The following is a 124,312-nucleotide window of genomic DNA, read 5'->3' as shown; positions in this document are numbered from 1 at the left end:
GAAGAGAGACATAGCCGACTTTGTATCTAAATGCTTGGTATGTCAGCAGGTCAAGGCAGAGCATCAACACCCAGGTGGGTTACTTCAGCATTTACCGATCCAAGAGTGAAAGTGGGAACATATCACCATGGACTTCGTATCGGGGCTACCCAAGGCACGTTCAGGACATGATGCCATATGGGTAATTGTCGACCGACTTACCAAGTCTTCCCACTTCTTAGCCATCAGGATGACTGATCCCTTGGACAAGTTGGCAAGAATGTACATCCGAGAAATAGTCAGATTGCATGGAGTTTCAGTGACAGTAGTATCCGACAGGGACCCTAGGTTCACTTCTCGATTTTGGAGTAGCTTTCAGCAAGCTATGGGAACAAAGCTGTCACTTAGTACTGCATTCCATCCTCAGACAGATAGACAATCAGAAAGGACAATTCGTACACTTGAGGATATGCTCCGAGCTTGTGTCCTTGACTCTAGGGGCCATTAGGACGACCATCTGCTCCTGATAGAGTTTGCCTACAACAATAACTACCAAGTGAGCATCGGCATGGTTTCGTATGAGGTGTTATATGGGCGCCCATGCAGATCACCGATTTGTTGGGAAGAAGTAGGCGATAGAAGATTGTTCGACCCGGAGTTGGTAGAGGAGACTACGTCTAAATTAGTTAAAATCAGAAAGAACATTCAGACAGCTCAGAGTAGACAGAAGAGTTATGCAGATACCCGGAGGAGAGATCTAGCGTTTGAGAAACGCGACCGGATGTTTTTTAAGGTCACTTATTTTAAGGGAATTAGTAGGTTCGGCAAGAGGGAAAAACTGAACCCCCGATTTATTGGGCATTTTGAAATCTTCGACATGATTGATACTGCGGCCTACAGACTAGCACTGCCTCCAGAGCTCTCCAAGGTCCACAATGTGTTCCACATATCCATGCTACGTAAGTACAATTGGGATCCCTCTCATGTCTTGGCTCATAAACCGCTTCTACTCCATGAGGATTTATCCTATGAGGAAGTACCAGTCGGTATCACGGACCGAAAGAGTAGAATACTCCGCAACCGAAAAATATCATTTGTAAAGGTCGTGTGGCAGAACCACACGCCAAGGGAGGCTACTTGGGAGCTAGAATCAGATTTTAAAGCCCAGTATCCCCATTTGTTCGATCAAGAGCAAGAGGCAAATTTGGGGGACCAAATTTCTTTAAGGGGGAGAGAGTTGTAACACCCCAAAAATAATTTTGTTTTTATTTTTGAATATTGGAACCCTTTTTTTATTATTTTTATTTAATGGTTAATTTATTTTGTAATAATTATGTGTTTAACTTAATTTAATTTAATTTAATAGAAATAAAATTAATAATAATGATAAAATAGGGTAAAATTTTTTTTGGGATTTAATTGAAATTGATTTTGGGAAAAATGGGTGAAAATTTAGATTTTGGGGGTGTTTTTGAAAAGAAAATCGGAAACCAAGGGTCAAAATGCAATTTAGAAAAGTTATACCACGTCAACAGCCCAGTCAGCAGCCCCGGCCAACCAGGACACACCGCATGGCAAGGAACGCTGACGCGGGACGGGGCCACGTAGGCGATCCACGTGCGCGCGATCGGACGACTCAGATCTGTTCTCGCGCGCACAGACAACCCAGATCAAATGTGCGCACGGAAGGCCCAAATCTCACGCGTACGGATTGTCCAGATTCAATCAGGCACAGACGGCCCAGATCGCATCGCGATGGACGACCCAGATTTAATCCCAAATAAATCGCGATCGGACGGTCCATATTAAATATTGATGGACGGTTGAGATTAAAAAGAGAAGGATATAATAACCTCACCCACACCCGACCACAAACCCTAGCCGCCAGTGCCTCGTCGGAGAAGAAGAACCAGACGCCGGAGGAGCCGATCGCCGCCACCTGCCGCCGCACCGAAAAATTTTTCGACTGCCAAACGAGGTAAATTTTCTCCCATTGGCTCCTTTTTCGATGCTGAATCCGCCTATGGCTAAATCAGAGCCAAACCACTGGCCAATCGACCGGAAAACACTGCCGAAGTCCAGCGGCGCCGCTGTGACTTCCCTCTATTTTTACCTTCGATGAGGCCCTTCCTGGTCTCCGTTCGATGCAATTTTTATACCACTGTGATCACGTCCTTTTTCTCTACAGGTTGACCAGATCAAAACATCAAACCACAACTCGCGCCGGAGAAGCCGCCGCACCCGAGAGCACCGCCTCCGGTAAGTCTCAGTTTTTCGTATTTTTTGGCCCGCCGAGGGCCCTAGGGTTGTTTTATCGTAGGAACCAATGCAATTTTGGCCAAATTCGGTCAAAAACGGCTAAAAACAGCCAACTCGAGGCGGATCGCCGTCGTGAGCGGCAGTGCTGTCACTAGAGCACGGCAGAGCCGCCGTGCCGGAATCTCGATATTGGCTGAAAAGGGGTCTTGGGTCTGATTTGGGGTTTTTGAAACACGTGCAGGTACCGGTTGCGCGTTTTAGTTTCCCAGAGAAAGTTCATAGAGTTTAGGGACAGCCCGTAGGCGCAATGTAGAGCCGATTTCAGACCCCGAAACAAGTAAAGATTTCTCACCCTATTTCCTATCATGGTATTAAAGCTCAATAAATAATAAAACGACATTTCATGAATTAATACATGTGTATAATTAATTAAGGTTACTAATAGAGCCCGAATCTGATGTATTTTTTGGTCAGTTATTGTTTGATCTATTTTACAGTTTTAAATACAGTATGTATTTGATGTGTTTCTTCTATGGTTTTGTATGCATGAATCACGATTTTTTTTTATTATGGTTTGAATTATTGTGAACCCGTTGTTGTCTTATTTAGTGTTCATTACTGGTTTACGTGTTAATGTTTTATTAGATAATTGAGACAAAAAAAAAGAAAAAGGTTTGTGAATTGATAAATGGATAATGTCGACAGCCCAACTAGATATCCTGGGAGATGGTGGACGGATCGGGTTCGTAGGGAACCCTACCGAAAATGTTGTCTCTCATATCGAATGGGGTATGGAAACCTTATGTGTTTTGGCACTCATACTGGACGAGGTATGTGGACGGTCTGTTTCACCCTCATACCAGACGGGGTATTGAGGTTTATGTTTTCTTTGGCGCCCATACCGGACGGGGTATGGGGACGGCATTGGAATCAAGTTATCAATGTGAATGGTTCACGTGTAGCGGGAACCCCCTATGGATCCCCATGGATACTAGTAGGCTGGTAAAAGAGAAAATTTGTTCTCTGATGATTGAAGTGCAAAAGTATGACATGTGTTATGTTACAAAGTCGATATGATTTTATGATGGTTATAATGTTATTGTTTTCATATGTTATTTTCATGAATCTCATCGAGGTAAGTGGACAATAAAGGTTTTTATGTTAATAAATGAGTTTGTTATAAATTATGCTCCATTGGTCGTTTTTGTTTTATACCGACCTTTACTTCTGTGGCAGTGAGATAGTGTGATGTCTTTACTGAACTAGTGTAGCTCATTTCTTACTTAACCATTTCAGATCATGAAGACGGGGTTCTCGAGCCCGTTCCGCAGGAAGACGGCGAGTTAGACGCCTAAAGACTTTATAGTTATATTTATAGTTTTTATATCGAGTATCTCTTTTAATTAGCTTATTCTTTCATGTTTTGAATACGTTTTTTGTTATTGTGTAAGGGATGTTAATCAAAATTTTTATTACGCTTCCGCATTTAAGATTTTTAATACATACATCTTCATTTAATTTTCGGGGCCGGTACAAGATCGACCAAAGCACCATCACTAACATGAGGGCATGGGGAGAGAAAGAAGAAAGGTGAAAGACCAAGAAGACATAGGGAGGGGAAAGAGACGAACTATTGTGAAATTGCTGGAGAGTTCGAGGAAGAGGAAGATTTTAGTGAACTATTGTTGAGGGATATAAATGGAGGTGAGAGGTAAAAAAATATAGAATTTCAAATTCTATTATGGTAGTACTTGTCTGAATCTTTACTTTTCTGATTTTGAATGTCGATTGAGTCTTAGTATCAAGAGAGAGTTGTGTGGGGGTCACAAAACTGGACTAGAGAAACTATGATGATATCGAATGGGAGTAGGATTGGTTATGAAGGAAAGTAGAGGATGACCGATCAGATGGGAACAAGTGAGGAGCTGAAATGAGTGTGAACCAAGTAGGCTAAGATGAAGTCATAGAAATTGAGAAGAAGAATTAGATAGTATGGTAGAAGGGGAGTGATGAGAGCACAAGGATCGTCGGTGTGTATGTTCGAGTATGATCAAAATCAGTGAGAAGATAAGTGTGTGTGTGGCCTTCACAGGCCAGAGGTTATAAGTCTACGTGTGTGATTGTGTGGTGTGTTGTGTATATGTGTGGTCTTTACAGGCTGTGTGTGTTGTTTGAGATGGCCTCCACGGACCGTGAGACGGAGGGCTATTGTGATATGCCTTATGTGTATGTATGGCCCTCCCAGGCCAATTTATTTTATAGTTTTGGGGTGGATTGATGAAAGGCCTCATAGGTTGGGTGTATGTGCAGCCTCTATAGGCCGTTGTTTCAGGTTTTGAAACGGATGGTGGACTGGTTGGGTGTGTGAGTGGCCTCTCCGGGTTGGAGATGCGGTATGGTGTGTGTATGTGGTCTGTAGAGGCCAGATATCATCAATACTGATGTAGTGTAATGGTTGTATGTGAGCGGCGTGTGTGTGGTCCTTTCGGTTTGTGGTTGCTGATTTTAGTACGTTGATACATGTGGAATGAAGTGTATGTGTGGGTGGTCATTTAATGACTGGTGTATAGGTATTCTAGTATTGTTGGTTATGGAGGTGTGGTCATTCAGTGGTTGCGGGTGGCCAGGTTGAGTGCTAGGGATGTTCAATATCTGATGGGAGCACTAGAAAAAGAATATGGTTAGGTAGTATGTCTGGTTGAGTGGAACATGGAAGGAGTCCTCATAGGAGGAGTTATAGCATTATGGAAGGGTAATAAGGGCTATGTGAGGGGGTGTCGGGATAAGAACTTAACTAATTTCTATAATTTAGTTTCAAGTTCTACATTTATTTTACTGGGTCTGTTTATGCTCATTACTTTTATTTTCAAACGTGTCAAAATAGTAGTCTGCATCAAAATGTTTAGAAATGAAACATCATGCATAAGGAATGAGCGATGGTTGGTATGAGATATTTTTCTTAATAAACAGATGAATGTACACACCTTATCACCATGAGAATAGAATTGTGCGATATAGATTGATTATGTATTCTCTAAGAAATTTAGTGAATAAGATGATGTGAACTCATTGTATGATGCATAATTATCAGTAATTGAGTTAACAGGTTACAATAACACCTCTATAATTAGAATAAGGCGTTACATAAATTATTATCATTAAAAGAATATTAAAATTCAATTACAATAAATTAAACCCTATAAACATCTCCTCCACATCTATGGCGGAGAAGATATTTATGTGGTAAAGAATTTAGTAACCCTTGTGTGTATCTATATATATATATATATATAGAACTCCAAACCCGTAATTTTAATAGTACACACACACGCACACATATATATATATACAATTAATTAATAGCACATAAAAAAAATCCCCGTCACATCATTAATCTCTACGAAAGAGTTGTAGCACATAACAGTCTGTATTTATTTCACAAATTTCATGCTGCCTTTGCTTGACCATGATAATGCACTTCTATATTTAATAATAATAATAATAATTTATTAGTATTAACTCTGTAATTGTAGCACATAATTTTCTTGTTAAATAATAACGGTGTTTATTAAAAAAAAAAAGAGTTTTTGAACAATATAAAGATTAAAAATAAAATATTTTTAATAAATTTTACTAATAATTATTGAAGACCTAAAATAATTTATAATATGATAATAACAATAATAATATATAACAAACTACCAAAAGGAACAAGATATTTTAGTTCATAAGGAGTTCAACTGTTGTTATTATTATATAATAAAATAAAATAATTATCATATGGTGTAATATGATAAATTCATGATCCAAAAATTACTGAGTAATTTCTTAAACTCATATAATTAATTTTTAAAAAAATTTAAATTCAAGTTATTAATAATATTTAACTTAATTATTTGTATAAAATTTAAAAATTACATATTTTTATAATACAAAATTAATATCACTAAAATATACCCAAAAAAAAGGGGATAAAAATGGTGCAACTTTTGTGGGCATAATCTTATATTTCGTATTTTGGAGTTAAATACTTATTGATAGTTTAATGTAATAGTTCCAATAAGTGTTTTTGAGTTGACAAAAACTTTCTGTAGACTTAAAAATCTTGCTTATCTTAAAAGAAATAATAATACCAATTTATAATTGTTGATTGAGTAGAAGTATGAAATGTGATGAGGCGAATACTAAGTTACCTCCGACCAAACACAGCTTTAGAAAGGCAATTTTGTCTTAAATAAGCATATCTCAGATCCACTAACTATGAAGATATATATATATATATATATATGTATGTATGTATAATCCTTTAAACCAATTTGGATGAAAGAAAAGGAAAAAAAGAAAAAAAAAACATGCATGAACTATCAACTATCCTTATCATTCACAAATAAGTCATCTCCTCGATAGTAAAAATAATAATAATAATAACTAGTTTTTATGTAATAAAATTAATTAATTAATTAATAAAAAAAATTATGAGTTCATGATACTTTTAAGTGTTTAATATTATCTTATAGTAAGTTTTCGTTTATAATCGATTTATTTTCGGTGTAATTTTTTTTTTAAGTTCAGATTTGAATCTTAATAAAAATTCTTTTTATAGTTAATAAGAAAATTATGAAGTCATCTTATTTTTTCTCATGTTATTATACTAGTAATTTTAAGCGTGTATTTCAGGGACAAAATATGTATACACACACATATATATATATATGTATAAAACTCCATTTGTAAATCTTGAAACAATATAAACAAATGAAATCATGAGATTTTTTTTTATATATAAATATGATTATACAATCTTGCATAAAAAATAATTGGAAAGTTGTGATGAAAAAAGCTTCATATGCATATATACATATATATATATATATGTAATTGTATATTCCAATTTCAGTATTAGAATTTTAGGAGTATAAAGCCATAAACGACGCGGCTATTAGTATAGTTTACGTCGCGACCAAACACAAGTTTTAAAAGGTAGTAGATTTGTCTTGAACAATAAATCTCAAACAATTTGGAGGCATCATCTATCAGAGCAACCCACGAATTAATTAACTTGGAAAGTCAGCAAAACAATAATAATAGTAATTAAATATAAAATAGCGTGCGAATATATTATATACATACATACATACATACATACATACATACTGGGTAGATAATTGTTACGTCTTTATCTTATACAGTCACTGAAGTTATTAACGAATAAATTTGTCCCTTCCTACAAGGTTGACCACCTTTTTTCCCCTCTTTTTTTATTTTTTTATTTTTTTATTTTTTTTTATTGAGAAGTCTTGATCCTGCCTTTCCGCACAAGTGTATAAATTTCATCTTAGATATTAATTAAAATTTAATTTATAGTATTTTTTTTTCCTTACAAGATAGCGTTTTATATTTATTTCAAATACTCAGTTATTTTGACTGAAAATTCAGAATTGATCAAATCATATTTGTAACATTTTATAGTTCAAAAAATGTTCAATTATTTAATTAAATTAGTAAATCAATAATTGAAAATATTAATTTACTAGAAAACACAAAATTGAATAGTAACAATTTTGGTTCCTTAATTCAAAAACAGAAACTACCAAAAGTTCAACCATCCATCCTCGTCTCATGCCAGAGACATAATATCCGAAATTTTTTATTACTTTATGGTCTAAGGTCTTCATCAATAACGGTTGCCTACCAGAGATGTGAGATCTAGGAGTCCTGACTTCCATTTCAAATTCTAACACTGCGTTTCAGCTAGAGGACGGACAATTGAAGACTGCATTGAAGACACTTAAACAGTAGTTCTTTAATATTTTATGGTAATTATAATATAATAATTTGTAAACATTATACAGTAATTACTGGATTGCTGCTTATCAGACTAAATTACTTTATAACATATTAAGGTTATCTTCAAAACAAACCATTAATAACTTTAACAAAATTTATTTCAAAATACATACATATTTAATTAGAATAGCATAAAAGTTTTATATAAAAGTAACAAAAATCGAGACTAAGAAAATTTTAACTGAAAGATGATTTTTTATTTCGTTCAAAGCAGAAAGGAAAAAAAAAGACAAAACAAAAGCACATACTCTCCCAAGTCCTGACTCTGCATTCTTTTTACATGATAGTCCATTGTTGTACAGGAGAAAATGGTTCTAATAAAAATTAGGCAAAAATATCAAGCTAAATACAAATAATTTAATAACCAATATGATAAATGCATCTTTATCGATAAGAATACTTATAAGGACACTGATAAATAGCGAGATTTCCATCATATTCATAATCATCAGGTAGCAATCTTTCCATTTCCACGAACCGCTACCAAGATACAACTTGAATGACACAACAAGGTCATAAAGGATGACACTTATACAACAAAGTTATACCCAGCTAAGTTTTATGTACAGGAAGAGTATTATTATGTTAGAACCAAATACCTCCGTAGAGTGTCCATGGGATGGGGAGATTATATCTTGTTGTTTAAACATTCCTCACCTTCAGCCTTACTTCTGAGTGCAAATGGTGCTCTTTCTTTGGGCTTGAAGCGACAGTGCCAAACTTGTGGAGCAAGAGCTTGAAGCACGGCAAAAACAATAAGTATAGTGCAGCCAAAATAGCCGGAGCTGCAACAGCCCATCCCAGTAACTGCAGAAATTCACCATTGGGTCATTTTTATGATGCTCCACTTCCATAAAACATTGTTTTGAAACAGAATAAGGATTAGGAGAAATGAAATAGGAAAAAGATATCTCAATTCAAATAAGAGATAAAAGAGAGTAAAAATCTTGACCACCCACCGCATGGGCAATGCTTAGTAAGACTTCATGGGAAGCTTTGCCAGTTAAAACTTTCTTCAATGCATCAGATGTTAAAGGGAAATGAGCTCCACCGGTGATGACTTCACCAAAGCGCAAGAAGGGTACCACCAGACTTCAACGCAAAACATATTGACAGAAATCAAACACAAAGGCAAATGTGGCTATGTAAAAGGCATCAAATTGCATGCTACAAAACACACCCACACATGAAACATCTTTAAATCCCTTTTCCAATGAACTTCAGGAAGAGTTGCAACAATTCTTGTGTGCCATGAAAGAAAAAAGCTTATAAAGATTTCCTTTCGATACGTCAAATTTATAAGCATTAAAGTGACAGTTGACAACCAACAATTAAATGGAAGATAACCTTGGAAGCAGATAAGTACCTTAATTCTATTGGAGTAGCAATGAAATTAGCGAGCATCACACTTGGAGCATGGCAAAAGGATCCAAGCAATGCAATAGCCATCCCACATAGGAACACTGTGACCCCTGTTAATGATAAACCAGCCATTGAAGAAATTTTAGCTGTAATCCAAAACCTCTCTGCATATTCATCTTCTCAAGGCAAAGAAAATTTAGAGAAGAATACATTTGTACTCCTGTTGGAAAATACTTAATGAATATTGCCTGCCATTAGAACTAAGCACCACCCAATGCAAAGATAAGAAAAGAAATGCAGACAGACAAACACAAGAACCAAAGGAAGAGAATCAGAACTCTATAAAGTCCTTATGGTATCCACTGTTTCATTCATTAGAACCTCTAATTCACCCCCTTGGTGCCTTGTTTATAAAATCTTGTATTTTATTCTCACACAAAGAACCTTTGATTCAACCCAGCATATTGGAGCTGTGTAATAAGTTAATCTCTCATCTACTCCTAAAAGTCATAAGCCACATTGTATAAGCATTTAGTTCTACTGTCTCAATATCACAGATTGGTGAAAAATCAAACTTGTAAAGTGAACTATCAGTCTTTGGTCATGCCCATTGTTAGCAATTAAATGTTATGCAAATGATGAACAACAGATGAAATACCATACTGAAGGAGAAAATAAATAAAATGAAGAATAACTGTCCAATAAAGAATAGAGATCATTTGCTTATGTATCTAGCTTGTATTTGGAAATTGTTCCAATGAGAGTGATAAGACTGGCATAATATTCTGTAATCTTTAGCTGATAAGTCAACAACATGTACCGCTTCTCAAACTTTCTTGTCATAGACAAAAGTTTGTTTTTTATAGGTAATAATATATTTTCAAAGGCAGGAGGGTTCTCAGAGTTTTCATTCTCTCTTGGATGACGACTACTGAACTGATCCACGACACTGAACTTAGGTGATAATATACTTGCTATTGCTTGTTATACTAAGTAAATCTCAATAAACCAGGTAATGGTAAAACTCAAGACCTAGATCTTGTTCCTCTTCTGCACATAGGCGGTACCCTCCTTGGTGCTCTGTCAATGTTAATAGACAACATGTACCGCTTCTCAAACTTTCTTGTCATAGACAAAAGTTTGTTTTTTATAGGTAATAATATATTTTCAAAGGCAGGAGGGTTCTCAGAGTTTTCATTCTCTCTTGGATGACGACTACTGAACTGATCCACAACACTGAACTTAGGTGATAATATACTTGCTATTGCTTGTTATACTAAGTAAATCTCAATAAACCAGGTATTGGTAAAACTCAAGACCTAGATCTCGTTCCTCTTCTGCACATAGGCGGTACCCTCCTTGGTGCTCTGTCAATGTTAATATTTCTTCTTCTACTTTTTTCTAGAGGACCCAGATCTCATTCCTCTTCTGCACACGTGGCACCTCCTTGGTGCTCTGTCAATGTTAATATTTCTTCTTTTACTTTTTATAGAAGATCTAGATCTTGTTCCATTTTATGATGCAAAATTCCTTAAAGATCAAGATTAACAGATGATATGTAATAAATCTACTTTTCAATCATAAATTATAACATCCTATCACAATCAGATTTAGATGAATACTAAGAGCTGTCCTCACAAATAAATGGCTCTAGATTTTTTGTAAAACCTTCATTTGGAAGCACTGTTATAGGAAGTGCTAAACACCATTAGACATACCACATATGGGAAACACTCCAAGTGTTATCCCCAATGCAGCAGAGAATGCTAACTGCTTTGGCTCTGCACCCCTGTGGATAAAAAAGCGGAAGAAAATAAACTAAGATTCTCTGCATTCTCATACAATCCAATTATTTCAAAAATCCAGTAAATAACAGATATTGCTTGAACATAACTGCTTCTTCGGAAACCAACATCTCATCAGTGATCAGCAAATGATTCAACTTAATTATCACTATTTTTTACACTTTCATGTTACCCACGTAAATAAAAGCAACCATGATGTCCTGCAACCCATTTTTCAAAAGTCATAAACCTAGGAAGTAAAACTTTTCCAGCAAACAAAGCATAAAACATATTTTGGATATGCAAATTTGGAATATAAAGTATCAAAAAGAAAATGTGAAGTCAGATACAACCAAGAAAAATAATTGAACTATCGAAAAGTGCAACCTGTAAGTAAGGCTATATACCTGCCTAGAAACTATCAAATTTTAATCGAGCTACACAAAAATTCACTAAAGAAGCAAACATTAAAAATACTACAATTTGAGTATGCAAACGTGCACATGAGGAAACACATATAATACAAAAAGATGCGCATTAGCTAAAAAGAAACTCTAAAAAGAGAAAAGGGAACTATAATTGACAATAGAGAGACGGGTATGTAAAGTGGTTTAAAGAGAGGGTATGTACCTACGAAGGATTTGTAGAAGAGGATCAACAATCTTCTTGTTAACCCAAGCGCTCACTCCAATCTTTGCCACCTCCATACCTAGTTCCCCTAATTTTCTCTTCAAGTGAAAATCAACCGGTCACTTAACTATTCTTTTTCTCTTTGGTCCAAATTAACAAAAAGAGCGAAGGAACCGATTGAATGCTAAAAATTCATACATGACAGCAAATGAAGAACACTAACTAAGGTGGTTAACAGAGATGACTGAAAATATCTACGCACAAAAAAAAAGAAAATAGAGGTTGGTCTAACAATGATATGTGACCATTGGAAATAGAAAACCGGATCCTCGATCTAGCTTTAAATTCATAACTCAACTTTTCATTTCTCGTTTCAGGTCCTGGCATTTAGCTTCTCAAACTCAAACATGAATTTCGTTGTAGCCACAGAAACTACAAGGTAAAAGTTCCGCGACTACAAAAGTTCGTTGGAGATCAAACTTACATCCAATCAACTTCAAATTTCCGATACCAAAACATGTAAAAAATCTAAACGATTAGCTTCGGTTAATCAAACAGACGTATACTTGTACTAAATTCGATTCAGAATCTGCGCAGATATATGCAAGTTACTAGGGTTACCATTCTCACCTTGAGACGAGTCAAACACTGTTCTTCGTTATCACGATTTTTATTGATTTCTGCAGCATTTCTCAACGATTTGGCATTACTTTCCTCAAATGAGGGAATAAATTTTGTCTTTAATTGAAAGAAATAACAATAAAGAGTTCCAAAATAAAGGAAGATCACATCATTGAAGTTGCTGCGAGTACGCAACCTCGAGTAGCGACCAGCCACAATCACAGAAGGATATGAAGAAATTTAAGAGAGAAATGCCCAAAACGGAGAGGGCCATAGATCTATGTTTAAACAACGTGGGCTTTCTGTTCTATAATAACTTGCGAGGCCCGTTGATGTAAGACTATGTTTGGATGAAATTATAGGACAAAAATAAATGAATATAAGAGGTTGATAATTTCAATTAATTTTAAGAAGTGTTGGCAATAAAATGAAATTACTCTTAATTCGCTTTTAATAACTTCTTAGGGGTATGTTTGAAATAAATTTAAATTAATAATAATCACTTAATTCAATTAAAAATGTTGAAACTTTTCTTTAGAATAATAAAAATTAGGTATGCATTTTAATTTTGTTTGGATAGAAGTTTGGGATACATTATTTTTTTTTTCCAATAAAAATGAATTTTTATCATTTTTTTTTAAAATATTTATGAAAGGCCAAACATAGTGTTGCTTCTAATTTTTTTTTTAATTAAATTTAGTTACCACCCTACTCTTACTTTGAATTTTAATAGTTAAAATTAAATACGCACAATAAATTATGTTTTAATTATGTACTGAAATTAATATAAAAATTAGAATTATGATTTAACTATAAATTGAACCTAACACAATATCACATCTTCGACTAATTAGATTTAGTTTTTTCTCAATAACAAACAAAATTGATGTTTTTGTTTTTGATTGAATGGAGAAAGAGTTGAGTAATAAAATAGAAAGAAAAGTGAGAGTATTATAACTTCTTTACCTTCATATGAAACCTTTGGATAGTTTAAAATCGAAAGGTAATAACTATTGATTTTTAAATGTCGTTTTCATTTTTAAGAATTTAGGTAATTCCTCGTATGCATACATACATACATATATAAATTTGGAAAAGTGAAAACTCAAAACAATTTTCTGTAACTAAATAAGGATGCGTTATTTGAAGGTTTTGTGGTAGATATAATCTGCCATTATATTAGTGGACCTATATATATTTAATAATAATTGTATATTATATGCTATAATAAAAATTAAACCTAATTAAAGTAATCGAATGAAATTTAAAGTATAGATTTGATAACATCTCATAAATGATAAAATTTAATTATGTGTAGATACTGTAATTTTAAGGTTTTTCTGTCAGATATGATTTATGATTATACTAGTGGACCCATATATTTAAGAATTGTATATTATATGCTATCATAAGAATTAAACCTAATTAGAATAATTAAAATAAAATTTAAAGTATAGATTTCATTATCTCATGAACCATGAAATTTAGTTATACGCAAATATAAAAAAAATTAATTTTTGATTTTATGATAAACCAAATTAAAAATTAAGAAAATTAAAAAGTTTAAGAATTACTGTAGTTCCTAGATAATGGTGCTCTTGTTTAAAATTTCATCACTAGTGAGAAAGAAACAGAGAGTTGTAAAAAAAAAAAAAAAAATTGAAGATAAAAATTCTTTCTTTCTAATTATAGAAAGTCATTTATTTATTATTTTAGAAAACTAAAAGACACAAAATTCATGCACAACGATATACTTCCATAAAGATATATATATATATATATATATACATTTATTTTTTTATAATTGTTTTCACCTTGAACTTTAGTTTCACAAAAGTATTACTCTACTTTGAAGTCTGCACATGCACTCACCTCAACAATAAAGTCATCTCCCAGTTGATTGTTGAGGCAAACTCCCTTCAAGGTGTTGATGATTTATCTATTAGGAATGCTTCCAGATATCCACTGCCCTCTTTATCCAATAAGACGCTCAAAGATATATATAGATCTTCGACCCACTTTGTTTACATGCTCTTTGAGCATAGCAAAATTTAATTAATATATACACAAACACACACAGACCTTAATTAACCAAGAACTCTAAGTCCAATAGTTACGTGGAGAGAAAGGTCCAAAACTTGCCAGGTGCAAGAATGAACCAACAATTACTACACACACACACACACAAAGCATTGCAACGTGCTCAAACATATTTTTGAAAAACGTTTGCATAGTTATATTCATTTCCCATAAGAAAAGAGCTTATATCAATTTGATGTCCACAAATAGTGTTCAAAGATGAGTATCATCAAGATATGGCTATTCACTGCAATGAGCTCAACCAAATAAGATGCAGACATATGAAGACGACCAAAAAAGCAAAAAAAGCCTGGCCTTTAGATGATTCAAACAAACCAAGATTCATTTTGTTAAAGAAAACCCCTCCTCCAAACACTGTGTTCTGGTATTTTGCAAAAGACTTTGAAGTAATGTGGGATTACTCGTAACAACAGCATCGACACGCTCGTGCAACATATTTTGCATGGAATCCACATCATCCACAGTCCATGCATATACCTTTTTACTTCTCCTGTAAAAAGAACGATATAATCACAAAGTTCGTATTTGAACTAAATGAAGAATTATTTTGAAGTTTATCTTAACAGGGAAGGCTGAGGATTTTATTAGAAGATGATAAAAACTAAGTTCCTGGGAATTTTAAGTGGAATTCCTTATGAGCACAGTTTTTGTCACTATTAGATGTACTTTTCACAGACTCCTAGTTGAACTAGAAATGATTTCTAAATGAGTTCTAAAAAAATTCCTAATTTATTCCAATCATAGCCTAAGCACCAAAGCAAAGTGAACATGTTTGGAGATGCTGGAGCTATTCCAAACCCTAATAAAAACAAAGATATTGCGAAAAGTAGATTCATACCCATGAAGAATTCGCATGGTCCTTTCATCAATTAATGGATGGTAGATACCAACAACTCCAGCTCCTTTCATCCTCAATAGGTTGGTTCTAACCCTAGTAGAAGGATCTACCATAACAATGTAGCCAACCTTCAAGAACACCAAAACAACAATAAAAATGTGCATAAAACGATTCAAGGGCTCAACTTGATTAACTTGTTGAAACATCTGATATTTCAATCTAAGATTGTTAGATTATAGCCAAAATAATGTAGCAACATGATAGTTACACTTGAAACATGTTCATAACAACAGTATGGAGATTCATGTGAATTTTACTCCATTGCAAGTGTTCCTTTTCCCTTTAAATATCAGTATTTTCATGCACCAATCACAGTGGAGAACTTATATATTAAATTACTATAAGAAATAAGACAGTAAGTACGTAAAACAGAGAAAATTTACTTACTTCAATATCTGATGATAGCTTGATTACCTCCCTTATTAAAGTGTCACTTTTAGCCCAGATAATGCAGTTCTTACACTGAGTTTTCTCAACCTGAAAGGGTTCCAGATATGAAATCTTAAGGCTTAGGATTTTGAAAATCACGCATGCTAGAAACGGTCATGCACTTATTACAACTTGCACATAGGAGCGCAAAATGGAAAATCTTGAAATAGTTGCTGACAAAGATTTCCAGCCTGCTCAGAGCTAGTTGTAGTCAAGAAATGAGTATCAGATACAAAAAAGCTAGTATTAAGGTTCAAGTACAAACCCATGAATCACTGAAGAGAATAAGAGTCTATCCCGTAACTGCTATGACATATTAAGAATGGAGAAAGGATAACAAATCACACACATATCAGGAGTTTAGTTTGTAACGAATCACTACCTAAGTTTCCTTCTCAATCATTCCTAAAGGTAATAAACATCTATGTTCTAGAAATGTAAACTTCCAATCAAACAGCCATAGATGTTTTTATAGAGCAGGTTACTCTACTATCTTCTTAAGGATTATAATCTTTTATTATAGCTTCAAAATCTAGTACCTTACCTGTCATGGCAAATTCGTTGTTGCAACTATCAATAGTTCTTTGCAACTATTAAAACAAGTAGACAGGAACTGTATCCATGCATTTTCATAGTTAACAGTATTAATATGAAAAAAGAAAACGCTGGAGAAGCAAATAAAAACTCACAACAGATAGAATATCCTTGGCAAGCCCCTTTTCATACAATGGAGGCCCGACTTTTGCGTCCAAAATCACCTGCTTAACTGAACCTGATATCAACTAAGATCAAAAGAAACAAATTACATAGAGAAAACTTATTGTCAAGCTTTAACAGGAAAAAGTCCAAAAAAAGGGGAAACAATCACAGAGGTGAAGCTTTATCCTAGAAATACCGTTAAAGCATCCTCGACGGTAGGAATTATTTGATCTTGAAACTTTTGCAGAGACTGCTGAAAGACTCCTAGTTCTTTGATCTGCAAGAACAGATTAACATGTAACTTCAATCAAGATTTCTCATGGACAACTTCCCACAAGCAGTTTTTTGATAAAACAAAAAACTTATCCTATCTTTCTTAATCAGACCTGATAATGTTCTAAATATAGTTTCCTACATTACAGTAATAGGAAATTTTATAGCTTGCTTAACTGCAATGATATAGTCTAAAGGTTACAAATTACTATGCTCAAATTTTGTTGCAGTTTCATGGAGTATACAGTAGAAAGAGTTGAGCCCACATATTCCATAGACAATCACAATATGCCACCCAAACACAGTAACTAAAAGCAGCTCATGTAGTTGAAATCAAATAGCAGGATAAAACCCTTTAAATTAGGTCTAACCTATCTTTGAGTGGTCTAAACCTTCAGGCATTTCAAGTTCTGAGTCTCTAGATAAATGTTTGAACATTCAGGTTGCAAAGAAGTAAAGTGCTTATAAGACAAATAACTAGAGATTGGCTAGATGAATACAAGTTTCCGAGAACTGGTTAACACACTTAATGAGAAAGAAAAGTTTCAACATCCTCACCTCTTTCATGCTGAAATGTCCAACTTTAGAAGTATTATTGCCAGATATTCGCTGCAAATCCCTGCCTGCATGATGTGAAATCAAGTATCTGGACTGGCTCGAAAATAATTCTGTAGAAATAAATCTAAAACTATTGCAGTCCAACAAGAATAGGAAATAATGCTATTGAGGTTTTCAGTTGCATTCTCAAAATCAGATGTATCAGATCAATGCCTTTGATTTTAATGTTCCAACAACATACATTTTCAGCTTATCTCATTTACCGCATGATGTGAAATCAAGTGTCTGGACTGGCTCAAAAATAATTCTATAAAAAGAAATCTAAAACTATCAAAGTCCAAGAAGAATAGGAAATAATGCTATTGAGGTTTCAGTTGCATTCTCAAAATCAGATGTATCAGATCAATGCCTTTGATTTAATGCTCCAACAACATTTGTTTTCAGCTTATCTCATTTACTGCACAATGTGAAATCAAGACTCTGGACTGGCTCAAGAATAATTCCATAGAAATAAATCTAAAACTATCACAGACCAATAAGAATAGGAAATAATACTATTGAGGTTTTCAGTTGCACTCTCAAAATCAGATGTATCAGATCAATGCCTTTGATTTTAACGTTCCAACAACATTCATTTTAAGCTTATCTCATTTACCATTGTATGTTTTCTTAACAGCATCATCCTTAGATCCACTAAGGAGTTTTTTAGTGCAGGCAGAAGAACTGCAACAAATACAAAATGTTGATTGACAATTCTGTAATCATTTGCAAAGTGTAAAGCTAACCATTTACCACAGGTCCAAAGAAATTGGAGAACAAATTAAACAACTATCACAAAACCATCAGCCAAAAAAATGACTTCAAATGAACAAACTTGAATAAGCAAGCCTAAGATGGAGTTAGTTATAAAACAGAGCTGAGCTTAAATAAGCTTGAAATTAAAAAATATTTAGCAACAAAGTTCGAACATGATGTTCCAGCTCAGTTCAAGCTCAATTTTGTAAGAAACAACCCAAGCCTAAACCTAGTAAACCTTAATTTTCAGAAGGTAAAAAGTAAATTTTGTAAGAAATAGTAAAGTAGTGAGCCAAAGAAAAAATATATGATGTATGAGTAAAAAGTATTAATTTAGTTAAACAGCTGGAAGATAGTATTGAGATTTTCTAGAAACAGAAGTCTAAATATACCTGTCATGGAGAGCAAATAAAACTCTATCTGAAGAACGAGAAACATCAATCTCAATGCAGTCTACTTGAGAATGAAGAGCAAAATGATAAGCATCCATCTGCGGTTAAAAGGGAGTAAAAAAAAGAAGTTAGAGAAAATTTACATATATTTCTATCAAAGCCATGGTCCAAAAAATAACGTTTCCATGTATTAAGATGATTGGCAACCATAGATACTCAATTCAACTAGTTTGCAACCAATTACCATGAACTGAACCTCACTCCTAATGTAAAAAATTCTCAATTTTCTACTGATGTAAATCACTTAATTACTTCACCACCCAACAGACTCCAATAAGTTGAAACAGAGCCAAGTCCAATCATTTGTCATTGCTGAAGTTCTTTAAGAAATAATTTGACGTTTGGAACCAAAGAAAAATCAAATGAATAATGTTCTGTTCAGGGGTTAAGGCCTTAAGCATCAGCACAGAACATAGGATGAACAAAATTAAAATAAAGGGGATGCCCACCGTGTTAGGGAAGGCATTGGTTGAGTCACCACCATGAGCACAGACAAGAGGAGGTGCATTCAGCCAACCACACCGCCTTAATCTCAACTGCAAAAATATGAAAAATTAAAAACCAGTCACAAATCACCCACACAATTGTACTCCACCTACTGATCAACATACTGTTTAAGTCCCCAAATCAAGCACAAAAAAGGCAAAAGGTATTATAACATGTAATTGATCTCCACTCCACCTTAATCTAAGTCTAAAGCCTGTAATGTTTTTTTCTAATCTGAAAGAAGGTTTTATATCTATATCTATATCTATATATCTTGCAACTAGCAGGCGATACTCCCAGAGTTACAATATCAATTCCAAAGTTTACCAATGTGGATGAAATTCTAGTTCTTTTTAATAATTAATCAAAATTCCTAGACCATATTTTTCTTAATTCTTTCTTCCCTGACTCCGTTTAAGATCTAAAATTAAGTCTGTAATTAGCATTCCATGCATATACGCTACAAGCAATCAGTGATAATCTAATAGCATTACTGGAAACCAGTTGGAGAGGTAAAAATATAAGCAAAACTCGGCTCCGAAAATTCTATAATAGAAGATAACAGACACATAGTACTCTGTGTGTGTACACTTGACTGGAAAGGGAGAGATAGGAGTTGAACCTGGTGGAATCGGCGGAGTTTGAAATGGAAGAAAAAGGGAGGCAAGAAAGCAATGAAGACGAGGGTGACGAGGATGAAACGAATCGTTTTACGTGAGGAGGACAATCTGATGTAGAAGCGATTATTCCGCCATGGAAAAGAGCCAATACCAACATGTCCTCGTAGCAGGCCATGTTGTTGCCTTCTTCCAACTCTACCAGGGATCGCCATTCCCGCATAGCAGGATTCACCTGCCGAAGAAATGTCAGCGTGTGTACATGTGGGACTGGGGCTCGTGTTTGGTTCAATTTATGTCTACCAGTAAAAACTAAAAAACTGGGTTCGGATCTATTTGATTTGGGCCAGAATCCATATTTACAACAAACCCGAGTAAAAAGTATTGGCCCAAATCAAATAAATTCGAACCCGATTTTCAAGTGGTAAATTTAATGAATATAATACTAATATTGCATTTCAATGACATATTTGTGGTGTGTTTTAAAATTCATTTATTTTATTTTAAATAAGTTTGAAAATTTTAAAAATTAGAAACTAAATTGAAAAATAATTTAAAAATAAAAAAATACAATTTAGCCATAAAAATAAAAGTAAACCTATATTAGTTCATTCAAAAAAAAAATTGAACATAAATGGGCAACACCTTTATTTTCGGCCTAAGTTCAGTTTATTAGTTCTGCTTCCTTGGGTTTTCCCTCCAAAAAAAATTTCCCCACCGTTTTCACATTTTCTTTGATATCTCATTTTGTAGTCCATTTATTTGAATTTGAATGAAAATCTGATTCATATTTTCTCCATAGTTCTGTGTGTTCCCTGATGTGTGTCTAATTCGGATTTTGAATTGGAAGAAGCTAAAAATGGAGGATTATTTACAGCACATGAAGACCTTGCGCTCTCAAATGAACGGTATCATGGCAATTGTCTCTCTCGCTCCCTCTCTACATATATATCTTTAACTTTTTCCTTCATGAATCCTTATGTGTTTATGTATATAGGAAATTAGATTATATGTGGCCTCTTTGGCTGTCTAATTAAATTCGTCATCACTTATTTAATTGAACACGAATTAAATGTAGATGTGGAGGATCAAGCGGCGAAGATATCATTTGAAGAACAATCGCAGATCACTACAATCCAAACCATGGAGAAAGATCTCAATTCTGGTATGCTCCTTTTTTCTCTCCGAACATTTACATTAAGGAGGTTTTCTATCTGTGTAATCAAATATGTGGATCGTGGTGAATATGTACTTATGCACGGATTAGCAATTTACTGAACCTTCCTGTAACTAATTTCAATACGGACTGTATGTTGTCGTCCTTACAGCCAAGGCGGAAGTAAAGCAACTTAAAGAAGATGTTGAGCAGATGTTGAAGGCCAAGGGTCAAGTGTGCTCACAGATAACAGATAAGCAGAGAAAGATAGCCTCATTGGAGTCTGATAAACTTAAACTAATCCAGGCACTCCTTCTTTCTCTCTCTCTCTCTCTATATATATATATATTTTATATATAACTATTTATGTATGTATGGTATGTACATAAATGCATGTATGTATGTATGTATGTGTTCGCCTCTGTGTTTGGTTAGCTTATGTCTGGCATAAACGGAGATGTTTTTGCAAATTCTTATTGATGTCTTGGACGATTGGATTAATATGAATGCATTGTAGTGGCTTCCTGATTGACGCTTATCTAGATTTTTGTGCTAATGCATTGCATTTAAATTACTTTCAATTTTGTTGCTTAATCACAGTTTATTATCAAAGCGCATACTTATGTATATCTACAATATTCTCAACTTGCTTCATAAAAGCTTAAAACCTGTTAGAACTTCAATTCTAAAAGACGTTTTTCGTGTTGCTCAAGAATGCAAATAGATATAATAATGAGTTTGAGAGCAAAATTGAGCATCTGGGTGGATCAGATGACATGGCAGAAAAGCAAGAAGTTAAAAGACAGGAAAGAATGGAGAGCAAAGAAGACATAAATGAGTACTAGGTGGAGGAAAGATCAATGAACATCTAAGTTATTTATGGTCTATCATAGAGATTAGAAAAGGCAAAACACTAGTTTGAAGTAGTCATTTTTAGCAGTTAAAAGCATCCGACGACATTGATAATTAATCTCTCATTTATGAAAATAAAAATAAAATGGATGTTTCAATCATGGAAATAGAGCTGTTTCTTGATCTAAGGATGCATGATCCATACTGCAGATTGTAGGTTTTATATCTCATTTCAAGAGGATCAACTGTTCATAGTGTTTAAATTTGAATGTTGAACCAAGTTGATGATAATGTAGCTGTTAGAATGAAAGTGAATAAGAATATATGCACACAAAACATTTTAATATATGAATTAAATGATAAGATAGTATGTCCTTGGTGCCATGGAGGACAATTATTTTGGCAATATCTGGTATTTTGTTGGTCGTTTTATGATTTTGATTCATCCTGCCATTAATATCAAGCAGACACTGGAGCTTCTTCAACAAGAGCAAGTGAACGTATCTGCCAAACTTGCAGAGAAAAGGTAATGCAAAATGAAACTGTAGTGATTTAAGTGCAAACATTATCAAGTAACATTAACGAGACTCATGACAGTGCTTACTACAACAAGGTTACAGAAGATATTAATACCAAATTACAGGAACAAAAGGTTTGATAATCCAACTTCCTCTCATGTGGGTTTTGTATTCAATACATGGTTCTTGTAAATGCAGTTCTTTTTCTTTTTTTTTACTTTATTCTTCACAGGACTGGGTTGATTCTAACAAAGCCAGTGGGGAAACGGGACAGCTCAGATTGGTAATTTCTGATCAAAACTTTAGTGCGTTCTTTTTCTTACTGGGAAAAATAACACTATATTTACTAGGAAGAGACAATAAGGTCAAGAGGTACATAGGAATTCTAAAACTTGAGACATTAAGAAAAACACACTTCTTCGAGAGTTTCAGATTAGAGCTGCAAAGAAATCAAGTATGTTCAGAACCAGAGAAAAACAGAATGAGGAGCAAAGCAGAAATACTCTAGCCCCTCTATCAAACAAGTACTCCCAAAATTTTATATGCCAACAGCCACCAAAATTAAATAAAAGAAGTGGATTTCGTTACTGCTGGAGAAGTGAGAACCTAGTTATCTACTATCATCATATTGTGTTTTAATGGACATTATTGTCTTGTTTTTTGATACTTCTGATATATCACAGGCAGAGGGCGTTTGTTCATCATGCAAAATTCATTGCCCTCTAAGTTATTTATCTTGCATGGTGAAAGTCACTGGGAAATTTCTGCAATCTTGTTTTACTTAATGTGTTCTGTGCAATTTATCCTTCAGTCCTTTCTTTGCTAGAAAAAGACTAGCAAAGAATAAAAGCTAATCTCTGTTTGAATTTATTCTGCATATAGTTTTGTTTCTATCCCCTTTACATTTGTTGCCATACTTTGCTCAGCATTATTATTAGAATCCTTGTTCTCCTTCTTGTCCTATCACACTTGTGTTTATGCTTCCCTGACTGCTGATAATTAAAACCCTACAGATCAAGGATAAAAATAGTGTGGAATTCAAGGAAGGTAAGTTTTTAACATCTGCTAATATGCTATCAGGCATAACATTTTAATATATCTACCAATATTACTATTGGCTTCCATCGGCACCTCTTTTCTAAACTTTATTTGTATGTTTCACTTATCCTCATCAAATGCCAGCCCTCTCCTGAAGCAACAGAATACAAACTTTACTTTTATCCCATAACCAAAGAATATTGGTTAATGCATGTTTGCAGACAGCACAGAAACTGTAGGACTGTTTATCCTTTCATCTAAATCGTATATGAAACCCATTTTGTTGAATCATGTGTGTTTGATGTTAAAAATATGAATTAAGGGGAGAGAAGCCAGATCCAATTGGTTGCCAGCAAGGAATCAAATTAGCAATTTGTTATAAGGAACCTGCAAGCTTAATATCTTACATCCAGATGCCACATAACATTAGAGAAGCCATGACATCTGAACGCTGGATGTCTTGTGAGGTGCAGGAGGATGATAGGGAAGAAAAAACATGATAAAGAAGGAAGAAGAAATGAAAAGGATTTCCATTCTAGAGTTTTTCTCATCCTATATCATGGAAACTGAAGAATATACTTATCCATAGCAGCTTTAGTTCTAAATAGTTCTTACATTTTCTGATAAAAGAAGATAGATATTACTTTTTGAAATCCAATTCTACTGAGTTGCTCTTTCCCTTTAGAAGATGATTTCCAGTCTTTCATCTCATATTGCATTTTTCTTGCAGGGAAGTCTAGCACTGGTAAACAGGGAAATATGGATCATCTGATAAGGCATTTCCTGCAATCATTAAGACATGCAAATTTTCAATTTTCTTGTTAATCCTAAGAAATATTAGGAGAATGAGGCACAGCGGAATCTGATGGCTGAGTTGGAATCTGCTAAAGCTAAGTTCAATGGGATTGCAGAGAGAAACTCCAAACTTGATATGGAGAACAAAAAGGTTATTTCTGTGAAGTTTTCTGCTGAATATTAGTTTTGTTCTCATTAGTATAGTTACCTTTGTTGAGAAAGAATTTAAGGTTTCCTTTAATGGAAAGCATTAACATGAAAAGTTAGGAATTCCTTTTTGCTTATTTTTCTGGAGTTAATATATTCTTGTTGAGTCTGTTGTAACAGTTTGGATAAAAAGTTTTATTTATATTTTGATGAATCCATTGTTTCTATAATATCTTTTTTAAGTGGCAAGCATGGAAGTGTTCCTGAGATTTCTTCTTTGCAATTAAAGTTATGATTGTTTTACATCTTGATATGCGTATAATCATTAGGGTTTCTAATTGGGAATTCACTTCAAATAATTGTAAAATGTTTTTAGGCATTTTACATCTGATCTTGGTCGTCCGAAAATTTTGTAAAATGTTCATTCATGCGAGGTATTTCTCATTTCAGATGAAGCAGTACCTTGAACATTTGAGGTGCAAGGCAAAGGATTTCAAGGTTAGTTTAATACACTCACACAAGAGGTATGTGGTTTGCATTTTAATTTATTTAGATGCTCGAAGACGTGTATATAATGTGCATGTATGTTTCTATTTCTCTACTATCAATGAAAAATGGAATCATTCAAATTGATTAATATCAATGTTTGTTAGGCATCAATTAATGTTCGATATTCAAATCTTTAAATGGAGTGTCGGTCTTGCTTATGTACATTAGATTCTCGGGTTTGTAACATGGTTTTTCACGCTTGAGATGTATCTTTTAAATTATCACAGCCAGAACTGCTGGCAATGGATTTAACAATTCTGGAAGAGGAATACGAAGCTCTCTTGTTAGATAAATCTGGAGAAACAGAGTATCTACAGTCACTGCAAGGCCAAATTCAAAAGCTTCAGGTAAACGTGATTCTACCATGATTAGCCTTAAGACTGCTAAGGTCTTTGCTTTTGTTTACAGGAACTTGTTTACTTTTGCAGGGAATTTCTTGTGTCATCAAGTGTGGTTGTGGAAATGATTACAAGGTAAAATTGGATCTGGATCATGATAGCATGGGAAATGCAACATAGCATAAGGCAAAGGCCTAAAATCATGATTTGGAACACGGACTCTGTACAGGTATTGTACCACTGAACAAGAAACCAAATACTTGAAAGTAATAATGTAAGTGGACGTCCTACAGTTGCTATAGTTGTATATGCTGCAATGAAGTAATCCAAGTAACATCTTTGAGAGAACTGTATTGGATAATGCTAAGTGCTGATAGAATAAATATAACTTTTTGCTTTAACATGGTAAATCATCTGATATGTTTGCAGCGTATCAAATATGCGAGATCTTCAATCCGATCTCTTAAAAAGATTGATGCCAACATATACCATCACATGCTCGGTCAGAAACACCCACTTGTCTGCTATACACTGCTCAAAGCTTAGATAATCCACCCACAAATTTCTTTATTAGGAACTGTGAATACTGACTGAAACTGTTAAATGCTAGAAAATGCACAGTGGAAGCCTTCATGTGCATATAGAAGCTTTCGCTTGACATTCTGTAATTAAGTTGAAGATCTTGTAGATCTAAAATTACTTACAAACATAGATATAAGTTGTATTGCATATAATTTCTTACAAGTTGACGTCTGAATGATTAGATTCTTTTGATTGTCATAGAGTGCCAAAAACCTTGAAAAAAGAAAGAGAGAAATATATAAAAATATCACTTGACTCCAAGCATCTGTAGTGCTGCAGCGATATCTTGAGCTTCATAATTCTCATTGATGTAGACGATGTTAGGACTTTCTTGTGGGACTACATCTTCTCTTCTTAAACTGTCTTCATGGTGAAGAAGCTCTTCACTACCGCATTCTACAGTGCCTTTTAGAATAATGGTTTTTTGGAGGCCAGCGAGCAAGTCCTCATAATCTGTATCCCCCGTCTCCCCAACAAAGATTATGACTTTGGATAGATCAATTCCCCATCTGATTGATAGATACCTGCATAGGCTCATGGAAGCATGTTTCTTTCATTATCAGATTTGCTACTTTGGAGTGGTTCAAGAAGTAATTTCTAGGAGTTTTACTTGTATGCAAGTGGTATAGATAGAGTGACAACATGAGGTCTTACCTTAAGGCTTGTATTCTTGATGCAAATAATGGCACCACATTCAATCTTGATGATGCCCGTGAGTAGACAAGGCTGCACCGGAAACCTCTCATTCGAAGCCTTTGCCGAAGGTCATCAATCTTTCGAGTCTGCAATTGGTACATTTATAACTGTCAGTAATATGTTAATATAAGAGAAAGCATTTAGTTACGTTTAACGCTTCCTTTATTAGTAAAATGATACCTTTGCTCCTAGTTTCACAGCATAAGAGTAACATCTAGAGCTACATGCGGCCATATACTCCACAATGTCATCCTCGGCCCCGTCTTCTGTTCGAGCGAGCCTCATTACTGTTGACCTTATATGTTCACCTGGCCATCTGTATTCAATATGAGCTTCATAGCCTACATCAGCCACCATATCCCTCCACGGGTAATATATTTCACTTCCACTATTACAAACAAGTGCATCAAAATCTTCTATGTTTACCGGGCAACATCTTAATGCTTGTAAAGTCTCCCTTAAACTTGACCCAGTTACCAAAACAAACCCTACTCTGGCCACCCCAACACTTAATCCTGCAGCTTTCATCACATTCTCGATTGTTGATTGAAGAGTTTCTGTGCTCTCACCTTCATTATTATAGCAATCAGCAGCTATTACAAATAGCATCTGCCTCCTACCAGGTGTATAAGTAACTGCTGCGGAGCCATTTGAAGAAGACATTTTGGTAATGGCTTCAATTAGTTTCTTTTGTCTAGCTGCTGCATCAACCTCTCCATTAAATTTGAAATCTCCTTCTGTCGAGAACCTTAGAGACAGGTCTTCCACGTCCCTTAGAGAGTCACTCATAGGCTCCTCTGGAATTGTCATGATCTCAAGCCGGGTGGTGGGGTGGCGGTTTCGGTAATGTTCAACATGGGAAAGATAGTTTCGGCTGTGTTCCGGCCATGAAAAGCGATGGATGTTCTTGAGGCCATTTTTTCTGCATTCTGCCCAGAGGTTCTTGTCAGCAAGAAGTTTTAAGAGGGCATCTGCTACAGCTTTCTGATCATGTGGGTCGACCAGGAGGCCATTGTTAAGTGCCTGCCAAAACAAAGTGCCCTCTGTTAACAAGTTTTGACAGATTATTTGCAAGTTAAGCATATATTCTGAATTAGATGTATTACCTTCAAGATATCCACTGGTCCACCATTCTTCGTGGCGACAACAGGCAAACCATAAGCAGTTGCCTGCCAGATAAAATATAGAATGGAAAATGAAAAAATTATTGTAATCCTCGGTCTTAAACATTTACGTAAGAGCTCTGAAACTTCTGGGTAAGAAAGTGATTATTCAAAAATGCAGCTGAAGTTTACCTCTATAAGTGTGAGACCAAATGGCTCGACAAGAGCTGGATTGATGAAAACTCCCTTCAAGAGACAAACCGCCACAGAATTGTTACTGTTAGCAGTTTAAGGGTTGCAAGGAGAAGATGGAGAGAAGTTAACGTTGGCATTTTATCTTTGCCATGTGAGAGCCTAAAAGGCTCCGCTTTATGGAGGTCAGCCTAGAGGGAGAGATATAATACTTACCTTAGTTTTAGCAGCCAAACGGTAGATGTCAGGAACTTCTGATTGCTTATGGTGCTTGGGGTAGGCCACTAGACCGTACAAGTCATACCTGTCAATTAGCTTTAGCACATTTGTGAGGACTGCAGAGCTGCTATTAGACATCTCTTCGATGTCATCTCTATTTCCAAGTATTAGGGTCTGCAATCACAAGATATATATCCATCAGCAGAAAACCTGATTAAGCTCTATCTGAGCTGTGATGTATACAAATGATTATTATTTTTACCAAGTTGGCCAGCTCTCGCAGAGGCTGACACTCTCCAAAAGCCTTGAGCAATGTGGTGACATTTTTCTTGGGGTCAGGACGAGACAATGCAAGTATAGTTGGTTTGTGTGGATTTGTGAAAAATCGCATTATCTGCATTACAAAATTAAATGTTAAACAAGGAATCATAATGTCCACTAGATTGCTTCATACAACAGTTAAAAGAAATCTCTGGATGTTTCTTGGTGTTTAGGATAGATAATTTTTTGTTTGTCTGTTCTGATAAAATGCCCAATATGGTTCTCGGAAAAATATAAATTTTGTTCTGGTGAATAATTCAAGTGTTATGGTAGCATATGAATAAAATAAAAAGAGTGTGATGAAAAAAAGAAATGGATAGAGTACCTCAGACCATATTGGAGGCAGATGCCTTTTGGTTTGGCCTCGGTCAGGGCCAATCAGTGATTTGAGGTCCCCATCTCCTTCCAGTGAATCTTGTGCTGTAACGTAACTGAAGTCCATACCGGGTGGTATCACCTAATTGGATATACAGTGATATTAGATTCATGTGTGTGCTTGTTTGTGTCTTAGCCTTGTACTAGTTCCTCAATACTGAAACATTGATGCTTCAAGGCAAAAGCAGATTATTTAGCATAGTGATGTTTTGTCTATACATAATTTTTCTAGACTATATTGGAGGCAAATATGGAACTTTTATCCTGTACAAAAAGTGATAAACGAGTGTTAACACACTTAGATCAAATCACCATCCTAGGCATAAAGTTCCAATTTGATGACCTACCACTTCACCAAATAAGTTCTGGCTCAATGATATGATATGAAGAATGTGAAGTAAGTTGGAAAAATTGTCCATACCACCATCCTAGGCATGTAACGCCCAAGGCAACTGACTCCACGCCGTCTCCGAACCCTAAGCTTTCTCTCCAACTTGAGATCAAACCCGTCGTACAATCCCCACTGTTCTTCAATCTCTTGTCTTGTACTGGTTACCACCATTTCTGCTGCATCCAATCCCAACTCCTCTCCTTCAATCCTCCTCATGATCTTGTACGTTGCATTTATGTCCTCCCTAGACAACCTCCCTTGCTTAAGCAATTGCTCGAACTTGTTCCTGCCCAGAGAGTGTCCTGTTAGCACCATTGGCACGTTTAGTGCTCCTGACAAATGAGCCGCCACCTCCGCTGCATCTGCATAGTGACCATGAATCACGTAAGGCCATGCTGGTTTTCCTCCATTCACTTGCTCTCCTAGGCCCCTTGCCATATTCACAATGTGGTTTAGGGAGCCGTCAACAAATTCAGGAATGTAAGGCCACAGCAACTCTTTAGGCAAGTACCTGAATAACCAACCATCAATCTCCAATACTACTTTTAATACTACTTATTTACACAGATTATATGTAAATGTATATATGTTATAGTAAATAATAAATGTGACTTTTCAAGGAATGAGTTAAATAAATTATTTACGTTGTATTTTTAGCAACCCCTGGTCTAGAATTTTTAAATTTTATTTAGAAGTGTTAGTAGACAAAGAGAAAACTATGAAGACTAAAGTAGATTGATGGATTTTGTTCAATTTGGAGGTCCAATATTAAGGAAAGCTAAAATAATAAGTGCGTAAACAATAAGAAAAAAAAAAAGTTCCTCAATTTACAAGTTCCGATACTATTAAATAATAATTAGTTTTAGTTAATTATTTAAAAAAACTCCTATAAAAAAAATCTCAATTTATTATTATTATTATTATTATTTTTACTCGGCATTACAAAAAATGTAGATTTATATATGCTTGATCATACTTTTAGTCTGTAAGTTTGCATGTTATCAAGAAGTGTTTTAGAGTATAAATTATAAATTAAGTTGTTTCTCATCAAAACTAATTTTTTTGAACTTATCCTATTACTACGCACATTATATATATGTTGAAAAATAGATTTGAAGTTTCATTACTTGTCACGGGGACCGCAAGGAATGCGGACAATGTAAGCTCCGCAGCTGCCACTGGCATCAGCTGGGCATGACAACATCTCTATTGGTTCGCCGTAGCTGAAGTCCACCTCCGGCGAGGCTATTTGTCTGGTCAAGAGATCCACCCGGTACACTCCCTTAGTGTTTGCTAGAGCTCGAGCAAGTTCCACCACGTATTTCACCTGTTCCAAATCCCAATCAATCACAGAACCACTAATTACTCAAAAGAAACATCATCTGTCATCCGGGTAAGTTCTCGAAGTTTGGTTATTGCCTTCCTAATTGCTGGAAATAGTAGTAGGAAGTGGATTATTTTTCCATTAAAATTAAAAGTTGATTCTCGTGCCTTAGAAAATGTTGTGTATATATATATATATATATATATATGTATGTATGTAAGAATAATAATAATAACAATAATAATAAATAATCTTCAAAAAATAATAATAATCATAATGAGCTTAGTAATAATAATAATAATAATAAGCTCAATGAGTACCTGACCACCAGTATCTGAGTCTCTTCCAAGTTCCATGTTTTCTCCACGAACCAACCCGTGCATGCTATACAATGTGATTTTTACATTTTTTCGTCATATGAAAATAAACCATTGTTGCTTATTTATTATAGAAATTAAAGGGAAATTTGGTGAGTAAACTAATGAAAATGTTGAGTATTTCTAGGAATTAAAAGATTAATTAGAAAGAATTACCTAATTAGGACGATGTAGAGGTTCCTCGAGTTATCTTCATCGGACCAAATGTGCAGATCAGAGTTAATTCTTGAAAACTCCTTCACTGCGCCAGAAACATTAACATCGCCTTTCTCTTTCTCGCCTTCCGACAACTCAGACAGGTCTTCTGCAGCGTCGTTTTTTCCCTGTTCCCGTTCCAACCTTTGTTTTGCTAGCTTTCTTGTATCTTCCCATGCAATCTGTAGAAAAATGTCACTCTTCCACTTTTCACTTACAGAACCTTCACTTTCGCGGTTGGCAATAATAAATAATATGCAGATGTTTAACACTAGTGGTTGAGTGTACACATGGAGCAAATTTATACAACCATGTAAAATTAGTGAAACAATATTAACTATCACTTGATTTCATGCTTAATCATTTAACTTTTCATGCAAATTACTCAAATGTATATGGAATATACTTTATAGTTATACAATACAAATTTCTTTTTCATCAGCAAAAAAGATGAGGTCCAACAACTGACATAACATTCCTTAAAGATGACCAAAGAGATTCTTACATGTCATAAGATATTTAATTTAAGCTATAGTTATTAACAAAATGATAAGCCCGTAACACCTTAAAACATAGATTACTACGGATGCAAGTTTAATTTACTTCAAAACGGTAAAGGACCTTGTGAAAATGATTAAGCAATTTATTATCATTTGGACTTGCATCCTGTTCCTGATGGTAGTCAACACATTTATATTTTATATATATATATATTGATATTGGTGAAATCAAGTTCAAAGTTTTCCCGTCCGGAATGGAACTGGGCCTGAAAGCACTCATAAGAAAGAATAGGCAAACAAAAGACAAGGAGCTAAACTTGATCAAATTGTGACCTAATGGGTATAGTTGCAAGTATATGAATAGGCTATTGCTTAGCTAACTTCAAACAGGTTCTGAGTAAGTTTTAAGGGACTAGCTCTTAAGATACTGTGGTATGAACAAATCGTGTTAAAAATTCATAATTCCATATTAAATTTTATTTAAAAAACCCACCTAAATGAGAACAAACAAATTAAAGAAAAGGTACTGACCAGGATGAGAATAAGAAGGGGGGAACCGAAAGAGAAAAAAAAAAAAAGAAACTTGAAGATTATTAGGTAACAAAGAGGAAATTAGTCAAGTAGAGAGGGGAGTTGAAAGGAAATGACCTGCTTCTTTTTGCGGGCAAGATGCCAAATTCGCCAGCACATATTCTCCAGCCTGTTACTCCGTTCACGAGTATTCCTGGTCGCTATTACCTGTTACATTCCCCATTTTCATCCATTAATTTGCATATATGCATATGTATGTACACACACACACATACATGCCATTACAATTAACAGAATATATCATCTCCTTCAATTCAATGATCATTCTATTTATAATTAATTTATGTATTTTTCGTAATGATTTTGATATAGTATAATTTTTTTTTAATATTATGTTGTCTCTTTTTCTTAAATTTTTTTTATATTAAAATTTATATTAATAATAAAAATTAACGAAAAATAAATTAAATTGAATCAAATAAACAGATAGAATAGACCAATCCGAATAAGAATCTTAAAAAACTTAAATGATCAAGAGTACTTTTATTTAGTTAGATGTATATACTATACTATTTTCAAAATTAGACTTTGTGTAGAAATGTATGTTATAACATATATATATATGTTTATATACGATACACACACATATATAAACAATTACAACTTCCCTGCCAAGTATAATTATTCGTTATTCCTAATTAAATAGTGCATCCCAAGCTTTTGCCTTTTCCCCACGTATCAAATTAAATAATTAATCGACATGTCATGCGAATCAATTAAAGTAATAATTAACTTCAAACTGTGCTGTGATACCATCCATGCACATATAGACAGGCCCAAGCTTTAAAATATATATATATATATATATACATTAATGTCTATATAAAAAATTTAATATGCATCTGATAATTCTTTAATTAGTACTAGCTAGGTGATCGCAATTATATTATTTTTTTCTACGAATCTATTAAATTGTTTTGTTAATTAATGTATATTATCATAAAAAAGAATCTCAGTTTATCATTTTACTACAACCTAATATAATATAACAGCGTATCTGTTGCACTACAAAATCCATGCAGAAATCATTCTCGGCCTTTATTGACTGTCTATGATAATTCGTACGTGTCTATATATACATAATACATATGTATATATGACATATATGTGTATGAATACATACAAATATATACAGCAAACCTTCTTTTGGTCTCTGCATAAAAAAAAATACTTCATTTGGTCTCTGTTAAGAGGAAAACAAGGAGGGAGAGAGAGAGAGAGAGAGATATGTATGTATATGTAATTATATCGAGAAGGGGAGAATATTTATATGTACCTTGACCCAAGTCTTATACAGGTCAGATTCATCAAAGCTGTTGGTAACTTCTTCAACAAAGTACTTGGTAGGACTGAACAGCTTATCCTCTTTCACTTCAAACTTGGCCATCTTCTTGTTCGACCCATCAAGCTTTTTCCTTTCGCTGCTTCCCACATCCAAAATAGCTTCTAAGTACCCATTGATCCACTCATTTCCTGCCATCTTTCTTCTCTGCCTTCTCTCTCACACACCCAAAGAATATATATGACCCTCTTGATATATTTCTTTATATATATATATATATATAATAGCCTCGGACACAAGAAAAATCAATTGAAAAAGAATTAAAACGGAAACCTTGTGCTTGTGTGCGTTTATCTGTATATGCAGATTACAGAGAGGAGAAGCTGTTATTGTAAAACTATATATATATATATAAATATAATGTTGATATTTGCTTGGAAAATGGTTTTTCCTGTAAAAAGGACTTTTTTTTTTTTTTTTTTTTAATGTGTGCGTGTGTGTGTTTGTGGGTGTTTTAGTTTGTGAGGGAGAAAGTGAGAGGTATGTTGGAGTTGAGACGTGAACAAATCTAATCAATTTATAAGGACCTTGGAATGCATCTTTTTATATATATATATATATATATATATATATGTTTTAAATTAATTAATTAATATCCTTATAAAAATATAGAGATGGAACTGGGTGGTTCGGATTGGATTCCATCTCTTGTAAAAATTCCTTTCTACCAGCATATTACTCAAAACATCCTCTATTGATTGCCTTTTATTTATTCTCCACGAGGCACCTTACCTTCAAAAGTTCTTTTAGACCTGTAAATTGGATCGTATCCATTTTCACCCACAACTAATCTGATGCCTTTCTCCATTTTTAATTATTAACTAACTTGGTAACTATGATATCTTACAGTTATATATATATAAGATATTAAAAAAACAAAAAAAAAAAAAAAAAATGAAATCAACAACACCACAAAAGATAGTAAACTTGTTTATTGATAACGAGTGGTATTTGTGTTATGTATGGAGGAACAAAATGTATCTAAAAATAGTTCTCTAACTAAATCATAGATTGTAATAGTAGAATTTGTCCTCTTATTATCTAATCTGCTCATTTTCACAGAGAAGGACATGTCAAAATATTTGAACCACCCTTGACTTCATTTTTCAAAAAGAAGTAAGAAAAATAATATTGAAGGTTAATTATTCTGAACCACCCAAAAGATATGCATGTATTTACATACATGATTAATATTGAATAAACCTAACAGCATATTTCCAAAGTATCAGATACCTTAATAAATTTAGTACATGGCCTGTCAAAATTATAGAACAATAACTGAACCCTTCGACAGGTTATAATATTTACTAATAGATTTTAGAAAGTAAAAGAAATTAAAATATTACCCCCCAAAAAAAAGAGATCAAGTAGCACTTTTAAATGAGAAGGAAAAAAAGAAATTAGAGGGTATAGAAAGAGATGGAGGTTACGAAGGTTACATCATATGCACATAAACATCAAGTGGGTACCCTTTATATATGTATATATATATATATATATACATGTGTGTGTTCGCCCGAACGCGAGTGTATATATTGAAAAGAAGAAAAAAAATATAAAATTATAATATTTGTTATAAGGATGAGAGAATAACAAAAGGGTCAATTAAAATTACTATATATATATATATTAAATATTTTTTACAAAAAAATAACTTTTTTAAGTAGATATAAAGAAAATAATTAAAGAAAATTATTAAATAAAAATTTAAAAAGTTTTAAAAATTGTATTTTTTTTTTTTTTTGCTTTCTAAAGTCACCGTTCAAAAGACAATCCAAACTCTTCCAATTGATATATATATATATATATATATATATTAATTGTTTTAAAATATTTATAAAAAAACAAAAAGAAAAGGATATTTTGAAGAATATCCCAGTTGGTTGGGCACATTTTGCCACCGTTGAGCAAAATTCTCCAAATTAATTTTTTTCTTATTTTTAATCCGTTATGGTATTTGCCTGCCTCACTTCCAACGAAAGTACATGCCACTTGCATATTTTGACATAACACCCACTTGATTAGTTTTTCATCATACTTGCAATTACTTCCTACTTTTTCTTTTTTTTCTTCTTCTTCTTCTTGGGTTAAATTTGTGTATATGTATATATACATGATTTTCAAACTTATATAGGAATCTCATATACTAATAATCATTACTGAGTAATGGATTAATGTGCAATAATGTCACAAAATAATTATAATTATAAAGTATTCGACCTTTTATTTATATAAGTGATACAAAAAATTTAATTTAAATGACATAATGTTTTCTTTTTTTAGTATTGACAATTTAAATTCGTGTTTCCTCTCAATTTTAATTTTTAAAGGAAATTCAAATTTTTTGAAAAAAATAACAAGTTATTTCCTTTTCTTGGGTTCCTCCTAGAAGTATTTCAACATCCACATGATAATTTCATTTTTCTCTCTTTTTCCTTCTTATGAATGCTATAGTTAAATTCTAAGTTATTCATTTAAAACTTGGAAGCAAGAATTTAAAAGAAAAAGTTGTTAGGCTTAGATATTATTAAGACCAAAAACTAAAATCTTGCAATGTCTTGTAATCAACACTTAATTCCTAATTTTAAGTCGTTAGCACTTAAATAAATTTATGTTAACTTGTAGTGTAAAAGTTCGAAACTTAAATAGAAATGAATTTATAATTTAAATACGAAAGCGGATAATAAAATTATAGTTTACAATTTTTACACAATAATTTAGATTTTTCGATAATGTTACGGAATTATTCCTTCTAAAAGACAAACGGTAATTAAAGAAAAAATAAAAAAATAAGCAATTTAGGACAACTTTCACTAGCACTTGAAGAAAGTTCGGGAGGTGAACTACTCATATCTATCTTGCTGATCGGAATTTGGGTCTTGATCTTTTTGATCTGAAATGATTAATAAAATGGTGAATTATACTAACCCAGTAAGAATATCACACTAATCATAAATATGAAAAACTGAATGTTAGTAAAAATAAAAAAATAACTAATGTAGCTCTTACTTTAAGCAAATACATTTAATTTTAAAATTTTTTATTCGATATTTACCATTACAGTTTTTTCAAAATCAACATATGAAGATAAATAACTAAATAACATTTTAATTTCATTCATAGGATCACAATTCTCCGTTTTTTTAAGCTATTTACTGGAATCCCTGGGGGTTCATAAGGATATCCCTTCACTCGTGGACCCAGTGTTAAGAATTAATAATTAACCCGACCGTCTTCATACCCTGTCCGGTAATGAGTGTCAAAAATATTATCATCTCGATACTCCGTTCGATATGAGGGTAAATTAAATCTCACAAAACCCTTACAGTATGAGATTTCTCAGCCCGTCTGACTGAGGTAATGTCCACGGTAGGGTTCCCTATGTACCAGATCCATTAACTATTTTTTAGGATGCTTAGTAAGATTTTCTTTATTTATATTCTCCAAACAGCCATCAAAGCATACCAACGTCTTATGTCATTTTCACTGATAAATTTAAATGGTATTTAAGCAAGCAATTTAATTTATCATAACCAATAATTAGGTAATCACATAACCAGATAAATCATGTAAGAAGGGACCAAATATAACAACCCGGAACTTGAAGACAAATAAATTATAAATTAAGTGCGGAAGCAAAATAATAGCGTTAGAATTTACATTCCTTACACAATAATTCAGGATACCCAATAGGGTTACGAGAATGACATTTTTAAAAGAACAACTAATAATAAAAAAAAATACAATAAAAGTAAACAAACTAAACGTCCTACTCACAACCCTTTTATAGATCGGGTTCTGGATTTTAGTCCTCTTGATCTGAAATGGTTAATGAAAGAGTGAGTTACACTAGCGCAGTAAGAGTATCACACTACTCACCGACACATAAATGAAGGTTGGTAAAAATCATAAAAATAACTAATTGAGCACTCAATTTAACTAAATTCGTTTTTCATGAATAAAATCATTTACTGCATACTTACCATAGCGAAATTTGCAAAACCAACCTATAGAGACAATAACATAAACAATACTATAATCTCATTTTCAACAAGTTGGAACAACAACTTTCTCCTTTATTAGGCTACTCGTATCCATGGGGGTCCATAGGGATGTTCCTACAACGGGTGAACCTTTATTCAACCTTTTCAACTAACGAGGCATCCCCATATCCCGTCCAGTATGGGTGCCAAAAGATATTATCCCTTAATACTCCGTCCGATATGAGGGTGAAATGGGCTGGTCTCATACATTGTTCAGTATGAGCGCCAAAATACAAATATTTGATACCCCATATAGTATGAGTCAGCGTTCACAGTCGGGTTCTCTATGTACCTGGTTCGTCCATCATCTCCAAGGATATCCAGTAAGGCTACCATTCATTCATTCACTAAATCAAAAAATTTTCTGCTTACTTTCAATTTTTAGTTTTTTAATTAACTGTAAATCACGTAAAATAAACAAAGCATGCATCAAGGAAACACAATTGAATTATCATACTAATTCTAGTGTATTATCATGCATTTAAAATTGTAAAATCAATCAATCAATTAAACATGACGAATAGTAATAAATAACCGATCCCGGCTCCATTAGTAACATTTAATTATCGATATTTTCAAATTACGTAAAATATCATATTTTTTATAATTAAATTTCAATTCCATAACAGAGAATAAAGTGAGAGATTCTTACTCGAATTGATATCCGAAACGCTAACCTTTAAATTGCGTCAACTTGCAATTTTCAGATTCTTTGCATTTTTCTTCGAGGATTAAAACACGCTCTAAATACCTAATAATACCTCAAAAAACTAAAAATCGGTGTTAGAAACCCTTTTAAGCCAATTTTAGGATTCTGGTATGGTGCCACCACTGTGATCCGACGACGGCACTGCCGCTCGCAGTTGTGGTTTGCCTCAGGCTGCTGGTTTTGTACTCCTCCCTATGAGAAAACACGTTAAGAGATCTCGATTGGTCGAAAAAAGTTAAAAAATAGAGGTTTACCGGCGGCAGGGTTTCCGGTGCGGCAGCTTCACCGACTCGCCTTCACGGTTGGCATTTTGCTTCGCTTAACCTGTAGAAAAAGTAATAGTGATTATAATGGTAAAAAAATTACACGAAACGAGAATCGGGAAGGGCCTCACCGGAGGTGGTTTTTACTTTTTCCTGCGGCAGCATCGTCGGGCTTTACCCGCGATTTTCAACTCATCTGCATGTTCTTTTGCTCCAATTTGGCCATGGGGGTATTCAAAATTGAATTTTGAGCAAATAGAAATTTCGTTACCTCTTTTGGCGATCGAAAGTGGCTGAGGTGCGGTGGCGGGAGACGGTCGGCTCCCTTTCTGGTGTCTAGTTCTTCTTCTCTTGCGGGGGGTCTATCGGCTAGGTTAGGGTTTGGTGCGAAGTGGATTATTTATATATGTCTCATTTTAATCTAGGTCGTCTATCACGTTTGATTTGGGCTGTCCGATCGCGTTTAAATAGGAAATGAATCTGGACTGTTCATCAGGATTTGATCTAGACCATCCAATCACATTTAAATAGAAAGTGAATCTGAACCGTTCATCACGATTTGATCTGGACCGTACGATCACGTTTAAAAGGAAAATGTATCCGGACCATCCACACACGTAGGAACAGATCAGGACCATCCGATCGCGGTCACACGGATTGCCAGCGTGGCCTTCCATGTGGCATTGCGCTAGTGTGCCTTGCCATGCAACGTGCTCCGGTTTGTTGGGGGTACTGACTAGGCGCCTTACGTGGCATATTCTTTCAAAAACACTCCATGAACCTAAATTTTTACCCATTTTTTCCAAAATTATTTTCAATTTCATCATCTATCTATTTTTCTTCATTTTTACATTAAATAAAAATTCAAAATTTTAAAAATTATATTTATATATTAATTTTAAATATATTAAAATTAATTAAGGGTATTACAACTCTCTCCCCCTTAAAAGAAATTTGGTCTCTCAAATTTATCTCTCTCTCACTCAATCAAACAGTTGGGGATATTAGCTCTGAAATATGATTCTAGCTCCCATGTGGTGTCTTCCTGTGTGTGATTCTGTCATAGGACCTTAACGAAAGAAATTTTTTGATTGTGGAGTACTATGCTCTTTTGGTCCACAATACCGACTGGTACCTCCTCGTAGGACAGATCCTCTTGGAGTGAAAGAGACTCATGGGCCAAGACATGAGAAGGGTTTGCGTTGTACTTGCGTAGCATGAACACATAAAACACATTATGGACCTTGAAAAGTTCTGGAGGCAGTGTTAGTCTGTAGGCGACGGTTCCAATTCTATTTAAGATTTCATATGGCTCAATAAACCAGAGATTTAGTTTTCTCCTCTTGTCAAACTTACTGATTCTTTTGAATGGAGTGACCTTAAGGAAGACCCAATCACCTTTCTCAAACTCCAAATCTCTCCTCCGAATATCTGCATAACTCTTTTGTCTGCTCTGAACCGTCTGGATATTATTTTTCATCTTAACTATTTTGATTGTAATCTCCTTCACAAGATTTGGAGCAAACAATCTTTTATCACCCACTTCTTCTGAACAGATCGACGATCTGTATTGACGGCCATACAACGCCCCGTACGGAGCGATGCCAATACTTCTTTGGTAGCTGTTATTGTAGGCAAACTCTATTAGGGATAAATGATCATCCTAATAGCCCCTAAAGTCAAAAGCACAAGCTCGGAGTATATCCTCAAGTGTGCGGATTGTCCTTTCTAATTGTCCATCAATCTGAGGATGGAATGCACTACTAAGAGACAGTTTTGTTTCCATGGCTTGCTGAAAACTAAACCAGAACCAAGAAGTAAACCTGTGATCCTTGTCAGACACTACTGTCACTAGCACTTCATGTAGCTTGATTATCTCCCGGTTATACATTTTTGCTAGCTTGTTCAAGAGGTCAGTCATCCTGATGGCCAAGAAGTGAGAAGACCTGGTGAATCGGTCAATAATTACCCAAATGGCATCATGTCCTAAGTGTGCCCTAGGAAATCTTGTCACAAAATTCATTTTGATATGCTCTCACTTCCACTCCGGAATTGGTAATGGCTGAAGTAGTTCGCCTGGGCGTTGATGTTCTACCTTGACTTGCTGACATACTAAAAATTTAGAAAGAAAGTCAGTCACATATCTTTTCATCCCGTTCCACCAAAATCGAGATCGTATACTTTGATACATCTTAGTACTTCTGGGATGCATGACAAACTTTGAGTTATAGACTTCTGTCATGATGTCCCTTTTCAGCTCACTATCATATGAAACACACACCCTGTCATGAAATTTCAGCAACCCATCGACAGAGACTCAAAATTCTGAATTAACTCCCTATTCGGCATCTTTCTTGAGGGCTGCTAGGATGGTGTCAGCGGATTGGGCTTCCTTTATTCTCCCGATCAACTCAGGTTGAACAATCAGGTGGGCCAAACATGTGACTCTCTTCAGGTCCTAAAGTTTTACCTGTTGTGCGATCCTTATTACCCTACATCCTGAAATCATCAAGTGAGCTAGTGTACCTGTACTTTTTTTACTGAGTGCGTCGGCTACCACGTTGCCCTTACCTGGGTGATACAAGATATTGCAATCATAGTCCTTAAGGAGTTCTATCCATCTTCCTTGACGTATGTTGAGATCATTTTGAGTGAATTTGTGTTTCAAGCTCTTATGGTTGGTATAGATCTGAAAGGTCTCCCCATACAAGTAATGACACCAAGTCTTCAAGACGTGGATAATCATGGCAAGTTCTAAGTTATGGATGTGGTAGTTTTTCTCATAACTCTTCAATACGTTGACCCATAGGCTATGACCTTCTCATCGTACATTAGAACATAACCCAATCTCAGGTAGAAGGCATCACTATAAACTGTATATCCACCTGTCCTGCTTGATAAAGCCAACACAGGTGCGGTAGTCAACCACTTCTTTAACTCTTAAAAACTCTTTTCATAGTCTTTGTTCCACTCGAACTTGACGTTCTTCTTTGTGAGCCGAGTCAAAGGAGCAGCTAGACTAGAAAATCCTCCCACAAACCTGCGGTAATAACCTGTGATTCCCTGAAAGCTACGAATATCCTTGACCGAGGTTAATTTTTCCTAGCTGAGCACTGTCTCAACTTTTTCGGGTTTCACTGACAGTCTATCTCGTGATATGATGTGTCATATGAAGGTAGTCTATTCGAACCAGAACCCACACTTACTCAGCTTTGCATACAACTTTTTTTCTCTGAGAACCTGCAAAACCTAAATTAGATAGTGAGTGTGTTCCTCTCTGCTGTTTGAATAGATCAAGATATCATCGATAAATATAATGACGAACTGATCCAAGAATTGTCTAAAAACTCTGTCCATCAAATTCATGAAGATGATTGGTGCGTTGGGTTGTCCAAATAGCATGACCAAGAACTCATAGTGTCCCTACCTAATTCGAAAAACTATTTTGGGAATGTCTTCTGCCTTGATCTTTACCTGATGGTAACCTGAACGCAGATCTATTTTGGAGAAGACCTAGGCACCCTACAACTAATCAAAAAGGTCATCGATCTTGGGGAGGGAGTACTTGTTCTTAATCGTGACGTTGCTCAGTCTTCTGTAGTCAATACATAATCTTAACATCCCATCCTCATTCCTTACAAATGTGACTCCGGTACCCCAAGGGGATACATTATGTCGGATGAATCCACTATCCTATAATTCATTGATATGTTTTCTTAACTCCTTCATATCAACACGACTCATGTGGTAAGAAGCAACCGAAATAGGTTGGGTGCCAAGTTGAAGATCTATGGTGAATTCAATTTCTCTATCCACTGACAGTCTGGGTAGTTTATCTGGGACCATATCTAAGAAGTCTCGGACTACCAGAATCTCTCAAATACAAATTTCTTTCTTAAATTTGCCTAGTTGGAGAAAACAACCGAGTTAAAATACTTAATAATAGGAAAAATTATCATTAGGGAATAATGTTTAAAGAATTTTATTATTTGTAAATGATTCTTCATTAGAATGGTTGAATACAAGCTTTTTACGAAAACAATTTACGGTGGCGTGATACGCTGCTAGCAAGTTCATTTATAGGATTACATCTAAGTCCCTTGTGTCAATCTCTATTAGGTCCACACTCAATTTCCTATCTACTATATTTATGTAAAGACCCCGAAAACCCAAAAGGAAATATATAATAATTTAAGTGCGGAAGCGAAATAAAAGATAAGGTTTACATCCCTTACACAATAACTTAAAAGTACTAAACAAACATCACGAAATGAAGCACTAAATTTAAAACAATACATTTATAAAAAATAAAACCATTTACCGTTCACTTACCATTGTAGAATTTATGAAAACAACCTATAAAGATAATAACATCATACAGATCATAACTTCATGCACAATCAGTAACATAGAACATATTATAAATTCATATTCATTAACAATAACTAAATCATAACTGTTTCTCGTTTCTTCAGCCCACTAGTATCCATGGGGATCCATAGGGGTGTCCCCGCTACACGTGAACCTTTTCCCTTAATAATCTTAATTACAGAACCGTCCCCATACCCCGTTTAGTATGAGCGCCAAGACATTAAAACATCAATACTCCGTTTGGTATGAGAGTGAAGCGAGTCGTCCCCATACGTCATCTAATATGAACACCAAATTTCCAAGTCTCCATACCCCGTCCAGTATGAGACAACGTTCACGGTAGGATTCCCTATGAACTCGATCCGTTCACCATCTCTTAGGATATCTAGCGAGGCTGTCGTCTTATCTATTTAATTGATTACACCCCTTGCCTGTTTTCCTTTAGTCTCTGTTACCAAATTAAATATAATCATGTAAAGAAATAAACATGCATCAGGTAATGCAATCATGTCTCAAATCTCAAAATCAAACAGTGGTCAAGTAAGACAGTAATACATGCATTTGAACCCTAAAATAGATAAACTAGAAACCATCATGCTTTTAGACTGCAAGATCAATCAACATAAACCAACAGAGAACAATTTATGGTTCGAGCTCCATTAGCAATCCGTAATCAATTATGCACATATTCTAAATTAACACAAAATATCGTATTATTATTTATTCAAACTTCAATTCCATGATAGAAAATAGGGTGAGGGGTCTTTATCTGATTTGATGCTAAAAAGGTAAATGGTTTACTGTGCTTACGGGTGGTCCCTAAGTTCCCTGAATTTTTCTTCGGAAACTGAAACACGTTTACGGTATCTACAAATGTCCCAAATAAACCCAAAAATCAATCCCATGGCCTATTCAGCCAATTTCAAAAATTCAGAACGGCGGATCTTACTCGGGTTGGCTGTTTTCGACCGTTTTCGGTCGAATTCAGCCAAATTTGCATCAGTTCTTATGAGAAAACATACTTAGGGCCCTTGATTGGCCCAAAAAACATAAAAATTGAAACTCACCGGCGGCAGGGCTCTCCGGTGCGGCGACTCATCCGACTCACGTTGCGGTTAGGCGTTTTACTCCAGACAATCTGTAGAGAAGGAAACGGTGATCACAACGGTGGAAAAATTACATCGAACGGGAATCGAGAAGGGCCTCATTGGAGACATTTTTTGAAATACTCCGCGGCGGCACCGCCAGACTTTGCCAGTGTTTTTCGGCCAATCAGCCGGTCTTTTTTCTCTGATTTGGTTATGGATGTGTTTAAAATTAAATTTTGAGCAAAGGGTAAAATTTTTATCTCGTTTGGCAGTCGAGAATTGCTCTGGTGCGGTAACGGCTGGCGGCGGTCGGCTCCCCGATGGCTGGGTATTTTTCTCCAGTGATGGGTTCTGGCAGCTAGGGTTACGGTTTGGGTGCAAATGTGATTATTTATACTCATCCACTTTTGATCTAGGCCATCCATCACTTTTGATCTGGACCGTCCGATCGCGATTAAATAGGGAGTAAATCTGGATCTTTCAACGCAATTCAATTTGGGCAATCCGTGCGCGATTCAATCTGGGCTGTCCGTGCGCGATTTCAAGTTGGGTCGTCTGTGCGTGCGGGAACATACCTCAGCTGTTCGATTGTGCGCACCCAGATCGCCCACGTGGGTCCCCCCTGCGTGGCCTCCCGTGTCAGCGCCTCTGCCACCTGATATGTTCTGGTTGGTCGGGGCTGCTGACCGGGCATCTGACGTGGTGTAATTTTTTTAAATTACGTTTTGACCATCAATTTTTAATTTTTCTTTCAAAAATACCCCCAGAACCCAAATTTTCACCCTTTTTTTCCAAAATTATTCTAAACTTAATCCTTAACAAATTTTTACCCATTTTTTCATTAAATTAAAATAAATTAAATTAAATAAACAAATAACTATATTAAAAAAATAAAAATAAAAAGAAAAAAATTATTGAGTGTTACAATTTATGACACAGGCGCTGTATATAACTTCGCCCAGTAGTGTTCTACTCCTAGGAGTAGACACAAACAATACAATCAATTCTTTCAGGTAATACATTCAAGTTTGATGTAAAAGCATGTGAAACAAATGAATGTGAGGCATTAGTATCAATCAAAATATGTGCAAGATGATTACAGATAGTGTACGTATCATGTACCACATCTGGGTTGGCCTCTGCATCTTGCTGCGTGAGGTTATAAGCTCTATCCTATATAGGAGGTCTGGCTTTGTTCTAATTTCTCGAGCACTCCTTCGCGTAATGTTGGGCACTCTCACATATGCGGCAAGTATTGTTGAGGTGATAGCAAGGTCGGTCCTCATGATCCTTGTCATAGTGTTGGCAAGTCCTACTGCGTCCTATTATTAGAATTTGAGGAGGAGGCTGAGTAATCGGCTTAGGTCTCTTGTTTTATTAAACAGGTGCAGTAGGTACTGGTTTGCAGTGTGAAGCCGAGGATCTGAGGTTCTCTACTGCTTGAGGGAAAATGCGAAGGTTCCTCTCCACTAGTTGTACTTTAGCTAGGACAGCTGAGTAAGTACTTAGCTCGAATACATACAGCTGTTGTATGATCTCAGGATGGAGACCCCACTCGAACTTTCTTGTCTTCTTGCCTTCATCCATCATGCTCTTAAGGGAATACCGGCTCAACTCTAGAAACTTTCGAACATATTCTGATACAGTTATGTCACCCTGGACCAGGTGTGCAAACTCCATTTTCTTCAGATGTCGGAGATGTTCTAAGAGGTACTCTACATTAAAGGCCACCAAGAATTGTTCCCAACTGATTGGAATGGACAGGGTGGCTTGCTTGAGTTGCCACCAGCAGCTTGCCTCTTCCACCAGCATGTAGGTAGCAAGTATAACTCTCTGTTCGTGAATCACCCCAAGAGTCATGAAGTTCTTCTCTGTCTCAGTTAACTAGTACTCGGCCTCTTCAAAGGAGGATTCCCCTACAAAAGTAGATGAGTTTAGTCTTTTATACCTCTCAATGTAGTCTGGGTCCATCATGGGAGGAACTGGGTCCCGTGGGAGATGGACTGGATTGTGCTTGTGATGCAGTTAGGGCACCAGGTTATACTATGGCGGCGCCGGGTAGTACTGTGGCTGGGGCACTGGATCATACTCTGGTGGTGCTGGATGGTACTGTGGAGGAGTAGGGTCGTACTGGGGTGGCTCAGGATCCTCTTACTGTAGGGGTGGCTCGACCTGTGGCAGCGAGAGAGGGTCAGGAAGCTCCCTCCTTTCCTCCCGAGCCTGCTGGACAGCGATGAGTCTCTCCAGTTTTTCAAACAATCAGTCAACATCCTATCGAAGCAAACCCTCTCGGACTGCTCGGTTTAGTGGGGTATTCATCTCCTCATCTATTTATACCTGCATTTTACAAGAAATAGTTGAGTGATAATTCATTCTTTGGTGTTTCCAAGGGTTTTTGTGTAAGGAATAGTTCCGAGAAATGCAGCTCTGATACCAACTGCAACAACCCAGAACTTGAAGGCAAATAAATTATAAATTAAGTGAGGAAGCGAAATAATACTTTTAGAGTTTACATTCCTTACACAATAATTCATGATACTCAATAGGGCTACGGGAATGACTTTTCTAAAAGAACAACTATAATCAAAGAAATACAAGAAAAGTAAACAAACTGAACGTTCTACCCACAACCCTCTTATGGATCGGGGTCTAGATCTTGATTCTCTTGATCTGAAATGGTTAATGAAAGAGTGAGCTATACTATCCCAGTAAAAATATCACGCTACTCACCGAAAAATAAATGAAGGTTGCTAGAAATCATAAAAATAACAAATAGAGCTATCAATTTAAGTAAATTCATTTTTCATGAATAAAATCATTTACTACATACTTACCGTATTGAGATTTGCAAAATTGACCTATAGAGGCAATAACATAAATAATACTATAATCTCATTTTCAACAAGTCGGAACAACAACTTTCTCCTTTATCAGCCAACTGGTATCCATGGGGGTCCATAGGGATGTCCTTACGACGCGTGAACCTTTATTCAATATTTTTAACTAACGGCCCATTCCCATACCCCGTTCGGTATGAGGGTGAAACAGGTCGTCTTCATACCCTGTCCGGTATGAGCGCCAAAATACAAATCCTCGATACCCCGTCTGGTATAAGGCAACGTTCACGGTAGGGTTCCCTATGTACCCAATCCGTCCACTATCTCTCAAGATATCCAGTAAGACTACCATTCATCCATTCACTAAATCAAACAATTTTCTATTTACCTTCAATTTTTAGTTTCCCAATTAACTGTAAATCACGTAAAACAAGCAATACATGCATCAAGGAAACACAATCGAATTATCATACCAATTTCAGTGTATTATTATGCATTCGAACCTGTAATATCAATCAATCAATCAATTAAACATAGCAAACAATAATAAATAATCGATCCCAACTCCATTAGTAACCTTAATTATCTATATTTTTAAATTACATAAAATACTATTTTTTTTATAATTAAACTTCAATTCCATAATAGGGAATAAGGTGAGGGATTCTTACTCGAATCGATGTTTGAAACGTTAAGTTTTAAACTACGCCTACTGGAGGTCCCCGGTTTCTCTGAATTTCTTTTCGGAGATTAAAATATGCTTTAAATACCTAAAAATCTAAAATTAGTGTTAGAAACCCTTTTCAACCAATTTTGGGATTTCAGCACGGCAGCGTTGTCGTGCTGCGGCAACAGCACCGCCGCCTGCAGTAGTGTTTTACCTCGGGATGGCTGTTTTTGGCCAGTTTCATCTCATTTCGACAGGTTTTGTACTCTTCCCTGCGAGGAAACATGTTAAGAGGCCTCGGTTGGGCGAAAGAAGTTAAAAAACAGAGGCTTACTAGCAGTAGGGTTTTGTGGCTTCGTCGGCTCACCTTCGGGATTGGTGTTTTGCTTCGCCCAACCTGTAGAAAAAGGAATGATGATTATAATGATGAAAAAATTACACGAAACAGGAATTGGAAATGACCTCATCGTAGGCAGTTTTTGCTTTTTTCTGCGGCAAGGCCGTCAAGCTTTACCCGCAGTTGCTACCTCATTCGTCGGTCTTTTGCTCCGATTTGACCATCGGGTGTTTAAAATCAAATTTCGAGCAAATAAAATTTTTTTAATCTTTTTTTACGGTTGGAAGTGGCTCCAGCGTGGCAGTGGGAGTCAATTGGCTCCCTTCCCGGCGTCTGGTTCTTCTTCTCTAGTAGGGGGTCTAGCGGTTAGGGTTAGGGTTAGGGTTTAGTGTGAAGTGGGTTATTTATATTCGTCTCCTTTTAATCTGGATCGTCCATCGCATTTGATCTGTATCGTCTGATCATGTTTAAATAGGAAGTGAATATAAACCATTCATCGTGATTTGATCTGAATCATCTAATTGTATTTAAATAAGAAGTAAATCTGGACCGTTCATCACAATTTGATCTAGACCATACAATCGCATTTAAAGGAAAAACGGATCTGAACCGTCCACACGAGCAGGAACAAATCTGCACCGTCCGATCGCAGTCATGTGGATTGCCACTGTGGCCTCCCATGTGGCATTGCGCCAGCGTGCCTTGCCACGCAGCGTGCTTCGATTTGTCTTGACTGCTGATTGGGCATCCTACTTGGCATATTTTTCTTAAATTACGTTTTGATCCCCCGTTTCTAATTTTTCTTTTAAAAACACATCCAGAACTCAAATTTTCACCCTTTTTTCAAAAAATTATTTTCAATTTCATCATCAACTTATTTTTCTTCATTTTTATATTAAATAAAAATTTAAAATTTTAAAAAATATATTTATTCATTAATTTTAAATATATTAAAATTAATTAAGGGTATTATACCAAATAACCCCGATAATCGAGAAGATTATAAAAACTATCAATATAAACATGCACACTATAATAATAAGCAATTTAGACAGTACAGAAAAATAAGCGGAGAATCAGAATAAATGAAAATTAACCGGTTCCAACTCCACTATTGACTTATAATATTTTTAGGGTTCTTCTAATTTTTCACAAAATACACAATTATCGATTATTAATCCTTAGTTTACCATAACCGAGAATAGAGTGAAGAATTTTTACCTGGATCGATGTTTCGCAATGTCGAACTGTCCACTACGCCCCCCAACGGGTCTCGACTTTCTTGAATTTTTCTTGCAGAAACCCAAAATATTCGTCATGTACCTAAAAATACTCAAAAAATTTAAAATTGGTGTTGAAAACACTTTTTGGGTAATTTTAGGGTTTTGGCACGGCAGTGCCGCCGTGCTCTAGCATCGGTTCCACCACCCACTGCAGTGGTTTACCTCAGCTCTGCCGATTTGGGTTAGTTTTGGCTGATTGTGGCCGGTTTTATACGTATTCCTGTGAAAAAATGCGTTAAAGGGCCTTGATTGGCCAAAAATAACAAAAAAAACTGAACCTATTGGCGAGGGGGTCTCCTGGTACGACGGCTCTATCGGTTCTCCTTCGCAACTGGGATTTCTTCTTCTGCTAATCTGCACAGAAAAAGACAATGAACATAATGATCAAAAAATTGCGTAAAACAGAAAACGAAAAATCGCTCATCGAAAGGGGTTTTGGGTTTCAGCCGTCGTAGCTCTGCTGGACTTTGCCTACAATTTTTGGCTCATTCGCCGCCTTTTTGCTCCGATATGGCGATTGGGATACTCGAAATCAAATTCCAAGCGGGTATGGGAGAATTTTACTTTTTTGGTGGTCGACAGTGGCTACAGTGCGGCGATGACTGGGGGTCGGTCCCCTTCTCTGGCGAGGGTAGGGCGGCTAGGGTTAGGGTTCCCCTACAACGCGATATTTATATACTCATCCCGCGTCGATTTGGGTCATTCAATCTTTACTTGTGTAGGCTGATTGCATGGGCAAATTTGGGTTATCCATCGTGATTGATCTCGTCCGTCGGATCCCACCTAAAGAGGAAACGAATCTTAATCATTCACGCGCGCGAGATTAAACCTGAGCCGTCGGATCACTGGGCACGTGGATCGTCCATGTGGCCTCCTGCGTGGCACCGACGTCAACGTGTTTTGACACGCGGCGTGTTCCGATTCGTCGAAATTGCTGACTGGACCGTTTCGTGTGGATGAATTTTTTTTGTATTAATTTTTCTTTTAAAAACATCCATGAACTCAAATTTTCACTCATTTTTTCCAAAATTACTTTCGATTACATCCCAAATCTATTTTTTCAAATAATTTAATAAAAATAAATTAAATTAATTTAAAAATAATTTATTTATTTATTTTTATAAATACTAAAATTGATCCCATACCAAATTTCGGACCCGAATTGTAACGACCCTAGAAATTTCAAAGGAAATATATGTAAAGAATATGAGTGCAGAAGCGAAATAAAAGGTTCTGATTAATATCCCTTACACAATAACTTAAACGTACTAACAATATAAAAAAAAAAGGTCCTCTAAAGGAAATACTAGAAATGAAAGACTATAAAGAAACTAATAAACATCTAGGCATTCACCGTCTTCTTGTGGATTGGGCTCGGGAACCAAGTCCTCCTGATCTGAAATGGTTAAGTAAGTAATGAGTTACACTAGTCCAGTAAAGACATCATACTATATTACTGTTACAGAAGTAAAGGTTGGTAGAAAACTAAAAACAACCAATGGAACACAAATTTTGAATAGATTCATTTATAAAAAATCAAACCATGTACCGTCCACTTACCTCAGTGGGATTTATAAAAACAACCCATGAAAAATAATAACATCATAGATATCATGAATTCATACATAATCTGTAACATAGCATATATCATACTTTTATATTTCAATCATCAAATAACAGTTGCCCCCTTTTTCATCAACCTACTAGTATCCATGGGGATCCATAGGGGTCCCCGCTATACGTGAACCCTTCCCTTAATAAACTTAATTTCCAGGGCTGTCCTCATACCCCGTCCGGTATAGGCGCCGAACAATAAACCTCAATACCCCGTCTGGTATGAGGGTGAAGCAGGCCGTCCCCATACCCCGTCTGGTATGAGCGCCAAAATATTTAAAGTCTCCATACCCCGTCCGGTATGAGACAATGTTCCCAGCAGGGTTCCCTATGGACCCGGTTCGTCCACCATCTCCTAGGATATCTAGTGAAGCTGTCAACTTATCCATTCATTAATTCACACCTCTTTCCTATTTTTTTCTTAGTTTCCTGTTTCCCACATAAACGTGAATACTAAAGCAATCAATAACCATCCAACAAGGCAAGCATATCATTAGATTCACAAAGTCAGGTCGGAATGAAGTAAACAATGATTCATGCATTTAAAAACCATATAATAATTAAATCAGATACCATACTGCATTTAGACTGTAAAATAAATCAAACAGGAACTAACAGAGAAAGATGTCCGGTTCGAGCTCCATTAGCAATCGTAATAAATTATGCATATCTATTTAATTTATACAAATACAGTTTTATCATTTATTAAACTTTAATCCCGTGATAGGAAATAGGGTGAGGGGTCCTTACTTAATTCGACGTCGAAAATCAGATTTTCACTCGCCTACAAGCAGTCCCTAGATTCCCTGAATTTTTTTTTTGGGAACTGAAATGCGCTTACAGTACCTACACAGTCCCAAATAACTCAAAAATCCGACCCAAGGCCTATTCGGCCAATTTCAGAATTCCAGCACGGCGGCTCCGCCGTGCTCCGGCGACGGCGCCGCCGTGAGCGGTGGTGATCCGCCTTGGGTTGGCTGTTTTCGGCCGTTTTCTGCTGAATTCAGCCAAACTTGCATTGGTTCCTATGAGAAAACACCCCTAGGACCCTCGGTGGGCCGAAAAAAAATCGAAAACCGAAACTTACCGGCGGCGGGGCTCTCCGGTGCGGCGGCTCCTCCGACTCGAATCGCGATTTGGTGTTTTGCTCCGGTCAACCTGTAGAGGAGGGAACGGTGATCACAATGGTGAAAAAATTACATCGAACGGGAATCAAGAAGGGCCTCATCAGAGACAAAAATCGAGACAATCCGCGGCAGCACCACTGGGCTTCAGCAGCATTTTTCAGCCAATTGGCTGGTGTTTTGGCTCTAATTTGGCCGCAATTGGGTTTAGAATCGAATTTTGAGCTAATGGAAGAATTTTTACCTCGTTTGGCGGCCGAAAAGTGTTCCGGTACGGCAGCGAGTGGCGGTGGTCGGCTCCCCGGCGGCTGGACTGTCTTCTCCAGCGAGGGATCTAGCGACTAGGGTTAGGGTTTTGGTGTGGATGAGATTATTTATAACCTTTCGCTTTTAATCTGAGCCGTCCATCGTGATTTAATCTGGGCCGTCCGATCGCGATTAAAAAAGAAATGAATCTAGACCGTTCATCGCGATGCAATCTGAGCCGTCTGTGCGCGATTCAATCTGGGTCGTCTATGCGCGTGCAATTTGGGTCGTCCGTGCGCGTTTTTTATCCTGGCTGTTTGTGCGCGCGGGAACAGATCTCAGCCGTTCGATCGCGCGCACGCGGATTACCCACGTGGCTCCCTTCCACGTGGCCTCCCGCGTCAATGTCTCTGCCACGCGGCGCGTTCTGGTTGGCCGGAGTTGCTGATCGGACAGCTGACGTAGCGTAATTTTTTTAAATTACGTTTTGACACCCCGATTTTCAAATTTTCTTTCAAAAAGACCCATAGAACCCAAATTTTCACCCCTTTTTTCAAAATTATTTTCAATTAAATCCCTAAGATTTTTTTTTCATTTTTATTGTTTTTATTATTATTATTTCTATTAAAATAATTTAAAATAAATTAAATTCTATTAATATTTAATTATATTTATTTAGAATTAATTAAAAATAATACAATAAAATAATAATAATAATAATTCTTGGGTGTTACACGAATATTGCACGTAGACTAAATCTAAAATTTAATTTTTAAAATTATTCACAAGGATTGTTTTAGTGAATTTGTTTATTGAAAATTATTATTTTAATTCACTTTACTATTTAATTTACAAGATTCTTACATATGTCAAACATATCTTATTACAATTTAATTTTTTTTATTTATAAAAAGAAAAATTATATCAAAATAATTTTGACCTTATCACTTAATAGTGAAAAAAAAAATCTGAATAAACACTTATACCTATTATGGACAGAATAATAGAGATCGAAACAAATAACTCTCCCGATTTAAAATTAAAAAAAAAATAAAAGAATTTTGGACATTAATTTTCACTTACATTATAACATCTTTGATTTTTGTTAATTATATATATAAAAATAAAAACACCCTCTAATATAATTACGAATACATAGAATTTTAAGACACATCATATATTTTATTTTTCTAGTGTCTATATATAAAAGTATATATACATTTAGAGAAGAAAAAAATAAAATTAAAAAAAAAAAAAAAGTGAAAATGTAACAGAAACTAATCATGGCAATTTTACTAATTAAGATTTCAACACTTTAAAATTCATTTTCAACAATATAATATTGTTATATAAATAATATAAATTTAAAAAGCACAAAGTTAAAATATAATAAATCAAAATTTAGTTTGATTGGTTGGACTTTGGAAGAACATTAGGTTGCTTCATCATGAATCCTATTGATAAGCCCAGCCAGTAATTGGGCCTTACAATTCACAAAAGATGTTTCTTTGTAGAGCCCATTTAAATAATTCTAATTTTATATTCAACCCGGCCCATTGAAAATGGATAAGAAATAATATTGCTGATGAAGTATTTTAAATTTTTTATTAATTAAAAATATTTACAAAAATTAATTTGTTCGCTTTTTTACATAAAATACGTTAAATTTTCTTATTATTATTAGTTACGAAAAAAAAAGAAAATAAAAAAGCTGCAAAACAATAGCTCTTAAAAGAATAAAATAACGTAAACGATAAAAAATTAAATCAAACAAATTAAAATATTACAAGAAAAAATTTTATAGCATTATTAATTATGAAATATTGTTATATAGAAGAACTCGCTTATTATATTTATTGTCACAGTCTTATTAATTAATACTAATTATAAATAAACTCTATAATGAGTAAATTGATTAAAGACTATATTTACAATAAATCAATATAATTTTGAAAAATTTATATAAATACTTAGTTTAATTATAAAATGATGAATTTAAAAAAAAAAACTCTTATAAAACTTAAATAATATATTTTAAATTTTGTAAATTAAAATATGTAATTGTAATTTTACATTGAATATTTTATATCATTCTAATAAAATCGATATTTATCTCCCAGTGTGTTAAATCGATCTTAAACACCGAATATAACTAGATTTAAAGTTAGACACACATCTGTATCAAGTTAAACCTGGTTGGTAATATGACCGACCTGTAAGATTAACAAAGCTGCACTCCAACCTGAATCAGATTCGTGAATTTCTTAACTTTCGTTTTCATGAATTCCAGTCGTCCATTCTAGTCTGTTAATTTAGGTAAGCCTGTGAATGATCGAGCAAGATGGGCCTAATTGTTTGTCGTCCTCCATATCCGTACAATCACTGAAGCATCGTTATAATTATTGCTTACCATTTGACATGTGCACGTCTATATCTATCTATACATATACACACACAGACAGATACATGTACATATAATTTTCTTGAAGTTCAAAACAACGTCCAAAAGAACTTAATTTAACCCAAAAAAAAAAAAAAAAAAATTGAGATTTCTGCAAACAATTTCGAGATCAAACAACTATTAATAATTATTATTTTCATAATTATTTATAGTTATACTAATTAAAGTAGGTGAAGCCTGAAAGCTGATTCAGCTGGAAGAAGCCTAACGCTTTTGAATGAAATCCTTCATCTTCTCGAGAGCTAAACATGATTCAGTCAACTCTTCAAAAACCACGAAACCATGAAACATATTTTCGTACTCCACCAACTCGACCTCTTTTCCTCCTTTCTTCAACCATTCCATGTACTTTCTCTCCCAATCCAGCAGTGGATCCAATCCACCCGCAATAACCAGTGTATCCGGAAACTTCATCCCCGAAATCTCTACCGCATTCGGGCCAGAAACGTTCGCCGCCGGATGGTCTCTATCTGTTCCCTCCGGCAAAAACGCCTTCCAGAACCAGTCCGTACGCTTTAGTGGGAGAGCTGATGACGACCCGCCATTTCGGATCTCCGATTCCGTCCTTTCTTCTCCTCCGAAAAACGGTTGTATTGCTACCATGCCTTTGATCTTCAGATTCCGAAACTCGTGCTCACTAGCTCTCGCCGCCACGTGATGAGCCAAATTACCGCCGGCGCTGTCTCCCGCTAAGAAACACCTCTTGGGATCGGCAAATCCGGAAGGGAAGCACTTATCGAAATTATCATCAATGAATTTCAAGGCGTCGAAACTGTCATCGTATTGGATTGGATAGCGATACTCCGGCGAACGACGATAATTGACGGAGGCGACGACGACTCCAAGCTCCCTTACCAGGCGGCGACAGAAATTGTCGTAGACAAATGAGGCAGGGGTAAAGAAAGTGAATCCCCCGCCATGGAAGTATACGATGACTGGGCGAAGACCGGCCTGGTCTCCGGCGGGCGGCGTGAAGAGACGTATCCAGAGATTTCGAGAGACGTCGATGAGGGTGTCGGAAGAGGAGACTCCATGGCGAGGAATCTTGTCGGGAGTGTTCGTGAAATCGAAGAGAGTGAGAAGTGAGCGGTTTACGGTTTGATTGGAGTGGCAAAAGGTGTTACTGACGATTTTATGCGCCCCGATTAGGAAACGAATCTTCAATGGGATCTTTTTGGTGGCCATTTTCGATCTCTGTGTCAACTGGTTTACCTTGAGGCAGTTTATGGGAGTTCACCGATGTTTGGACGTCTGTTGTTATTCACGAAGTATGGTTGTTAAGCTTTGGGTTGTTGACAAGTACGAAGTTGGAAACCATGAAAATGAAGGAAAAAGTTCAATAAATGAAGGATATAGAACGTAACGTTTATCTTTTTTCAATTAAAGTCAGGCTTCTAGATTACAACATAAGACACTTCTAATTATTTTTCTTGTTAACTAATCAAAACTCAACAACTATTCACGTTTGGCAATTCAGATAAGGAAAGTAATTTGCACTTCAATTTCTAATAAAGGAAAAAAAAAAAAAGACTTAATTTACTTTTTTAATTAGAATACAAACTATTTTTATTTTTGTGGAATTGATAATGCCTCTCAACATAACATGCTTCGTCTAATTGGCAACATGAGCCTAAATGATATTGCAGTCCGATGAAATTAAAAGATTCTATACACGAATAAAATTAATTTTTTTTGGAAAAGTGATTATTTATGAGAGAGACAGAGAGGGGATGGATCAAACGCAATTTCTTTATTTCAATAAAAAGCATGTGTTTTTAAAATAATATATTTTTTTTTTAACTGATGAAGTCAATTTTTTTATTACAAAAAATAATAATAATTGCTAAAAAAATTAATTTAAAAAATATATATTATATTTTGCTGAAACAAAATTTAAATTGATTATTACAATCTCACTACTACATTAATAATTTAATTTTTTGTTTTTATATTAAAACAAATATTTCGGAATAACATCTGTTAATTCATTTGCAATTTTATAAAAACTTTTAACTGCTCTCCCTAACTGCATCACGTGATAATTTATCCCATCCCCATATATTTACATTTATATATCTTCATTAAATAAATATCCACGTGAAGTATATATTTTATAATGGCTGCAACTTCCTGACCAACGCAGAGCCATGACTGTTGGAAACCTCATTTTTCCGGATACATATTTCCTAGTGGTTGGAGAGGAGAGGAAGTAGAAACCAGTTCAGTAAAATGGCTGATCAAGAACAGCGAGTATCACCAGACCTTCCATGGTCGGTCAACCTTTTCCTCTCTATGCTCTCCTTCGCCGTCGACATCTCTCGCCGTTCAAACATCACCGTCAACCGTCGTCTCATGAGCTTCTTCGACTTCAAATCCTCACCCTCCAAAAAACCCATCAACGGCGTCATCTCCTCGGACGTCACCGTCGACGCCACGCGAAACCTTTGGTTCCGTCTCTTTACTCCCACCGTCAAACCCGAAGATGGCACCGGCGGCGCCGACCCACTTCCTGTGATCGTCTACTTTCACGGAGGAGGCTTTGTTTTCATGGCCGCCAATTCCAAAGTTTACAATGACTGGTGTCAACGGCTGGCGCGAGAGGTCCGCGCCGTTTTCGTTTCCGTCAATTACCGGCTCTCGCCAGAACACCGTTACCCATCCCAGTACGAAGATGGCATCGATGTCTTGAAATTCATCGACGCGACGCTCGATTCCTCAATTCCCGTCGATTTAAACCGGTGTTTCCTCGCCGGAGATAGCGCCGGAGGCAACATAGCGCACCACGTGGCGATCAGAGCTAACGATCATGAATTCAGCAAGCTTAATGTGGTTGGGCTGATATCGCTGCAGCCTTTTTTCGGCGGAGAAGAAAGGACGGAGCCGGAGAAGAAGCTGGTGGGATCTCCGTTGGTGTCGATGGAGCGTGCGGACTGGATGTGGAAGGCGTTTTTGCCGGAGGGATCGGACCGGGACCATCCGGCGGTGAATGTGTTTGGACCCAGATCGGCGGATCTGTCGCCGGTGAAGTTTCCGGCAACAATAGTGTTTGTCGGAGGATTTGACCCGTTGAAAGAGTGGCAGAAGAGGTACTACGAAGGGTTGAAGAAGTGTGGAAAAGAGGCCCGTTTGGTGGAGTACCCGAAAGCCATTCATTCGTTTTATGCATTTCCTGAGTTTCCTGAGTCGTCTCTGTTGATCCAGGAGGTGAAGAATTTCATCGGAAGCCATTGATCTTGTTGTAAATGAGACGAATAAACTAATTATTTTCGTGCTCTTTGGGTTTAATTTGGCTGTCGAATGCGAGTTTTTTATGTCTTTTTTCTTTTTTCTCCCTCTTTTGACTGTTTGATGGAGGGTTCAGGGGGGGCAGACATTTATTGGCGTTACTTTCTTTGCAGTTTTCTTGTTCGGAAAATAAGTTGGGGTTTTAGGACACCTGTACTTCGTGGTGAGAGTGATGTTGAAATAATTGTTAATTAAATATGTTATATAAGAATAATTATAAAAAAATTATTATTATTTCTTAAAAATGGAATCTGCGTTTTTAGTAAAAATATATATTACTAACAGTTCATGATGTTCAAACAAGAACTACGTGTTCTAAACATAACTATGAAATTTGAAATTATTTAAAAAATTAATTTAAATTATTAGTCATATATCAATATTAATAACTATATAAATATATGGTTTTCAAATAAAGTTATATAATAAATAAATATGTATATTATTATATATAGATACAATTATATAATATAAAAATTATTATAGTAATATACATTAAATATAGATGTAGATTTATAACTATAATATAAAATATAAAACACATAATATATTTATAAACATATATTATAACTTACTCTCCTAACTTTCTTTAAAAAAAAAAAAAAACACTTCCATTGGACGTTTATACATATATATATATATGTATGTATATGAGAGAGGTCTCAAATAACGGCTTCATCATAATTGATTTCATAGAACTCTTATGGTTATTTGGGTCTATGCCATATTTGCGTCTTACTTCTTCATCATCTAAAAAGAGCATACTCCCGAATAAGGCATCCCAAGTCTTGTCTATCCATATAATTGTCACAACTGTACAAGCTATGAATAAGAGCACGCACAAAAATTTAAACCAGCCTAGGAAACATATGTAGGTTTAGCAGTCTGCTTGCAAGCTAAATCAGTACATAACTTCAAGCATCATTTATACATCGCCGCAGAGAATGGTGTCTGCACATAAAAACTCTCTACTTGCCTGCTATAAAACATAGTTCAAGAAGACCAAAACTCTAATCCAAATCCAGCATAAGTTTTAGGATTTCAGTATGTCGATTAAGGCTGTTTTTGTTCCATGCCACATCCTTGCTAGCACCACCAATCTGAATACTGCTGAAATTCTAAATCAGTACTTTTTCTTTTTAACAAGAAAAAAATTAAAATGTTTTTCTTCTAAGAGAAAGAATTTGACGATGTTAAAAGAACTCAATTCTCTCATATCTACTGTTTTTTTGGTGAAAGCTATGTAACTTCTACTTATTCTACTTTTTATGGTTGTTGGATCAATGCCTGTCACCGTGAGAGAACAACTGAACAGAGAATTCAAAGGCTTAACCTATCAAGACTCCAATAACCCAGGCCCACCACCCTCACCCCTCGAGGAAAGAAGCAACAGAAACATATAAAACACATATTTCTAATAAAAAGAATTTGACGATACTATAAAAACTCAGTTCTCTCACATCTACTGTTTTTATTCCTTTCTTTTTCTGTTTGTTTCCTCTTTTATGGTGGTGGATTAATGCTGTCACTGTGAGAGAACAGCTGACAATACATTCAAATAATAGACAGAGAATTCAAAGGCTCAGCCTATCCAGACTCCAATAACCCCGGCCCACCACCCTCACCCCTCAAGGATAAGAAGCAACAGAAACATACAAAACACATACTTCTAAACACCTCTACATGTTCCAAAAGAAATATAATCTGGGAATGTAAACCACATGCCTCTACATGAAATATGATACGACCATAAAACAAACTTACTTCTTATTTCCTTGTTTTGTCAAGAACTTCAATGTATCTCTTTGGGATTCCATATTGTCCAACCAGATGTTTTGCCACATCATCAATCACACCGCCTTGAATAAGAACTTCTTGCCCCTTCTTACCTGGTGAAAAATTCAGACCAGTAAGAGCATGCACAATGTACATTTTAACTGATTACGAGAATATCTGACAACTTCACTGTCATGGATCTCACCATAAAGCCACCACTTAAAACCTTCTAGCTGAAATTAGACATCCTCCATGATTTAGTTAGGATGTTGAAGAAATCTATTAACTCCACCAACACATTCATTCTCACTTATCATGCTAGGAAATGTAAAAAACGGAAAGTAGTTAGGACCAATTTCAATTCCTTACTATTTTAAAATGGAAAATAACACCTAGCTGCACCGCCAGTTATGGAGAAAATCTATTATGTCCATTACTACTTATTATGTGATGTTCACATAGAAAAAACAAGAGGATTTGGGATTAGGAAATCAGGATCTCTTGAGAGTGATAAAATTTTTGTCATACCATCATGAACACCTAATTTCCTCCTCCAGTTATTCTATTCCTCTCTCCCTTCTGCTGACCTTCCATCCTAATTTCTCTCTTCTTCCTGCAACTGACCACTGCGACCCTAGGATGGGAAATAAAGATCTTTACAATATCTCCCTTCACCAACAACCCAAGATCTTTATCAATACTACAATATACAGCAATATTCGTGACACATATATATTAGGTAGTAGCACGTATGTGTGTGCGGATACATGTCTTCTTTTCAGTAGGTGGAGAACAAGTAAGAACAAAGATCGGATAATATACATATAAACATAAAATTGTCACCACAAGACTCCAAGACACATGTATATTATGTAGTTGCAGCAAAGCAACCTCCCATACCAGCTGAAAATCTTAATAAAGCAATAATTCAGAAATATGCATATACCTGGAAGTTCTGCGACAGATGTACTGCAAGCAAATTTCTTCTGTAACTCTGATGCCAAAGGTTCGGCATCAATCAAGAATGTCTCTGTACCTGAAACCCTTGTCACTTTCTTGTTACCTTGTCTTCGTTCAGTCATTATCTGAATTGTTTTTATGGCGCCTTTACGAACAACTGAATCAGTACCTCTAGTTACAACATGGTGGGCCTGCATCCGGCCAATAAATGCAGATCCTAAATCTTTCTTATGAATCTCTGTGGGGTATGCAGATCCCTTTTTTATAGCTCCTTTGAATAATGCATCACATAAAGTCGGATCGAGAACCACAATGGACTTGTTAGTTGGCTTGACGAGATTTTCTTTCTCAACATACTTGAAGACAATCTCAGAAGCTTCTGAAGCACTGTAAAGTCTCCCTCCATCAGCTCCAACAGAAGCAAAAATCGGATTAACATGCACACTGGGTTTATAAATCTCTGTCACTTCAAGCATTTTTTGTGATCGATTTTCACTAGTAGCATGATCACCAACCTGATCAGATTTCTCTACTTTCCGTATCTCCGGCTTGAATGACAAATAGTCTGGATGATTGCGATTAACAGAAAATAAAACAACTTCCTTTTTATGTTTGTCCTCTTTCACTGCAATCTGTCCAAATTTGGAAATAGCAAATTAGCAGAGGATGTAAAGGAAGGATTCTGAGAAACCAGATAAAACCAATTGAATTTACTGAGGAATAATGCCTTGCGGGGGGAGAGTCTCAAACAGTTCATCTAACAAGGTCTCAAAAATAAAGGGCCAATCACAAAATCTTCTAGTTTAAGTACACAAGAAGAGCAGATAATGCACAGCTCTGGCCTACACTGCTGGAATTGACTTCTCTTTTCTTTTTAGAGAGAAGAAAGTAGAAAGATTAATTATAAAAAAAAAAGTGCATCAAGGAGTTGCCCATATGCAAGAGATTTTCAAGTTATCAACAGAACTCAAGATATCTCTAGTGAGTGAAGCAGGAACCAAGACTTCTCTTATTAATAAACCACCAAGAAGATTCTGCTGTTTCTATTCCGCAAAAGGAAAAGAAAACTGCAGCCTGGGTTACATGTCTCTATGAGCACTAAGAGAAACGGTAGAGGACATACCAGTCCTACAGATGCTTTAGCTTGCAACCATTTCGACAATTTCTTGTGAGATGATTTCTTAATATCTAGCGTCACATTTGAAGGCCTACAAGGTAATACATGATTTGACCTGACATTGATCACATGGAAGCAACAACTTCTGTTAGAGCATGCTTGCACAGAAAATAAAGATCGATTAAATGGTGCATCAACATCCAACAAAAACTCTTCCGATGATTAGAACTTCACAAAGCAAAAACCAATCTCCAAAAGTATGTAGGCAAGTCTTTGCTTCTGATTCATGCCTCAATAACCCAGGACATATCAAGCATTTCGCAAAATAGACATGAGTTGTGGTTTGATAGGAACAACCTGCTTGAATATTTACTTTTAACTTTTACAAGATTTAACCAAGAGTCCCTCAAATGTTGCTTAAAACTGTCTTTTACTTAAAATTGAACAATCAGTAAGATAGAACTCGATGGAGGTCAACCAGAGGATCCCTCCCCACACTTTTCCTAACAGGAGAGTTTCAACCATTTATTATACTTTTCAATTATAATTCCAGACTGCATTAATGGGTTTCCCATCATGTCCATCGGTGCATGCAAACCCAATTATTGTGTGCATGCATGTGTGTGTGTGAGAGAGAGAGAGAGAGTCAGTCAGCGTTAGTGGAGTTATCTTACCATAATGTACTTCCAGGCATCGGGAGGTCCTTGTCCTTTACTGTTGTATGCAAAGCTTGGAGAAGGCATTTGTCTAAATATGCATCCACATCTTCAACAGAGAGAGCAAGCGGCTCCTCGACATTAGTTTCATTAGCAGAAGCATCATCTTCTAGTTTGATATCACCCACATTTGCAATTGCTTCTTCTGCCATGCCACTCTTAGCATCTATTTCTGTGGTTGAGACAGTGTTTGGTTCGGATTCACCTTCTTCTTCATTTTTAATGTTGTTCTCCGGATCCTCTGAAGCATCAGCAGCATCTTCACATGAATCAAGACCTTGAGATGATGAAACTAAAACAGGATCCTCAAACACAACATCTTCTAAAAACCCTGTATTTGGCACGTAATGGCCCTCAACCGATTCCCTGCAAAATGTTCTTAAAGCATGTCAGCATCAATGTTCCTCACCAATCGAAAAGTAACTAAGTTTCCACCTATACTTGCCAAAGGAAGTCACGGTAATAATGAGTTATCCTCAAAGCCTTCCCACGCAGACCAGCTTTCAGTGCTTCTGTACTGCTCATAGTAGTAGCTCCAACCTGCATAAGTCAAATCCTCTCACTAATACAAATGGTGGTGCTAATCAAATATTCAATATCAGGCCTCACTATAGTAGAATGTGCAAAAAGCATGAAGACTAGCAAGGATGAAAAGGAATATCGGGATTCAAAGAACGTACAGCTATTGGTGCTGGATTGCCAGGAACTTTTACTGCCCAAGGTTCCCCAGCCAAAAATGAAGGCAAACCTTCAACGGGGATACTAATACCAGGGAACATCAAGTCCGCGCCTCCTATGATATATCTAGAAACCTCGCCCCCCTTCAGCATGAAAGAAGGCAAGAGTTCAGGGACCTTCCAAAGAGCAAAAACTACATGACAAGACAATAAAAATGTTAAGAACACAAAACATGGGGAAAAACAACAGCAAAGCTAGGAAATAGTGCAGCAAAACACCAGTCTTTAAAACATAGAAAGCAAATGCATAACCCAAACATGAAAAAAGAACAAACAACATAAACATTCTTAATTGTAAAACTCTGTCAATAAGCTTGAAATAAAACTATGATTCTAACCAGTAAAAACATTTTTTTGAGCAACTAAAAGCATATATAACAAAATTAACTCAAAATCTATTTTATTACAAAAATTGTCATGAGCGGCAAAAGATGAATACAAAATACAAGGATCAACTAGTTGTTTTTGTGCCATTATTTTTGTCAGCGGTAAGTAACACACTTTTCAGACTGCATGATTAACCGTTAAGCATCACTCATTCAACAATTCGAAGTTGAGCAAAGTACAATGGATTCATAAATGGAAAAATAAAAATGAGCTGCACAGAAGTGTACCCTAAATACATTTCAACCAGTAATCCTTCATTTCTAATACATTCAAATACTAAGAATCATCATATACCAGTTGGGTATATCTCAGTTCCTCGCCCATCAATATCAAAAACCATGGGCAAGCCACCTTCTATCCCATACACTTGTACTCGATTTTGAAACTTTGCAACTGTTATCTCTGCCTGCATAGAAATTTCTTCACGTTAAGTAAACATAATCACATTTATGCCTTCTAATAGTAATGAGTAAATATAATTAATAAAGAATATTATATAAAATAAAATCAATCCGTTCTCGTGTCTTCAATAAGGAAAGGTAGATAAATATATCTGGAAGAATCTAATTTAAGAAATCTAACTTCCTTTCCTATCCCTGTCACAAAAGGCAGTAAGCAGTTGCTGCAAATCATCAACAGTTTAAATATTCAAGAACTGTCATTAGGCACTACTGTCACCAAAATCCATACACATATATCTTGAACCTAGACATGTTTGCTAGACATAATATCATTTTTTCAGTTATTAGCACTTTAAATTAACTTTGCTATTTTCTCACAAAAGAAAAAAAAAACTTTGCTACAATAATTTTTTGTATTTATTATAATACATGAGAAGATAAAATCTATTCAAAATTATTCCAACTTATCATAATTCACCTGCCATCTGAAATAAGATTCTATAGCAAAAACATATTGTACCATTACAGCTTTAGATCCCTAAAATTTTCTTATGGAACTCTTTGCAGATTGCTATGAGACTGTCTAGAAAACCTGTTATGCAAAACAGAGAAGACAAAGCACAACTCATCTGTTTTTCTATTTCTGTCATAGATAAACCGTCATTTGATTGTTTTTTCTACTTGGATTACAATTTAATCAAAACTTTTTGAATTATCCTCATCTGCAGATAGATTCTTTGATTCTTCAACTTCAGTGCAATCAGAACAAACTTTCCTGCTTATACTAATAAATTACTAATAAATTTTGATGAGCTGAACTGATTCAAACAACTATCTTTCTATGTTCTATTTTGATTCCAACAAAAAAGAAAAGAACCTAATTACTTGACTATTGCAAGTTTTTTTGTGTTTGTTGTTTGGAAAGAGGAGTTGTTTATTTTTTTGTTGGAACCAGAAGAAAAGAATTTGGTAGGTACAGATCCCATAAACACTTTTTCAGAAGAATGGGTCAAAAAACCGTGTCATTTCTCACAGGCAATGGCTAAGAGACCTAATACGACCACTTGGGTATGGAAGCCACATGCCGAGGCTCATGACTTCACTAAGAACTCAAAGATTTTTTTTAGAAGTATTTAGCACTCATTTCAGGACTCTCTCCATCATTCTTTGGCTGACTGGTGTATATCTCTAAGGCATTCATTTTACCAATTATGAAAACAATGGCTAAGAGACTCGATTCAAATTGGATCTAGTCCACACGGTTAACCAGTAGCGGGCCAAGAAATCTTGAATGAAAGAATCTGGGTGAGGGTTTCTGAGAAATACATAATAACCTCTTATTCTTTTTTCAAATTTGGCAATCGTCCGGAGCAACAAGCGAATTTCAACTTTATTGCACCTCAACTGGTGCACTGATCTTTGTGGCCTTATGGTACTGTTATCACAAAGTAGTTCTAAACTTTGTTTAATTGTAAGGTGTAGAATCCATCTTGAATCACCATTTAGTAAGGCTAGGAGCTGGGTCCCTTTCTCGGACACTATATCGAGTACATGTATCTTCACTAATTAACCAATCTCTAAATGCTAGAGTATATCTTAAAGAAATCCCACTTTTTCATGAATTTATCTTGAACCATAATGTGTAGGCTCAACTTTATCCAAGGTTTCCTATGGAAGCAACCCCATTTTTTACCTTGAAATTGCAATAGCATACACCACAACGAAATTTTACTTTCTAAATTCATAAATAATGCCATATATTACAGACTTACCTTTTCAATACATAGAATTTTAGGTGAACAAAATGGCACTAACCTATTTAACCACTTATTATCAATAAACTAATAAACGGAATCCTCTAACATCACCTAGTAAAAATAATCTTCTATAACCTAGTAAACACCATTTATAGGTTAATAAACCAAACCCCTATAATTTTAGTAAACTAATAATGACATTAAATAGTCAGTCGCATTGATGCCATTCGTATAAATATCAGGCACACGAATTTGGATATAAACTATAGATAGATGATGCAGAAATCGTGCATATATATGTATATCTATACATGAATACGTCTACACACACATATATATATCTATTTGGCTACTCCGCCAAGAGATTGGTTGCTTTCTTTATTGATTATTGTTTGTCTTTTGCTTCATTTTAGGAGGTTCTCTCATCCTTCATTGATAAACTTTCTCTTTTTCTTATCCTAATAATGTCAATTTCATTCCCAAAAAACCTATATAGACAATGATATGTATCATAACTAACCTGCACATACAAAACAATTTAGGGCAAGTCTAAAGATCTATTACAACAAGATTGTAAATCCGGACAGAAGCTACAACACAACGGTTTTAGTACAAAACCACTCAGAACGAAACACAGCCAACATCTGACTTCAAGATGTAAATATCCAAAATCTGTAGGACCAAAGAAAAGCCCTCTTCCTAATTCGAATCAATGTAGTCTGCCTAAAGTCATCATATGAACTACAAAAATAAACCAAGCCTAAAAAAAATCATAGGAACTTCGAAAATATAAGTTAAAAGAGAAATACATGCATTTCCTACACGAGTTCTACACAAACAGGAAATCGTAGAGAACGGACCTTAGGCGGGAGTAAGACGTCGAGGTCGGCATCGGAAGCTCGAGGGAACTTGTCGCGGAGGTTGCGCTTGAGCTTCTTCCTGTCTGCGCCTGAGAGCCTTTGATGAGACTTGGCCTCGACTGCCTTCTTGAACATTTTTTAGTTATTATAATAGAGAAATCACAGTTAAGATTGTCTTTGATTATATATGTATGTATATATAATCGGCTTATGAATCAAACACAACACGTCCTCTGCTCGCAGTCGATTGAACGAGAGTGAGGCTTCAGGGAGGAGTTCAGTTGTGCGCGTTTTAGGGGTCGCGAAGCTTCTGGAGAGATGTGTCTTTCCCGTACCTTTGTGCCGTGTCTCACCGCCATATGTTAACCACGAGGTACTTACATGTATATATATACTCTCCTGGCCTCGCCTGATTTTCGTTTCGGTTCTGGTTCTTTAATAATAATAATCGGATTTTTTTACAATTTATGAAATCTTGAATCTACAAAAACGTCAAAATTTCTCGATTTAAAAAAAAAAAAAAATCGACTTATTTATGCCCTCCTGATAAATAATAATAATAATAATAAATTCCAAATATACTCTTATAATTTAGTATTATTCCAATCTAAATTCTGTAATTTTTATACTATATATATAATTCAGTTTTCATTATTTTAAATAAAAATATTAATTTTATGTATGATATTTTACATTTTTTTATTTCTTCTTAATTTTAAATTTAAACGTTCATGTTTAAACATACATTTACTAGAAATTAACAGTTTTATATAAAATAATTAAAAATTAAAGTATTGGGTTGTTACAAAAATTATATATTTTAAATTATAATGGAACCAAAATTTAAGAGACAATTACGTACTTTGACTCTGATATAATAAATAATAATAAGAATAAAAGTAAATTACAACGATACTCTTATAATTTGGTATTATTCCAATCTAGATTCTGTACTTTTTATATTATATATAATTATTTGAAATAAAAATTAACAGTTTTGTATAAAATAATTAAAAAAGCAAAGTATTGGCCCGTTAAAAGAACTAATATTTTAAGTTATAATACAACCATAATTTAAGAGACAATTATGTACTTTGCCCTAATAGTAATAATAATTCTCTACAGAACCTATTATCTATTCAAATTCAATTTTCTGCAACTTTAACCATAAATAAAAAACTTTAAACGTATTTTTATTGAGTATTTCACATCGCACTTTATCATTTCGATTAAATTGAAATACATTATAACTTAAAATATCATTCAGCTTGAGACTCTTTCTACATAATAATCCATCAAAGTTTTTAAATTTCAACTGTATTGCAAACTTAACTTTCAGAAAATTTTAAATCTAGTAATTAAAAATTCTTAAACTTCATGCCACTGTTTAACTTCACAAAGTTACTAATAGCATGAACTTACTTTAGCCGAGGAAACACTAATCGTTTTGAGATAAGAGACCGGTTCAGTAAAAATATATAGCCAAAATAATATAAGGTTATTTCAGGACTGGTCGATAAATGAAATCTGAGCCTTATTCCGAGCATCTCAATAAAGAATAAAAGACCATTCATTTTTTGAGTTGGAATTCATGTCCTATGCAGGCAATAACCAGACAACAGGCAATATAAATAAATAAATGGACAATGAAAAACATTACTACACCCTGCAATGACAATACTTCAGAAGAAAACTGTGTGTGTGCGTATATATATAGCTGTAGAACATATAATAGAACAAATGTTAAGAGAGGCAACAAACCGAAATTGAAGATTATAAGCAAAAAAAATATCAGGCGGAAGAAAATTAATGGAGTTCAAGTTTAGCCTGAAATCGTTGTTCTGACATCAGGGCAACGCCCCAGAAACCTGATATTTGAGAACAGCTATATCCTACGTATACACACTCCCACTTCTCACTAATTTTCAGATGAATTAAGATGTGAATGAAATGTCTGAATATCAACAGGCTCATCAATTCACCCACCAAATCTACAATATGGAATTACCTTTCAAAAATTAAAAGGAAGACAAGTTTAATTTAATCACGTTCTACCAGCTTGGTAGAGTACTCAAGATATTTCCACACATTTCTATAAACTGCCATCCATGGAGGGGTAAGAACTCTATACTGATAGTAAGAAAATGGTAACGGTACAGCTCAATAGTAAGAAAATCCAGGAAGAGCTTATACAACAAAATTTCCTGGTTTTCTCCGTTCTTTGAACACAAAATGTTATATAGATACACCGCAAAATATCTACGAAAAGCCTCGTGAGAGCCAAGATTCCAAAACTTAAGCTTACAAGAAACACTGCGATACCTTTGTTCTCCATCGATGAATGACTCTCCTCCATCTTTTCAACCTTAAACCTGTAAAAATTTTAGCACAATAATTAACACCTTCGCATAGATAAGGAACAAGAAATTTCAAAGGTGCAGAAAAAAGAAATCCTAGGTCTACACCAAACCCCTTTGTTTCAGGAGAGGAGATGTATGTTAGGGATTAGATATTCCAATTTCCCAGCAATTAATCAATATTTTTTCATATTCCACTCTTCTTTTCATATCGTCCCTGCCAATCGTTTCCCAATGTTCCTTGCAAATTTTAACAAAGAAGCCAATCAACTTAAAACAATCTAATTATGAATGTTTCATACTTGGTAGATAAGAATAATTAGGCTATTTTCATATATGCCATTACCTATTCAAAAATTACTGTAGGTGGACGAAATCATAAGATTTCATAGACGAAGTACTCTACAAACAGAAAAACCTATTATTCTTGCAGCTTTGACCTTCAATCTTCATAGTTGCCCTTTTTTTTGGAATGGTATCCTGTTATACCCTTTCAATTTTTTTTTAATAAGCTACCATTGGCAATGAATATGTTTTAAACAAATAGATCTTGAAGTCCCCCGGACAATTATTTCATTTCCTTTAATTATTAAAAGAGATTTCGTAAAGAAATTTCAAAAAGAGCAATAAATGGTATAGAACAAACTCAAATAAACATGTATGCTGTGATAATTAGATTGCTTCACCAAAATACTTCCATCATATAAGAAAATTTGCCATTAGTAGATAAGGAGATCGAGAAACCTGAGAAGAGCAATGTCCCCGCGCAGAGTAAGTAACTCAGAAGAATCACGCGATTTCTGGGCAATAAGTTCACCAACATCTTTAGCCTGAAAAGAGGATAACATAAGGAATTGAAAGGGAAAACAGGAAAGAAACCAAACACCCAAAACCAAATTAAATCATAAAGTCACATACCATGTTTGCCTGAGTATCAAAAGTATTCTTTACATCTGATCTTATCCTTTCTAACAGTACAACTTTTTCTTCAATATCTTTAGCAAATTCTGTTACTATATTCCCATATCTGGAATTCAACTCTTCTATGTATCTCTCCAGCACAGACAAATTTATGTCCAGGGACCGGACTTTCTGCATTAGTATTTTAAGAACAGCATCCCCATGCATCCTACTGGCCTGTTGATGATGAATTTCCTCAACAGGATCAAGAACATTATTCGTCTTCCCAACATCATGTTTAGTAATTGAACTTTCCACCGAGTAAACAGACTCCACTTCTTCATACAATCCTTGAGAATGTACATCACTTTTGGTGGACTCTGATGGGAAAGATACCTGCTTATTGTCACCAGTTCCTTCTTGAGGTCCAAATAAATTGTTTTGAGCAGATATCAAATCCTCCAGCATGCGCTCAACAGCATCCACCCCATAGACTTCAACAACACTTAGTGTACAATAAAATTCTGACCCATAATGACTCAATAGATTTAACTTTAAGTATCTCACCCATTTTGGCTCTTGGAGAACAAACTTCTGAATATGCTTCACATTTGCAGCAGTAAAATTCCCAAGACTAACCCACGTCTCTGTTGGATAAACCAGACTGCCAAGCAACTCAAAATCTTTTAAATTAGAAGAATAATGTTCGAAATTTGCTATCCCGATTGTGTCTACTAAAGTTTCCTCCGAAAGTTCCATAACAACATATTTTTCTTCTGCAGAGCATGGATTTCGAAGGTACTTGTCTTTGTCTCTGCATAGGATATTAGAAGCACCCTTGGCTTCCTTGTTAAATGACAAGACCTTCGCTCCCTTTGAAGAAGAAGCATAATTATACTCCTTCCCACCAGGCTCCACTCTGTGTATTACACTCCCAGCCTGTCCGGTTCCAGATTTACTTTTGGAACTGAATGTTTTGGTCCTGAATTCATCAAGTCCAGGTGGCACAGCACGAGACAGCCTATCAGACTTCAGAGCAGTCCCCTCCGAGTTAGTGCCTGACATGGCATGGTCAACCATATGATTTGTGTTTCCTTCATGGGCAACTGGTTCACCACTTCTGGAACCTTTATTTTCATCGACTTTTGCACAAGAATCCTCATTGTACTTAGGACATTCAGTTTCTTTTGATGGATTTCTATCAGCAGGACCAGCATATTTTTGTGCCAGCTGAGATCCATGCCAAGTTGACGAACCAACTGGAGGCACTGCAGACGCATCTATATTTAAACAAAGCGATTAGTGTCTGATGAAAACTAAGCAGGCAGTGAGGAAGAATAACCAGAAAATGAATCACACGAGTTCATTAGATTTCCTGGGCAAGGAAAATGGACAAAGGACAATATGGACATGACAAAATCAACAAGGAAGAGCAATCTTTAAACAAAGTTTCTCTTAAAAGGGGCGGCGGAAGAAGAGAGGTTGGTCTCTTATTTACGAAACTGAAATGCATGCTTAGAGTATTTTATTGCAATCTTACCTCTGTAACTGTCGCCATAACTGATCCATAAGCTCAAAAGGAAAACAAGACCCCATAAAACAAAAACCAAGGACAGAGAAACTTTGTACAAGTGATTTCTTCCAGTATTAGCCTTCTCCAAAGCTCTTCGTTGCAGAAGAGCTCTACGTGATCTTTGCATCGCACATCAATCCAGTACAGCGCAGACTATGGAATTCTGAAAGAAAAGGTTTCTCTCCACGTCACCTGTAGATGAAGCCCCTGGTATTGGATCAGATACTCTTCAATATGAAGCGGAAAGAGAAATGTTTTGCTTGTACATTCAGCTAACTAGTTGTAACGTTGAAAGGTAATGAAACTGACTGAAAAAGTATTTCTTCAGCCACAAATAGCGGTAAATGAAGAAGGAAAAACGCAATAGAGAACCCTAATATTAATTAACTTGCAAGATACGAGCCCATATTTAACCATGTTCCACAACAAAATGGCATTATGGATTAAGAAATTGGTAAAGAAAATCGAAAAGGTAACATGAAAGACATTATCTCTAATTAAGTTAAAATTAGATTGTAATGAATCAGACATCCATAACCAACTATAATATGGACTAGTCAATACGGTGAAATCATCCTTCGGAGCGAAGGAAAATGACACTGACCTGCAAGAATAATGTTCCAACAAACTGATAGTGAAATACATCAAACAACAGCAAAATCCGAACTTAATCTTAATAATGCCGAGAAAATTCAAAGACAAACACTGAAGTTCTAAATTAAGAAGTTTCCATATAACATTTCCACGAAGAGTAAAAGAAAAACCCAAAATGAACATATAGAATAAAACCTCGTCGAACCCAATTCAAGAATCACCTAGGGTAACTTTTTTCGTTGTCTTCTAGTAACACATAAAATTAACAGATATTGATTGATCGATAGATAAAAGAGCGACAAAGAAAGAGATACGAAAGTTGGTCAACTTCGAAACACAATCGGGTTTAGGATTGACTCAAAGCCCTGAACTGTAACCTACATGAATAATTCAACAAATTTAAGGTGACTGAACAGAATTCAAAAGCCAAACATTAGATCCAATTCCAAGACGATTCACATAAGAAGAAAAAACTGAAAGAGAAAACACATCCAAACAACGCAGATCAAAATTAGGCTGAATCCAAACAGATAAAACAAACAGGCAATAATTTCTCAACCACAGATAGTAGAAGGCAAGAAGAACTTCTCAAACCACCTGAAAATCTGGAAAATGAGTAAGTCAAATTCTCTTCAACTGTTTTCAGAGTGAAAAAAACGGAGATCAGCGAACAAATCCAGAGAGAAAAAGAAGCGCGATCGATCGAAACAACCGATGTCAATCCCAGACCGAAACGGCGTCGGTCGGTCAGTCGATTCTCTTCTCCGTCCCGGGTGTCTTCAGGACCCCTCTGATGGGGTTTCTGTCCTTTTAAGTAACGGCATTCTTCTGTGTCTCTCTCGTATTTGAAAAACACTTCCGGCTTCCGGATTCTTTGTTTTAGCTTTTTAACTCGAATTTCACTGTTTACCGCTCTGTTATTGGATCTGGTGAGCTGAAAGAGCAGTAAATTTGGGAGTGTTTTTTACTAGTCGTCTCCCTTTTGCATTTTCAAAAACAAGATAAATCCCCCTGGCATGTGTACCGGGGACTGGTAAAAAAAGAAACGCACGGGTAAAGATACTTCCTAGATGAGAAAGAAAAGAATATTCAGTAATTTTTTGAGTCGAAATCCCAACTTACGAGCGTATAAAAAATTTAAAAGTTATATCTTTATAGCTATTATTAACAATATTAATATTAAAAAATATTGTGTTAAATATTTAAATTTTATCATTACAAGATAAATAAAAATAAAAATTTACACTCTACTAGAACAATAAAAATAAATTTGATTAGATTTTACTATTTGAATCAGTTTTTTAATTGAACACACTAACGTTTATTTATTTTAGTAATTTTAACTAATTTTATTAATTTCATAATTATTTAACAAATTTATTGAATAAAAGGGGTAAAGGGAGCAAAATGGTGTCGGTTATGAACAAAATTTATTAGTCATGAACAAAATAAAGTCGCTTAATAAACAAATATTTAATAATTATTATATATTATGAGTATATATTAGTTTGATTAATATTATCAAAATTTAAAAAAAAAAGAAAAAAAAAACCTTTTTGAGAAAAACTTACAAAAAACATTTGAAATTAAGCAATTAATTTATTTATTTAAAACATGGAAATTAATATTTGTAAACCATGAAAACGGAAAAAAACGCGTAAATTGAAGGAGCATGGTAATAAGACAAGGACATTGCTTTAATCATTTAGATTTTGCAATCCCTTCGTATAAGGCAAGGTATTTAATAGTGTGTGTTTATATATATATATATTAAATTTTTTATAAGTTGTAATTATTTTAATTAAAAAATTCTAATAAATGTGCTAATAAATTCTAATAAATTTAATCATTTAGTCATCATAACTTATATAATATCCGGATCCGGAATTTGGACAGGTATTAATTTTAAATTTTAAAAAATATATAAAAATTTTAATTTTAAAAATTAATAAATTTTTATTTAATATAAAATTAAGAAAAAAAAAATTATGGATGAAATTAAAAATAATTTTTTTAAAAAATAGTGAAAATTAATGTTCGGATGATATTTTTGAAAGAAAAATCAGAACTATGAGTTAAAACGCAATTAAGAAAAATTACGTCACATAAGACCGCCTAATCAACAGTCCCGACAAACCAGAGTGCGCCGTGTGGCAAGGTACGCTGACTCGGTGTCACGCGGGAGGCCACACTAGCGATCCGCGTGCTCTACGATCGGACGGTCCGGAAGCGTTCCCGCGCGCATGGATGGTCCGAATTTGTTCCCTCCTCATGCGCGATCAGATAATCGCGATTAAACACGATGAACGGCTCATATTTATTTTTTTTAAACGCGATCGTACGGTCGAGATCAAATCGCGATGAACGAGCTAAATTCATTTCTTCTTTAAACGCGATCAAACGGTCGAGATCAAACGCGATAAATGGTTCAGATTAACACGAGACGAGTATAAATATCTCGCATTACATCGAACCCAAACCCTAACCGTCAGTCTCTCGTCGGAGAAGAAGGACTAGTCGCCGGATGCGGGAGCCGACCGTCGCCCCCCACCGCGCTGGAGCCACATTCGACTACCAAAAAAAGTAAAAATTTTCATATCCGCTCAGAATTTAATTCCGAGCACCCCCATGGCCAAATCAGTACAAAAGGAATGGTGAGTGAGCCGAAAATCATTGCCAAAGCCCAACGGTGTTGCCATAGACAAAACCCAAAATCGCCTCCGATGAGCCCCTTCTCGTTTTCCGTTTTGTGTGATTTTTTATACCATTATGTTCACTGTTTTATTTTCTAGAGGTTGACCAAAGAAAAACGTCCAACCGCGGAGGTGAGCCGGCGGAGCTGCCGCACCAGAAAATTCTACTGTCAGTAGGTTTTCATTTTTTGATTTTTTTTTCGGCCAACTGAGGCCCCCAAACGTGTTTTCTCGTAGGGATGGATATAAAATCAGTCGAAATCAGCCAAAATTGACTGAAAATAGCAAGGCTGAGGCAAACTGCCGTCGTTCACGGCGGTACCACCGTGCCGGAATTTAAAAATTGGCCGTAAAAGGTTTTTAACACCGATTTTAGATTTTTTTATGGTATTTTTTGGTACGTGAAACGTGTTTTAATCTTCGCAGAAAAATTTAAGAAATACGAGGACCGCCAGTAGGTACAATAGAAAGTTCGATGTTTCGGATACCGATTCGGGTAAGAATCTCTCATATTATTTATTCTCTATTATGGAATTGAAGCTTAATAATCGATAATATGATATTCTGTGTAATTTAAAAACTTTGAGAATAATTGTAACGGCCCCGGAAATGTTAAAATGAAATGAGTATTTAAACACATAAAATGCGAAAGCGAGATCAAAATTTCAGTTAACATCCCTTACACGAAAACCAAAAACGTACTTAAAATATAAAAGATTAAACTAACTAAAAAAGAAACTCGAAAATAAAACTATGAGTATGACTACAGAGTCTCTAGGCATCCCCTTCGTCGTCCTCCTGCGGAACGGGCTCGGGAACTATGTCTTCCTAATCTGAAATGGTTAAATAAGGAGTGAGCTACACTAGCCCAGTAAGAACATCACGATATCTCACCGTCACGGAGGTAAAGGTGGGTAGAAAAACACAAAAGACCAATGGAGCATGATTTACAACAAATCCTTTTATTTATGATAAAACCTTTACCATCCACTTACCTCGGTGGAATTCATGAAACAATATAAGAAAAACAATAACATTATCACAATCATGGAATAATATAAGCTGTAAAACATAGCACTTATCACGCCTTTTGTAATTCAATCATTATACAACATATCATTTTCTCATTTACCAGCCTACTAGTATCCATGGGGGTCCATAGGGGTCCCGCTACCCGTTAACCTTTAACATTCATAATCAGTTTCCAGGGCCGTCCCCATACCCCGTCCGGTATGGGCGCCAAAACCATAAACCTCAATACCCCGTCCGGTATGAGGGTGAAACGGGCCGTCCCCATACCCCGTCCGGTATGGGCGCCAAAACCATAAACCTCAATACCCCGTCCGGTATGAGGGTGAAACGGGCCGTCCCCATACCCCGTCCGGTATGGGTGCCAAAACACATAAGATCTCCATACCCCGTCCGGCATGTGAGACCACAATCCCGGTAGGGTTCCCTACGGACCCGGTCCGTCTACCATCTCCCAGGATATCTAGTCAGGCCGATCCCATCATACAATTATCAGTCTACACAATCTTTCATTTTCCTCTTCCTCAGTAAGCATTATCAATTCACATTTTAAACAAGCAAATCGTAATTCATGCCAAACAGACAACATACGGTATCAGTTTTTCAGTCATTCAACCCATAACCAATAAAAACGTAATATATGCACACGAAACTATAAAATAAACACATCAAACCTCATACTGTATTTAAAGCTGTAAAACAGGCCAAATAACAGTAAATCATCAATCACACTAGACTCGGGCTCCATTAGCAACCTTAAGCAATTTCACACATTCGTTAATTCAAGAAATACCGTTTTATCATTTTGAACTTTAATACCGTGATAGGAAATAGGGTGAGGGGTCCTTACTCGTTTCGGGGTCCAAACACGGCTTCGCAGTGCGCTTGCAGGCTGTCCCTAATTTTCCCTGAATTTTCCTCGGGGAACTGAAACGCACTACTAGTACCTGCACGTGTTCCAAAAAAAATCCCAAATTAGGCCCAGGGCCCCTTTCGGCCCAAATCGCAACTCCGGCACGGCGGCTCCGCCGTGCTCCGGCGACGGCGACGCCGCTGACGGCGGCGAGTCGCCTCGGGTTGGCTGTTTTCGGCCGTTTCCGGCCGAATTCGGCCACACTCGCATCGGTCCCTGTGAGGAAACAACCCTAGGGCCCTCGGGGGGCCAAAAAATCACGGAAAAACGGAGCTTACCGGCGGCGGCGCTCTTGGGTGCGGCGGCTCTCCGGCGAGGTTCGTGTTTTGGTGATTCGGCTCTGGTCAACCTGTAGAGAAAAGAATGGTGATCACGGTGATATAAAAATTGCATCAAACGGAGGCCGGAAAGGGCCTCATCGGAGGCAAAAACCGAGAAGGGGCGCGGCGGCGCCGCTGGGCTTCGGCCGTGTATTCCGGCCGTTTGGCCAGGATTTTGGCTCCGATTTGGCCACAGGAGGAATCAGCGTGGAAAAACGAGTCGGGGGTACGAAATTTACCTCGATCGGCGGTCGGAAGTTCCTCCGGTGCGGCGGCGGGTGGCGGCGGCCGGCTTCTGGTTCGTCTTCTCTAGCGAGCGGCAGGCGGCTAGGGTTTGTGGTCTGGTGTGGGGGTTCTATTTATAACCCCTTGCCCTTTGATCTCAGCCGTCCATTTTGTTTTAATCTGGGTCGTCCATTTTTGATTGAATCTGGGCCGTCCGTGCGATTGCATCTGGGTCGTCCGATCGCGCGATTGATCTGGGCCGTCCGATCGCGCTCACGCGGATCGCCAACGTGGCCCGTTCCGGAGTGACGTGGTCTTGCCACGTGGCAGGCCCCGGTTGGCCGGGATTGCTGACGTGGCTTCTCTTTTTTTTTTTTTTCGACCCCTTTTCTCCGGGCGCTACAATAATTACAAGTTACTAATGGAGCCAGAACTAGTTAGTTCTATATTTTTCATGTTTAACTGATGGTTGAATTTACAACTTTAAATACATGATGATATACTAAAATGCTTGTCTTGCGTGATTTACGGTCAAGTTGTAAAATTAAAAATTAATGTGCAAACGAAAATTTGATTGGTCACGTAAATTAATGAATGGTAATCTTACTTGATATCTTAAGAGATGATGGATGGATATGGTACATAGAGAATCCTACCGTGAATGTTACCTCATACCGGAATCGAGGAATGATATTTTTGTCGCTCATACTGGACGGTGAATGAAGACGACCCGATTTACCCTCATTTCGGACGGTGTATTGAGAGATGATATTTTTGGCGCTCATACCGGACGGAATATGGAGACAGCCAGTTCGTTGACAATATTAAATATTAGTTCACGTATAGTGGGACATCCTATGAGCTCCCAATGATACTAGTAGACAAATAAAAATAGAAAGTGGTTGCTATTGATCACTTGAAAATAAAATTAGAATGTTATTTGAATTATTGTATCTCTATAGGTCGATTTTAGAAATCTCGCAACAGTAAATATATGCAATAAATAGTTTTTTCTTATGATAAATGAATTTACTTAAATCAAGAGCTCCATTTGTTATTTTTATAATTTTTACCAACCTTTAGTTTTTGTATCGGTGAGTAGTGTGATATTCTTACTAAGCTAGTGTAACTCACCATTTCATTAATTATTTCATATCAAAATGACCAAGATCTAGATCCCCATCAACAAGAGGGTTGTGAATAAGTTCACCACCCGAACTCCCTTCAAAAGTTAGTGAAGGTAGTCATAAAATACTCAATTATTGATTTTTTGTTTATTTCATTTATTTTCATAATTTTTTTTAGAATAGACATTCTCGTAACCTTATTGTGTATTTTAAATTACTGTGTAAGGAATGTAAACTCTAAACTTTATTATTTCGCTTCCGCATTTTAATTAATGACTTTATTTTTTTTTAAGTTCCAGGTCTTTACAACTTACTAACACATTAATAAATTAATTATCGATTTCACTGAATCAAATATTATAAATCGGCAATCATCAGCGCACAATATATTAATAAAATAATAAATTTTATATATTAAAATTTAAATTTATAATTTTAAAATAAAATATAAAAATTTTAACCACTGAATTATTCTTTTGTTAGTAATTTATATTTGATAAATTATTAAACGAGTCTTTAAATTTTAATATTTATTACAATTTAATTTATAATATTTTTTGTTACAATTTTATCACTATTATTTTTTTTTTCAAATAGATTTTATTTTTAGTTTAATAAAAAAAACTAAAATAATCAAAATCATTTTGATGTTTAAAAAAACTAAAAAATATATTTTGAAAAAATTTATTAAAGTAAAAAATTAATGCAAATAATTTTATTTTGCTATTATCAATTTATTAATTTAATTAATCAAATAATTTTTTTATTTTTAAAAAATATTATAAATATTATCTAGTTATTTAAACTTTTATATTAGGAAATAAAAAATTTTAAATATTTAAAATAAATAAAAAATATTATAAACAAAATTATAATTAAAAGATATTAGATAATAAATAATAACAAATACTAGATTTTAAAATTAATTTAATAATTTATTATTTTTTCTAACGATAAGTATAAACCCTCAAATAAGTAAAAGAACGCGGTTAAAATTAAAAAATAAAAATAAAAATAAAAATATTAGCTGAGGAGAAAAAGGACAAAAAATAATATGTTGATCAGTCGGCCAAGACAAAAAGTGAAGGCGTAATGTCGTACGTTTCGAGAGTTGTTCTAAATTTTGAAATGCACAAAAGAGAGAATATTTGCTTAACAGTTCAAGGTCGGTGACGCGGCACGATGATGATGAGCTGTGATCGCATCAGTTTGGCGCGCATTTCTAGTAATTTTTGATTGGGGAAATGCTAGCGTAACATGTGTGGTATGTAACCTGATCAAAAGTTCGTTTTTTTTTTTTTTTTTTTTTTACAAAGATCATATTTTGCACCTAATTCAATTAGCATAAACTCAATCATATACTATTTTTCACTAAAGCATTTATTCCAAGCTGAATCAGATTCAGATTTAGTCTTTTAGAACTTGTTCAAATTTGATTCAATATATATATTTTAAATTTATTATTAGTATAAATATATTTGTATTTTTATTATATGTTAATAAATATATTTTAAATTTCTAAATTCAATAAAATCTAATAAAAAAATTTTTAAAAAAATTAAGACTACTTTTAGTTCCGGACCGTGTCCAATTTTCCTTTTACAAGGAGATTATTTTTATGCTAAGGAAAAAAAAATGATACTAGGGGTTATTTTTATGGTCATAAAAAAATGAGAGGGGTTTCTTGTGACAGCTCATACCCTATTCAGATTACATTAAGATAGAATATTCACTATCTTGTATCAAACAATATATCTAAAATATTCAACTAATTCTCTTAGTCAGCCCATGCCCTATTCTAATTATATTAAAATAAAATATTCACTATCCTGTATCAAATAATGTATTTAGAATATTCAACTCATTTTCTTAGTCATTAACCATAAGGTAAGCGAGTCTCATTACAACAGATACAATTCTAGGCTCAAAATAATTCTACAAACATAACTAAATGCACGAAAGTTCTACCACTATTTTGTTATACTATTATATCTCAATTTGAATAGTAATTTTTTATTTCCTTTAGGTTCGGTGCTCAGTTGTTAAGCATTTCGGTTCTGATTCCTGCCTCAAAGTATCTGAAAATGAAAGTAATGAGTATACATAACTTAGTAAGATAAAATTTAGAACTAAAAACTAAAGAATGACAATTAGCTAAACTTCTTCCCCAATATTATATATCTACTTCATTCTAAGCACCATTCTTCTCTTTCTTACTAACCACACTTTCTCCCCACTCAATACCTTCCTCATGCCCACATTTAATTCCAATCATTACTTACTACCGCTATCACTCTATTTTCCTCATTTTATGCCAGCAAATGATAAACTCGGCTTCTTTTTACCTTTACCTAACCCTCAACTGTTTGCCACCTCAACCCACCAACCACAGAACGTGAAAACATTCCATACTTTTGACCCTAGTACCACACTAATTCAATACTAATCCACCAGTCAATACACTCACGCATATAATCTTCCAATACAACCAACCAGTCTCACATATTCCAACTTGCCAACACCGACCCATAGAGACCACACATACACACCATTGGTGCATCGAGGGTCTCACTCCAACAGCAACTGCAATCACAAATGTCGGCCACCAAACAGCCCCATGCACCAATACACCATAACATCATATACATCATTATCTTAGTATCAAACGACCACTGAATGGCCACTTCGAAATCTACTAATATCGGCTAACAGCCTCATACGCACCTGAGCAAGTGAGTGCCTTGTCGACTATTGAGTGGCCATACACACCGTGCGCCACTGTTCATCACACCAGCACACTAGAACCTGCAAGCATAGGCAAAATGGTCTGATACACCTACGCACCTATACATACATATACTGCGAACCACCAATCGTTGTACTGACACACAAAAACCTACAAACATTGGCCAAATAGCCTCACACACCCATGCACCTATACATATACCCACTGCGAGCTATACCGGCACACTTATACATCCAGTGTGTACATAACTCACATTCCTCTTGTAAAGAATACTGATCACTTAGAGAACAATTGTCAACAGCCAACTCAAGAAGACAAGTGTGCCAACTTATCCAGGTCAGGAAAAGGTCCCAGTCAGCACGCCAACTCATCTTGCAGCTCTCAGACAAAACAAGCATGGCAGACAATTGAAATGCAATCGTCCTATTGGAAGAACACAATCGTCCCTCATTTAAAACTATTAAAGCTACGTATATTTTTAGGGTTTTTCTATGTTGATCGACAGTAAATATTTGTTGTTTTCTTATAGAGTGTGTGTATCTTTGAATCATTGTAAAGAGTTGTTGAGTTCTATAAATGTATCATCCTTGTAAACCAAAAATTAAGTTGAATGAAACTGAAAACTGAGAATTGTCCAGCCTTCCATATCAAACCAAATATAATCTGTTTCTTAACTTGGTATCAGAGGTAGCAAATGACAGGAGAAAACAACAACTTCTCAACCTTCAACCCAACACCTCAAAAAATTCAAACTTTACCTAGCAGCTCGATGAGCTCTGTGTGTACTCTGAACCTTAATAATGATAACTACCTCATTTGAAAAATTTTGGTGCTTCCAATTATCATAGGAAACAAAATCGAAGGTTTCCTCACCGGTGCCAAATTTAGCCCACTAAAATACACAGAAAGAGTTGTAAAAAGAAGCACTAAAGTCGAAACCATAGTGAATCCAGAATTTGAAGACTGGTTTGCACAGGATTAGATATTACTATGTTGGCTTTACAGATCGAGTGAAACAAACATAGCCTTCAAATTGATGGGGCACTCAACATCAAAAGTCCTATGGGATGCCATCTGGGATCTCTTCGCAGTAAAAACATGAGCAAATATAATCTATTACAAGAGAGAATTCGTCAAAATGCAAAAGGGGAACTTGAAGATGGAAAAATACCTAAAATTCATCAAAGGAATAGAAGACAACCTTGCACAAGTAGGACACCCTGTAACACTATAAGATCTCACTTCTCAAGTTCTTGTTGTCTTATATTCCCCTTAATACAACCCACTCGTGTGTCAAATCAAGGAAAATGAAAGCATAAGTTGGATCGAACTTTAATCTCGACTGCTCAACTATGAAAGACGGCTGAAACAACTCAACACAACAACGGCCATCCTAAACCTCGGACGACCCTCAGTAAATTTTTTCATTTTCAGGAGCAGTGGAACCCATCAGAGCCCACCATCTCAATCGATTAACAGAAGAGGATGACGCAACAACCCTTTTAATAGAGGAGGTTGTCACAAGACCAGAAGAGGAAGAAACAACGAAAACTTCATACCAATATGCCAAATATGTGGCAAAATTGGACACATTGTCACTCATTGCTATTATCGTTAGACAATAGCTACATGGGAGTCATTCCAGAGAACTCCCCAAAGGCCTATCAAAGCTCAGCCTTTTCGGCCACTACCGAAGACAACCTTGAAGACCCAGTTTGGTATCCAGACAGTGGTGCTAACAACCATGTAACAGGAGATGCAAACATACTATAGTCGAAACAATCATATAAATGAAGTAAAAGTCTCATTATTGGAAACGGTAAAAAAATCCCTATCAGACACATCGGTAAGGTAAACATTTATACTCCCAGAAATGAAAGATTAACTCTAAACAAAGTGCTACATGTACCAAAAATCAATAAGAATTTACTAAGTGTTTCTCAACTTACCTCCTCTAATAATGTTGAAGTTATCTTTAACTCATCTTCTTGTCTTGTGAAGGATAAAACCACAGGCAAAGTGCTGCTGCTAGGGAAGCTTAAAGATGGCTTATATTGCTTGGGCTCCTCGAAACGGACTTCACTTTATCATCCTCCCTGTTAAGCTTTGATCATTAGCAAAAATGTCCAAACCCCTTAATTAAGAACACTGATGTGGCATAGAAAACTCGGACATCCATCTTCAAAAACCTTATCTGTCATCTTAAACTCATGTAATGAACCATTTAAGTTTAATAAAAATATCTTTTGTGATGCGTGTCAACTGGGCAAGTCCCATCTTATTCCTTACTCTCTGTCTTTGTCACATGCAAAAACACCATTCGAAGTTGTTCATACTGATGTTTGGGGATCATCTGCTCTCTCTTCACCTTCAGGCCATAGATATTATGTGATTTTCATTGACAATTATAGTCGAATTCACTTGGCTTTATCCGCTCAAAGAAAAATAAGAAGTTTATCAAGTCTTCACCTTGTTCAAACACCAAATAGAAACCCAATTTGGAAAGAAAATAAAGTGTCTTCAATCAGACATAGGAAGAGAGTTTATTGGCTTGGCCCAGACTCTTCAAAGTAATAGAATTAAAATTAGATATTCATGTCCCTACTCATCGGCTTAAAACGGACGGGTTGAAAAAAAACATCGGCATATAGTCGAAACCAGTCTCACCCTCCTTGACGACTCAAGAGTGCCACTCAAATACTCATTCGATACTTTTGAAACAATCATATTCTTGATTAATAGAATGCCTATATCAATCTTGAATCAATCATCGCCACTTGAAAAGCTATACCACAAAAAACCTAACTACAAACAGCTAAAGACTTTTGGGTGTGCCTGTTTTCCTTGTCTAGAATCATACCAGAATCACAAGCTCACTTTCTATTCAACAAAATATTTTTTTCTTGGTTACAGTTCTCTTCACAAAGGGTACAAATGTCTTAGCTCCACTGGTAAGATATATGTATCCATAAATGTAGTCTTCAATGAACTTAAATTCCCCTGTTACCATGGCTTTGTGAAAACACACCAACCCAAAATTGTCTCTAGAATCACATTACCCTCCTGGCTCAATATATCTTCCAACCCTTTATCAGCCTTACCTTTCCTAAGGAGCACGAGCAAACAAGACCTCGCATAAACTCTAACACCAGCATCCTCCTCTATGGCAGAGTCCTCACCGCAACACTCACCAAGAGATTCTTCAACCAGTGACAATATGTTGGAAGAAGAATCGGTGTCTCCTCCTAGTCAGAGCATAACACTAACAGAGCAAGAAGAATAGAGAGTACAAACAGAAAATACCTTAACAGAAGCTCCAAGACATCAAATGATGATAAGAGCTCAAGCTGGATTATTTAGACCAAGGAACCAGCCACAAGACTTCCAACTATTTAGAGCAGTCATGGTAAGAAATCTTATAACAGTTACTTCGATCATAGAAGCTACCAGAATTCCCCACTAAAAATCGGTTATGAAAGAAGAAATGTCTGCCCTCAGAAATAATCAGACATGGAAGTTGGCTCCTCATCATCCGAAAATGAACCTAGTTGGCAACAAATGGGTTTACAAAATTAAGACTAATGCCGATGGAAGCTTTCAACAATGTAAAGCTAGATTAATGGCAAAGGGTTTTCATCAAACACCCGTGATAGACTTCCATGAAACCTTTAATCCGGTAATTAAGACATCAACACTTCAAGTGATTCTGATTCTAGCAGTAACAAACAAGTGGAACATCAAATTGTTGGATGTGAACAATGTCTTCCTAAATAGAGAACTAAGAGAGACGGTTTTTATTAAGCAGCCTGAAGGTTTCGAAGATCCCAAACACCCTAACTATGTTTGTCAACCCAACAAAACACTTTATGGACTCAAGCAAGCTCTAAGAGCATGGTTTGATAAACTCAAATCCTCACTGCTCGAATGGGGCTTCAAGAGCTCACAAACAGACACATCTCTCTTTTTCTTTCTTATAGAGACAACCAAAATCTTCATACTGATCTATGTTGATGATATAATTGTTACAGGGAACAAACCAGAGAAAATGCTAAGTGCCATCAACTAACTTCATAATTTATCTGCACTAAAAGATCTCGAAGACATTCATCTCTTCCTCGGCATCAAAACAACACGGGATGACACTAGTCTATTCCTTACTCAAACAAAATACACTGAAGAACTCCTTAAAAGAAGCAACATGTACTTTGCTAAACCACGCCCGACACCGACAGTAATTGGCAACTTGTCTACTGAAGAAGGAGAAGAACTGACAGATTTAACTCCCTATCAAAAAATGATAGGATCTCTTCAATATCTAACTCACATAAGACCAGATATATCGTTCATTATCAACAAACTTAGCCGATTCATGCAAAAACCAACTGATCTTCACATGAAAGCCTTGAAAAGAGTTCTTAATATCTAAAAAGAACGACTAATGTCGGTCTCCACATTAAATCCAGCGACATACTGGACATTGTGGGGTATTTGGATGCAGACTGGGCTTGCTCAAAGGATCATCGCGGCTCGACCTCGGGCTACTGCGTCTATCTTGGAGAGAACTTGGTCTCCTGGAGTTCAAATAAGCAGAACGTTGTGTCAAAGTCAAGTGCCGAATATAAGTACAGGGCCCTAGCCCACCAATCTTGTGAAGTCACCTGGCTGGAGTCCTTACTCAAAGAGATAAACATCATCATTTCATAAATTCCAATAGCCTAGTGCGACAATATGAGCGCCACGACCCTTGCAAGCAATCATGTCTTTCATTCGCGAACCAAACATATTGAAGTTGACATTCACTTCATTCGTGACAAAGTGATAAAATGAGCTCTCAACATCAGATACGTGCCCTCATGTGATCAGATCGTCGATTGCTTCACCAAGCTTCTGTCACAAACACAGGTTAAATATTTCAGGAAAAAACTTGGACGGGTTCACCAACCGCTTCCCTTGACAAGTTTGAGGGGAAATGTAAAGAACACTGATCATTCGGAGAAGAACTATCAACAGTTAACTCAAGAAGATAAGTGTGCCAACTTGTCCAGGTCAGTAAAATGTCTCAATTAGCATGCCAACCCATCTTACAACTCCTAGACAAAATATGCATGGCCGACAAGTGGAGTGCAATCGTCCTTTTAGAAAAACACAATCATCCCTCACTGAAAACCGTTAAAGCTGCGTATATTTTCTGGGTTTTTTCTTGTTGATCGACAGTAAATGTTTATTGTTTTCTTGTGGAGTGTATGTATCTTTGAATCACTGTAAAGAGCTGCTGAGCTCTATAAATGTATCATCCTTGCAAACTAAAAATTAAGTTGAATGAAACTGAAAGCTGAGAATTGTCTAGCCGTCCATATCAAGCCAAATATAATTTGTTTCTTAACTCCCCTCACCTTTCGGTTACACACCGATTCCTCTTTCAAATGCTCTGTTCCAGCCTACACAACACTAATCCTGAGTCTTTTCCACCTCTCTCTCTCGCACATACGGTATATTCCTACCTACTAGAACTGTACTCATCCCTACAACTCAGACAACATGTTCTCTCTCTCTCCCTCAGGCTTCGACCTTCCATCACACCTCTTCGTCTAATACACCTCACATACTTCTGTCTCCCTATCTCGGTGCACCTTAGCTAACCTGCAACACAAGATTTCACAGTGTATTGCCCTAATTAAGTTTGAAATTCCAAATTCTTCTTATATCTCGCTTCCATACTCCTTTTGTCTCACAAACTCTACTGCAGCCTCACCCCTTCCCATAAACTTTCGGTCGATCGTCTCTCGTCCTACTCGGTTCCTTCTCTTCCTCGCGCACTCCCCATCCTCCCCTTCCCTTTGTTTCCTCTCTCTCTCTCTCTGTTTTATGCCCTTTTTCTTCTCAGCCCGACCCCATTTTTATACTCAGCCTAACCTCAAATCCAGACCGTTGAATACCCATCTAATCTGAACCGTCCATCCTCCCTCCTATATCTAGGCTATTACATTTCTTTTAGTAGATAAATAAGTTTTATTATTTAAACATTTATTTATTTTTTAAAATGTGATAATTGTTCAAAAATTTAACTTATGATGTCAATTTAAAAAAAAAAATTGATTTCAGCATTTTTAACTTTTCATATCATATTGTAATATATTTGTTGTTTACACTCCAACGTAAATAGATTTGATTATAATTTAATTTTTTTACTTACAAAATTAATTTAATTATATTTTTTTACAGAAAATGTAAAATGTTGTTTGTTATGTTAAGCAAAATAAAATTATCTTTCATAATTACTTCTATTCTCGTTAGCTTATTTTCTCCCGCTCATATTTACTACCAATTTTTTTAATTAAAATTTATTTAAGCATTCAAATATATTTATTATTATTATCATCAATTTAGTTTTTTCAGTTCTGCCGTATTGGCGGTGAATGTGGGTCTAGCCCATTTGGTTATAATCTCTCCTTGAAACAGTTGAAGCAAAGCCCATAATTTATTAGGTCTTGGTTTAGTTTATATTATATAAATTTAATTCTATAAAGTGCAAGATAAATTTGTCCCAAGTACAAATTTACATTTAACTTTCTATTAAACTTATCACCGTAATAGAGTTAAAAATGAATAAGATATTTTTCATATTTTTTATTGATAAAAATTATATTCCACAAAATTTTTATTATATTATTAATAAAATATGATCCCATACTGATATATACGCTCAAATAAAACATCTTGTAAGAATGGGGAGGATGCGTAAATATCAATTGTTACAAGTATTCCTACATTGAAACTTCCCAAATTTTGTCGTATAAAATATTTGAGAACCAACAAATTTTTGGGAACCTTCCCCATCAAATGAATTCTTACCGGGTAGCGTGTAATTTATGATTATATTTATATACACACACACATATATATATATACACGTATGCAGTTACACTTCATTATTTATGTTTACCTTTAAGAAATACATATTTGAAATAAGTAAATTATTTGTACCATGTGTGTTTTAATGTTTTGGATAGTTAAACATTGCTTCCATATTGAAAATCTGAAATAATTATAATTTATTTTTAAGTGAAATTTTCATGTGGGTTTGTTTTTGTTCATCAAATATTTTCTTTTTACATTGACGAATCTTATTTTTATTTATAAAAAAATATATTACGAAATATTAAAATTATAAATTTAGAATATACAATATAGTTCTAACAATATCAAATACTCTAATTTGGTATGGGAATTAATTTCGTTAGCTCATATTTATTTAACTTAAATTGGTTTAATAAATTAAAATGTATATTTAGTGGATTGACGAGTTGGTAACTTTTAACCATAAGTTGATTGTTGATATAGATTTTTAGTCTTATACATAATATTTTTATTTAAAAATAAAATAAAAAAAAGCGAGTTAAAAAAAAAAAAAAAGGAAATTAACAATTTAACAAGATTAGAGATCAATGGGAAAAACTGTTATACATCCATGAATTTATTGAACGCTTTGAATCCCTCACAAAAAGACAAATAACACGTGTTAATGACGAAGCTACGAAATCATGAATCACTTCCGTATAATAAGGCAATTACAGCACTAGTTTGCTGATCTGGGCCAATCAGAGGATGACACATCAGCAGAGACAGCATCCAAAAGAAATTTGAGCTTTTGCATCTTAGCCAAAAGCCACGTGCCATGCTAATCTCTTCCATGTGAAAACAGTGTCCCAAACAAACCGTAAGTTAATCCAATCTCGTTCGTTCTCTTCTTAATCTTATCCCGAACAGGAACATTTCGTTTCATTTCAATCCTCGTCATCCTTTTTTAATTTTTTTAATATTAAATAATGGAAGTCCGATTTATTTTTTAATTAATAAAATTATTTATTGTTTATATAATTAAAAAATATGAAGATACAAAAAACTCAAACTTATCATAAGAGGTGGGGGGGAAAAAAAAAGGCCCATAAGCGTGAATCCCATGAACTGTATCTTTGGTTTTTCGTACTAACAGTTAAAAAAAAAAAAAAACAATCTTTTAAAATTTAATTTTCTAATAATAAATAAATAAAAATAAATTATACGTTTCAAGCTGTGGAGTACACTGTGTGTCACGCGCAAAATGGCCACAACTTCAAGCATAACAAACTCACGCGGCTGATCTGACCTGCGTGCTCAACGTGATGGCCTTTCTTGTTGCGCAGGTTAACCAACTCATCATTGCATCCGGCGCACTTTAGTACTTCTCTTACTACACTCGTTAAGATCTGGAACTCGTGAGCTGATCGTAATCATGAGCAGGAGAAAAATTTATCGGAAAAGAACATTCAATGAAGTTAAAACTGAAGAGAGGAAGAGAAAAATAGAATAAATCAATTTAATTGAATCAGAATAAAAATTCTGATAATTTGCTAGCACAGTCCTATATGTACAGGAAAAATTTCGCTGCCACCCCTAAAAAATTTAAATATGAAAAGAAAAATAACAAATTCTGCGCGGAAATCAGTCTCCGATTTGCCTAAATTCATTAACCTAATGACAAATTAATTCACTGATGAGCTTCTTGAGAGGATTCGGTGTTGGTGGTTGCAATCAGTAGGCGGGGTTTCTTGATCGGCATGGGGCTGATCACTTCATCGACGTCTCTGGAAATGAAGAAATTCGGCCGAGGAGGGAGATTGAGGTCAAAGTCGCGGTGGCTGACGTGGCCGTGACTGACGTTGTTGGTCGACCCGACGCCCTCGGAGGAAGTCACGGCGCTGTTGGCGGCACCGCCGTCGTAGTGGCAGCGCTTGTGACCACCGAGAGCCTGGCCGGTGGGAAAGGACTTGTGGCAGATGGAGCACTCGTGCGATTTACCAGTACCGGCCATGGTAGTTGCAGAGGTTGTGGTGGTTGTGGAAGTTGACTGACCGTCATCGGCTCCGGCTGCTAGTTTCCTGTGACTAGCCTTGTGACCGCCGAGAGCTTGGTAAGAAGGAAAAGCCTTGTTACAGACACTACATCTGTAGCTAACCTTCTCCTCCGCAGCCGCTACTGGCACAGACGGAATCGGGGAGCGCTGGCGGTGGGAGTCGACAGTCCTGGTGGAAGCCGGAGATGGTGCAGTAGCAGCAGCACCACCTTGAGCGAGCATGATGAGACAGAGAGCAAGGTACTCTTCCTCTGTTGGGATATGGTCGAAACGGGGTCGTTTGGAGCGCTTGCGTTTGGTCCATGACTCAAGGCAGTGGAGATTAGCGGGTTCTTCGAAGGGGAAAGGATGAGGAGAAGGCGTAGTAGGTGAGTTAAGAGCTTCTAACGCCATGGATGAATTCTTCAAGGTTCTGATCTGAAGAGAGATTGTTAAGTACCTGAATTGAGAGTTGAGTGATAGTGGGGGAGAAGTAAGGAAGAGAGTTTTATAAGGGGGAGTAGTGATGGGGAAGGAAGGAGAAGGAAGTTGCGTGACAAGTGGTGGGAATTTAATAGTTTTTTTAATTTTAAAAAATAAATGGAAACCAGGGGGAGTGAATGGTGGGCAAGAGGGTGAGGGGTGAGTAGTGAGTAGTGAGTTGACTCGGTGGGGAGCTCGGTCAAACATAGAATAGTAGAGCAGTGTGGGACCAACTTCTTAAACTTCTTCAGTCTTTTTAAGTGTACTCTTTAAAAAAAAGAAGGTGATGACTGAGAGAACTACATTGAAATTGGACTGTTTGCCAAGTCAAATATGAACACACTCGTAATTTCATTTTTTTGTATATACATTTCGGGTTGAACAAACGCGGTTTTAATAGGAGAACCATGGGGAAGGAGGAGTCCTTTGGAGGGAGTTGAAATAGTAACTACGTGGACCTTTCCTATTTAGGAGAGGACCGACTTCGTTTAATTATTATTTTTAATATTTTAAATTCAATTTCAACATTTACCTAATACAAGTTTTCTATATATTAAATTACATAATTTTTTTTATTTCTACTTTATTATTTGTCACAAAATATATTTGTACTCCATTAGTGTCTCTGTAAATTTAATAAAACGTTACGTTTTAGATTCTCAAAGTGAGTTTGGACGGAACAGCCCATTCTTGATTTAGCCCGATGTCCATTGACAAAATTGCAGCTAAGGTATAGTTTTCATTCTTAAAAAATTATTTAAAGAAAATACAGTTAACAAATTTGGGAGACGACCGACTTGGTAGTTAACAAATTAGGTGTTGTTTGGTTGGTTGGCAGATTCGTTGAAAAAAGAAGGCAGAGTTGCTTACAACACCACGAGGTATGCTTTTTTATTTCATTAATATATATACATATAAGAAGCTATAATTAGGTGCCACGTCACGTGGAGAGATTTAATTTTGATTTTTTTTTAAAAAAAAAATTATAGTTATTTAAGAAAATGATTGGTAGAGAAAGTAGAATTGTAAATAATCGGTGGATATTAGTTAGTGAGTGGCTTTTTAATTGGAAGGCAGGAGGAAGTAGTAGTGGTAGTGGAGGAGATTGTATGGGCATTGGTGTGTGTTAAATCACTAATGTCAAGGAAACCAAATACCATGTTTCCACTTACCCTCATGCTAACAAATTTATATGTTCCCACTTAATCTTTATAACCATATGTTGGTGTTAAAAGTAATTGTTTTTAATGATTAACACTTTCATGTTATGTTAAAAAATTACTGAGTTTAAATTTTATTAAAAATATATGATTTATTGTAATTGTCTAAAATTTAAGAAAATAAAAATATTGAATTATATCAACTATAAGCGAAATCAATTTAGAATTTAGAGATTACATTCATTACACAGTACATCAGAATGCTTAATAGAGGTACGAGAACGTCCCTCTATAGGAACTCATAGTAACGAAATAAATAGTTAAAAATAAAAAGAAATAAAAATCTTATGGGGTTAACTTCTGCTGGACAACTCTGATGGAATCCGGGAGGTAATCTTTATTTGCAACTCTCCTCCTATTCAGGATCTGAATCTTAATCTTTTTAATTTGAAATAGTTAAATAGAGAAATGAACTACACTAGCTCAGTAAAAATATCACACTTAACACCTGTAACGGCCCCAGAAATTTAAAATGAAATGTGTATTAAAAATATCAAATGCGGAAGCGAAGTCAAAATTTCGATTAACATCCCTTACACTGAAACCAAAAACGTGCTCATAAAATGTAAAAGATCAAACTAACTAAAGGAGAAACTCGAAAGTAAAAGCTATGAATATGACTATGGAGTCTTTAGGCGTCCCCTTCGTCGTCCTCCTGCGGAACGGGCTCGGGAACAATGTCTTCCTGATCTGAAATAATTAAATAAGGAATGAGCTACACTAGCTCAGTAAAGACATCACGATATCTCACCGTCACGGAGGTAAAGGTGGGTAGAAAACATAAAAAGACCAATGGAGCATAATTTACAATAAATCCTTTTATCAATAATAAATCCTTTACCATCCACTTACCTCGGTGAAATTCATAAAATAATATACGAAAGCAATAACATTATCATCATCAAGAAATCATATAAACTGTATAACATAATACTTATCACGCATTTTGTAATTCAATCATTACACAACATATTTTTCTCATTTACCAGCCCACTAGTATCCATGGGGATCCATAGGGGTCCCGCTACCCGTTAACCCTTAACACTTGAAATCAGATTCCAGGGCCGTCCCCATACCCCGTCCGGTATGGGCGCCAAAACTATAAACCTCATTACCCCGTCCGATATGAGGGTGAAACGGGTCGTCCTCATACCCCGTCCGGTATGGGCGCCAAAATTATAAACCTCATTACCCCGTCCGGTATGAGGGTGAAACGGGCCGTCCCCATACCCCATCCGGTATGGGCGCCAAAACACATAAAGTCTCTATACCCCGTCCGGTATGAGAGACCACAATCCCGGTAGGGTTCCCTACGGACCCGGTCCGTCCACCATCTCCCAGGATATCTAGTCAGCCTGACCACATTATACAATTATCAATTTACATATCTTTCATTCCCCTTTTCCTCAATCAGCATCATCAATTTACATACAAACAAGCAAACAGTAATTTATGCCAAACAAGACAACATACAGCATCGGTTTCTCAGTCATTCAACCCATAATTAATAAAACAGTAAAATATGCACGCGAAACAATGAAATAAAAACTCCAGACCTCATACTGCATTTAAAACTGTAAAATATGCCAAATAACAGTTAACCGACAAACACACTAGACTCGGGCTCCATTAGCGACCTTAAGCAATTTCACACATTCGTTGATTCAAGAAATACCGTTTTATCAGTATTGAACTTTAATACCGTGATAGGAAATAGGGTGAGGGGTCCTTACTCATTTCGGGATCCGAACACGGCTTCACAGTGCGCCTACAGCCTGTCCTTAATTTTCCCTGAATTTTTTCTGGGGAACTGAAACGCACTACCGGTACCTGCACGTGTTCCAAAAAATCCAAAATTAGGCCCAGGGACCCTTTTTGGCCAATGTCGCAATTCCGGCACAGCGGCTCCGCCGTGCTCCGGCGGCGATTCGCCTCGGGTTAGCCGTTTTCGACCGTTTTCGGCCGAATTCGACCACACTTGCATCGGTCCCTGCGATGAAACAACCCTAGGGCCCTCAGGGGGCCAAAAAAATTACGAAAAACCGAAGCTTACCGGCGGCGGTGCTCTCGGGTGCGACGGCTCTTCGGTGAGGTTCGTGTTTTGGTGATTCGGCTTCGATCAACTTGTAGAGAAAAGAATGGTGATCACGGTGATATAAAAATTGCATCAAACGGAGGCCGGAAAGGGCCTCATCGGAGGCAAAAACCGAGGAGGGGCACGGCGGCGCCGCTGGGTTTTGGCCGTGTTTTCTGGCTAGGATTTTAGCTCCGATTTGGCCACAGGGGAAATCAGCGTGGAAAAACGAGTCGGGGGTATGAAATTTACCTCGATCGGCGGTTGGAAATCTCCCCGGTGCGGCGGCGGGTGGCGGCGACCGGCTTCTCCGGCGTCTGGTTTGTCTTCTCCGGCGAGGGCAGGCGGCTAGGGTTTTTGTGGTCAGGTGTGGGGGTTTTATTTATACCCTTTTGCCTTTTGATCTCAGCCGTCCATTTTGATTTAATCTGGGCCGTCCGTGCGATTGCATCTGGGCCGTCCGTGCGCACGCTTGATCTGGGCCGTCCGATCGTGCGTACGCGGATCGCCAACGTGGCCCGTCCCCGGTCGACGTGGTCTTGTCACGTGGCAGGTCCTGGTTGGCCAGGACTGCTGACTGGGTCTGCTGACGTGGCACTCTTTTTTTTAAAAACTTAATAAAAATAATTAATAATAAAATAACCAAAATTTCCCAATTTTTCGAGCGTTACAACACCGATAAGAAAAATCAAATGTTGAAAAAAAATTATAAAACAATCAATGGAGCCATTTGTCTTTTTTAAATAAATTTGTTTAATATAAAAACGTAGTTTCATACTTACTTTTATGAGTTTCTAAAACTTACTTGTCTATCAGTGCCCTTGGGGGTCAATAGGGATATTTTCCTACACGTGAATCCAATATCTAATTTATTAATCAACTGGTGGTCCTCATACCCCGTCTGATAATGAGTGTAAAACATACCACCGCCTCAATATCTCGTCCGATATGAAGATAAACTATACCTCCCAACCCTTTCCAGTATGGGACTTCTCAGCTCCATTTGACTGAGATAATGTCCACAGTAAGATTTTTCTTATGTACCAGATCCGTCCACCATTTCTCAGAGTACCCAATAAGTTTTTCATATATAAATTTACGTCATCAATCAATCATCAATCGCATACCAATAGCTCAGTTCACATTTACAAATCAATAGAACGACATTTAAGCATATAATGTATGTAACGACCCCGAAAATACCAAAGGAAATAAATTATGAATTAAGCGCGAAAGTGAAATAAATAGTTAATGTTACATTCCTTATACAAGAACTTAAAATACCGAATAGTGCTATGAGAATTATCCTTTTGAAGAAGTACAAAAAAAATAAAGAAATAAGCGTAAAATAAATTAAACTAGCATCCTACTCGCAACCTTCTTGTGGATCGGGTTATGGATCTTAGTCCTCTTTATCTGAAATGGTTAAATAATAAATGAGCTACACTATCCAAATAAGAATATCACACTACTCACCGATATAGAAATGAAGGTTGGTAGAGAAATTAAAACAACTAGTAGAGCACTTAATTAAGCAAATTCATTTATCAATAATAAAATCATTTACCGTCCACTTACCGTAGCGAGATTTACTAAAATAACCTATAGAACACATAACATAACACTTATCATGATTTTATATGCAATCGGTAACATGTGCATATTATAATTTCATATTCAATTAATCAAAACAACAACTGCCATTTTTCATCAGTCTGCTGATATCTGTGGGGGTCCATATAGATGTCTCTACTATGCGTGAACCTTTTCATTTAATATTCTCAATTAGCAGGCCATTCCTATACCCCGTGTGGTATAAGTGTCAAATTATTAAACCTCAATATCCCGTATGGTATGATGATAAAACGGGTCATCCCCGTAGCTCATTCAGTATGAGTGCCAAATTATCAAGTTTCAATACTCCATTCGATATGAGACAACGTTTACGGTAGGGTTTCCTATGTATCCGGTCTGTTCACCAGCTTCCAGGATATCCAGTAAGGTCGTTTTCATCCACTCACTTGATCACAAAATTTTCCGTTTACCCTTAGCCTCCAATTCCCCAATTCAACTGTAACCATACAAAACAAATAATACATGCATTCAAAACAATAAAATCAATCAATCAAATACTATCATGCATTCAAATCGTAAAAATAATTAATAGAAACAACAGAAAATAATTTTCGGTTCTTACTTTATTAGTAACCCGTAATTAATTATGAATATTTTCTAAATTACACAAAACACTGTATTGATTTTTTATTTGACTTCAATTCCATAACAGAGAATAGAGTGAAAGATTTTTTTCAATTTGATTTTCGAAAAGCTAAGCTGTTGACTGCGCCTACTGGCGGTCCCGGGGTTCCCTCAATTTTTTTTCAGAAATTAAAACGCGCTATAAGTATCTATAAATGTCTCAAAAATTAAAATCAGACTCAAGACCCATTTTTTGCCAATTTTAGAATTTCGGCACGGCGGCTCCACCATGCTTCGGCGACGACACTGCCTCGGTCGGCTATTTTCGACTGATTTTGTATTAATCCATTGGAGAAAATAAGTTAAAGGGTTTCGGTTAACCAAAAAAAAATGAAACTCACCGGCAGCGGGGCTCCCGGGTGTGGCAGCTCTGCCGGTTCACTTTGCGGTTGGGTGTTTTGCTCGGGTCAACATGTAGAGAAGGAAACAGTGATCACAATGGTAGAAAAATTACGCAGAACGGGAATCAGGAAGGGCCTCATCAGAAGCAGTTTTTTCAATTCTCTGCAGTGGTGTTGTCGGGCTTTACCCTCGATTTTCGGCCAGTTTGCCAGTCTTTTTATTCCAGTTTGGTCATGGGGTGTTTAAAATTGAATTTCGAGTAAAGAAATTTTTTTTTATCTCTTTTGCCAGTCAGAAAGGGCTCCGGCGCAGCGGCGAGTGGCAGCAGCTTCCTTCCCGGCAGCTGGTTCTTCTTCTCCGGCGAGAGAGGAGTCTGGCAGCTAGGGTTAGGGTTTGGTGTGAAGAGGGTTATTTATATCCGTCCCAATTTAATTTAGAATGTTCATCGCGTTTGATTTAGATCGTCCGATCGTGATTAAATAGGGAGTGAATCTAGATCGTTCATCGCGATCTAATTAGGGTCGTCTGATCGCGTTCAAATAGGAAGTGGATCTGAACCATTGATCGTATTTAAAACTGACCATTCGATCGTGTTTGGGGAGGGAACGCATCTAGGCCGTCCGTGCGTGTGGGAACGGATCTGGGCCGTTCGATCGCGCACATGCGGATCGCCTGCATGGCACAACGTCAACGTCCGCTGCCACGCGTCGCGTTCTAGTTTGTCCAGGCTGCTGACCGAGCATCCTACGTGGTAAAATTTTTATAAATTGTATTTTGACCTCCAGTTTTTTATTTTTCTTTTTAAAATACACCCATAACTTAAATTTTCACAACTTTTTTCTAAAATTGTTTCCAATTTCATCATCCATCAAATTTTCTTCATTTTTACATTAAATTAAAATTAAAAAATTACAATTACAAATTAATTTAATTTATATTAAATTAAATTTGGGCATTACAATGTAAATTTATATTTTAACAATTAAGAAATATAATTAGGGCATTTATTTTAAATCAGTCCACGTATAAAAATAACGGTTAGGCAATCAATAAACGAGAAAATAATTAAAATTAATAATTTAAAACGCACGATGTAACAATAACCAATTTAGGCAGTATAAGAAAATAAATAGGTAACACGAATAATTTAGGGGCAATTATACATTGACCAATTTAGCATCCACTAGTGATCTGTAATTAATTTTAGAGTTTTTTTTTCTAATTTTTACAAAACACAATGTTATTGATTATTAAGTTTAAATTTACCAGAACGGAAAAAAAGACGAGGGATTCTTATCCCGAATCGATGTTTGAAACACCGTACTTCTCACTGCACCTCCTAGCAGTCTCCGAGTTTCTTGAATTGTTCCTGTAGAAATTAAAAATACTCGTCATGTATCTAAAAACACCTCAAGTGACCAAAATAAGTATTTTTAAACTTTTCCGGCCAATTTAAAATTTCGGCGCGGCGGCAGCACCATGCTCTGGTGCCGGCTCAGCCACCCATGCTAGTGGTTCCTCACGACCTGGCCATTTTCAGCCGGTTTAGGCCAATTTTGACCGGTTTTACATGAAAACTTGTAAAAAACCAAGTTAGATGGCCTCTATTTGCCGAAAAAGGTAAAAACCAAAACCTTACTAGCGGAAAAGTCTCCAGGTGCAGCGGCTTTGTCGTTCCTCCTTTGCGATCAAGGTTTTCCTTCGACTAACCTGCACATAAAGGGACGAGAAACAAAATGGTCAAAAAACTGCTGGGAATGGGAATCGAGAAGGGGGTTATTGGAGGGATTTTCGGATTACAGTAGTGGCAGCTTAACCAAGGTCCACTCGTATTTTCTGACTCACCCACTGCCCTTTTTACTCCGATATGGGTGTGGCTCGGAATTCAATTTCGAGTGGTAAGAGAAAAATTTTACCTCTTTCGGCACCGACGGTGGTGGTGGTCTTGGGGTGGAAGTGACGGTGTCCCTCCGACAGTTGGTTTTTCCTTTGGTCGCCTTCATTCTTCTTCTATGGTCAGGGTTGTCACTTACGATTTTAGGGCCGACTGAAGAGAGGTTTTAAACCTCTATTCCCTCTGATCCTGGCCGTTCGTCCGCGTCGACGTAGAGCGATGAGAGTCGTCCCATCGTTGCTTGTTTAGGCCGATCATGTGTGTGAATCTGAACTATTCATCGCAATCAATTTCATCTGTCCGATCGCATCTGAAGAAAAAACACATATGGGTCGTTCATGTACGTGAGATGCGATTTGGGTCGTCGGATCGCCCGTGTGGAGCCAGAGTCAGTGTGTCCGCCACGTGGCGTGTTCTGACTCGCCGTGCTGTTGATGTGGCCGTCCCACGTGATCATATTTTCCCTTTATACGATTCTACCCCCCTGTTTCTCCCTTATTCACAATTTCACCTATTTTTTAAAAAATTATTTTCAATTTCTTCCCTAAATTTATTTTTTCTCAAAAAATTTCATCAAAAATAAAATAGAATAAAAATTAAATTATTTAAATATTATTTTATTAATGTAAAATTATATAGGACTACATTTTTAGAACTGGGTGTTACATTTATTATTTTATAAATATATTACAAACTTATAACAACTTACTTATAATATGTAATTAAATTAAATTAAAAAATTTAATTTACTAATATGTTGGTTAGATTGCACTGTGTGAGTTATGTTACATTTCAACAAATTCATTTTATTCTTAAACGAAACAAATATTATTATGAATGTATTATGAACATACAATAATTAATTTATAATATTTTATTTAGTTAGATTAAAAAATTTAATTAATTTATTTATTTATGAGATTGCAGAAATTAAATTAAATTATATTTAATCAAATTTATTATGTTTTTTTAAATAAAATAAATATTTTATAATAATTATAAGAATAACTATTATGAACTTTAAAAAATAAAAAAAAATAAGTCTTCTTTCTTTTTTTCTTATCCTTTTCCTTCGTTGTGTCAAAATGTTAGGAATCTGATCCAGCGAAGGCGGTGCAGTGGGGTTTTACAACCATCAATCAATCTCAAACTAAAAATGACATTCCATAATGTATATATATACACACACACATATATCTCCGGCTAATAAGCTTCATTTAGTAAAAATATATTATATTTTCATTTAATTCTTAATTTTAATAATATATTTACATATTCAGTTTATACTTGTATTTTCAATTAAACCTAAATTTTATTTTTATTTAAATTTATAATTTATTTGTATCGATCATATTTAAATTTACATAATACTCGTTGTCATATGTAAAAAAATATATATATATATATACACGGGGTCCTATTTTTTCCATTTTATTATGTCATATATTGTCAGATTTTTATTTAATTAATAAAATATATATTAATTTTTATTATAAAAAAAACACGTATATGTAAATGTATATGAATTATTATTACTGATGAGTAGGTTTATTTTATGCTTCTCCACAAATATGAGAAACTTAAGACCTAAGCCGATTGACTTTCAAACTTTTTCACACTTCAAAATTTTGCACGTGTGACTTTATAATTAAGTTTGCTATACACGAAGATACAACGAATTGGGTGAAGTTGCGAGTGGCTGCATTTTCTACAAGGAAACCACAATTCACAAATTGAGTTTGAGATTCACGCACTGGGGGGTTTCCGTTTCCATCCTAAGATTTCTACTTCTTACTTTCTATTTTTAACACGTGCGTGAATCCGTCCGTTCATTCCGCAATACGGACCGTTTTGTTTTTGTTTTTATTTTTATTTTTATTTTTATTTTCTTCCTTTTTATATATATATATTTAAAAAAACAAAAAACAAATTAGGCGATCAAAATATCTCAATTACATCTATTCGTGAATCTTATTTTTTAAATTATTTTTAAAAAATTATAAGAAAATATTTTTAAATTATATCAATCAAATTTACGAGTATAAATATATAATTTTTTAAATAAAATATTAAATTAGTGTATTTATTACATTTTAATGTCTAATATTTTCTCATTATAATTAGAAAAAACTAAAATAATTAATTAAATTTAATATATTAATAAAAATTCTCATATCTATTCATTTAATTAACTATTTAAAGTATTAAATTAATATTTTTATTTAATTAAATTTTAAATAATTCAAACATATCATAATTATTTTCTTTTTTCAGTAAATAATAAAAATAAACTATACATTAAAAAATAAAAAACATCAGTGACTAAATTATAATTTAAAAAATTTAATTATAATAAGTGTTAAATTTTGAAAATTAATTTAATAATTTATCTTAAAAATATAAAATAACCAATAATATACAAAAATATCGATAAATAACTGAAATTATAATGAAAATAATTCACAAAGACGTGTTACTAAAAGTTAATTTATATTATAAATTTTTTTAAATTAGCTATTCTACACAAATAAGCATACAATCATATACCGAATTCACATGCTCTGTGAGATTAATATTCTAACTAATAGATTAATTCCATTATATTAATTTACTTAAAAATATTAAAATGGAACCAAATATTTGATATAAAATTATTATCCTTATCCATTATATTGAGTTATTTATATACTCATAAGAAGCCTTGTAAATAATGGTTGCCAAGGGAGAAACTGACAAAAGACATTTTGAAGATGGATTGCTCCTCCAACTAATTGGATATACTCCATTTTTTTAAGAATAAAAAAATATTACTTCATATTTTTTAATTATAAAAATAAATTAAAAATAATTAAGAGTTCTTCGTGCACATCCTGAATCAATAAACTCTTATAACATTAATTATAATAAGTTGTTAAAAATCACACAACACATGGACGTACTAGTAAAGACCAAAGTGCAACGAAGAACCAAAAATTACCAACCAATTATAATTTTGATTATTGTAACATTATTAATATACTAATAAATCAAATAAGTGATTTTATTAAATTAAATATCATAAATTAATCTATTCCAATTAAATAGCTAACCTAATGTTCTATACTCCTTCAATATTATCAAGTATAAGGGACATTAAACTAAAATATCTTGCACTAAGTCCAATATAATTAATAATGTAGAATAAAATAAACATAAAATTAAATTAAATAACGTGCATAATAATTCAAAAGCTTTGGCAGTTGTTAACTAATTAATTACAATGATAATGGTTCCATAATAATTGAAATCAAACAATTATGTATTGTATCAAATATATAATAGATTCAAACTTAAATTTACTTTAAATTTTATTTGTTATTGTATTATTCCGATATTTAAATTATCAGAATATTACTATAAGCTAAATTTATATTTAAAATTTAATTACATGTACCTTCTATTTCCAATCTAATTAATAAAATAAAATCATAGTCAGAGGAAAATTTATGGAATTATTTGAGCAGCAATGTGAAATTACTGCTTACATAATAAATTTATGTATATTTCAGTCTTAAATTAATTTGATCGAATAATATTGGAAGAAATCAAAGTCTTACGAGTTCTATATTTTATAGACAGATGAGATCCCTTTTCGCACGTGCACAAGTTCAAAACAAAAAATGAAAGACATGTGTGTTAATTGAATTTTCAAAATTATCGTCCAATGGTAACAGTAGACTTTAATTGAAGAAGATAAGATTTGAGAATCACCGAAAGAAGAGATTGATTATTTATAATTGATATAATTTAATCGTAATCATAATTATTATATTTGACAACTAAGATTTACTTTCTATATCAAGAATATATATCAAATTTGATTTCATAAAGTTTATTAGCATATATTAGATAATAATTACATGTATTAATAGTATGAATATAAAATGGTAAAAACTTAACAATTTTATTTAAAAGATACAAAAAGAAAAAAAAAAGTGGAGTTCTGGGTTAATTTGCGATAATTATTTATTATAGTTTAATCACGAATACTTGCAATAAATAAACTCATGGGTATTACCATTAAATTAGATTAAATTAATACTAGTAATTTATTATAGTTTAATCACGAATACTCACAGTCCAACCATTAAATTCACGAGCTTTGTGTTTGGACACGTCTAAAAATTTGAGTGGGTTTGCATTAAAAAATTAATACTAAGCTAAAAGTAATTATTGAAACTAATAAATTAGATTAAATTTAATCTTTTTAATTAAAAAAAAAAAATGATCGCCTGAAAGCATGGAACATGCAGGTTACTGGCACTCAAAAGGCAGACAGACCGCTAGAGATTCCAGTCATTATTTTGAGAATGATTTGACCGTATTACCCTTACTTTCGGTCAATTAAATCCAAAATTAGGGTTTATCCCAACCAGCGCTTTCCGAAATTGATTTCCCTCTTTTGTCAGAGAGGGAAGAATGCAACAATCTCTGTTTCTATTTCATTCACATATATCATATCTTCCTCTTTTCACTGCTCCGTTCTCTGTCTCGATCGCCGCTCGGTCTCCCGCTCAGTTACGCACGCTTCGGCTTCAAAATTACCGCAGTGTCCTCCCTTGTCTCCATTCCTCTGGTAATTTCCCGCCTTTGGATCCTGGTAGGTGAAGGTGCATTTTAGTAAAAACACATTGAAATTTATCATACTAATCTGGGCAATTTGGTCACAATAGTCTTTTTGATACGATTGGTGAACTTCTTTCTGTAAAATCTTCCCGTCATCAATCTCTTACATTCGTGTGTCTGACTTGCTGGTCTGAGTTGAGTTTAGTAGTGGGCGGTGACGCGGCGGAAGATCGACAAATGGCGGCTGAAGATGGACAAGACCCTCGACTTGCCAGAATCTCGTCTGCAATTCGAGTCATCCCCGACTTCCCTAAGCCAGGTAGGATTTCTTTGTTGTTCATTGCGGTTAGTTTTCCATCGCAGATTGATTGGCTAAGGTTCACTTTTTCTACTTGCGTCTTTTGTCTTGTTATATCGGTGTAGGTTATTTTTATCGGTTATATCGTTTAGTGTTTCACTGATCGTTGCTGTTATGGCGATGTATGTGTTAATTATGCCAATGCGTTTGGCAGGGATCCTGTTCCAAGATATAACGACGTTGCTTCTCGATGTAAAAGCTTTTAGGGATACCATTGATTTGTTTGTCGAGAGGTATAAAGGGAAGGATATCTCTGTTGTTGCAGGTAGTTCTCTTATATTTCCCATGTCCTGTTATGTTAAACTCTTTTAAGTTTCATTGTTGGATTCTGATATTATTTCGTGTCTGTCTGGCCTCGGACGAAACAATGTTTAAAATTGACCTAATAGGAAGTTATTGGGATATTAGATTTTTATGTGCTGATATAATTTGATAGAACAACCGTTCTATCAATTTTTTATTCTCAGGTAATTTAATCTCTTGCAAGATCATGGGGTAAAAAAAGTTAAATTTTATCCTTGGAGGAGCTTTACTTGTTTGTGGAGTAAATTAATGGTTTTGCTGCTTGTGAGAGAAAGAGAATGTTATGAGCAAAATTATGAATTTTGTATTATTTCTTGGAGAGGTTATCTGTGCATCTTCTGCAATTTTGAGTTTCTCATTTCTAGTCCGAAGTCAAAGAAATTAAGGAGCTGGGAGATCGGGATATCAGATATTTGGCATTTAATCTGATGTTTATGGCAAAATGCAGGTATTGAAGCCAGAGGCTTTATATTTGGTCCTCCTATTGCATTGGCTATTGGGGCAAAATTTGTGCCAATGAGGAAGCCCAACAAGTTGCCTGGTATATCAGCATCTCTACCTTTTTTTTTTCTTGGGCTCCTGATGAACTGCATAGGTTGCTGGTTTTTGAGTTCTTACATGATATAGAGAGAACTGGAAGAACATAATATCTGGTTTTGTCTCTCTTTTTGTTTTTAACTTTTCTGAAATTTTCTATTTTTGAGATAAGACTGTATCTATGTCTCTTGCTGAATGATGTATTTTTATGCAACAAGATGTATATATCATGTAGTCTTGAAGGACAAAAATTAGGTTCATGGATCAAGAATGAAAAAAATCTACAAAAATGACATTCTGCTAAAGGGATGGAGACCCCACTCAAATCCCACCATTTAAAGTTCAGTCTGATTGTGAACGTTAAGAAACTGCAGAAAGGGAGTGAATATGACTTAACAAAAATTATTATATCTAAATAATTGATTTTCTTATCAGGGAAGGTTATTTCCGAAGAGTACTCCTTGGAGTATGGAACAGACAAAATAGAGATGCATGTCGGTGCTGTTGAACCAGGAGAGCGCGCTCTAGTGATTGATGACCTCATTGCTACTGGTGGTACCTTGTGTGCTGCAATCAAACTCCTTGGTAATTCATAAAATCTTGTCTTATATGACATGCGTATCCATTTCTTATTTGTCTTTTCCCCTGCATATTTAGGATTGACTGTGCTTAGTTACAATCTAAATCCCACCCTTCAAGTAGAGTTCTCGGGTGAAACTTACTTTGCTGTTTTGTCTTTAGAATTGCTCGTTGTTCCTGTTCTTGCCTTTAGATTACATCTGTTCTCACCACATTAATTATTTGTACAGAGCGAGTTGGTGTGGATGTTGTTGAGTGCGCTTGTCTTATGGAATTGGCAGAGCTAAAGGTTTGCCTCTAATTTCGTACTTCAGTTTTCAGTCTGGTTTGTGACACAGCTTCACTTTTACCAAGTTGTGAAATTGATTTTCATTTCGGTGTTTTGGCTTTTTCATGGTTGACCCATTTCCAAACCACAGCTCATCAAAAACCAATTACTCTAGGTTGAGCTAATTAGTATTCCACTTACTATTTTCTGAGTTTTACGGAAAGAAAGGAATAGTAGCGTTTTGAGGCTATTAAGGGTGAGATGTCAAAGATAAGGGATAAATAATTTCATTCTTTTAAATTATTTATTTTGGGACATGACATTTATAAGGTCGAGAATTCTGGAAAAGTCACTGATGTGTTAAACACAATTGTAAATCTTTTATAAATGGGTGGTACCTCCTTAATACCTTGTAAATATCATACCTTACATTTTTTATTTCAAAAAAAAGATTGAACGAATTAGTAATTAAAAATATTTTGCAATGTGCATTTGTTAGATTTATGGTTAGAAGCATAATTTTAAATGTAATAGTAGATGATTGCATGTAGATCTTGATAGTGAAATGTGTGGATATGTAGTCGTACAAAAAGAAGAGAAGAGAAGAGGGTGAGGACATGTGCAATTCTATTCCTCTGCTTCATGCATGATATATGCATGAAACTTCTCTATGAACATGAAGGACTTGCACTTTGCCCACAAAATGATGATGAAAAACATAATACTCTCCGAAGAGTTTATGCATCTATAAATGATACTCATCGCTTTCGATTTATTGCAATAAAATATGATGACAAAGTTATCAGATGGGTTGTATAGTTGTAGTAAGATATGGAGGGATCTCTTTTAGGCTTTGTCCTCATTTTGCGCCGGAAGTGTCAAATAACAGTAAAGTTGTCCAAGTAAATACAAGAGGGAAGTAAATTTGCATATTAGTAACTGGTTTTAAGTTTTGATTCCTTGGAAGGCCATGCTGTTAAAGAGTTATTTGTTCTATCTTATTGAATTTGATGTTCTAAAACATGTGAAATTGCTCCTCTGGTAACTGGCGTTTCAAAATAAGTTTAATTTACATAGATAAATAAAAAACTAAGATCAATAGTTCCCCGCTCAATTGCTCAGTTTATGGGACCTCATACTGTCATGCGTTGACATGTTCCTGGTTCTTCCTTCTGTGAAGCAAGCACAAACATTTCTCTTGCTTCCTATTTGTAAAATTAATGTCATTTCTTGTGTGCTTTTTTTTTTGGCTTTGACTTTCAGGGTCGGGAGCGATTAGGAGACAAGCCATTATTTGTTCTCATAAGCTCTGCATGACTTCTGTTTTTCAAAAAATATGGCCATGATTTGTAAGTTCTGCTCAAAGGTTGATGAATCCTGAAACTCTTGCTAAAAGGGGAGGTCCGTTGTCTGGTAGTAACATTTAAACTGATTAAATAAGTGCTGATGTATTTGTGGACGCAATGCCCTTTCCTTTTTCTATTATCCTTAAAAAACAGTAGTGGGGCTTATATTTGTTTCTTTCCAACTGGTGTTGGGTTTGGTTGTTTAGGAGATGAGAGGTTGTTGGTTGTAGTGCAGTCATTGCGAATGGGAATGCCTATTTTTTCTTTAGTGCAGGGTTTTGTTATTTCGTACGAGACACTTGAAGTCAAACTTCCTTTATCAGGAACTCGTTATATACTATCGAAAGATCCTGATTGAGTGAATTGGCTGATTGATATGCACATTATTCACTATAAGAATGGATGTATAGGATATCTAATTTGCCTCTGTAATATGTCATGAAGAACTGGAGCTAATGGTTTTCAATGAAATATTGTTGTCATGGATGCAAGAAATTCTGCTTTCTAGATGATATTGATTGTGCTTGAAGTTGAATTTATGCTTTGTGTAATTTTCTGGACCTTCTGTGATGAGATTGAAATTGTCATGAAATGAATACACTGGAGTGTAGATGTTAGTAACGTGCTTGTAGTTTATTTACCACATGGTAATTCAAATGGTAAAATCTCACAAAAAGTTACCGAGTTTAAAAGTTCAGCCTCTTGGGGTTAAACTGTTGTAAAAAATTGAGTCATAATTCATAGACTTAATCTTTATGGAGTCAATTTTATCAAATGTCTTCAATTCTAAATAAGAACGAATTTGTATCATCACTTATAATTAAGAAATAAATTACAAAACGCAGCTTAAATTGATATGGCATTGATTTGGAATTGTAGTTAATTTTTTTTTTTAATTTTTTTATTATATTTGTATTGAATTTCTATTTATATTCAATTGAAATTTAAATAAAATTCAATCTTAATAAAAATTTCAAAAATTGTATTGAATAATCTTCTTTTCTAATCAAATATATATATATATATAAATAAAGAAATAGAAAGGTACGTTCTAAATAATAATTTTTTGGAGGGCGTACATATAAATAATGATCTTGTCACAGCAGTCTTGCACACAAGCATATATATATATATATGTATATATATGTATTATACATATATATATATATATGATGCAAGTAAAATGATTTCTTTTTTCACATTGGAAAGATAAAAAAACGAAAACGAAATTATCATTGGGAGACGGGTTTAGAGAAATATATACTTTTACCCCAGAGATTCGTATGTAATGGTTCTTGATGACTACAAAAAATAATAATTGTGCTGACATTTAAAAACATTTTGTTTCTTGTACTAATCAGCAAATACCTTTCTTTCTTTCTTTCTCCATCCACAGTGGGGTTTGGTTTCAATATAAAACGACCCTGACCACTGAGTCAGAAAACAAAAACCTACACTTGAAACAAATTTTTAATAGACAAGTTGGCTTTCCCATATTATTATCATTTTTCTCTAACAATAAATTTATATACAGACAGTACTTTTAAATTAATTTTTTTCCAAAAATTATGTATAAATCCAATTTTGAATGTCAGACTAAATTCATATGATATGACAAAGAGATTGTATATAGTTTTTATTATTTAGCATATGTAGGAATTTATACAGTTGTTGGTGTGGGTAGTGTTTGTTTGACCCGAAACTGAGACCGCCAATGAAGATCTCTGCAATGGGTTTAGGTTTTCTTGGGTTGTTTTTAATTTTTATTACCACTCAGGTTTTCAAGTTTTCTTCTGATCATCTTCATAATCAAGTTTACAGAACTGCCTTCCATTTTCAACCTCCTAAAAATTGGATGAATGGTATGCTTTCTTTCTCTCGTTCAATTAATATCAGGACGTAAATAACCAGTCCGACTAAACTCGGAAGGTAAAAAAGTTTAATGTTTTTTTGAATATTTAAGTTAATTTCTTCATAACTCGTGTCTGATTTTTTTTCCCTTCGTATATTTGACTTGGGTTGCTGGGGAAATGGATGATTATCAAGACCCAAATGGTAAAACTTACATGTATCTATATATATATATATATATTACTGTATGTATATGTGTGTGTATATATATGTATATAGCTCTGATTAATTGATTTCCAACAGCACCAATGTACTACAAGGGCGTTTACCATCTCTTCTATCAATACAACCCGTATGCAGCAGTGTGGGGCAACATTACATGGGGGCATTCCGTCTCCTACGATCTCGTCAACTGGATCCATCTGGATCACGCCTTGTATCCGACCCACCCGTTTGACATCAACGGGTGCTGGAGCGGGTCAAGCACCTTCCTCTCCAACGAAAATCCTGTAATTCTCTATACCGGAAGAGACAGCCAAGACCGAGAACTCCAGAATTTAGCAATCCCCAAGAATTCATCCGACCCGTTTCTTGTTAACTGGGTCAAATCCCCCCACAACCCGTTAATGAGCCCGGTTGATGGAATTAAACCCGACAAATTCAGAGATCCCACAACAGCATGGAGAGGTCCGGACGGAACATGGAGGGTAATTGTCGGCGGCGAAGGACGGGCATATCTGTATCACAGTGATGATTTTGTTAGCTGGACCCGGCGGGAGACTCCGCTCCATTCTTTACCCGGATCCGGCATGTGGGAGTGCCCGGATTTCTACCCGGTTAGTACTGAAAGTGGGCTCGATCTTGATGAGTCTTCTTCGGTAGACGAATTCAGTAAGTATGTGCTGAAAGTCAGCACGTATCCCCTTGACTCGTACGTGTTGGGAAAATACGATGTTGAATCGGATAGGTTGACTCGATTCAGAATTCGAAGATGGCGGGTTGGATTTCAGACATGATTATGGAAAGTTTTATGCTTCGAAGACGTTTTTTGATAGTGCCAAGAAGAGGAGGATTCTCTGGGCATGGATTGCTGAAACTGACACTGAAGTTGATAGTGTCAAGAGAGGATGGGCTGGACTTCAGGTGTTCCCTTAAAAACAAATTATTTTTATAAAAATTCATATTTATTTTAATTATAAGAGCATGATATTTTATAAATTCTAAAAATATTTTTAGAGAAAGTTGAAATTTTTAAATAAATATTTAAATGAAACATAATTTAATAAATGATTAATTTTTTAAGTACTTTTTTTTTTTAGTCAATTCCTCGGACAATTTTGCTGAGTGAAAGTGGACGACAGTTGGTCCAATGGCCAGTGGAAGAAATCGAAACGCTGCGTAGTAAGAACGTGAGCTTGCATGATAAAGACCTTAAAGCCGGGTCTGCCGTTAAAATTTCCGGCATTACAGCTTCCCAGGTAAGTAATTTACTCTATCTAATATCTTTTTTATTTACCTTAAATTAATTAAAAATTGGGTATGTTATTCATAAATTAATTTTTAAAAATATAAACCTTAATTATTAACTATATTTTATGAATGAAATAATTTTCTTTTTGGGTTAATTTCCTCCGTTGAAGGCCGACGTAGAAGTATACTTCGAATTGCCGGAACTAGAAGGAGCAGAGTTGATGGACCCAGGTTGGGGTAATGATGCTCGGACGATTTGTGGTAAAATGACGGCGTCTGTGAAAGGCAAAGTTGGACCGTTTGGTCTTTTGGTTTTGGCTTCCAAGGACTTGACGGAGCAAACTGCCGTCTTCTTTAGAATCTACAGAAAGGATGATAATAAGTTCGTGGTCCTTATGTGCAGTGATCAAAGCAGGTTATGTAATTTACTTATGCTGCTCCTTTTTTAAATGAATTATTATTATATTTCATATATTTATGTATAAAATAATTTATAATATTATGTATATGATATTCAGATATAGACGAAACAGTTTTTTTATTTATAAATCATTTAAAACAATTTTGTATTACTTTTATAGTCATATAAATTTTTAATTTCATCTGTTATACGGAAGTTTGGGTATAAATGTATAAGAATTGAAGAAATAAAAAAAAAGGGATTTTCTTTTAGTTTAATTTTGTGAAATGGGTTTTAGCATGGGAAGATATGAGTCAAGTCTGAATGGACTCATCTTATCTTATAAAAAAAGATAAACTTTGAAATGTATTATTTTTGTTGTATTTAAAATTTGTTTACATGTTTCTCTAAGAAAATTTTGAATTTTTTGGTTTAAAATTTCAGGTCGTCTTCAAGAGAAGGGCCCGACAAGACCACCTATGGAGCATTCGTTGACATTGATCCTCTTCAGGACAAGATTTCCCTAAGAACCTTGGTAATTAATTTCGTAGCTAAAATTTACATGGCATAGTTTAGATTGAATTTATCCAAATGCACCAACAATTGTTAAATAAATTTGCATATTTTTAAAGTTTTTTTTTTATATATAAAAAGAACCTCCTGCATTAATTAGAAAAGTAGTGCGACAATGTTTAGAGTTAGACTCTCCCTAATGTGAACTTGGATATAAACGAGCAGCTCTGTCTATCTCATGAACCACTGTATCACACTGTCTCCTAACCCATTTCAGTGAAACATCAGTTCTCAACCTCAACAAGGCCCTGCAGTCTGCTATGATGAAGCAACATTCCGAATCGTCTTCCTCCCTGGCTGTCAACACGTTGTGTACCTTCTGGGTGTCAATCTCCACTGTTCCCGATCCCTGGACATCTGCATGTATATACTCCAATGCCCTCAAGCACCCTTGCAGTTCTGCAACATCCGCTACGTGACACCCCTTCAAACGCCCTGAGAATGCAACTAATACATTGTCAATTGAGTCTCTTATATTTTCGCTATAACTCGCTTCAGAACCTGTCCTTGGAACTGTACCATCAACGTTGCATTTCCGAAAACCCATTTCAGGAACTTGCCACTCATGTAAGTTCGCTGTACTTCTACTTTGTTACACAGTCCCCCTGCCTCTGACAAACTTGGCTTGCTGCCATTCATTCAGAAACTTCTTTAACAGGTATATGGATGTTTGATCCGCAAAAACCTTCACTGTCCATGAGAGATCATTTCTTTCAAGCCATAATCTCCACAAGTAACAAAATGCCTCTGCAACTTCGTGCTTCGTTCATGATCTGGCAAACTGTTCGCCCCACTTAAATATATCAGTGAAGTCAGCCTCTTCCCCTTAGCTGCCCAGTAGATCCCAGCACCCAATTGCTTTATTGTATTCAAAAAACACATGTTTGATTGTTTCCTCCCCGTCACATCTAGTGTCGGTCGTAGCTATTACAATTCCTTTCTCGTGCAGGCGTGATTTAACTGGGAGATTATTGTTCAGCAATTGCCACATAAAATTTTTCATCTTAAGCGGGATATCAGCCCTCCACACATAATTTCACAGATTGAATCCTTTCGTTGCAGTACGTTTATTAGAGCCCCGCAAGTACTGATACGCTGATTTCATTGACTACCTGCCATTATACGTATGCATCTAAATACACTTATCCTCTCTTAGCTGCTGGCTTAAGAGAATATCGAGTATAAGAACGACTTCCTCTTCCACAAACAAACCTCTTATCATGTCCTTATTCCAACTCTATAGATCCTTATTCATGAGTTCGCACACTTCTATATTCTCAAGACTCTTTATGCATGGGCTTCGAACAAAAGCGTCACTTTCTCTCGGCAGCTAGGGGTCACTCTGGACCCTCATCCGCTTCCTTGTGCCAATTATCCACCTCGTACTACTTCTCACCAGATTTTTAGCAACAGGTATGCTCCTCCATGTGAAACTGAGGTTGACTCCCAACCTTGCAGTTAAAATGTTCCATTGAGAAAAATACTTAGCTTTGAGTGTTTTAGCCACTAAGGAGCTTAGGTTAATAAAGTTAAGAAACAGGTTAGCTTGATTTTAGGTGAAAGAAGCTAGACACTTCACAACTTATACTTTTTATTGATAATCATTAACAGGCGAATTACAAAACTTATAGAGCTTGACTGCTCTTTACAAGAATTCAAAACCATACAACATAAGAAAACAAAGAACATATCAAGAACACTATGCATGAAATCAAAATGAAAAATGCAGAATATAAAGAAGGACATCAGTAGCTTGCAGGAAGGGACGATTGCATTTTAGTTGTCGGCCATACGTGCTTTGTCTGGAAGCAAAAGACTGAGTTGGATTGTTGACTGGGATCATTTGCTAACTTGGACGGGTTTGTACACTTGTCTTCTTGAGCTCGCCGATGAAGGCGAGCGCCAAACGGTTCAGTGTTCTTCACATTCCTCTTCAAACTTGTCAAGGGAAGCGGTCACTGAACCACTCCGAGTTTCTCTTTAAAGTATTTAACTTGTGTCTGTGATAGAGCCTTGGTGAAGTAGTCGGTGGTCTGATCACACGAAGACACATATATGATGTTGAGAACTCCTTTTGTTACTTTGTCACGAATGAAATGAACATCTACTTTGATATATTTAGTTCGTGAATGGAAGACAGGATTGCTAGCAAGGGCTGTGGTGCTCATGTTGTCACACCATGCTATCGAGGCTTGTGGGATAACAATGTTTATTTCTTTGAACAAGGACTCCAACCAGGCAATTTCATAAGATAGATGAGCTAGAGCCCTATACTTAGATTTGACACTTGATCTTGAGACAACATTTTGCTTCTTTGAGCTCGAAGAAGCTAAAATTTCTCTAAGATAAACACAATAGACAGAGGTTGAGCGACGATCATCCTTTGAGCAAGCCCAGTCTGCATCTGAGTACGCAACGATGCTTAATCTGTCACTTGGTTTAATATGAAGTCCGATATCAGTAATTCCTTTCAGATATCTAAGTACTCTCTTTAGGGCTTTCATATGAAGGTCAATTGGTCTTTGTATAAAGTGATTGAGTTTATTGATGATGAATGATATATTCGGCCTTGTGTGAGTCAAGTATTGAAGAAAACCAATTATTTTTTAGTAGGGAGTTGGATCAGTTAGCTTCTCTCCCTCTTCTGCTGTTAAATTGCTCTTAACCACTGCTGGTGTAGGACATGGTCTTGAAGAGGGCATATTATTTTGCTTGAGGAGTTCCTCTGTGTATTTTGTTTGGGTGAGGAAGAGTCCAGTGTCATCACATGTTGCTTCAATGCCGAGGAAGAGATGAATGTCACTGAGGTCCTTCAGTGCGAACAGGTCGTGAAGCTGACTGATAAAGCTCTGCATCTTCTCAAGCTTATTTCCTGTTATGATTATATCGTCAATATAGATCAGTATGAAGATTTTAATGGCTTCAGTAATAAAGAAAAAAGAGATGTGTCTGCTTGTGAGTTTTTGAAGCCCCATTTGAGTCAAGTGGATTTGAGTTTGTCAAACCAAGCTCTTGGGGATTACTTGAGTCCATAGAGCACTTTGTTGAGTTGACAAACATAATTGGGATGTGCAGAGTCTTCAAATCCTTCGGGTTGCTTCATAAACACCATCTCTTTCAATTCTCTATTTGGAAAAGCATTGTTCATATTTAATTGTCTGATGTGCCATTCATTTGTGACTACTATAATTAAGATAACTCGAAGAGTTGATGCCTTAATCACTGGGCTGAAGGTGTGATGAAAATCAATACGAGGTGTTTGATGAAACCCTTTTGCGACCAATCTAGCTTTACACCGTTGAAAGCTTCCATCTGCATTTGTCTTGATTTTATAGACCCATTTGATTCCAGCAAGGTTCATTTCAGAACAATAAGGGACCAATTTTTAGGTCTTGTTGTTGCTGAGGGCGGTCATTTCTTCTTTCATTGCTGAATTCCAGAGAGGGTCGTTGATTGCTTCTATGATCAAAGTGGGTATTGAGAGATCATTTTCTTTTGTTGCTCTAAATAATTGGAAGTCTTGTGACATGTTTCTTGGTCTAAAAATCCCGACTTGAGCTTTAAGGTGTCCTCTGTTGGTAGTCTTTCTTCTTTTAGTTTTCTTATGGGACCATGCTTTGTTTCAGAGGGGATTCTGGTTCATATTGTGATATGTTGTTGTCATTTGTGTTGTTAGTTGGAGAGTGTCTTAAGCAGTGTTACGGTGAAGTCTCTGCTGTAGGAGAGGATGCAAGTGTTGTGGCTACTGAGATGTCCCGGCTGTTTGTGCTCTTAGAGGAAAGTGAGGCTGATGGGAGGTAAAATGATACGTTGAATTATAATGGTAGTGTGATTCTAGAGGGCACTTTAGGATGATGTGTGTTTGTGAAACCATGGTGAAAATGAAATTTAGATTAATTAAAAATAATATTTCTTGACACATAGATTTTGGCAGTGCAACTAAGGAATTTGTATCCTTTGTGCAGTGAGCTATAACCAAGAAAGACACACTTTGATGAGTGAGAAGAGAGCTTATGATTTTGGTATGGTCTCAGGCAAGGAAAACAGGCACAACCGAAAATTTTTAGCTATTTGTAGTTGGGTTTTTTGTGATATAGTTTTTCAAGCGGTGAAGCTTGATTTAAGATGGGTATAGGCATTTTGTTTATGAGGAACACAACTGTTTCAAAAGCATCAAGCCAAGATTTTAGTGGAACTCTCAACTCAACAAGAAGTGTGAGGCTTGTTTCGGCTATATGTTAGTGTTTCCTTTATGTTCGTCCATTTTCAGCCAAGGAGTAGGGGCAAAAGTATCTAATTTCTATTCCACTATTTTGAGAGTTTGAGCTGAACCAGTGAACTTTCCTTCCATATCTGACTTGAGACATTTTATTTTTCTTCAAAATTGGATTTCTGTTTGTTGTTTGAACAGGGTGAAGACCTGATGAATGTCTAATTTTTATTTATGTGGATAGAGCCAGGCAAAACAATTGTAGTCGTAAATGAAGGTTACATAATACTTATGGCCCAAAGGTGCATGGAGAAGGAAAGGTCCCCGAATGTCAGTGTGGACAATTTCGAAGGGAGTTTTACATGCGAAAAAGACATAGAGTAAAGAAAAGAGTGAGACTTGCCCAGTTAACATGCATCACAAAAGAGATTTTCATTGAAATTAAAAGATTCATTACATGATTTCAAAACAGTAGATAAACTTTTTGATGATGGGTGTCCAAGTCTCCTGTACCAGGCCTGGTAGTTTTTTTTATTCAGGGGTTCAGAAACTGTCTAAGATTATTTTGGCTGGTGATCAAGGCTTGACAGGGACGATGAGGAAAGCCAATTGGTTTTAAGGAGCCCAAACAGTACAGACCATCTTTAAGCTTTCTCAACAACAGCACCTTCCCGGTAGCTTTGTCCTTCATAAAATAACAAGATGAGTTAAAAATCACTTCAATATTGTTAAAAGAGGTGAGTTGAGATATACTCAGAAAGTTTTTGGTGATTTTAGGTACATATAGCACTCTATTTAATGCTAATTTTTGGTTTCTTGGTGTATAAATATTTGCCTTACCAATATGTTTGGTAGGCAATTTCTCACCATTTCCAATCATCTGAATCTTATTTCCTCCATATGCTTATTTAGATTGTAGAATGTTTGTGTCACCTGTGACATAGTTAGTGGCATCACTGTCTGCATACCACACTGGATCTTCAAGATTGTTTTCGGTGGAGAACAAAAAAGCTAAGCTTTGATGGACCTTTGTGGAGCTTTTAGGAATGGCTCCCATGTAGCTATTACCATATTGATAGTAGCAATGAGCGGCAGTGTGCCTAATTTTGCCACACACTTGACAAATTGGTCTGGAGTTGCCACCGCTTCTTCCTCTTTTTTTGGTGTTATAGTGACCTCCTCTGTTCAGGTGTTGTTTCATCCTCCTCCTTTATTGGTCGGTTGAGAAAAGGGATTTTGATAGTTATTGTTGCTTCTGATATTGGAGAAATTTACTAAAGGTCGACTGAGGCTAAGATTAGCTGCTGTAGAGTCGAGTTGTTCCAATCTCTGTTTGTAGTTTAGCAGTCGTGATTGGAGCTCCACCTAGTTATGCTTTCTTTCTCTGTGATTTGGCACACCAGTGGGTTATATTCCAGAGGGTCCAAGCCAGCGAGGACTTGAGAGACAAGGTCTTCTAATGTTACAGGATGACCTGCCAACGGAAGATTGTCCGAGATGCTTTTGGTGGTCTTTATGTATTCTTCCATTTTTAGGTTTCCCTTTTGTATTTTAATAAATTCTCTCGTATAGTAGATTACATTTGCTCTTATTTTCACCCCGAATAGGCCTCGGATGGCATCCCAAAGCAGTTTTGATATTGAGTGCCCCGTTAATTCGGAGGCTATGTTTGTTTCAATCGAGCTGCAGAGCCACCCGAAAACATCTAATCCTGGGTGAACCAGTTTTCAGAATCTGGGTTCACGGTTATTTCTACTTTGGTGCTTTCTTCCACGACTTTCTTTGTGTATTCAGGTAGGCTAGGTTTGGCTCCAGGGATGAAGCCCTCAAGTTTGTTTCCTTTAATGATTGAGAGAACCATATTTTTCCAGAGAAGAAAGTTATCGTGGTTGAGTTTTAGTGTGCACACAGAGCTCATTGTATTGCTGGGCAAGGTTTGAATTCTTTGAGGTGTTGGGTTGAAGGTAGAAGAGTTGTTACTTTCTTCTGCCATTTCTAATAGCTCTAATACTAAGTTAAGAAACAGGTTAGCTTGATTTTAGATGAGAGAAGTTGGACATTTCACAGCTTATACTTTTTATTGATAATTGTTAACAGGTGAGCTACAGAATTTATAGAGCTTGGCTGCTCTTTACAAGAATTCAAAACCATACACCATAAGAAAATAAAGAACATATCACGAACACTCTGCAGGAAATCAAAACAGAAAATATAGAAGATAAAGAAGAACATCAGCAGCTTGTAGGAAGGGACGATTGCGTTCCAGTTGTCGGCCATGCGTGCTTTATCTGGTAGCAAAAGGCTGAGTTAGATTGCTAACTAGGATCATTTACTGACCAGGATAGGTTTGCACACTTGTCTTCTTTAGCTCGTTGATGAAGGCGAGTGTCAAACGTTTCAGCATTCTTTACAACTAAAAATCCTCCAGTATTGTTTTCCTAGCAGAGTAATATTGAATTATGTAAGTATTCGGAACCCTAGACTACCTTCCTCCTTGCTCTTACACATAGACTCCCAGTACCCCCAGTGCATGTTTCTCAAGCCATCTCGATCCCTACCACACGAAAAGCTATTCATCACCATCTGGAGTTCCTCGCACAAGCTAACTAGAAGTGGAAACACCCCCCATACAGAACGTTGGGAGAGTTTATCCCACCGATTTCAGTAAAATCTCCTTACCCGCCTTCAATAAATATTTATGGTTCCATCACATTGCTCTTTTCCATAACATATCCGTCACAAAAGCAAAGATTTTTTTTTTTACTTCGACCAACTAAGGAGGGCAATCCAAGATATCTCCCATGGCTATGTTTCGGTGCAGCCTCTGGAGATCGTTTAAGAAGGCTTTGAGACTAGCAGGGATATTTGCACTGTAGATTGTGCCAAATTTTTTTTAAATTAACAGTTTGACCCGACGCCACCTGATACTAATACGGTATTCGTTTTACCCATAAACATTCGTCTGTATTTGTTCTGAAAAAAAAAAGAAAGAGTTGTCTCCGAAGAACAAATGGGTAATACTTGGACTTCCACGGCATACCTCGTTCCATGAATCTATTAATTCATCTCCACCTGCTTGAACATCGCAGATAGACCTTCTGCACAAGAATAAATAGATAAGGTGATAAGGGATCCCCTTGCCGCAAACTCTTGTGCGGTAAAATTGAGCTAATCTCATTACCATTAAAGTTCACTCTATACGAAATTGAAAATGCACACTTCATTAGTATGATAACCCACATTATGTTAAAATCAAGCTTTAGCAATATCGCCTCAAGAAATTCCCACCTCACCCGATCATACGCCTTGCTGATGTCAATCTTCATAGTTATCTCACTGCATTTCTTGTGAGCTGTTAACTTCATCTTATGGATTAGTTCAAAAGCTAAAAGAATATTATCCAACATAATATTTTTAGGAACAAACACCGATTGGGTCACAATAATAAGATCTGACAGAACCTCCTGTAATAAGTTAGCCAGCACCTTAGAGAATATTTTATATGCTAAACTACATAACGATATGGGACATAGGTCCTTGATGGTTTTTGGGCTATCTTTTTTCGGAATAAGTACTATTACTATTTCGTTAATCTGCTTTGAAATCTCCTCAATCTCAAACCAAGATTGACAGTGATATATGACGTTATGTAACGCCCCTTTTTTTTTTCTCTTTTCACTTCTAATGGCGTAGTTAAGACAAACCAATTCCATAATCAAATCAGTCATGCACATAGCAACATTATCACGATCTCTTATTCAAAGTCAAGATAAACCTATAATCATGCACGAGACATCGCATAAAGTACAACCGTACACACTATCTACACTACTATCAACTTTTTCACACTCAATTCTGCCAAAAGAAAAAGAAAATCTTTATCATGTCGCTCTATACACTAGGTTCAGACACCAGTAACTTCGATCCGGACTCCGTTTCTACATCATCTGTGAATAATAAATAATGAATTTATATAATTCAGTACAGTAAAAATTAAGTTACAGTTATGAGATGCAATAATATAAAACCCCACATTTCTACCGGTAATTCATTACTTAACCCAGGCCCTACCTTACTATCACCATGAGACTACTCAGGACAAAAGCTTACCCCGGTATCTCAACGATCATACCTATCAAGGGTGACCGCGCCCCACGCCACCCCAAGCATACCAACATTGTCACCCATCACCAAAATCGGCGACCATCATCCGCCTCTCGACCCTTAACAGGCCACGCACGCACACCATTTTCATTCACTCTCGTCACCAACATCGGTGACCATCATCTACCTCCCGACCCCTAACGGGCCACACACACCCACAGTTATCATTCTCTCCCATCACCAACATCGGCAACCATTATTCACCTCTCGACCTCTAACGGGCCACACACACACAGTGTTATCATTCTCTCCCGTCACCAACATCGGCGACCATTATCCACCTCTCGACCCCTAACGGGCCACACACACACAGAGTTATCATTCTTTTCCGTCACCAACTTTGGCGACCATTATCCACCTCTCGACCCCTAACGGGCCACACACACACACAGTTATCATTTTCTTCCGTCACCAATATCGGCGACCGAGCCCCCTGTCCGTCGGGATCTCCCGACTAACACCCTATCGGTGGCCAACCCTCTCTCTCTATTCGTGACCACCAATGTCGGCGTCCCCCTATAGGGAACTCAGTAACATTTTAGAACTGTAAATTTCCCTTGCCAACCACTAATTTACAACAACCTATATATAATTCCCACCATGCACACTCCACAAGTCTCCCTTTCCTACTCTTTAATTTCCCAACATACCTCTGCTCCCAACCATGTTTTCCTTTCTTCTTCTTACGCTAATTCCATCCTCCCACCGCTCCTCGTTCTCCCTCTTCCTGCGGCATACTCTAAGTGTTCCTACTCACACCGCGTTCCTCCTTCTCTCTCCTCCCGCGGTCTCCTCCATACTCACACAAATCTGCTCTCTCTCACAAATCTCAACAACCACACTCCTGTTCCTCACGGACCTCACTCACACTGCATTCCCTCTCCATCATAGACTTCACTCACACTTCCTACTCCTTCTCTCTCTCCCCCCTCGGTGCTAACCCGAATCTACTCTCTCTCACAAAGCCCCAGCAATCCCACTCCTCTCCCTCACGGACCTCACTCACACTGCACCCTCACTTCATTACCGACTTCACTCACCCCACCTACTCCTTCTCTCTCATCCCTCGATGTTCACCCGAACCTACTCTCTCTCGCAAAGCCCCAACAATCACACTCCTTTCCCTCACGGACCTCACTCACACCGCAATCCTTCTCTCTCACGGACTTCACTCACTCCGCATCCCTACCTCTCTCTCAAACCTCACTCACACCGCCTTTCTCATTCTCTCTCCTCCCGCGGTGCTCACACGGACCTGTTATCTTTCACACGCCTCGCTCAGACCATACACTCACTCGACATCCCTCCCTCTCTCTCTAACCTCACTCACATCGCCTTCCTCCATCTCTCTCCTCCTGCGGTGCTCACGCGGACCTGCTTTCTCTCACATACCTCACTCACACTGCACACTCACTTCCTCCACAACCTGTTCCGTATACCGCCACCTCCATTTGCACTCATAAATAAACACTATATCTCTAACCAAACCAATCTCATCAACATTCAAATCTCAAATTCACACATGAAACTTAAACTTTACCGTCACCGTCCTCTGTCTTCTTCTCTCTCCCTTCTCGCTCCTCTCTGCTTCGACTCCCCTATCTCTATTTTTGGAACCTTCTTTTCTCTCTTCTTTTCTCCTTCCCGCCCTCTTCCTTCTTTTTTTTTCTCTTTTTCTTTCTTTTTTTTTTCTTATCTTCCCTTCTTTCTTTCCTTTCCCGTCCCCTATTTATATCCCACCAGCTTCCTCACAACGACATCGTTTTTTCCTCTTCAAAACAACGTCATTTCCCCCACTTTTTTTTCAGTTACTACATGTTGGGACTTACAATACCTCATAATTTTTGGTAAAATACCGATTCATTCCATCAAGCCCTGATGACTTGTCAAAGTGCATTTGAAAGGCGGCTAATCTGATCTCCTTTGCACTAAGCGATTGGAGCAGTGCATTATTTGCCTCGCTAGGTAGCCTCCTAGTGATATTGCCAATAACTAACTCACAGTCTCTATCTTGTACTAAAAACAACTCTATGAAGTAGTTAAGTATATGTTCTTGAAGGACTCCCTCATCTCAAATCCTTCCCCCTCCCCCGAACCTAAATTACGTAAAGCTGTAATATAATTATGGTGTATGCGCTCATATACTTATCGATAGAAGTACTTAGTCACCATGTTTCAGCCATAACAACTTGGCTCTCTGTCTCCATTACACATCCTCTTGTTCTAACAGTTGGATATATTCCCTGATCAGATTGGATAGATTTCATGTGTCCATATTATTACCTAATCTTTGTTCCCTCAATATTTGTCCATACAATACTTGTTTATGGCTTCTGAAGTTGTGTGCAATGGATCGTCCCCACTTCTGTAGACCTGTTCCACACGCAACAATCCTTTGCGTGAGGTTCTTGGTCACTTTTTCTTCCCATGCGCTTTGTACCACAGTCTCCATGTTTGGGTTTCATAGCCACGTGTTCTCCACTTCCTTCTTTCAAGCATATTTTTAAAGTTGTATTCTTTATAGATTTGTTAGTTAATTTAAATTACATATTATATAGAAAGTTGATAAATGTAAAATATCATTTATATAAATTTTATCTATAATTTAAAAATACGATAAATGTTCAATCTCATATATAAAAACGTTACTTATCATTTAAAAAGATGATAAATGTTAAAGTTAATTTATAAGAATTCATGGTTATCTTTTTGCAATTATTTGTCTCTTTAAATTATAACTAGTTGTCTGAAAATTAAAATTAAAAAATTTATATTAGTATCCATTTTTCCTCTCCTCCTCTCATCGCTTGTGAGTTTATTCTTATTTTACTTTTCTTAAATTTCAACACCAATAAGTAATGAAAAACTATAAGTTGTTTTAAGTAATGAAATAATTTTTTTGAAAATAAGATGTTAATTTAGTAGAAATATAGGGTTAAATAAATTTACAATTTGATGATGTGTATGGTTTGCAGATTGATCATTCAATAATAGAGAGTTTTGGTGGGGAAGGAAGGAGTTGCATCACTGCTAGGGTTTATCCAGTGGTGGGTATTGATAAAGGAGCTCACCTATTTGCATTCAACAATGGAAGTGTTGGGGTCAAAATCTCCACTCTCAATGCTTGGAGCATGAACAATGCTCAATTTATTCCATCTAAGAAAACAATAATGTATTGATTTTTATTGATGGTTGGATTCTATATATAAACAACTTCATTTGATGTGCATTTTACCTATATATATACATATATTATGTAATTATATTATGTATACTATTATATCAATTTGTAGGTAAAAATTTTTGGCACAAAGTAGTATTACTCTTTTTAAGTGAAAACAAATAGTGGAAATACTTGATTTATCTATGTATTTATAAAAAAAATGAAAAAAAAACAAATGAAAATTATAAGTAAAAATTAAAATAATAATAAAAAATTGATACCCAAATAAAAATCGATATAATTCAAATTAATACAGTCAGATTTTGTTACACGATAAGTTTTAACAAGACAAAATTTTTACATTATCTATATATTTAAAAATTTAATTGAAAATTATATCAGGATTTATAAGATATTTTTTATTTTAGATCAAGAATAATTTTTTATTTATAAAAAAGTTTCTCATTGAGGAATTTGTAAGTTTTTTCTTTGTGTAATCAATCTTCTCATATTTATATACATATATGTAGGTTTGAATGAATACATTCAATAACCTTTATTTAGGGGTATATTACTGTAACACTCTGTTTTTTTTTTTTCTCTTTTCACATTTAGGGCGTAGTTAACAAAACAACCAATACTATAATCAATCGGTCATACACAAGGAAACTCTATCACGATCCCTTATTCAACGATCAATATAAACCTACAATCAGGCATAAGGCATCGCATACAATACAATCGTACTCAATATCCATACTACCATCAATTTGTTTTTTTTGTTCACATTCAATTCGGTCAACAAAATAAAAATCTCTATCCTATTATTCTACACACTGGGTTTGGACACCAGCAACCTCGATCCAGACCCCGCTCCTACATCATCTGTAAAGAGTAAATAGTGAGTCCGTATAACTCAGTACAATGAAAATCAAAATACATGTGTGAGATTCAACAATATAAAACCCTATGCCTCTACCAACGGTTCACTACTTAACCAAAGTCCCCCCCCCCCTTTGTACCCCACAACTCCACATACCCAGGGTTTTCGTCCCCCAATGCCACCCCAGGCGTGCCAGCGATGCCACCCACCACCAAGGTCGGCGACCATTAACCCCTCTTTCTCTCTCTCGGTACTCTCAGACTCCACACATCGACAACCTCTTTCTCTCTCTCGGTACTTTCGGACTCCACACACCGACAACCTCTTTCTCTCTCTCGGTACTCTCGGACTCCACACACCGACAACCTCTTCCTCTCTCTCTCCCCCTCGCGGTCCTCACGTGACCAACTCCCTTCTACACACCTTATCGCATGCACTCCCCTATACTGCCTCCTCCGTACACTGATACCTCCGTAAACACTCACAAACACACACCACAACGTACTCCACCACAAACAATCTCCCTTGTCTAAGTTTGGTAAACTCTGCTTCCTTTCGTTGTCTCAGAAAATCTGGAAAATACTCTGCATTGAAAGCTTTTAAGAACACCTCTTAAGTGATTGGAGATACCAGAGCTCCTCTTTTCGATTTCCACCAGCGTTCAGCGGACCCCCTTAACATGAATGTAGCCAGCTGTACCCTCTGTTCTGTAGTCACAGTCATCACTTCGAATAATTTTTTCGTCTCCTTTATCCAATCCTCTGCCACCAATGGGTCAGAACCCCCATTAAATGCGGGAGGGTTCAGCCTTCGGTATTTCTCAATGTTGCTTGTATCTACTACTCCTATGGGAATCCCTTGTTGTGGCACCGATGCTGCCTCCGCCCGCAATTCTCTATCTCTGATCATGGTAGCTAGGCTCTCAACCACTCTGCACAACCGGTTAAAGTCCTACTGTTGCACGTCGGACTGCTCTGCACGGGTTGCTGATGGACCAGTAGCGTTTCTCGACTATGCGGGAGGGGGCACAGCGTGGCACGGGGGTGGCCCTTGAAATGCAGCGAGTGGTACCTGGTGAAATCCTGGGGCTCGTCGTAGGACCCCTGGAGTAGACTCACGACGGGGTCGACCCCTTCCCTTCTTCGTCACCTCCCTCAACTCACCTGCAGGATAATGGCACCTATTAGTAGTATTCTTAATTTGTTATGATACCAACTGTAACGCCCCTTTTTTTTTCTCTTTTCACATTTAGGGCGTAGTTAACAAAACAACCAATACTATAATTAATAGGTCATGCACAAGGAAACCCTATCACGATCTCTTATTCAATAATCAATATAAACCTACAATCAGGCACAAGGCATCGCATACAATACAATCGTACTCAATATCCATACTACCATCAATTTGTTTTTTTTTTGTTCACATTCAATTCGGTCAACAAAATAAAAATCTCTATCTTGTTATTCTACACACTGGGTTTGGAAGCCAGCAACCTCGATCCGGACCCCGCTCCTACATCATCTGTAAAGAGTAAAGAGTGAGTCCATAT

At 35.9% G+C, this 124,312-nt stretch overlaps 8 protein-coding genes and 3 pseudogenes across 20 annotated transcripts; 4 read left to right on the top strand and 7 right to left on the bottom strand.

Moving 5' to 3' along the window:
- Positions 1–8,455: 8,455 nt before the first annotated feature.
- LOC110808438 (uncharacterized) lies at positions 8,456–12,715 on the bottom strand. 3 transcript variants are annotated; one of them, XM_088221408.1, is made up of 6 exons: positions 12,492–12,715; positions 11,862–12,045; positions 11,166–11,236; positions 9,452–9,557; positions 9,045–9,177; positions 8,456–8,892 (listed from the first exon to the last, which is right to left on the bottom strand). In XM_088221408.1, exons 2-6 carry the CDS (start codon positions 11,936–11,938, stop codon positions 8,728–8,730), a joined length of 552 nt encoding a protein of 183 aa, XP_088077534.1. In that variant the 5' UTR covers positions 11,939–12,045; positions 12,492–12,715; the 3' UTR covers positions 8,456–8,727. The 3 variants fall into 3 exon arrangements, with proteins under 3 accessions (XP_088077534.1, XP_088077535.1, XP_088077533.1); XM_088221409.1 differs by having other exon boundaries at positions 11,862–11,949; XM_088221407.1 differs by having other exon boundaries at positions 11,862–11,959; positions 12,492–12,714.
- Positions 12,716–14,692: 1,977 nt separating this feature from the next.
- Positions 14,693–20,072, bottom strand: GDPD4 (PLC-like phosphodiesterases superfamily protein). Of its 2 annotated transcripts, XM_088221405.1 has the most exons (10): positions 19,795–20,072; positions 19,136–19,222; positions 18,627–18,724; positions 18,095–18,162; positions 17,440–17,504; positions 16,805–16,885; positions 16,599–16,691; positions 15,868–15,957; positions 15,421–15,548; positions 14,693–15,072 (listed from the first exon to the last, which is right to left on the bottom strand). In XM_088221405.1, exons 1-10 carry the CDS (start codon positions 20,002–20,004, stop codon positions 14,904–14,906), a joined length of 1,089 nt encoding a protein of 362 aa, XP_088077531.1. In that variant the 5' UTR covers positions 20,005–20,072; the 3' UTR covers positions 14,693–14,903. The 2 variants fall into 2 exon arrangements, with proteins under 2 accessions (XP_088077531.1, XP_088077532.1); XM_088221406.1 differs by lacking the exon at positions 18,095–18,162 and having other exon boundaries at positions 17,440–17,500; positions 19,795–20,071.
- A 356-nt stretch (positions 20,073–20,428) lies between these two features.
- On the top strand, positions 20,429–25,766 carry LOC110808419 (tropomyosin). 4 transcript variants are annotated; one of them, XM_022033911.2, is made up of 12 exons: positions 20,429–20,697; positions 20,868–20,954; positions 21,118–21,251; positions 22,265–22,323; positions 22,395–22,449; positions 22,548–22,598; positions 24,084–24,098; positions 24,195–24,299; positions 24,746–24,793; positions 25,072–25,191; positions 25,273–25,411; positions 25,612–25,766. In XM_022033911.2, the coding sequence occupies exons 1-11, from the start codon at positions 20,649–20,651 to the stop codon at positions 25,360–25,362; spliced, it is 813 nt and encodes a 270-aa protein (XP_021889603.1). In that variant the 5' UTR covers positions 20,429–20,648; the 3' UTR covers positions 25,363–25,411; positions 25,612–25,766. The 4 variants fall into 4 exon arrangements, 2 of the variants coding, with proteins under 2 accessions (XP_021889603.1, XP_021889602.1); XR_015820025.1 differs by lacking the exon at positions 25,612–25,766 and having other exon boundaries at positions 24,746–24,819; positions 25,273–25,583; XM_022033910.2 differs by lacking the exon at positions 25,612–25,766 and having other exon boundaries at positions 25,273–25,583.
- A 51-nt stretch (positions 25,767–25,817) lies between these two features.
- Positions 25,818–33,882, bottom strand: ATSPS4F (Sucrose-phosphate synthase family protein). Its single transcript, XM_022033909.2, has 14 exons — positions 33,325–33,882; positions 32,106–32,195; positions 30,919–31,139; positions 30,706–30,769; positions 30,189–30,388; positions 29,092–29,572; positions 28,621–28,752; positions 28,237–28,368; positions 27,972–28,148; positions 27,756–27,809; positions 27,567–27,629; positions 26,641–27,483; positions 26,419–26,546; positions 25,818–26,288 (listed from the first exon to the last, which is right to left on the bottom strand). Exons 1-14 carry the CDS (start codon positions 33,526–33,528, stop codon positions 26,012–26,014), a joined length of 3,066 nt encoding a protein of 1,021 aa, XP_021889601.1. The 5' UTR covers positions 33,529–33,882; the 3' UTR covers positions 25,818–26,011.
- A 20,579-nt stretch (positions 33,883–54,461) lies between these two features.
- Positions 54,462–55,831, bottom strand: LOC110808444 (putative carboxylesterase 18 pseudogene; annotated as a pseudogene).
- Positions 55,832–56,546: 715 nt separating this feature from the next.
- On the top strand, positions 56,547–57,949 carry LOC110808439 (putative carboxylesterase 18 pseudogene; annotated as a pseudogene).
- Positions 57,950–58,490: 541 nt separating this feature from the next.
- On the bottom strand, positions 58,491–66,862 carry LOC110808426 (eukaryotic translation initiation factor SUI1 family protein). 3 transcript variants are annotated; one of them, XM_022033919.2, is made up of 9 exons: positions 66,430–66,862; positions 63,706–63,817; positions 62,968–63,158; positions 62,733–62,827; positions 62,246–62,653; positions 61,578–61,686; positions 60,441–61,086; positions 59,483–59,607; positions 58,491–58,828 (listed from the first exon to the last, which is right to left on the bottom strand). In XM_022033919.2, exons 1-8 carry the CDS (start codon positions 66,562–66,564, stop codon positions 59,486–59,488), a joined length of 1,818 nt encoding a protein of 605 aa, XP_021889611.1. In that variant the 5' UTR covers positions 66,565–66,862; the 3' UTR covers positions 58,491–58,828; positions 59,483–59,485. The 3 variants fall into 3 exon arrangements, with proteins under 3 accessions (XP_021889611.1, XP_021889612.1, XP_021889610.1); XM_022033920.2 differs by having other exon boundaries at positions 58,491–58,818; XM_022033918.2 differs by having other exon boundaries at positions 58,491–58,825; positions 66,430–66,861.
- Positions 66,863–68,406: 1,544 nt separating this feature from the next.
- Positions 68,407–72,850, bottom strand: LOC110808451 (Galactose-binding protein). 2 transcript variants are annotated; one of them, XM_022033950.2, is made up of 5 exons: positions 72,451–72,850; positions 71,227–71,466; positions 69,705–70,966; positions 69,531–69,616; positions 68,407–68,801 (listed from the first exon to the last, which is right to left on the bottom strand). In XM_022033950.2, exons 2-5 carry the CDS (start codon positions 71,384–71,386, stop codon positions 68,555–68,557), a joined length of 1,755 nt encoding a protein of 584 aa, XP_021889642.1. In that variant the 5' UTR covers positions 71,387–71,466; positions 72,451–72,850; the 3' UTR covers positions 68,407–68,554. The 2 variants fall into 2 exon arrangements, with proteins under 2 accessions (XP_021889642.1, XP_021889641.1); XM_022033949.2 differs by having other exon boundaries at positions 71,227–71,451; positions 72,451–72,849.
- Positions 72,851–89,248: 16,398 nt separating this feature from the next.
- On the bottom strand, positions 89,249–90,278 carry STZ (salt tolerance zinc finger). The gene has a single exon (XM_022056910.2). The coding sequence runs from the start codon at positions 90,190–90,192 to the stop codon at positions 89,434–89,436; it is 759 nt and encodes a 252-aa protein (XP_021912602.1). The 5' UTR covers positions 90,193–90,278; the 3' UTR covers positions 89,249–89,433.
- Positions 90,279–102,449: 12,171 nt separating this feature from the next.
- Positions 102,450–106,541, top strand: APT1 (adenine phosphoribosyl transferase 1). Of its 3 annotated transcripts, none has more exons than XM_022056905.2 (7): positions 102,450–102,689; positions 102,861–102,974; positions 103,168–103,278; positions 103,765–103,857; positions 104,289–104,438; positions 104,663–104,721; positions 105,964–106,541. In XM_022056905.2, the coding sequence occupies exons 1-7, from the start codon at positions 102,509–102,511 to the stop codon at positions 106,015–106,017; spliced, it is 762 nt and encodes a 253-aa protein (XP_021912597.1). In that variant the 5' UTR covers positions 102,450–102,508; the 3' UTR covers positions 106,018–106,541. The 3 variants fall into 3 exon arrangements, with proteins under 3 accessions (XP_021912597.1, XP_021912598.1, XP_088077530.1); XM_022056906.2 differs by having other exon boundaries at positions 102,451–102,665; XM_088221404.1 differs by lacking the exon at positions 102,450–102,689 and having other exon boundaries at positions 102,767–102,974.
- A 1,420-nt stretch (positions 106,542–107,961) lies between these two features.
- On the top strand, positions 107,962–121,944 carry LOC110826291 (beta-fructofuranosidase, insoluble isoenzyme CWINV1-like; annotated as a pseudogene). The gene is made up of 6 exons (XR_015820004.1): positions 107,962–108,101; positions 108,201–109,040; positions 109,217–109,375; positions 109,538–109,782; positions 110,212–110,302; positions 121,690–121,944. The product of XR_015820004.1 is annotated as a beta-fructofuranosidase, insoluble isoenzyme CWINV1-like (transcript).
- Positions 121,945–124,312: the final 2,368 nt, after the last annotated feature.

Source organism: Carica papaya, chromosome 1 (assembly GCF_054855325.1).
Source record: "Carica papaya isolate Zhongbai chromosome 1, ASM5485532v1, whole genome shotgun sequence".
In the NCBI taxonomy this organism is placed as follows: Eukaryota; Viridiplantae; Streptophyta; class Magnoliopsida; order Brassicales; family Caricaceae; genus Carica; species Carica papaya.
The sequence above is the reverse complement of the archived record's forward strand: the minus strand, read 5'-3'. Positions and strand labels throughout refer to the sequence as shown.

Excerpts from the sequence above, each read along its gene's own strand:
- LOC110808438 (XM_088221408.1), bottom strand. The coding sequence starts at position 11,938 with ATGGAGGTGGCAAAGATTGGAGTGAGCGCTTGGGTTAACAAGAAGATT. Across the intron at positions 11,237-11,861 it reads CTTCTACAAATCCTTCGTAG|GGGTGCAGAGCCAAAGCAGT; the intron begins GTACATACCCTC and ends TTTTATCCACAG. Across the intron at positions 8,893-9,044 it reads TACTAAGCATTGCCCATGCG|TTACTGGGATGGGCTGTTGC; the intron begins GTGGGTGGTCAA and ends GAATTTCTGCAG.
- LOC110808426 (XM_022033919.2), bottom strand. The coding sequence starts at position 66,564 with ATGTTCAAGAAGGCAGTCGAGGCCAAGTCTCATCAAAGGCTCTCAGGC. Across the intron at positions 63,159-63,705 it reads AACTGAGATATACCCAACTG|TTTTTGCTCTTTGGAAGGTC; the intron begins GTATATGATGAT and ends CTTGTCATGTAG. Across the intron at positions 61,087-61,577 it reads CTAAAGCATCTGTAGGACTG|ATTGCAGTGAAAGAGGACAA; the intron begins GTATGTCCTCTA and ends AAATTTGGACAG.
- APT1 (XM_022056905.2), top strand. The coding sequence starts at position 102,509 with ATGCAACAATCTCTGTTTCTATTTCATTCACATATATCATATCTTCCT. Across the intron at positions 102,975-103,167 it reads CCCCGACTTCCCTAAGCCAG|GGATCCTGTTCCAAGATATA; the intron begins GTAGGATTTCTT and ends TGCGTTTGGCAG. Across the intron at positions 104,439-104,662 it reads TGCTGCAATCAAACTCCTTG|AGCGAGTTGGTGTGGATGTT; the intron begins GTAATTCATAAA and ends TTATTTGTACAG.
- GDPD4 (XM_088221405.1), bottom strand. The coding sequence starts at position 20,004 with ATGGCGATCCCTGGTAGAGTTGGAAGAAGGCAACAACATGGCCTGCTA. Across the intron at positions 17,505-18,094 it reads TGTTAAGAAAACATACAATG|GCAGGGATTTGCAGCGAATA; the intron begins GTAAATGAGATA and ends CACATCATGCAG. Across the intron at positions 16,692-16,804 it reads CCGTCGAGGATGCTTTAACG|TTGATATCAGGTTCAGTTAA; the intron begins GTATTTCTAGGA and ends TTTTGATCTTAG.
- LOC110808419 (XM_022033911.2), top strand. The coding sequence starts at position 20,649 with ATGGAGGATTATTTACAGCACATGAAGACCTTGCGCTCTCAAATGAAC. Across the intron at positions 20,698-20,867 it reads CTTGCGCTCTCAAATGAACG|ATGTGGAGGATCAAGCGGCG; the intron begins GTATCATGGCAA and ends AATTAAATGTAG. Across the intron at positions 24,794-25,071 it reads GCAAGGCAAAGGATTTCAAG|CCAGAACTGCTGGCAATGGA; the intron begins GTTAGTTTAATA and ends AAATTATCACAG.
- STZ (XM_022056910.2), bottom strand. The coding sequence starts at position 90,192 with ATGGCGTTAGAAGCTCTTAACTCACCTACTACGCCTTCTCCTCATCCT.
- LOC110808451 (XM_022033950.2), bottom strand. The coding sequence starts at position 71,386 with ATGCAAAGATCACGTAGAGCTCTTCTGCAACGAAGAGCTTTGGAGAAG. Across the intron at positions 70,967-71,226 it reads TTATGGCGACAGTTACAGAG|ATGCGTCTGCAGTGCCTCCA; the intron begins GTAAGATTGCAA and ends GTTTAAATATAG. Across the intron at positions 69,617-69,704 it reads TTGATACTCAGGCAAACATG|GCTAAAGATGTTGGTGAACT; the intron begins GTATGTGACTTT and ends TCCTCTTTTCAG.
- ATSPS4F (XM_022033909.2), bottom strand. The coding sequence starts at position 33,528 with ATGGCAGGAAATGAGTGGATCAATGGGTACTTAGAAGCTATTTTGGAT. Across the intron at positions 28,149-28,236 it reads TGCGAGAGCTGGCCAACTTG|ACCCTAATACTTGGAAATAG; the intron begins GTAAAAATAATA and ends TTGTGATTGCAG. Across the intron at positions 27,630-27,755 it reads TTGGTCTCACACTTATAGAG|GCAACTGCTTATGGTTTGCC; the intron begins GTAAACTTCAGC and ends TTTATCTGGCAG.